The sequence below is a fragment of the Vanellus vanellus genome (assembly GCF_965231255.1).
Source record: "Vanellus vanellus genome assembly, contig: HAP1_SCAFFOLD_561, whole genome shotgun sequence".
Taxonomy (NCBI): Eukaryota; Metazoa; Chordata; class Aves; order Charadriiformes; family Charadriidae; genus Vanellus; species Vanellus vanellus.
Genome location: NW_028127495.1, coordinates 1 through 115,742, shown reverse-complemented (window position 1 = coordinate 115,742; position 115,742 = coordinate 1). Strand labels below are relative to the sequence as shown.

The window sequence follows — 115,742 nt, the reverse complement described above, 5'->3', positions numbered from 1 at the left end:
GACTGCACGAGAGAGGAGGGAGGGAGAGGACGGAGGAGAGGGAAGAGGGAGAGGAGAGGAGAGGAGGAGAGGAGAGGAGAGAGAGAGAGAGAGAGAGAGAGAGAAGAGAAGAGAAGAGAAGAGAGAGAAGAGAAGAGAAGAGAAGAGAAGAGAAGAGAAGAGAAGAGAAGAGAAGAGAAGAGAAGAGAAGAGAAGAGAAGAGAAGAGAAGAGGAGAGGTAAAGGCAGTCTGGGGTGGGAGGACAGGAGAGAGCTCACCGGGGGACAAACCTTCACAGCCGTTCACATGGTAAGTCTCTGGCTGTGGGGCAATGCAGATGAGTTCCTGGCAGTGTCTCCTAGAGCTGGCCACATGCCATGGCTGATAGGAGCTGTCAGGATGGCTGTCCTGGCTTGTCTGGTGTGGAGCAGGAGGACGTGCTTCAGAGCATGGATGTCCTGCTGCACCTTCAGAGGGACAATGACGGACAGCTGCCTTCTCCCAGGGATGGCTCCGGGGTTTGCAGATTGATGTGCAGGCAGGGGTGGGCAGGGCTGTCCTTGCCAGCAGGGTCCCTGCACCCTGGGGGCTGTGTGCTGGGGCAGGGACTCTGCCGCCTGCCAGGGTCAGCTCTCCGCCTGCCCAAGGAGCTCCCCACGGAGATTCTGTGGGGAGAAGCTGTGGGTGGAAGGAGTGACCCCAGCATGGTAGGATAGGGATGAGCAGGTCAGGGCATGGTGCTTGTGCTCTCAAGAGAGTGCAGCCCGGCTGAGCTCTGCCTCATGATACTTTTTAGAGGACCTCTCGGGCAGCACACCAACTCAGCAGCATCTTCCCCTTAGCAGCCACATCAGGTTCGCTGTGAACTGGTCTTTAGCCCCCACACACTCAGAGATGCCCCTGGGCAGCGCCCCGTCCCTGGAGGTGTTTGCTGGCAGAGGTGGGCGCACAGCAGTGCGATGGGGTTTGTGAGCACTGACGGGAGCTGAGCCGGGGACAGGGGGACGGCTGCTGGCAGCAGAGACATGGGCAGGGAGTGAGAGGGAGCTGCTGCCTGAAACACTGGCGAGGGCGATGTGGTCTCGTCTGTGCTGTCCCTGCAGCACAGACACCTTCCCCTGGGCAGCTCCTGCCTGGTCTCCGTTCCCAGCCGGGGCACAGCTCTGCCCTCCAGCCCACGGGGGTCTCGGGCACGCATTGACCCTGCAGCAGCCAGAGCCCAGCAAAGGACGAACCCCGGATTGCCATCTGCCTAGCATGTCCCTCCTCCCTTGTCAGGAGTGTTGTGGCATTTCACTGCCGTCCCCTCCTGCCTGAGCTGCCCTTGTTCTCACCGTTGGATAAACTGAGTCAGTGCGGGGGGTGGGGGTTGCGGGTGGCAGATTCAGCTCCCGTTCAGATGCCAAACCTTTGGGTCCTGCTCTGCAGTCGTGTCTGTGGGAGCAATGTGCCCAGGTCTCCTCCAGGCAACTTAAGGACATCAACTATTTCCCTGAGGAGTCTTGTGGGGCTGCAGGGTGCTCTCCAGAAGGGCACAACTCTCCCATAGTATCTCCGTGCTCCCTCGGATCCACATGGAGAAGACATCTCGGTGCTCAGGCCATGGAAATGCTGCTGGGCAGATGTACGTGGGCAGCTGCAATGATCCCTCCTGGTCCCAGTCTGGGAGGGGAGAGATGAGAAAAGGCAATGAGCCTGTATATCTGCCCTTTGAACCTGGATTCCTTTCTTCTCCGCAGTGTCCTGCTTCTTTTGATGGCAAGACCTGAGAGGGATCCTCCTCCAGCTGCAAGCTGCCAGCACAGGGCAGCGGAGAAGAGGACTGATGGGCAGAGCTGCTCTCCTCTCTCTGCACTAAGGGACTCTCCCTTTGCCTCTCAGGACCCACAAGACTTCACCTGGAGTGCATTAGAAATGTCAGGGATTTCGGCCATCCCAAACCGCTCCGAAATGCGGCAGGTACAACCAGAACAAAACAGAGAAAACAAAATCCCCTCTCCTCTGCTGTGCAGTTGGGCAAATTGCCGACAACAACGCTGAAAAGCTCTTTGATATAACACGATTACATTTAATTGGAGATAGCCCTGCTGTCCTAGTTCCCTCTTGCTGCACAGCAAGGAGGACTCCTCGGGAGCCCATTGCCCTGCTCCCAGTGGCAGCCTCAGCCGGCAAAAGCCAGAGCTCAAGTGAGGGAGCTGCAGAGAGGTGCTCCTGAAAAGAGGGTCTGAATGTGGGGCTGCGAAGACATATGCCATCCATTTTGCTGAGAGAAGTGTGCTCTGACTCAGTACTGTCTTTTCCTCCTTAACAGATAGTCACAGTTAAGAATAAGAGATACCCAGAGGCAGGAAATGTCCAACAGCAGCTCCATCACCCACTTCCTCCTCCTGGCATTCGCAGACACACGGGAGCTGCAGCTCTTGACCTTCGGGCTCTTCCTGGGCATCTACCTGGCTGCCCTCCTGGGAAACGGCCTCATCGTCACCGCCATCGCCTGCGACCACCACCTCCACATCCCCATGTACTTCTTCCTCCTCAACCTCTCTGTTCTTGACCTGGGCTGCATCTCCACCACTCTCCCCAAAGCCATGGCCAATTCCCTCTGGGACAGCAGGACCATCTCCTACCAAGGGTGTGCTGCACAGGTCTTTTTCTTTTTCTTTTTCATATCAGCAGAGTTTTCTCTTCTCACCGTCATGGCCTATGACCGCTACATTGCCATCTGCCAACCCCTGCACTACGGGACCCTCCTGGGCAGCAGAGCTTGTGTCCACATGGCAGCAGCTGTCTGGGGCAGTGGGATTCTCAACGCTGTGCTGCACACGGCCAATACATTTTCACTGCCCCTCTGCCAGGGCAATGCCCTGCACCAGTTCTTCTGTGAAGTCCCCCAGATCCTCAGGCTCTCTTGCTCAGACTCCTATATCAGGGAAGCCGGGGTCCTTGTGGTCAGTGTCTGTCTGTTCTTTGAGTGTTTTGTTTTCATTGTGGTGTCCTATGTGCAGATCTTCAGAGCTGTGCTGCGAATCCCCTCGGAGCAGGGACGGCACAAAGCCTTTTCCACGTGCCTCCCTCACCTAATGGTTGTCTCCCTCGTTATCAGCACTGGCATGTTTGCCTACATGAAGCCCCCCTCCATCTCCTCATCATCCCTGGACCTGGTGGTGGCAGTGCTGTACTCGGTGGTGCCCCCAGCAGTGAACCCCCTCATCTACAGCATGAGGAACCAGGAGCTCAAAGAAGCATTGAAGAAAGGGATTCAATGGGTTCACCTTCAGCAGCAGTAAGCTGCCCATGTCTCCTCACAGGCTGTCCCTACTGTGCTGGATAATAGTGAGGCCTTCGGTAAATGTGTCATCACAGCATCAGAACTGCCTTCCTGAGGAGCATCTCTGTAATAACAGGGCAGCTCTCTCTGTTGCAGGAAAATTGACATAAACTAAGAAAACGTAATATAAATGTCATTGTAATTGAAGCAACCAAGGACACCTGCTGCTTTTCAAGTCCCCTGTACTGCCCCAACCCTATTTAATAATTTACCTAATATGAAAATAGAAAAAGAGTAACTAGACATGATTTATCTATGACTCAGTTAAGGAACTACCACCAGACAATGTAGCATTGTTGAGAAGCAGGGGATTCCTGTCAAGAGAGTGATGAACTGTAGGGCGGGTCAGCGAACCCAGAAAACCTCTTGGAACTGCCAAGATCAAAGAAGCGGTAAAAGGTAATTCTGCCAGGGGGAGATCACGACCACTGACTCACTGACCACCTACCCAAATGATACCACCTACTCAAAAGAGAACAATGGAAGAAGAAGACAGAGTCTGTGCACTAATTTACATGGGAAGCAAAGAAATCTCAACCAATCCTTGAAGAGAATAACAATGAGTAACTGTGAATATATATATATATTGTTTGAATATGTAAACATCAATGCATAGAAGTGGAGTCTTTTGAAGCTAAGTTGTGCTCCCGTTTTGGGCTGAGCACCCCATTTCCGCGCATTAATGGAATAAACTTGGAAATACCTCTGCTCTGTGTGTTATTGGCTTGCACACCGTGTAACAAACCCAGATTTGGGATATCAGGAGGGTGTCATACTGAAGTGAAATAGATCTAGTTTTGTCTTTGAGGCAGCAGCAGAAGAATGTGCAGTTCCATGCAATGACATGGAGCTAAATAGAGGATTCAAATGAGTCTATGGGATGAGACATCTTTGGCATCTGAGGAGCATTAGGAGGGCTTTGGAAGAAGCCGCACAGGTTATGGGGAACTCACAGCCATTAGGAAAACCTCAGAAAACGACAGCCTTGTGTTTGAAGAAATAGTGAAGACAGAGTCATCAGTAGAGCTTGGGAAAGCATGGGGGCAGAGTGGGGTGGGGAAGCAGGGGTTGGCATCTGCATCTGTTCTGATGCTGGCATCATCTTCTCTGATCTTGGCATCTGCAGAGAAACAGCCACAGCCTGTGGGGCGTATGGCCCCTTTGTTGGGGCTGGGACCCCCCAACAGAACTGAAATCCTTGTCCTTTCCACTATGGCTGCGGTCTCTTCCACTGAGGCCCCTGAGAGCACTCCAGTTCCTTACATCAACGGGGCCTTGTTGCCTCCACCCCACCCTCCAGAGGGCTTGAGAGGTGTCTTGCCCTTGGCATCACACACCCCTTCATCTCACTGCTCCCAGGAAGAGCCCTGAGCTTCCCGTGTGGGAAAGGATCCCCATTCCCAGGGTGTGGGGGTCAGTGCTTGGACATCCCGCTTGATGAGACAGGTCAAGGGCTTTCACAACCACTTCCATGTTTGATTTTCAACCTGTAAGCAGTGCCTCTGACTTCCTGCTTCACCAGCCTCCAGGGACAGTCCCTTTTCTGGTCATTCCCTCCAAGGTCTTTTCAGGGGTGGCCCTCAGTGCAGCCCACTGACATGCTAAGAAACTTGAAGCTTTGTTGCTGCCTTTTACTTCTCAAGAGGCCAGTTCATTAACATGCAAAATGCCCTAACAAGCCAAGGCTCTGAGCATAATTTTCTTCACTTTACAATTCTTATTTGAGAGATTTCAGAAGTGAAATGATTTTAAAAATGAAAGAAAAGAAAAGAAAAAAGTTTCCTTTTTCTTCCACTTGTCTTTGTTTATCTGCTTACGCATTAAGTGATATCAGCAATTTCCAAATGATATTGAAACTGGACCTCTCCAAATGGAGGGTGAATGTGTAGGTATTGAGGTTTGGGCTGGACTGGCCACTCAGGCAGAACGGCAGATGCTCTCCCCTACCGAGGAGAGGCAGGAGAGAGAGAAAGGGACTTACGAGTTTAGAAGGACCTAAACTCTGTTAATGAAATATTAATAATAAAATAAAAAAAATGAAATATATACAAAACCATATCAAGCTCCCAGGATGATGATCACGTCACTGGCTGGCGCTGGGGCAGTCCCAGACTGGACTCAGTGCTGGATGGGAACTGGATTCCAGATAAGGATTCAGGATCGGGATCACAGGCAGATGAACAGACAGAGTACTCCTCAGACACCGGTCATTGAAGGAAGCGAGCTGACCCTTTGATCCCTCAGCTTTTATACTGAGCATGAGGCAGATGGGATGGAATACCCCGTTGGTCACCTGTCCTGTCCACTCCTCCCCGCAGGTGGGACCTCACTATGCTTTTCCACTTCCAACCGTCCAAGGGGGAAATCACAAAGTTGGTTGGCCGTGGGTGTTATAGCAATAAGTATAAGCAAGAGCCTCTCTGCACACCGTGCCTGGGCATCCGCTGTAAACATAGGTCTGATCACTCTGAGAGAGTGAACACTGTCTGCAAAATATACTGTTAATTTCAGTAGTTAGAAGAAGCCCGGCTAAGAAGCGAAGTTACTGAACAAAATTGGTTCTGTTTTACCTCACACCAGGACAGGTGTGTATTGTTTCTCTCAAACAGGTTTATTAGGAAAGCATTTTTCTTCAATTGCCAAAACGCTGGTCAGTACAGGTTGGGAGTCCACACTATTTACCAGCTGGGATATTTGGTTGAACACTCTATGAAACGATTATCAGGTTATCAAGTTATCAGGTGCGTTTCTCACAGCTGAGACATCAGCCTGCAGAGAAACACTCTGCATTTTCTGCAACATCTCATCAAGTTCCCACCTAGCTTTTTCAGACGATTTTTCCATGGCTGAGGGACATCATCTAACCAGTTGTCCAATACACTGCCACATGCTACAGAAGATTTATGGTTTTTCCTCAACTGAGACAGCGGCCTGGTCACGTGACCTGTCCAATGCTGACACACTGTCCTGTGGGGCAGAAAAAGATTATGTGCATAATGCTGCATGTCAGTATCCACATGACCCACCGTCAGTGCCTCACCCTCTTTCCAGCAAAATAATACCAATCCATGAGCATGTGCCGCTGGTGCTCTCCGTACCCACATGCGCCAAGTGGGTACGGTAATTTTGAGTGCATCTGGATATAATGGTGTCTGCACGTTGTCCAAATCAGTAAAAATCATCTCCCGCACAGCTATTTCCCTCCCCTCAGAAGAGATTCTGAACATCTCTCTCAATAGTTGTCCACTTGGATGGGTGGTATGGGATAGCGTCCCTATAGGGATACTTGCTCCTCACGCTTTACAGGAGTCATCTCCAGAGGCTAAGGGATTGTGGTGTTCTTCCAAAAACCCTGTCAATACCCAATTTTCTAGTCAATGGTCCCAACCGCTTGGCTTCTCTACCATCTAAGTCCAAACTATCAGCTCCAGTGTCCCAGCAATCGAGTAGCCAAGGAATCACTCGCCTTCCTGACAGCTGTAATCCTTACGTATGTCTCGCAGCTCACTTAGGGGTAATGATGGAGTGGTTTCCTCTGTTTCTTCATTGTGTGATGTCCCTGACTGACTGTTGCTATCTGGTCCTATTGCACATCTTGTCTTATGCACAGGGTTGACTGATACCGGCACTGACTGGGTCTGTAGTTCAGCTGCATCATCCATCACCAAGGTCGGAATAGGTGTAATACTCGTTGCAGCTGCGGGTCCTGTCATGGTAGCCAGCGGGGACTGGAGAGGTGCAATGTCCGTCATGGGGGCTGGCGGGTGCTGTGCAGGAGAAATACCGTGCAGTGCCTGACATAGGAGCCGGCGGAATCTAAGCCAGCGGAGTCTGGATCGGATGGATGCCTGCCATGGGGGCTGGCAGGGTCTGAGTGTCGCAGGGGACGGCAGGGTCTGTGCAGGCGCGATGTCTGTCACAGGGACAGGTGGGGGCTGTGCAGGTACGATGTCGGCTGTGGGGGCCGGGGGGTTGCCGCTGGACACGTCCCTATACTGTAGATCCACCAATGAAGAAGAAAGAGCCCGCAAAATTTAATTACCCAAGCACAATAACCAAAACATTCCAAGGGTATTCCAGACTTTCAAAAACTGTTGCTATTGATGCCACCGGCACATACAAAGACTCAAGAGACATCCCCCCTCTTGCTAAATGGCCCATAATATAACCCAAGGTGTAATTATGCACAATGTCCAACAGAGGCCTCCCGCCGTCCCAAGGTGAGTCTGACCGCGGCAATTCGCAAGGTGCCATTAGAAAAGTGACACAAAACGGAAACATTAAAAAAGACCCGATAACATAGCAAAATACTGCCACCCAAAATAAAAAGGCAATGTTTTTAAGTCCCCATCTAGAAACGATAAGCTGCCCTAAACCAGCAGAAAGGGGAAATGTGGAGAAATGCCAGGAGTGTTGCTGTGAGGAGGCAAGAGAGGGACAGAGGGTTGGGCTCTGCTGGGTGGAAAAGGAGACCAGGGCGTTCCTTCAGAGTGGGTGTCTGCACTGCAGGGGATGGCAGGGAGGGTGCCCAAGTCCCCTCTCCCAAGGTGTTTGTGGGAGCAGGTCCCTCCGACTCCCTGCCCACGTCTGGGCTGCCTGGAGCTGTCCCTGCCGGGAGCTGTTTCTCTGTCCCAACATCACCTCCCTGCCAGTGCTCACTGACCTCATCTCTCCCGCTGTGTGCTCAGCTCTGCCCTGCAGATCCCTCCTGGCAGCAGGGCACTGCCCAGGGACATCTCTGCATGCCAAGAGGATAAGAAGAGGCTCAGACAAATGCTAACAAGAACTGGGGTCTCCGTACCTGCTCCAGAGTGTAGAAAAAAAATTTCCCATCTCCCACTGTCAGGGATGTCACAGTCAGGGGTGAGAAGGTAGAGTTGAGGCTCCTGAAAGAAGGGAACAAGGCCAAGAGGGGGACTTCAGGAGAGCAGGCTTTGGCCTTCTGAGGGCCCTGATCAGAAGAATCCCATGGGATATGGCCCTGCGGAGAAGAGGGGGGCAGAGAGCTCTTTGCTAGTCAAGGATGGACTCTTGCAGCTCCAGAACAGTCCACCCCATCATATAGGAAGTCTGTCAAAGCTGGCAGGAGCCTGGCATGGGTGAGAAAGGAGGTCCTGACTAAAATGAAGCATGAAGGGGCAGCCCAGAGAAGGTGGACGCTGACTGGCTCCCGGCCTCAATGATTCTTTGACTCTGTGCTGGAGAGAGCCATTTGCGTGAGCGTGTGCTTGTCTGTGCCTGGGGGGAGCAGGGGGACGAGGGGATCCCGGGGCCAGGTTCTGGATAGATGGAAGGTGTCAGACCAGCTCTCGGAAGGATCCGTTTTTGCTGTGTGTCTATATGGGTAGATATCTTACACTAACATAATACAGCACACAAAGAGCTCACCCTTGTTTCCCTCTCTCCACTGACCGTGGTTTTGATTGCCCTAGAAACCTCTTTGTGTACCACAAGTCTTCCTTTGATGATAATGCATTTGGGGGCGGGGGGGGGGGGGGGGGGGCAGGGAGGCTGGGTGAGTGTAGAGGGACGAGGCTGGCTCTGACAGGGGCCATGAAGCAGCTGCCCGGAGGTGACAGCAAGGACATGACAAGGAAGAAACTTATCTCTGTTGACGTCACTGTTTTTAGGAAGGCAAAGCTCCCCTTGAGCCAGTGGTTGCAAGGAAGGTCAAGAGCAGAAAGAAGGCTTACGGGGACCTCCTTGCAGCCTGTCAGAACCTAGGAGGAGGTCATAAAAATACAGAGATAGGCTCACCAATTTGGTGCATATTAAGAGGATGAAAGACGAGTGTTGGGTGAAAGAGGGGATGTTCAACCTGGAGATAAGGAGAAGATTTTCCGCCAATGTCAGGGCTTGTCCTGAGCCAGGTGGCCATGAGCCCCACCTGCCCTTCTGTCTGCCATGGTTGGTCAGGTTGCTGTAACAGAGGTGTCCCCAGGATCAGAACCCAGGTGGGCCTCTTCCACCTGCCTCACCCCCTCCCCTCCCCAAGGATGGAGTTCCTTTTGGGTGGGGACTCTGATGCGCTGGATGACCTCAGAATGACTGCTGGCCAGCAAGTCCCCTGAGGGCCAACCAGGCTGCTGCTGTGGAAGTGCCCTCAGAATCATCACCATGCCAGCCATCTTCCCTTGGCCTGCCGCTCCCCTTTCCCTCTGCCCCTATCTTGGCTCTGCTGGGAAGAGCGGTTTTGTGATAAACCTCTTGTCCCCAAACTGCTGGGCCAGCTGCTGGCCAGTCATGCTCCTACAACAGTAGTGGCCTCACAATCAAGATCAGAACTTGTCTCACCTTTGTCTATCTCTCCCCATCCACTCCCTTGACGCCTCATCTCTGCTGGACCCCACCTTCAACATCCAAACCCCGTTACTGGCTTTTGCCTCTCCTCTGCCCCACGGGTTGACAGAGACAGGGCGGCACATCTTACGTTTAAGCTTTGCAGTGCTCATGGATAATTATTGTGATAAAGTGAGTGCTGAGATCAGACTCTATGGTGTGGAGCAGTTAAAAGAGCAGATTGACAGTGGTGGCCATCATGTTGGTTTTGCAAGGGGGGGCTTCTGTCTATATACTAAAAGGATCTCCTACTACCAAGATGTGTTTGGTGTTTCAAGCTGTCACTTACAGAGGTCCCACAAAATCGATCTGCAGTTGTGCCCGTGGGCTTCCAATATGTTGCTGCTGGAGTTGGGCTTTTGATCCAGGGTTGTCTGCATGGGTCATGGCACAAGAAAGGCAGTTCCTACACCAGAGATATACATCCTTCTTCAAGTTAGGCCCCCACCCGCTGCTCAGAGTCTTTGTCTGAGCTCACGCATGAACTTCGATAAACTCTCCTTGAATATTCTGAGGCAAAATACAATGCCTATTGCCTTCTGCATCTACAGCATAATAAATATTGCTTTCCCTTACTATGCAGGCTGACCTGATGGGTCTTTTCACATTAATCCTTTTCATTGCCTTGGTTGGAAGATGACAATTTCCCGCCTTCGGTCAAGATTGGTTGTGACTTCTGTTCGTGACTATATGTTACTCTGCTGGAAGCTGAGCTGCTGTTCCAGCTTTCTGTAGCTCATTTTCTAAAACCTTTAGTTCTGTTTCTAAATCTTGCGCTTGTCCAACTTCTAAGTCCAGCTGTTTGATTTGTAACCAGGGTCTATGTCTGTTTACCCTGAGATCTTCCTCTCAAATTTTGATTAAGATGATTGTTTTTATTTTGGGAAATTCGTCCTCCTTCAATTTACAGATGGGTTTTTTTTGCACATTCTTTACCTCGTCATCCATTTCTCTCAGGAGATCCTGTGAATCATACATGGCACACCACAGGGTTCCAATGGCACCGGCTTCCTTTTTCACTTTGCCATGACTAACGTAAACTTGACAGGCTGGAGAAGTAGGATCTGCTACTTTAAGACAGTGGGATCTCCTAGGGCATTGCCCTGGTTCAATCACCTGCTTCTTGAGTTTGTAACATCCTTTTCCTCCTTAACGTATATTTTAGCTCAAGCTGCATGGTCTGTTTTATGCTGTGCACTTCCCATACAGCCTCTACACAGGCAAACACTAACAGGAATTTTGCTGCTCCAAGCGACTCAGTAGAAAAGAGTTTTAAATGTGTTTTCCGTAAGCTCCAATTCCAGATTGACTTTCCTTCAGAGGTCCATTGGTTCTGAGCATCCAGAAAGCCACACCAAAGATGCATTGTGGGTCATTTCAGTCACCACCATCACCCACAAACCTTCCACTTTGACTGCAGGGCTTGCCTCTCCGTTTACAGACCACGGAATGAAGTTGGGATGAGGCTGTTCATTAGGAGAGCTTCCCAGACAAGATGCTACTTGAGCCCAGCCAAGGGTGTGTCAGGGACAATTTCTCGAGACAGCGAACCAAATATTAAATGAGCACAGAGCTATTTGTGGCTGGAATTCTGTGTGCAGGAGCAAGGACTGCCTTTAGTCCAACAGTGCAGTTCCTTCACCCTTGTCGTGGTTTGGGCCGTCCTGGCCACTGCGACAAACGACAGATGCTCCCCCTCACCTCTCTTTCCAAGGAGAGGAGGGAGAGAGAGAAAGGACTTGTCAGTTTAGATAAGTTAGTCAGTTTTGGGTCACTTCTCATCTTCGCTCCTATCCAAAGGTGTGACCCCTCTACACTTTACCGCTTCCGACCCTCCAACAGGGCATATAACAAAGTGAGCTGCCCTTGGTTGTTATAGCAAAAAGTCTAAGCAAGAGCCTCTCTGCATACCATGCCTTGGCATCAATTATAGATAATCAGGTTTTGTCACTCTGAGAGCCAACAGCTTATGGCCAATATGCATTAAATTTCAGAGAAGTCAGTTAGTTCGAGGAGGCTTGGCTGGAAAGTCAAATTACTGAAGAGAAAATGGGTTCAGTTTCTCCTGAAAGCAGCACAGGTGGGCTGTTCTTTTGGGAGGGTATTAGGAGAATAAAAGAGAAGCACTCGAGATTTCAGGGAATGGAAAGAGAAGCAAAGGATGCTGTTGGCCTTCTTTGCCCCTGGCTCCTGTTTTGCCTAATGAAACTGAAGGACCAGCAGAGCCTTTCCCGCAAAGCTGCCACCCAGCCACACCGCCCCTGCCCTCTGTCATTGCACGGGGTTAGTGCACCTCAAGGGCAGGACTTCAGAGTTCTCTTTATCGGACATCATGATATTACGTTTGGCCCATCCCTCTGGCCTGTCTATGTCCTTTGGCATGCCAGCCCTTCCCGCCAGAGTAGTGTCTGCAAATCCTATGAAAAAGAACACTTGCATCTTCTCCAGGTCCTTAAAAACATGATAAACAGGGCAGGTGGCAGGACAGACCCTTGCAGGAGCTTTCAAGCTAGATGCCTCAAGGAAGAGTACCACACATTGACCACACACCTCTGAGCCCAAACAGCCATCTGGTTAGTTACCCATCTCCTTATGCACCCATGCAAGCCATGACATCCTAATTCAGGCACAAGCATATTGTGGGGGAAGATGTTGAAAACTTTGCTGACTTCCAACTTAAAAGACGAGCGCTTCTCTCCCTGTGCTGAGCAATCCTGTTCCTCCATCACAGGAAGCAGAGAACGGTGGGACACAAGCAGCCCTGGGTAAATCCAGGGTTTCAGACACCCACAAATGGGTTCTGAGTGGACACACTCTGGGGCACAGCCTTGAGTTCCTCTGCTTATCCATTCGCCATTTTTCTAAAAGAGCATGCAATATTTGGATGCTGCCAGTCATCAGGGAGTTCCCTCCCTCAACCTCCATGGCCTTTCAATGATTACGGAGTGTCATTGGACATGCTGGGACATTGGCTTACCCTGTCATCTCCCTCAGCTGCCACCCCTCCTGTCCCATAGACTGGTAAGGATTGTCTTAGTTAAGGTGACTTGGGAACAATCCACTGCTGGTGGCGTTCCTCCAGATTCCTGCCCCGAGTCGCAGAGCCCTGGGAGACCTTGCTGGGGCAGACTGAGGCAAAGAGGATGTAGAGAATCTCCGATATAGCTCCACCCGCTCTCTGAAACTCAGCAGTGGCCACACAGTGGCTTTGTTTCTCCTTGAACTGTTCCTGAAGGAGTAAACACTCATTCTGGTGCCCTTGAATTGCCTTTGGGGGTTAGATTGAATTGCGATCTGGACTATAGCAGAGCTTGGAGGAGGCTGTCCTTGAAGACCAGCTGGACTGAGCTCTGCCACCATGTCACAGCTCTGTCTGCCACAGGAACGGTTCCAGCTCGTCCTGTCTGTGCCCCTGGCTGAGATCATTGCTGCACGTTTGGGCTGAAGCCCCCCAGCTGTGGCACCAGTCAGCTGGTGACTTGCCATAAGGAATCCTGGTACCAAGAGTCCAAGACCCCATGTGTGCTACTGATGGAACAAGAAGAGGAGGTACTCATGGCCAGCTCTTCTTCTGCTGGGAGAAATAACACTGCTGGAAGTAAGTGTCTCTGCACAGCTGAGGGAGGGAACATCAGAGATTGCATCATTTTTTTTCACAGGCGGTTCCCCTGGAGCCCCAGGGACACCTCCAGGGAGCCCAGAGGGGACAGAGAGAGTGCCACCGTGGGCTGGACCTCTGCTGCTGAGCTTGGCCGGGCTGCTGGGCCGGAGGGAGCTCCTGACAAGCAGGCAGTGCTGCAGAGAGACAGCTCTGCCCAGGAGCAGGGCTGGGGACACTGCCTGCAGGCAGAGAGGGGAGACCTGCGAGGCAGAGTGAGCTTAAAGGCAGTTGGGAGTGGGGGGTGGTGAGAGCTCACTGGGGCAGAAATCTTCACCAGCCTCTGTGTGGTAAGTCTCAGGGTGCCGGGCAATGCAGCTCCAGTTCCTGGAGGGATCTCCTCAAGCTGGTCCATCTGAGAGCTGCTGGGCTCTGTCAGGAGGACTGCACCCCGGGGCTGTGTGCCGGGGCAGGGACTTTGCCAGGGTCAGCTCTGCGCCTGCCTGGGGAGTTCCCACGGAGCTTCTGTGGGGAGAAGCAGTGGGTGGAAGGAGTGACTGCCAGCAAGGCAGATGCCTTCTGTTGCTGAGATGGACCTGTGTGGGTCAGGGCTGCTCCCGGATCCCCATCACTCCCAGGACATTTGCACAGAGTCCTTTTGAAGAAGGACATCGAGGCACCTTTCCCCTGAAAGAGAACAAGTCTGTGCTGTGGGATTTCTCCTCTCGGGTGCTGGGTGGGCAGTGGGAGGTGGGAGTGGATTTCTCCTTTGTGGAGAAGGCACAGAGACCCCCGTTCTCGATAGCACTTCCCTGAACCCCTCCTGAGCCCCCACACACCCAGAGATGCCCCCGGACAGCGCTGTGCTGCCAGGAGGGGTCTGCAGGGCAGAGCTGAACACACAGCAGGTGGGATGGGCTCTGGGGCACTGGCAGGGAGGAGAGCCGGGGGCAGAGAAGCAGCTCCAGGCAGGGGCAGCTCCTGGCAGCCCAGACACAGGCAGGGACAGAGGGAGCTGCTGCCAGACATGCCCGGGCAGGGGGGATCCCGGCACCTCCTCCCACCCCCTGAACTTCAGACAACTTCTCCGCAGCAAGCCTCTGCTCTCCTCTCCCGCCCGCCCCACAGCCACAGGGTCCAGAGCCCGAGATGCCTTCTCGGCAGCTGCACCTCCAGTCCAGGAGAAGTGTTTGTGTCCTATAAGTGATGCACAACATAAAAGCAAGTGCCCTTCAGTGTCTCTGTCTGGAGACACTGTCACTGAGGAGAAGGATTCACTGCACGCCTGTCTGACTCCCTCTCCTCGCTTCCTTTTTTCAGAGCACAGGCGCATTTCTCCTCGTTTCCCCACCCCTCTGTTGAACCCTGCATCTCAGGAGTTTGGGAGGGGTTGCGGGTCAGCTTCTCTACTGTCTCTGACTCTGGGAGTCCTGCCCCAGAGCTGTCCTCGTGGAAAGGAGGTGTTGAAGCAGTATTTTAATCGATCAGGGAGCGTGTCATTGAGTTTGTGGGGTTGAGAATGAGCTGGGTCATTCCTCATTCAGCTGTGGGAGGGGGATTTCTGTGAGGAATGGCATTGGGATTTCCTCAGAGAAGTCTCTCCCAGTTTATGACTGCCTTTTCCTCCTTGGACAGGTCCCCCTGCCCAGAGGCAGCAAATGTCCAACAGCAGCTCCATCACCCACTTCCTCCTCCTGGCATTCGCAGACACACGGGAGCTGCAGCTCTTGACCTTCGGGCTCTTCCTGGGCATCTACCTGGCTGCCCTCCTGGGAAACGGCCTCATCATCACTGCCATCGCTTGCGACCACCGCCTCCACATCCCCATGTACTTCTTCCTCCTCAACCTCTCTATTCTTGACCTGGGCTGCATCTCCACCATTGTCCCCAAAGCCATGGCCAATTCCCTCTGGAACACCCAGGATATCTCTTACTCTGGCTGTGCTGTCCAGCTCTTTTTCTTTTCCTTTTTTATGTCAACAGAGTGTTTTCTCCTCACCATCATGGCCTATGACCGCTACGTCTCCATCTGCCATCCCCTGCACTACGGGACCCTCCTGGGCAGCAGAGCTTGTGTCCGCATGGCAGCAGCTGCCTGGGGCAGTGGGTTCCTCAATTCTCTCCTGCACACGGCCAATACATTTTCACTGCCCCTCTGCCAGGGCAATGCCCTGCACCAGTTCTTCTGTGAAATCCCCCACATCCTCAAGCTCGCCTGCACACACTCCTACGACAGGGAAGTTGGACTTCTTGTGGTTAGTGCCTGTTTAGCCTTTGGGTGTTTTGTTTTCATTGTGCTGTCCTATGTGCAGATCCTGAGGGTGGTGCTGAGGATCCCCTCGGAGCAGGGACGGCACAAAGCCTTTTCCACATGCCTCCCTCACCTGGCCGTGGTCTCCCTCTTTATCAGTACTGGAGTGTTTGCCCACCTGAAGCCTCCCTCCATCTCTTCCCCATCTCTGGACCCAGTGGTGGCAGTGTTGTACTCGGTGGTTCCTCCAGCAGTGAACCCCCTCATCTACAGCATGAGGAACCAGGAGCTTAAGGATGCCCTGTGGAAACAGGCCCAATGGACACTGTTTCACCGACAATAACCTGCCACCCCTTCTCTGCACATTGCCCAGGGTTTATCTTAGGCTGTGATTATGCTTTTTTCTCTTGTGATAATCCTACTTATAGATAATTTTCTGAGTTTACGCTGCTTGTCTTGAGGCTTGATCCTACTGTGTCTGACCCTTGCACAACACTGTGTCAGGTGTGGCCTGACAGATAACAGCTCTTCAATAAAAGGGCACCTCCCAAGTGCAGTGCCTGAAAGATGGGCTGTTCCTCCAAAGTTCCTTCCAAGAACATGTTCAAGGAATCAATATTTTAAGGAGTCTCTTCTCCTTGTGTTTTCAAAGTTTCTGGAGCTAAGCTCATGGTATAATTGGTTTCCACTTCACCAAATATTCTGGATTTAAAGGCGCTCTTCTTGGTGCCCAATAGAAGGGGAGACGGTCCATGAGCTCCCATTATCTCCTCAGTCTTCTTCATGTATGACAGGACTGATGGCATATACTGGACGTTCTGGAAATGTATCTCAGGCGGGAAGAGAGGCGGGATTAGGGACTCAACACTTGCCCTTGGACTGGAACGGATGGAGACTCCGAAGGTGAAACACCCTCAAAGGTGAAGTCCACTAATATAAAGCACTGAATCAATGTGTCCACGCACAAGGACGCTGCAGTGCCGAGGGAGTCAGCAGGGACTCATCAGGCACAGGGAGGGGAGAGTGGGGAGACACAGGAGGTGCCTGAGGGAACCCCAGGGCCAGGACTGCTGTGCTGTCCTGGGGCGTGGGGCTGACTGGGGAGAGAAGGGGGCAAATTCAGTCAGGGCTGGGGATCACGCACAACATGAATTCCGGAGAGGCCGAGAGTGACCAGCCTCTTTTTCCTCATTCCCTCGGTACCAGCACGAGCCCCGGGGCTGATGGGCAGGCTGACCTCCTTGTCTGCCCCCCAGGAGCTGCTGTGCCCTTGGGAGGAGCTGGGGCTGTGCGGTGAGTGCCCAGAGCTCTGCATCAGCCTGCGGCGGGCAGTGCTGTGGGGCCAGCCCAGACTGGGCTGCTGGGCTGGGCTGTCCTGGGGAGAGGGCAGGGGAGGTGGGCAGAGCTGGGGAGGGCTGGGGAGTGCTGGGAAGTGCCTGGGAGAGGACAACGGCAGTGTTAGAGCCCTTTCCAGGGAAGATTGAGGCAAAGAAGTCGTTGAGTATCTCAGCCTTCTCCATGTCCCAGGTGACCAGGTCTCCCGGTTCCTTCCTGGGTGCGCCCACGTGTTCCCTAGTCTTCCTTTGGTAACCCACATACCTATAGAAGGCTTTCTTGTTGCCCCTCATGCTCCTGGCCAGATTCACCTCTACCTGGGCTTTAGCTTTCCTAACCTGATACTTGGCTGCTCAGAAAATACCTCCCAGTCTACCTGTCCTTGCTTCCACCTTCTGTAGGCTTCCTTTGTTTCTGAGATTGACCAGGAGCTGCTTGGTCATCCACACAGGCCTCCTGCTGTCTTTGCCTGACTTCCTCTTTGCCAGGATGTATTGCTCCTGAGCTTGGCAGAGGTAGCGCTTGAATAGTAGCCAACTTTCGTGGGCCCCTCTTCCTTCCAGGGCTTTGTCCCAATGTAATTCACCAAGCAGATCCCTGAAGAGGCCGAAGTCTGCTCTCCTGAAGTCCAGGATAGAGAGCTTACTGTGTGCTCTCCTAGCCGCTTTAAAGATCTCAGAATCTGCCATCTCAAGGTCACTGCAGCCAAGGCTGCCCTGGACCATGACATTCCCCATGGGCCCCTCTTTCTTGGTCAGGACAAAGTCCAGCATGGTACCTCTCCTCATTGGCTCTGCTATCACTTAGAGAAGGATGTAATCGTTAATGTGTTCCAGGAACCTCCTGGATTGCCTATGCGCTGCTCTGCTTTCCTTCCAACAACTATCAGGGTGGCTAAAGTTCCCTCTGAGGACCAGGGCTTGTGAATGTGAGCCTACTCCAATCTGTCTATAGAGGACCTTATCCACTCAGTCTTCTTGGTACCCCCATGTACTTCTTCCTCCTCAGCCTCTCTGTTCTTGACCTGGGCTCCATCTCCACCACTCTCCCCAAAGTCATGGCCAATTCCCTCTGGGACACCAGGGTCATCTCTTATGCAGGACTTGCTACACGGGCCTTGCTGTTTGTCTTTTTCATTTCAGCAGAGTTTTCTTTTCTCACCATCATGGCCTATGACCGCTACGTTGCCATCTGCCATCCCCTGCACTACGGGACCCTCCTGGGCAGCAGAGCTTGTGTCCGCATGGCAGCAGCTGTCTGGGGCAGTGTTTTCCCTATGCTGTGCTGCACACGGCCAATACATTTTCACTGCCCCTCTGCCAAGGCCATGCCCTGGACCAGTTCTTCTGTGAAATCCCCCACATCCTCAAGCTCTCCTGCTCACATTCAGACTACCTCAGGGAAGTTGGGCTTCTGGTGCTTAGTGTCTTACTAGCATTTGGGGCTTTTGCTTTCATTCTCTTTTCCTATGCGCAGATCTTGAGGGCTGTGCTGAGGATCCCATCGGATTAGGGACGGCACAAAGCCTTTTCCACGGGCATCCCTCACCTGGTTGTGATCTCCCTGTTTAACAGCACTGCCATGTTTGCCTACCTGAACCCCCCCTCCATTTACTCCCCATCTCTGGACCTTTGGTGTCATTTCTGTACTCAGTGGTGACTCCAGCAGTGAACCCCCTCATCTACAGCATGAGGAACCAGGAGCTCAAGGATGCCCTGTGGAAACTGATGACTGGTATCTTGTCAGAAGCAGCAATGAACTGCCCATCTTCTGCATATCACACATGATGTAACTCATTACAGGCCCAGATTGTCTTTAATACATTTTTCCTTTCATTTATGTGTTTTTTAGCTTTTCTGGGTTTTGTTAATGCTGTCAATAAAAGTGAAGAATCATCCTTTATCCTATTGCTATGTCAGGGTCTGTCTGTGTTGTGGGAGCCACAGACTTTGTGTAAATAAGAAGCTCTTCTCTCTTTGTTTTTAAAAAACTGAAGGACCCTGCACTGACTTGTTTGTCTGAGATCCTTTCCCTGAGAACTTCTCTGGAGCTGCAGGGGCCTCATCTGTGTGCTGAGGTGGAGGGGGCAGGAGCCACCCGAGCTGGGTCTGCCTCCCAGCCTGACCAGCATGGCCCTGGGCACCACAGCCCCCGGCTCTGCAGAGCTGCACCACCAGCTCGGGGGCTGTGGGACACCTGGGGAGGGGGTGCAGGAACGGCTGGCCAGGCCAGCACGGATGAGCTGTTTCGGGAAAAGGCTCTGAGGGAAGATGGGCTGTGGTGGGAGAAGAGCAGGGCACCGCGTGTGTGCAGGACAGACATGGTAAGAGGAACTCTTTGCTGCGGTGGGGCAGCTTGGGGCAGGCTGCCCTGTCCCTGGGGCCAAAGGACCTTCCTGAGGGTGCCCTGGGCCAATTCTCTCATGCCATCCTGGGAAAGACATTTGGCACGGGGGGCTCCAAGCTGCCTGGGGTGGATATCTCCTCAGCATGAAGGCTGGTTGGACCATTGCCAATGGGGCTGCTCTGCTGGTCTGTGCTGGGAGAGAGCAGGAGGTGGCCAGATTCAGGGAGGGTGTGGGCTGGCGGGGCTGGCAAGTGCCCCAGAGAGGAATACCTCAGGGAAGACCTGCAGTGTGGGAGTGTGCAGGGTGGGGACACATAGCAGTGTCCTGGCACAGCCGGGCTCCTGCGAGAGACATGAGGGACCAGACGAGCAGGGTCTGGGCTGTGCCTGTGCCCACTGGACACCCCGGCGAGGTTGCCCCAGGGCCATCATCACAGAATCACAGTATCACAGAAACTCCTAGATTGGAAAAGTCCTGTAAGATCACATAGTCCAATCATTAACCTAACACTGACAAGCTCATCACTAAACCATGTCCCTCAGCACTATATCTACACAACCCTTAAACACCTCCAGGGATGGGGACTCCACCACTGCCCTGGGTAACGCATTCCAATGCCTGATGACCCTTTCAATAAAGAAATTATTCCTAATATCCAGTTGAAACTTCCCTTGGTGCAAATTGAACCATTTCCTCTTGTTCTAACACCTGTTACCTGACAGAACAGGTGGACCCCCACCTCTCTGCCACCTCCTTTCAGATCGTTTTAGAGAGCGATAAGGTCTCCCCTCAACCTCCTTTTCTCCAGGCTAAACAACCCCAGTTCCCTCAGCTGCTCCTCATAAGACATGTGCTCCTGACCACTCACCCATTTTGTTGCCCTTCTCTGGACACGCTCCAGCGCCTCAATGTCCTTTTTGTGGTGAGGGGGCCGAAAGTGAACACAGTACTCAAGATGCGGCCTCCCCAGTGCCCAGTACAGGGGGAAAATCACCTCCCTGGTCCTACTGGCTACACTAGTCCTGATACACTCCAGGATGCCATTGGGCTTCTTGGCCACCTGGGCACACTGCTGGCTCATGTTCAGCTGCTATCAACCAACAACAGAGGTGCTTCTCTGCTGAGTAGCTTTCCAGCCACTCCTCCCCAAGCCTGTAGCATTGGCGGGGGTTGTTGTGGCCAAAGTGTGAGAGGTGGCATTTGGCCTCATTGAAACTCCTACAGTCTGCCTTAGCCCATGGTTCCATTCTGTCCGAATCCCTCTGCAGAGCCTCCCTACCCTCAGGCAGATCAACACTCCCCCCCAGCTTGGTGTCATCCGCAAACTGACTGAGGGTGCACTCCATCCCCTCATCCCGATCATTGATAAAGACGTTAAACAGGACTGGCCCCAGCACTGAGCCCTGGGGGACACCACTCCTGACCGCCCGCCAACTGCAATTAACTCCGTTCACCACCACTCTCTGGGCACGGCCTTCCAGACAGCTTTTTACCCAGTAAAGTGTGTGCCCATCCGAGCCATGAGCAGCCAGTTTCTCCAGGAGAATGCTGTGGGAAACAGTGTCAAAGGCTTTACTAAAGTCCAGATAGACAACATCCACAGTTTTTCCCTCATCCACTGAGCGCGTGACCACGTTGTAGAAGGAGATCAGGTTAGTCAAGCAGGACCTGCCTTTCATAAATGCCTTTGCTAATGTGGCCCTGAGTTCAAACTCTCTGTAATAGATTTTATCTCACAGTGAGGGACTGCAAAACTAGAAAGGGCTACTGCGAATGTGCCAAGAGAATTAGAAAAAGCCATTAATGAAGAGGCAGACAGTATGACAGCCTTAGAGGAAGAAATCAAATTTTTATCAAAAATGGTAATATAGAATGGCTTAGCTCTAGAGCACCTTTTAGAAGTACAGGACAGAGTAGGTGTGTTCTTGAATAACAGCTGCTGGGGTTTTTATGTCAGTCATATATAGCGGCCTTCCAGTATCTGAAGGGGGGCTACAGGAAAGCTGGGGAGGGACTTTTCACAAGGGTAAAGGTACACTAAAAAAATGTAGGAGTAGGACAAGGGGGAATGTTTTCAAGCTGGAAGAGGGGAGATTTATAATAGTTATTAGAAAAAAATAAAATAATCACATGAGGGTGGTGAGACACTGGCCCAGGTTGCCACGGGAAGCTGTGGCTGCCCCATCCCTGGAGGTGTTCAAGGCCAGGTTGCATGGGGCTTGGAGCAATCTGGTCTAGTGGGACATGTCCTTGCCCAGGGCAGTGGGGGTGGGACTTGGTGATCTTTAATTTCCTTTCCAATTAAACTATTCTATGAGTCTATGATTCTACCATTCTACTCACACCACTCAAGCTGCAACGTCTATTTGATGCTGTGCACTTCCCATACTGCCTCTACAGGAGCAAACACAGAAATTTTGCTGCTTCAACCAGATAAAGCATTTCCACCGTGTTGTCTGTAAGCTCCAATTCCAGTTTTACTGCCCTTCAGAGTTCCGTTGGTTTGGAGCATCCAGAGAGCCAGACCAAAAGCTGCGTGGTGGGTCATTGTGGTCACCACCATCACCTACGAACCTTCCACTTTGATTGCAGAGAGTATCTCTCAGTCTACAGACCACGGAATGAAGTTGGGATGAGGCTGTTCCTTCAGACAGCTTCCCAGACAAAATGCTGTTTGAGTTGAGCCAAGGATGTGTCAGGGACAATTCCTCGAGACAGCCAACCAAATATTAAATGAACACAAGTAATTTGTGGATGGAATTCCGTGTGCAGGAGCAAGGACTGCCATCAATCCAACAGTACAGTTCCCTTATTCTTACTGTGGTTTGGGCCACACTGGCCACTGCAGCAAACAATAGATGCTCTCCCCTATCTCTCTCTCTATGGACAGGAAGGAGAGAGAGCAACAGACTTGTGAACTTAGAAGGAAGTCAACTACTTTAATGCAATATTAATAATAAAATAAAAAAAGAAATAATGACATACATACTAAACTGGATCAAGCTCCCAAGATGATGATCACGTCACAAGCAGGCATGGGGAAAGTCCCAGGCTCAACTCTGGGACGGATGAGAACTGCATTCAGGAATGCACAGATACACATCAAAGGCAAACAAACAGCCAGAGTCCTCCTAGAACACCAGCCATTGAAGGAAAAGAGCTGACCCTTTGATCCCTCAGCTTTTATACTGAGCGTGAGGCAGATGGGATGGATTACCCTGATGGTCAGTTTGGGGTCACCTGTCCTGGCATCTCCTCCAGACAGGTGCCACCCCTCTATGCTCTTCTGCTCCTGACCCTCCAATTGGGCAAAGAACCAAGTCAGCTGGCCTTGGGGGTTATACCAATAAGTATGAGAAAGAGAATTCTGCATACCATTCCTCAGCATACATTACAACTAATAAGATTTTATCGCTCTGATCAGTGTCACCACAATATGCTGTTAATTTCAGAGAGTTCAGTTAGTTCAAAGAGGCTCAGCTGCAAAGGAAAATTGCTGCACAGAAGAGGGGTTCTGTTTCACCTCAAACCAGCACAGGTGGGCTGTTCTTTTGGGAGGGTATAAGGAGAATAAAAGAGAAGCATTTGTGATTTCAGGGAATGAAAAGAGAAGCAAAGGATGCTGTTGGCCATCTTTGCTGAGGGCTCATGTGTTGCCTTATGAAACCCAAGGACCACCAAGAGCCTTTCCTGTGGAGCTGCTACCCAGCCACACAGCCCCTGCCCTCTGCCATTGACAGCGATGGAGTCACTGCAAAGGTGCAGTAGAAGAAATGAAACAGTTTGTGGTGCTGCAATGGATGGGCACATAGTTCTCAGAACAGACAAGCTGGAAGGCTCAGGGGTGGGGTTCCCTCTTGTGGCTCCATCTCTGGAGACAGAGGAGCATTAGGAGGGCTTTGGAAGAAGCTGCACAGGTTATGGGGAACTCATTGGCAAAAGCTCAGAAAAACACGGCTTTGTGTTTGAAGAATTAGTGAAGACAGAGAGTCATGAGTAAAGCTTGGGCCAGCACGGGGTGGGAGTGAGGTGGGGAAGCAGGGGTGGTGGTTGAAATCTGCAGAGAAACGGGCACAGGCAGAGGAAAGTGTAGGACAGTCTGTGGTCAGGATGTCGTGTGTGTCCGTCCGCCCGCCCCCCAAGCACAACTGAAATCCTTGTCCTTTCCACTATGGCTGTGGACTCTTCCACTGGAGCCCCTGAGAGCACTCCAGTTCCTCACACACACACTGCTTCGCTGCCTCCTCCCCCACCCTCCAGACAGCCCGAGAGGTTTCCTACACACACCCCCTCATCGCACTGCTCCCAGAAGGAGCTCTGAGCATCCCTTGAAGGAAGAAGTCCCCATTGTCAGGGTGTGGGGGTCAGCGCTTGAATATCCTGCTTGATGAGACACGGCAAGGGCTTTCACAGACACTTTCACAATTCATTTCCAACTGGAAGCAGTGCCTCTGGCTTTCTGCTTCAGGGACAGTCAGGGATGGCCCTCAGTGGGGACCGCTGACGCCCTCAGAACCTTGGAGGCTGACTTGCACTGCTCTAGAGACCACTTCAATCCACCCTCAGTACCTGCAGTTCAGGAACTGGGCACCAGAGGGCTCATTAACATGCAAAATGCCATAACGAGCAATGGCTCTGGGCATAATTTTCTTATTATACAATTCTGCTGTGGTTAATTAGAGAGATTTCAGAAGTTAAAAGGTTTCATTAGTAAATGACGAGAAGAAAGGATTTATTTTTCTTTCTTTTTTTTTTATTTCTCTGCTTCATTTCTCTGTCTATTGATATCAGCAATTTCCAAATGACACTGAAACTGGACCTCTCCAAATGGAGTCTGACTGTGTAGGGCAGTCAAGACCCTGTATGTCAGACACTCTGTGGGCAGCCTTTGTCCCCACCTCCAACCCCGCCTTTCTCTCATCAGCCACCTGGGACTTACAGCACCTTTCCTCAAATCTGAGCTTTCTCTGCTACACTCTGGAGTTGCAGGTTTCAGCCCTTTGGAAACAGTTTCCACCTGTTTCACTTAGAGAATGAACTGCACCCACACACAGAATTTTCTTTGTAGCCAAAAAATGAGCCCAAAGGAAGGCATGGTTCAATAGAAAATAAAATACTCTGTTGTACATTAAGTCCACCTTTCCTCCTCTGAAGTCCACTCTCCACAGAGGACAGCCTTAGACCAAAGGCAAACACATTTCTGTGCCAAGCACGGATCCCGAGAACCCCCAAAGCACTCCCTGCCCCAGAGTCTCTCGGTTCATATGCGCTCACAGCGAGGCACACGCTGAAGTCACGAGCTCCCTCCATTCACAAAGGGAAGCAAAGAGACAAAGTGAACGGCATGCTCTCTTTGGAATGGCCAAAGGTGCACTGACCCCAAGGGGTCTGGGTTACATCTTCAGGCAGACTCTGAAACATCCACACCCACTCCTTGCCCATCCTCCTCCAGCGCTGGACAGCTTGGGTGCAATTGCCCAGGCTTCCTTTTCTCCCGGAGGGAGAGAAATCAGTTGTCTCCACTCAGATACTTTGCCCTACCCTGCCTGTCCACCAGCTGCAGCTCCACAACTGCTCGATCAGCCCGGGGTCACACTTCCCAGTCCCACATTGGGTCTTCAGCTATGCCTGGGAATCTGGGAGGCAGTGGGCACCTCTGTGTGGGCATCAGCCCCTGAATGACGAAGTGAGGCAGAAGTTGAAACATGCAGAAAAGACCTCGGTGTAATAAGTGTGTCAGAAGTCTTCATTTTCAGAACTTTGATACTGTTCTGTAAATTGTCATATTTTTTTTTGCATATGTCCTGGACAAAGACCAGACAGCTGAGGACACTTTGTCTCCCTCTGGCTGTTTACCTCTGGAGTCTTGCCTTGAGGCACAGTGGCTGAGAAGAACTTGTTTCTGAAACATGAGGCAAAGAGGGTGTGAAGTATACATCTGTCTCCACCTAGTCTTACTGAGATAAGCTGTGACCAGACATTATCTTTATTTCTTCTTCAACTGTTCCTGAAATAATGTTGAGTTCTTGAATTCTCTTCCATGTTTCAAGCAAATTTTGATAGACAAGCTTGCTGTGTTTGGAGGATGCTGTCCTTGAAGACCAGGTATACTTAGCTTTCCTGCCCACCAGTGCTGCTGACCATGGGATACTGGCTACCTCTCCCCAAAATAAGCCAAAATCTGCTCCACTGACGACCGGCATCTGCAGTCTTCTTTTCTCCTTTCTCCCTCTCCTCAGGAGATCGTGCCGCACTATTTCAGGGTCACAACAGACCGTCTTCACATCCCTGAGCAGCTCTTGCTTGCTTGCAAGTATCAGATACTGGATTGCATGACCCTTGTTGGCCCATCTGGCAGCTGTGCTCAGAAGCTGTCCCAAAACTGCCTGGACTGTTTGCATCCTGCGGTGTTGCCCTTCCAGAAAATGCCAGGTCATTAAAATCCCCGTGGAGGACCAGGCTTCTACACCCCGAGACTTCTTTGGGGTGCTTAGAAAAGACTATGCCAACTGCCCCACCCTGACTGTGGCTTCCTTATCTCCCACCACAAAAGCCCCGTTACTGACACTTCCTCTGACCTCCACTCACAAGGGCTCACCCAATTTGTCACTTGCCCCATGAAGGAGCTCCATACATCCAAGCAATTTGTTCCCTTTGAGGGAACCCACCCCCGATCCTTCCAGCCTGTCTGTACTGAAAACTATGAACCCATCCATTGCAGCACCCCAAACTCTGTGACTTCTTCTACCACGCCTTGGCAGTTACTCCATCGGTGTCAAAAACCAGAGGCTCCAGCTTGTCCTGGCTGAGGGCGTAAGTGCCTGTAAGGGGTGTAGCACCTCAGGTGTAGCACCAGGCCAAGCTCTGACTGAGAGAAACCTGGGACCAAGCGTTCCAGACCCCCTATTTGCAAAGGCTTTGCCTCAGAGAAGAGCCATGCCAAAGGGGATGGAAACCCAAAGTTGAAGTGATTGGATGTCAAGAGAGTGAGCAAAGCCTGCCGTCCCCAAGGACAGAGAGAAACAGGGCTGGGAAGTGCAGCCCTGGCAATATACAGGGGTTCTATCAATGCTGTCTCTGCTGCTCCAGAAGGCCTTCCGTGCACGTGAAGGCTATCTCTATGAGCAACAAGGTGCTGCTGAGCACCCCACTGTGAAAATTGTCGTTCTGTTCCTTGACTGTGTCTTCAAGGGGGTGAGTCAAGCATGGGAGAGAGAAAGCCCACAATTCTGAGAGCGTAGGCCCATGTGTGATGTGCCTCGTGTTCCTGCACTGCCCTATGTCTACTGAATGGAGAAGGGACAGACCTTGCCACGCTGTGGTGGGGGCAATCCGTGGCTGGCACAAAGGCACTGAACCTGTCTGCAGGGCCATCTGGAGTGTCTGTCCCACACTCGCTCGGAACGGGGATGGCTTTCCTGTGCGGTACCTGCCGGCCACATGTAGCAATGTGTGAGAGCCTTGGCATCTCGCAAAACTACAGGCTTCTGTTGGGACATGAAAGAGAGGAACTGCCTGGAATCTATTTAGGCAACATGGGGATGAAAACCATCATCGTAGTCAATGGAGATCTAGTCAACCCAGCTGATGGAAAAGAGACAAAGTGAGCTCTCCCTGTGGTACAGGACACCATTTGGGTAGATGTCACATAGGCTGCAAAGGAAACAGTAAATAGGGACAGATGCAGTTCTCTTCCACTGTCCTTGGACAACCTCTGTCACTCAGATGTCACCAGGTGTTTCATCTGAACAGCCAGCTCCTGCCCTACATCTTCATTCATTACCATGGCAGCTGAGACAAGGAGCTCACATGCAGGTGCCTATTTAATGCCCGCCTGAAGTGAGGCAAGAGGAGTGCCACCGCCTGTGGGCTTGTGACAGGCATGGGAGGGAGCTGAGTCCCCTTCCAGTGCTAGCAATAGAAACGCAGGATGAGATGCCTCCGTTGACTCAGCTGAGCCCTATCCCACACCAGGAGTAAAGAAGGTCCCTGCCTGCCACTGTCTGCATGTCCTGCCCAATAATAAGACAAGAAAGTAGTCTGAGTATCCTGGACAGGTCTTCCAGAGCTGGCACATGCCATGGCTGACAGGAGCTGTCACGGTGTCTGTCTTGGCCTCTCTGGGGTGGAGAAGGAGGACGTGCTGCAGAGCAGGGCTTCCCTGCTGCACCGTCAGAGGGAAAGGTCATGATGGCTGCCTTCTCCTGGGGATGGCTTCAGGGGTGGGAAGCTGTGGGTGCAGCTAGGGCTGCCCCGGGCTGTCCTTCAGAACAGGGTCCGCGCACTCCAGGGAGCCCCCTGTGTGCCAGGGCAGGGACTTTGCCCCCTGTCAGGATCCCCACTCAGCCTGCCCACAGAGCTCCCCACGCTGCTGTGGGGAGAAGATGTGAGTGGAAGGAGGGATCCCTTTAAGGGGAGAATCACAGACTCATGGAATGGTCAGAGTAGGAAGGGACTTGAAGATCAACTAGTTCCACCCGCCCTGTCTTGGGCAAGGGCACCTCCATCTAGATGAGGTTGCTCAAAGCCCTGTCCAACCTGGCCTTGAACACTTCCAGGGATGGGGCATCAACAACCTCTCCGGCCAGTCTCTTCCAGTGTCTCACCATCTCAGAGTGAAGAATTTCTTCCTAAGACCTAATCTAAATCTACGCACTTTCAGTGTAAAATGATTACTCCTTGTCCTATCACTGCACTCCCTGATAAAGAGTCCCTCTCCAGCTTTCCTCTAGGCCCCGTTTAGGTACTGACAGACTGCTATAAGGTCCCCACAGAGCCTTCCTTCTCCAGGCTGAACAACCCCAACTCCCTCAGTCTGTCTTCACAGGAGAGGTGCTCCAGCCCTTGGTCATCTTTGTGGCCCTCCTATGCACATGCTCCAACAGGTCATAGAATCACAGAACATTAGGTTTGGAAAGGACCTCTGGAGATCATCTAGTCCAACCCGCTGCCCGAGCAAGGGCACCTACAGCAGTTGCACAGGACGGCATCCAGCTGGGTTTGGAATATCTCCAAAGTGGGAGACTCCACCACCTCTCTGGGCAGCCTGTACCAGTGCTCTGACACCCTCAAAGTAAACAAGGTCCTTCTCATGTTTAGAGGGAACTCCCTAGCCTGCAAGACTGTGATCTAATCGGCATCATGGAGACATGGTGAGATGGGTCCTATGAGTGTAGTGTTCGAAAGGATGGGTACAGGCTCTTCAGGAAGGGCAGGGAGGGGAGACAAGGAGGGGGTGTCACCCTCTATGTCAAGGACCAGCTGGAGTGCATGGAGCTCTGCCTGGGGACGGATAAGGAGCTGACCGAGAGCTTATAGGTCAAGATTTAAGGGAGAGCACAGAGAGGTGATGTTACAGGGGGGTTCTGCTACAGGCCCCTGACCAGGAAGGCCGAGTGGATAAGGCCCTCTATAGACAGATTGGAGTAGGCTCATGTTCACAAGCCCTGGTCCTCAGAGGGAACTTCAACCACCCTGATATCTGTTGGAAGGAAAACACAGCAGCACATAGGCAATCCAGGAGGTTCCTGGAACGCATTGATGATTACATCCTTCTCCAAGTGACAATGGAGCCAACGAAGAGAGGTTCCATGCTGGATTTTGTTCTCACCAACAAAGAGGAGGCAGTGGGGAATGCCATGGTCAAGGGCAGCCTTGGCTGCAGTGACCTTGAGATGGCAGAGTCTGAGATATTTAAGGTGGCGAGGAGGGCACACAGTAAGCTCGCTACCCTGGACTTCAGGAGATAGACTTTGGCCTCTTCAGGGATTTGCTTGGTGGAGTACACTGGGACAAAGCCCTGGAAGGAAGAGGGGCTCAAGAAAGTTGGCTAATATTCAAGGGCTACCTCTGCAAAGGTCAGGAGCAATACATCCTGGCAAAGAGGAAGTCAGGCAAAGACACCAGGAGGCCTGCGTGGATGACCAAGGAGCTCCTGGTCAATCTCAAAGAGACAAAGAAAGCCTACAGAAGGTGGAAGCAAGGACAGGTAGCCTGGGAGGAATTGTCCGAGCAGTGAGAGATCAGGTTAGGAAAGCTAAAGCCCAGGTAGAGGTGAATCTGGCCAGGGGCATGAGGGGCAACAAGAAAGCCTTCTATAGGTATGTGGGTGACAAAAGGAAGACTAGGGAACACGTGGGCGCACCCAGGAAGGAACCAGGAGACATGGTCACCCTGGACATGGAGAAGGCTGAGGTAGTCAACGACTTCTTTGCCTCAGTCTTCCCTGGAAAGGGCTCTAACACTGCCGTTGTCCTCTCCAAGGCACTTCCCAGCACTCACCAGCCCTCCCCAGCTCTGCCCACCTCCCCTGCCCTCTCCCCAGGACAGCCAAGCCCAGCAGCCCAGTCTGGGCTGGCCCCACAGCACTGCCCACCGCAGGCTGATGCAGAGCTCTGGGCACTCACCGCACAGCCCCAGATCCTCCCAAGGGCACAGCAGCTCCTGGGGGGCAGACAAGGACGTCAGCTTCCCCATCAGCCCCGGGGCTCGTGCTGGCACTGAGGAAATGAGAAAAAAGAGGCTGGTCACTCTCTGCCTCTCCGGAATTCATATTGTGCCTCATCCCCAGCCCTGACTGAATTTGCCCCCTTCTCTCCCCAGTCAGCCCCACGCCCCAGGACAGCACAGCAGTCCTGGCCCTGGGGTTCCCTCAGGCAGCTCCTGCGTCTCCCCACTCTCCCCTCCCTGTGCCTGATGAGTCCCTGCTGACTCCCTCGGCACTGCAGCGTCCTTGTGCCTGGACACATTGATTCAGTGCTTTATATTGGTGGACTTCACCTTTGAGTGAATTCACCTTTGTGCGGTGGAACCCAGTAGTACTCAATAGAACCCGATGAGCTTAGCTCCAAAACCACTGAAAAGACAAGGAGAAGAGACTCATCAAAAGACCAGTTCCTTGAACATGTTCTTGGAAGCAACTTTGGAGGAACAGCCCATCTTTCAGGCACTGCACTTCCGAGATGCCCTTCTATTGAAGAGCTGTTATCTGTCAGGCCACACCTGTCACAGTGTTGTGCAAGACTCAGACACAGTAGGATCAAGCCTCAGAACAAGTAGTATAAACCCAGAAAAATATCAATAAGCAGGATTATGAAAAGAGAAAAAAGCAGGCTCGTGGTCTGAGATAAACTCTGGGCAATGTGCAGAGAAGGGGTGGCAGGTTATTGTCGGTGAAACAGCGTCCATTGGGCCTGTTTCCATAGGGCATCCTTGAGCTCCTGGTTCCTCATGCTGTAGATGAGGGGGTTCACTGCTGGAGGCACCACCGAGTACAGAAATGACACCACCAGGTCCAGAGATGGGGAGGAGATGGAGGGGGGCTTCAGGTGGGCAAACACTCCAGTGCTGATAAAGAGGGAGACCACAGCCAGGTGAGGGAGACACGTGGAAAAGGCTTTGTGCCGTCCCTGCTCAGAGGGGATCCTCAGCACCGCCCTCAGGATCTGCACATAGGACACCACAATTAAAACAAAACACCCAAATACTAAACAGACACTAACTACAATAAGCCCAACTTCCCTGAGGTAGTCTGAATGAGAGCAGGAGAGTTTGAGGATGTGGGGGATTTCACAGAAGAACTGGTCCACGGCATTGCCCTGGCAGAGGGGCAGTGAAAATGTATTGGCCGTGTGCAGCACAGCATAGGGAAAAACACTGCCCCAGGCAGCTGCTGCCATGCGGACACAAGCTCTGCTGCCCAGGAGGGTCCCGTAGTGCAGGGGTTGGCAGATGGCAATGTAGCGGTCATAGGCCATGATGGTGAGGAGAAAATACTCAGCTGAAATAAAAAAGAAAAAGAAAAAGAGCTGGACAGCACATCCTTCATAGGAGATGGTCCTGGTGTTCCAGAGGGAATTGGCCATGGCTTTGGGGAGAGTGGTGGAGATGCAGCCCAGGTCCAGAACAGAGAGGTTGAGGAGGAAGAAGTACATGGGGGTGTGGAGGCGATGGTCACAGGCGATGGCGGTGATGATGAGGCCGTTTCCCAGGAGGGCAGCCAGGTAGATGCCCAGGAAGAGCCCGAAGGTCAAGACCTGGAGCTCCCGTGTGTCTGCCAATGCCAGGAGGAGGAAGTGGGTGATGGAGCTGCTGTTGGACATTAGATATTTCTTTTATGGGGGCTCTGTTAAAGGAAGGAAAAGACAGGAAAAAATCAGGACAGAATTCTATGAGCCCATATACTCCATTTTTCATAGATATCACCCCCAGTTGAAATGCATTTTTTCTCTCTGGGTAGTGCTGGCTGAGTGTGGTGTGAGGAGCAGCACCTCTGCCCCTGTGCTGCTGAGGAGTCAGCCCTGCTCTGCTGCAGTGGGTACAAGGGAGCTGCTCTGTGACAGCTCCAACCGTCACAAGGGGTGTCAGATGTAATCCACCTGTAATGGAAAAGTTCAATATTTGCACTCACGGCTCTCCAGAGGGTGGGCTGCAGAGCAGAGGGTTAGCATGTCCTTATAAATTTTTGCCTGTGCTTTTTATTTTCCATGATAACATCTCATGAATGTAGAAATCCTCATTTTGATGACTAATCATGTTACGATTCTTCAGACGGGACAGATGAGTTCAGCTCTCTTTGGCTTAAAGCAGAGTCAGCAGAGCTGCACTGTCCATCGGGGTTTTGCCCATCTGCCCTCTGCTTTTGTTTCATCTGCCTTCGAGATGACTCCACACACAAACTACTTTTTAAAAAATACCAAACAGCTGAACTCATATGGGATGAGGGGAGCACTGGTTGAGAGGGCAGATCTGCAATCTCTTCCCTGTCCCAGCGCAGAGATGGAGCTGTGATGGAGAGAGCAGGACACCACCCCTCCCCGAGAGAAGCAAAGCTCTCTGAGAGGAGACTGCCCACCCCCGAGGAAAGGCTCAGCACTCCCCAGGACCCGACGGCAGCGCTGTGCCTTGCTGGGGGCAGCTCGCAAGCCCCACAGGACCGGCAGAGCAGGCAGTCGGGGTGCCGCAGAGGAGATGATGTGAAGAGAGAGTGCGCTCAGGTCCCAGCAGACAGCGCCCAGCAGACACCTCCATGGAGGAGCCCAGGAGAGCTGGCTGAAGGCAGCCTCCCCCTGGGCGTGTTGGCAGTTTCCCCCCGGCCCTTGCCCCTGTCTCTGCTGCCTGGGGCTGTCCCTGCCAGGAGCTGTTGCTCTGTGCCCAGGTCTCCCCCTGCCAGTGCCCCAGAGCCCATCCCACCCGCTGTGTGCTCAGCTCTGCCCTGCAGCCCCCTCCCAGCAGCAGGGCACTGCCCAGGGCCACCTCCCTCTGTGCGGGTCCTGAGGAGTGGAGCAGATCCAGCCTGATGCTGCAGGCAAAGGGGATGCTGGTGCTGTCTGTGGGTAGAGGAGTGAGTGCAGGCACTTGATGAGGTTTGTGGCAGATCTGCTGATCCCTCAGTGTCACAGTGACAGCTCCTTTCCCTTAGGAGAAAGCTGCGAACACAGAGCCTGGAAAGGTCTTTGTCTTTAAGGTAGCCCCTGCCTTGACTTTCCTCTTGAAATACTGCCTCTGCCAATGTTCTAGGGGTGGTCAGCAGCTGTGAGCAGCCGTGACCCATGCAGCACCCTCTCAACGATAGAAAGACCCTGCCCTGACAGGGGTCACTCCTTCCTCCCACAGCTTCTCCCCACAGCACCTCCGTGGGAGCTCCCCGGGCAGGCGCAGAGCTGACTCTGGCAGGCGGCAGAGTCCCTGCGCCGGCACACAGCCCCCGGGGTGCAGGGACCCTGCTGGCAAGGACAGCCCTGCCCACCCCTGCCTGCACATCGATCTGCAAACCCCGGAGCCATCCCTGGGAGAAGGCAGCTGTCCGTCATTGTCCCTCTGAAGGTGCAGCAGGACATCCCTGCTCTGAAGCACGTCCTCCTGCTCCACACCAGACAAGCCAGGAGAGCCGTCCTGACAGCTCCTATCAGCCATGGCATGTGCCAGCTCTAGGAGACACTGCCAGGAACTCATCTGCATTGCCCCACAGCCAGAGACTTACCATGTGAAAGGCTGCGAAGGTTTGTCCCCCGGTGAGCTCTCTCCTGTCCTCCCACCCCAGACTGCCTTTACCTCTCTCTCTCTTCTCTTCTCTGCCCTCGCTGCCTGCAGGCAGTGCCCTCAGCCCTGTTGCGCTGTGCAGAGGAGCTGCTCCTGGGCAGAGCTGTCTCTCTGCAGTGCTGCCCGCTTGCCAGGAGCTCCCTCCGGCCCAGCAGCCCAGCCCAGTTTGGCAGCAGAGGACCAGCCCACGGTGGCACTCTCTCTGTCCCCTCTGGGCTCCCTCAGAGATGTCCCTGGGGCTCCAGGGGAACCACCTGGGAAACAAGCTGAAGTCATCACTGATGTTTTCTCCCTCTGTTGGGCAGAGAAACTTCTTCCCTGCAGTGCCATTTCCCCTTTCGGAGACAGAGTTATGTCCAAGAATCCCCTCGTCTTGCCCCACTAGGAGACAGCACACCCAGGCAGTGAAAGGCAGGAGTCTCCTGTACCTCCTGTACCCATGCAAAGCACAGGTGACACATGAGGTGCCAGAGGTGGTCTAAGACACGTGCTCGTAACTGATGGAAATATTAAGAGGGACAGGGCAGTGTCTGGAGTCATCGTTTTGAGGCTGGTGGGGCATGGTGGTGACACTCTCTCTCCTCCACCAGCTGTCTTTACCCCATCTCCTTTGGCACCCATGGCCCGTTTCTCACAGACACCCCTACAGTGCCCAACCTCATTCAGGGCAGCTGCTCCATTGGAAGGTGACCTACACCCTGTGGTGCCACGGGAGGTGCCAGGGCTCTCCTGCACAGCCGCATGCAGCCAGCAGGGACAGCACAAGACCTGCAGGAACACGATCGCCATTCAGAGCAGCTGTGTAACACACCCCAAGAGAACCTCTGGGACATTCAGTGCTTTTTTTGAGGCAGCTGCAGTGAGGCAAGTCCTGTCCCATCTCCATTCAGTAGATGTCAGCACTGCTCCTCCCACAGCCTTTAGTCACCCTTTTTTGATGCAATCAAGGAATAGAGCAATGATTTTCCCAGTGTTCTTGGATCACGGGATGCCCATCGCCAAGGACATTTTCCAAAGCACCGTGTCCTTCCTGGAGATCAGCTTCCCCTTGCACCACAGGCTCTGCAGGGCTTCAGAGACGTCCCAGAGAGCAAAGCCCTCTCCTACCAGGGCTGCACAGCACAGCCCTGCTTCTCTCTGGTCCTGAGGGTTTGCTCTCCTTCGGATCACCTCATTTCCTCTTTCCATTGCCATCTGCCATCCACTCCTGCATGCTCTGAACAAAACTTTTTCCTTGCATGGGACCTTGGGCACTTGGTACTGCCTTTCTTTGTTACACATCTGAGCGTGGTTCTGGTGCTTAGCTGAGGTCCAGTGTATCTGCTCTGATTTATTAATTAGGCAGGACATGATAGGATGAGGGGGAATGGCTTCACACTGGAAGAAGGTAGATTTAGATTAGTTTTTAGGGAGAAATTTTTCACTTTGAGAGTGATAAGGCACTGGAACAGGTTGCCTAGAGAAATTGTGGGAGGTCTTGCCAGCACATCCAGCAGCTCCTTCAATACCCTGGGATGAACCCCATCAGGCCCCATGGACTTGTGAACATTCAGCTGATACAGCTGTTCTCTGACAATTTCCGTCCCACAAATGGAAAGTCTTTGTTTCCACACTCGTGGTCCTCCGATTCAGGGGACCGGGCAGCCCAAGCTCTAGATGCATGATTAACGAGTGAGGCAAAAAAAAGCATTGCACACTGCTGCTTTTTCTTCATCCCTATCAGTCAGTTGACCACCTTCAACAACTATCGGTCCAGCGTTTTCTTTAGACCTCCTCTTGCTATTAATGTACTTAAAAAAGCACTTCTTGGTTTACAGAATGCTTTAGGTTGGAAGGGGCCTTGAAGATCATGAAGTTTCAACCCCCCAGCCATAGGCAGGGACACCTCCCACTAGACCAATTTGCTCAAAGCCCCATCCAGCCTGGCCTTAAACACCTACAGGGATGGGACCTCAACAACTTCTCTGGGCAACCTCCGCCAGTGCCTTACCACCCTTAAAGTCAAAAATTTCTTCCTAATATTTAACCTAAATCCACCCACTTCCAGTTAAAAGCCATTCCCCCTCATCCTATCAGTACATGCCCTAGTATAAAGTCCTTCGTCAGTTCCCCTGTAGGCACCCTTTAGGTACTGGAAGGGGCTATAAGGTCTCCCCGGAGCCTTCTCTTCTCCAGGCTGAACAACCCCAACTCTCTTAGCCTGTCCTCATAGGAGAGCTGCTCCAGACCGTTGATCATCTTCAGGGCCTCCTCTGAACCTGCCCTAACACATCCATGTTCTTCTTATGTTGAGGGTATCAGAGCTGGATGCAATATTCCAGGCTTGGTCTCACGAAAGCAGAGTAGAGGGGCAGAATCACCTCCCTTGACCTGCTGGCCATGCTGCTTTTTATGGACACCAGGATCTGGTTGGCCTTCTGGGCTGCAGTCTCACATTGCTGGCTCATGTTGAGCTTCTCGTCAATCAGCACACCCAGGTCCTTCTCCTCAGGGCTGCTCTCCAGCCATTCCCCGCTGAGCCTGTATTTGTGCTTGGGATTGCCCCAACCCAGATATAGGACCTTGCACCGGCCTCGTGGAACTGCATGAGGTTGGCTTGGGCCCACCTCTCCAGCCTGTCCAGGTCCCTCTGGATGGCATCCCTCCCCTCCAGCGTGTCAACCTCGCCAAACAGCTTGGTTTCATCAGCAAACTTGCTGAGGGTGCACTCGATCTCCCTCTCCATGTCGCTGACAAAGATGTTGTACAGCACTTGAGGAATGCCACTCATCACTGCTCTCCATTTGGACACGGAGCAATTGACCACAACACTTTGAGTGCGACCGTCCAGCCAATTCTTTATCTACTGAGTGGTCCATCTGTCGAATCCATGTGTCTCCAATTTAGAGACCAGGATATTGTGTGGAACAGTGTCAAACACTTTGCATAAGTCCAGGTAGATGACATCAGTTGCTCTTCCCTTGTCCACTGCCGCTGCAAGGCCTTTCGTAGAAGGCCTCCAAATTTGTCAGGCATGACTTGCCCTGGCTGAAGCCATCTTAGTTGCTACCAATCACCTCCTTATTTTCCATCTGCCTCAGCAGAGTTTCCAGGAGGATCTGCTCCATGATCTTGCCAGGCACAGAGGTGAGACTGACTGGCCTGTAGTTCCCTGGGGTTTCATTTCTTTCCTCTTTGAAAACAGGGGTTATTCTTCCAATTTTTCCAGTCAGCGGGAACCTCACCAGAGTGCCATGACTTCTCAAATATGAGGGACAGTGGCTTCGCAACTTCATCTGCAAGTTCCCTCAAGACCCGTGGATGTGTCTGATCAGGTCCGATGGACTTGTGCACCTTCAGGTTCCTCAGGTGGTCTTGTACTTGATCTTCACCTACAGTGGGCAGTTCTTCATTTTCCAGCTCCTTGCCTTTGCCTTATGCATCATGGGTAGTGTGGCTGCAGTCTTTGCCAGTGAAGACTGAGGCAAGTAAGTCACTGAGGACCTCAGCTTTGTCTCTGTCCCAGGTGACCAGTTCTTGCATTTCCTTCCGGAGAGGGCCCACATCTTCCCTAGTCTTTCTTTTCTCGCTGACATACTTAAAGAAGGATTTTTTGTTTGTCTTGATGCCCCTGGCCAGATTTAGTTCAATCTGGGCATTAGCTTGCCTAACCTGATCCGGGGCTGCTTGAACAATTTCTCTGTATTCCTCCCAGGCTTCCCGCCCCTGTTTCCACCCCCTATAGGCCTCCTTTTCACTTGTGAGCATGTCCAGGAGCTCTTTGTTCATCCATGCAGGCCTCCTGGCTTTTCTGCCTGCCTTCTTCTTTGTAGGGATGCATGACTCCTGAGCTTGGAGGAGGTGAACCTTGAATATTAACTGGCTTACTTGGGCCCTTCTTCCCTCCAGTGCTTCATCCAAGCTTGGCACTATACCAAGCAGATTCTTCAAGAAGACACAGTCAGCTCTGCTAAAGCCCAGGGTGGTCAGCTTGCTGCGCACCTTCCTCGCTGCCTTGGGCATCTCAAATTCGATCATTTCATGGTTATGGCAGCCCAGGCTGCCCTTGAGCTTGAGACAATGCCTACCAACCCTTCCTTGTTGTAAGGACAAGGTCCAGCAGAGATCCTCTCCTTCTTTGCTCCTCTACCACTGGGAGAAAAAAGTTGTGGTCAATACAATCCAAGAACCTCCTGGACTGCCTATGCCCTGCTGTGTTACCCTTCCAACAGATGTCATCAAACTTGCTGAGGGTACACTCTGTGCCCTCATGCAGGACGTTGATTAACATGTTGAACAAGACGGGCCAGTACTGACCCCTGGGGAGCACTGCTACTTACAGGCCTCCAACTAGACTCTGCGCCGAACACTATGCTATCAGCCTCATTCCCCACAGTATTCTTGTGTCCAGTTAGGACATTGTGGTCTGATTGGGTAGATAAGTAGATGGGTAGTAACTGAGATGAGTACTCGGGCCTGGAAGAACATGGTGAATGCATAGTGTTCTGCCCATACGGATGTATCTAGTCGGGTTCCACCATGTTTCAAGGGCTTTTAATTACCCAAAGGAGATGAGAAAATGCTTTTTTCATAACATTAGTAGCTGACACCTCAATGAGGAGAGCAGACACTATATTAGAGGGCAGGGGTGCCATCCCAAGGGACCTAGACAGGCTTGAAGGACAGGCCAACAGTAACATCATGTTATCCAACAAGGACAGATCTAAAGTTCTTTCGCTGAGCTTGACTAAGGGCCTGAAGTGACAGAGGGCAGGGACTGCCTAGGTTGGTATCAGGACTGCAGGAAAGGCTCTGGTGGTCCTTTGGTTTCATTAGGCAAAATATGGAGCCGTCAGCAAAGGCCAAAAGCATCCTGGGTGGTAGGAACAGGAGCACAGCCAGTGGGAGTGATTACCGCCCTGGGCTCAGAACATTTGAGAACAGATCCAGAACACTCCCCCAGGTTCTGACCCGCTGCAATGCCTGAGAGACACTGGTAAACTGGAGCCCGTTCAGTGGAGGGCCACCAAGGTGGTCAGGGTTGGAGCACTTGTGCTGTGAGAAGAAGCTGAAAAAGCTGGGCTTGTCCAGCTGGAAGAAAGGAAGATCTTGGGGGAACATGCAGCAGCATGTCCCAGTGGACAACAGGATGACGATGAGCCAGCAATGTGCCTTGGTGGCCGAGAAGGCCAATGGCATCCTGGGGTGCATCAAGCAGAGTGTGGCCAGCAGGTCGAGGGAGGCCATCCTCCCCCTCTACTCTGCCCTGGTGAGACCTCATCTGGAGTACTGTGTCCAGATCTGGGCTCCCCAGTTCAAGAAGGACAGGGAACTGCTGGAGAGGGTCCAGAAAAGGGCTACGAAGATGATGAGGGGATTGGAACATCTGTCTTATGAGGAAAGGCTGAGGGACTTGGGACTTTTTAGTCTGGAGAAAAGGAGACTGAGGGGGGACCCTATCTATGCTTATATATACTTAAAGGGAGGGTGCCAGGGGGATGGGAACAGTCTTTTGTCAGTGGTGCCCAGTGACAGGACAAGAGATAACAGGTGCTAACTTGAACATAGGAAGTTCCTTCTTAACATGAGGAGGAACTTCTTTTGTTTTAGGGTGGCAGAGCACTGGCACAGGCTGCCCAGAGAGGTGGGGGAGTCTCCCACTCTGGAGACATTCCAAACCCACCTGGACATGTCCTGTGAAACTGCTGTAGGTGACCCTGCTCTGGGAGGGGGCTTAGACTAGATGATCTCCAGAAGTCCCTTCCAACCCTGACCACTCTGTGATTCTGTGAAACTGGAGAGACATGGATTTGAAGGGTGGATTGTTCGGTGGATGAGGAACTGGTTGGATGGTCCCATCCAGTAGTGGTCAACGGCCTCACGTCCAGATGGAGACTGGTGACAAGTGGTGAACCTCAGCGGTCCGTACTGGGACCAGTACTGTTCAATATCTTCATCAGTGACATAGGCAGTGGGATCGAGTGCACCCTCAGCAAGTATGCTGATGACACCATGCTGAATGGTGCGGTTGACACTCCCAAGGGACAGGATGTCATCCAGAGGGACCTGGACAGGCTCAAGAAGTGGGCCCGTATGAACAGCATGAGGTTCAACAAGGCAAAATGAAGGGTCCTGCACCTGGGTCGGGGCAATCCCTGATATCAATACAGCCTGGGGGATGAAGGGATGGAGAGCAGCCCTGCCGAGAAGGACTTGGGTATACTGGGGGATGAAAAGCTGGACATGAGCTGGCAATGTGCGCTCGCAGATCACAAAGCCAACAGTATCCTGGGCTGCATAAAAAGAAGCGTCACCAGCAGGTTGAGGGAGGGCATTCTGCCCCTCTGCTCTGCTTTGGTGAGACCCCACCTGCAGTGCTGCTCCAGCTCTGGAGCCCTCAGCACAGGACAGACATGGACCTATTGGAGTGGGTCCAGAGGAGGCCACAAAGATGCTCCGAGGGCTGGAGCACCTCTGCTGTGAGGAAAGGCTGAGAGAGTTGGGGTTGTTCAGCCTGGAGAAGAGAATGCTCTGGGGAGACTTTATTTGGGCCTTCCAGTACCTAAAGGGGGCCTACAGGAGAGCTGGGGACAGAGTTTTTAGCAGGGCCTGTTGCGATAGGACAAAGGTTGAGGGCTTTAAACCAAAAGGGGGGAAATTTACACTCGATATAAAGAAGCTTTTAACAATGAGGATGGTGAGACACTGGCCCAGGTTGCCCAGAGAGACAGGAGATGCCCCATCCCTGGAAACATTCCAGCCAGGTTGGCCGGGGCTTGGAGACAGCTCATACAGTTGAAGGTGTCCCTGCTCATGGCAGGGGGGTTGCACTAGTTGGCCTTTAATGGTCCCTTCCAACCCAAACCATTCCATGATTCTAAACAGAGCCCGTTTTTACTGGGAGGGGACCAAGTCTGTACTGGAAGGGTTTAATGAAATCCAGTTTGAAATGGCACAGTGCCCAGTCGTACTGGGAGGGGATGAGAGGATCCAGTTTATACTGGGCGTGTGCTCAGCCTGTACTTGGAGGGGTTAAAGAGGACTAGTTTGTAGTGGGAGGGGCCAAGTTTGTACTGGCAGGGGTTAAAGCAACCCAGTTTGTACTGTGACAGAGCCCAGACTGTAGTGGGAAGGGGCCAGGGGCTCCAGTGTGGACTGGGAGGGTGGCCCAGTGTACCCTGGGAGGGTCTAAAGGGATAAAGTTTGTACTGGGACAGGGCCCAGTCTGTTTGTACTGAGACGAGGCCCAGACTCTGCTGGGATTGGCTCAGAGGATCCCGTTTCTACGTGGAGAGGGCCCAGACTGTACTGGGAGGAAACTGGGGGATCCAGTCTGTACTGAGATGAAGCCCAGTCTGTACAGGGCAGTGTTAAAGCGATCCATTTTGTACTGGTACACAGAGTAGTCTGCACTGGGAGCTGGGCTGGGGTCCACTTTGGACTAGGAAGAGGCTCTTTCTCCGCTGGGAGGAATTAAAGGGATTCTCTTCATACTGGGACAAGGCCGCTTATGTACTGGGAGGGAATCAGGGGATGCAGTTTGGACTGGGACAGGGCCCAGTCTGTCCTGGCATAAGTTAGAGGATCCATATTGTATTAGAGGTGGCCAGTTGGTAGTGGGTGGGGACTGGGGAGTCCATTTTGGACTTGGCATTGGCCCAGTCTGTACTTGGAGGGGTTAAAGGGATCCAGTTTCTATTTGGACGGAGCCCAGTCTTTACTGTCAGGTGTTTAAGGGGTCCAGTTTGTAAAGGGACGGAACCCAGTCTGTACTTGGAGGGGTTAAATGGAGTAATCTCTGTTTGTTGACAGTCAGTTCTGTACTGGGAGGGGAGCACGGGATCCAGTTTGTACCAGGAGGGGACCCAGTCTGTACTGGGAGGGGGCCACAGCATCTAGTTTGTACTGCCACGGGGACCAGTCTGTAATGGGAGGGGTTAAGGGATTTGGTGTGTACTGGGAAGGGCGCAGTGTATACCGGGAGGGTTTAAAGAGGTAAAGTTTCTCATGGAATGGGGCCCAGTGGTTACAGGGAGGGGGCCGTGGGATCCAGTTTGTACTGGCACTTGACCCAGTTTCTGTGTGGAGGGGATGAGGTGGTGGAGTTTGTACTGGGACAGGAACTAGTTTTTACTAAGAGGAGATCGAGTGATCCAGTTTGTACTAGGAGAGGGCCCCATCTGTACTGGCAGAGGTTGAGGGGATCCACTTCATACTGGGTCAGGGCCCAGTCTCTGCTGGGAGGGGTTGAGGAGATCCACTTTCTAGTGGGACAGGGGCCCAGTCTGTCATGGGAGGGGTTAAAGGGATGCAGTTTATACTGGGAGAAGGCTCAGTCTGTACTGGGAGGGGATAGGGGATCCAGTTTGTACAGGGATGGGGCCCAATATTCTTGGGCTTGGTTCAAAGGGCCCCATTTTGGACTTGAAAGGGCCCAGTCTGTGCTGGGAGGTTGCCAGGAGATGCAGTTTGTACTTGGATGGTGCCCAGTCTGCATTCAGAGGGGATCAGGGGATCCCACTGCTACTGGGATTGCGCCCAGTCTATACTGGGACACGTTAAAATAACCCACTTTGCACTGGACAGGACCCAGTCTGTACTGGGAGGTGTTAAATAAAGGCCGACAAGGCAGATATCGTGGTGGGAGTCTGTTATAGACCACCCAACCAGGATGAAGAGACAGATGAAATATTCTAGAAGCAGCTAGGACAAGTGTCACGATAGTCAGCCCTTGTCCTCGTGGGGGACTTCAACTTACTGGATGTCTGCTGGAAATGCAATACAGTGGAGAGGAAGCAGCCAAGGAGGTTCCTGGAGTGTGTTGAGGATAACTTCCTGACACAGGTGGGGAGGGAGCAGAGGAGGGAAGCACCCGGCTGGACCTGTTGTTTGCCAACAGAGAAGGGCTTGTGGGGGATGTGAGGATTGGAGGCCGTCTTGGGCATAGTGATCATGAAATGACAGAATTTTCAATTCTTGGAGAAGTCAGGAGGGGGGTCAGCAGAACTGCCACCTGGGACTTCCGGAGGGCGGGCTTTGGCCTGTTTAGGGGTGTGGTTAACAGAGTCCCTTGGGAGGAAGTCCTGAAGGGCAAAGGAGTCCAGGAAGGCTGGACATTCATCAAGAAGGAACTTGTAAAGGCACGGGAGGAGGCTGTCACCATGTGCCGAAAGACGAGCCATCAGGGAAGAAGACCTGGCTGAACAGAGAGCTTTGGCTGGAACTGAGGGGAAAAAAGGGGTTTATGACAGTTGGAAGAAGTGGCAGGCAACTCAGTTGGACTGCAAGGATGTCATGAGGTTATGCAGGGAGAAAAGTAGAAGGGCTAAAACCCAACTAGAAATTAATCTGGCCATGCCATAAAAGACAATGAAAAATGTTTCTGTAAATACATCATCAAGAAAAGGAGGGTTAAGAAGAATCTCCATCCTTTATTGGATGTGGAGGGAAACATAGTGACCAGGGATGAGGAAAAGGCTGACGTACTTAATGCCTTCTTTGCCTCAGTCTTTAAGAGTAAGACCAGTTGCTCTCTGGGTACCCAGCCCCCTGAGCTGGAAGACAGGGTTGGGGAGCAGAATGAAGCCCCGCAATCCAAGGGGAAATGGTGAGGAACCTGCTACATCACTTAGAAATACACAAGTCTATGGCGCCGCTTGAGATCCACCCAAGGGTACTGAGGGAACTGGCGGGAGTGCTCACCAAGCCACTTTCCATCATCTATCAGCATTCCTGGCTAACTGGGGTGGTCCCAGTTGACTGGAAGATAACAAACGTGGCGCCCATCTACAAGAAGGACCAGAAGGAGGACCTGGGGCATTACAGGCCTATCAGTCCGACCTCGGTGCTGGGGCAGGTTATGGAGGAGATCATCCTGAGTTCCATCATGCAGCACATACAGGACAACCAGGCGATCAGACCCAGCCAGCATGGGTTTATGAAAGGCAAGTCCTGCCTGAGAAACCTGACCTCCTATGACAAGGTGACCGGCTTAGTGGATGAGGAAAAAGATGTGGGTGTTGTTTACCTGCGCTTCATTAAAGCCTTTGACACTTTTTCTCACAGCGTTCTCCTGGAGAAACTGGCTGCTCATGGCCTGGACAGGTGTACACTCTGCTGGGTAAAACACTGGCTGGACGGCCGGGACCAAAGAGTGGTGCTGAATGGAGTCCAATGCATTTGGCGGCCGGTCACAAGTGACATTCCCTGGGGCTCAGTACTGGGACCGGTTCTCTTTAATATCTTTATCAACGATCTAGACAAGGGGGTGGAGTGCCCCCTCAGTAAGTTTGCAGATGACACCAATTAAGGTGGGAGTGTTGATCTGCCTGAGTGTCGGAAGGCTCTACAGAGGGATCTGGACAAGCTGGATCCATGGGCCGAGGCAAATGGTGTGGGGTTCAACAAGGCCAAGAGCCGGGTCCTGCCCTTGGGTCACAACAACCTCACGCAGCGCTACATGCTTGGGGCAGAGTGGCTGGAAAGATGCCCAGCAGAAAAGGACCTGGGGGTGTTGGTGGCTGAATATGAGCTGGCAGTGTGCCCAGGTGGCCATGAAGGCCCACAGCATCCGGGCTTGTACCAGTAAAAGTGTGGTGAGCAGGACTAGGAAAGTGATCGTCCCCCTGTACTCGGCTCTGGTGAGGCCCCACCTCGAGTACTGTGTTCAGTTTTGGACCCCTCATGACAAGAAGGACATTGAGGTGTTTGAGCGTGTCCAGAGAAAGGCAATGAAGCTGGTGAGGGGTCTGGAGGACAAGTCTTGTGGGGAGCGGCTGAGGGAACTGGGGTTGTTTAGCCTGGAGAAGAGGAGGCTGAGGGGAGACTTTCTCGCTCTCTACGGTTCCCTGAAAGGACGTTTTAGCAAGGAGAGGGTTGGTCTCTTCTCCCAAGTAATGAGAGAGAGGACTTGAGGGAAATGGCCTCAAGTTTCTCCAGGGGAGATTTACATTGCGTATTAGGAAAAATTTCTTCAGCTAAAGGGCTTTCGAGCACTGGAACAGGCGGCCCAGGGAAGTGGTTGAGTCACCATCCCTGGAGGTATTTAATGGATGTGCAGATGTGGCACACAGGGACATGGTTTAGTGGTGGACTCGGCAGTGTCAGGTTTACAGTTGGACTCTATGATCCTAAAGGTCTTTTGCAATTCTCAATGATTCTTTGATTCTTTTGGGACTCTGGATTTTGTTTTGTCCTTGCCCCTTTTTGGGAGGGCAGGAGGTGTCACAGAATTTTCCTACACTCAGCCTCGCTCACCCTCACACCCCACGGCCACCAGGAAGAGCCCTGAGCCACCAGTGGGCAGGACTTGCCTTCCCAGGGCCTGAGGGTCAAGGTTTGGCCTTTCTGCTGCATCAACCAAACCAAGGGGTTCCTCAGCATTACAGCCACCTGCACAGTGCCTTTGCCTACCTGCAGCCACAGCCTCCAGTTATCTCCTCTAACGAGTCCCTGGGGAGGCTTTGGCAGTAACGACCCTCAGTGGGGCCAATCAAGGCTTCAAGGTACTTTGCTTCTGACTTGGACTTCTGGAGCACTTTGTTCAATCTTCTCTCAGTGCCTGAGGCTCATGGACTCAGCACCAAATACACCGTGGGGCTCATTAAAAGACAGAAAGCTCTAACAAGGTGTTCATCGTTCTTGTAATTTTCTTCAAATCTTCAAGACTTGTACAGCCAATTAGAGAGGTTTCAGAGTGTAGTTAAGGAGGAGATTTCAAAGCGCACCTAAGAAAAATGTCTTTTTTATTTTAAAGGATATAATGTATTACTCCCGATTATCACTTACGATTAGGATAGAAGCATTCTCTGATTGTTCTGGATACAGGGTGTCCCTTCAGGGGGTCTGGACAGGGAGGAGAAGCAGTCCCTGGAGGTCTGACACTGTAGGACAGCTTTGCTCCTCACCTCCCCACCCTCCCCATTTCTGACATTGGCCACCTGGGACTGACACCCCTGGTCCTTGCATCAGACTTCTCCACTGAAGTCTGCAGCTGGATGTCACAGCTCCATTGCCCCATCTCCCACCTGCGCTCCTCAGAGCCCTGGCTGCACCCAGGCGCAGGAGAACTTTTCCTGTTTGTAAGAAAAGAAAAGTAAAGCATAATCAGATTTCCTAAACAATAACACACAGTCCGCAATCACACGCTCAGGACAAGCTACCTCTAATGAGGCTGCCTTTCTACAAGCGAGTTTTTATGGGAAATAGTTTTGGAAGGTAGATAGACAAGACTGATATAAACACAATTAAGGAGTTGGCTGAGGAGACAATTAGATTGTTGAAAGACAGGCAAGCTTTGAACTCCTTGAAAGTCAAAGCAGCAGCACAGGTGAGAGGTATCTGAGCGAAGAAAGAGTAAGGGGAGGAGAAAACTGGCGAAGAATGGAAAGGGCCTTTGCCCAGAGAGTCTGCATCTGCAAAGATGACTTTAGAGATGAACATTGTCTCAGGAGAAGGGTAAGCATCTGAAAGATTAGAGAAAGTACACAAAGTGTGTACCAGGGAGAAGAGTGGTAATGAGGTTACAGGGGAAGATCAATATTTCTTTGGAATATCCCTTTTGAAAGGTCATGGGATTGGCAGAGGTCTCTGGTGAGAGAGGACAAGCAAGTGTAGCACCTGTCTTTGAAAGAGTCCAAATGTGTGACCCGAGGAGCCACTGGCTGTACAAGCTCACTTTGGTGAGGAGTGTTGTGCCATCAGTCAGAGCCCTCCTTGGTGGCATTTCTGGGCACCGATAACAGAAGAACATGTCCAAGAAACATCAGCATGGATTTCATAGAATAGAATCATAGAATCATAGAATTGTTGAGGTTGGAAGGGACCTTTAAGATCATCAAGTCCAACCATTAACCTACCCTGGCAGAACCACTTCTAAACCATGTCCCCAAGTACCACATCTACCCTTTCTTTAAACACCTCCAGGCATGTTGAATCCATCACCTCCCTGGGCAGCCTATTCCAATGCTTGATAACCCTTTCAGTGAAAAAAAAAAATTGTAATATCCAATCTAAACCTTGCCTGGCATAACTTGAACCCATTTTCTCTTGTCCTATCACTTGTCACCAGGGAGAAGAGGTCAGCCCCCACAAGCTCCTTTCAGGAAACTGTAGAGAGCAACAAGGTATCCCCTCAGCCTCCTCTTCTCCAGGCTAAACAACCCCAGTTCCCTCAGCCGCTCCTCATAAGGCTTGTCCTCCATACCCCTCACCAGCTTCGTTGCCTTTCTCTGGACACGCTCCAACACCTCAATGTCCTTCTTGTAGTGAGGGGCCCAAAACTGAACACAGTACTCGAGGTGGGTCCTCACCAGTGCTGAGTACAGAGGAATGATCACTGCCCCAGTCCTGCTCACCACACTATTTCTGATACAAATCAGGATGTCATTGGCCTTCTTGGCCACCTGGGCACACTGCTGGCTCATATTCAGGCAGCTGTCAACCAACACCCCAGGGTCCTTCTCCCCTGGGCAGCTTTCCAGCCCCTCTGCCCCAAGCTTGTAGTGTCTGTGGGGTTGTTGTGACCCAAGTGCAGGACCTGGCACTTGGCCTTATTGAACCTGAAACCTTGTTGAACCTGTTCTTACGGAAATAAGCACAAATGAAGAGATGTCCTAAACCCAGAATTCAATAGACTAATGAAAGACAAATTTTAACTGCCTGAAGCTCAAAGCAGCAGTGGGATTGTTGAGAGGTGTCTGAATGATGAAAGAGGAAGGGGAAGGGAAATGTAGAGAGCAATCACAAGTGCTTCTGTGCAGATGCACTGCTGGAAAGGTGCCTTCAGACATGGTCACTTCCTTTAGGAGAGGTGGAAATAAATGAAAGATGAGGGGGATTAAATTCAGAGCCTGAGAGAGAGAGTCCTGACAATGCAAAGAGAGGGAAAGGTCAGTAGCTCTCATCTTGCTATCAGCGGACATCCTGAAAACTCCTCATCTTCATCCCATGGGAGAACACCAAATTTTTATTAAAAGTATTCTCTTGTTTCAGCTGATGAGGTCGTGCTCATACATGTGTCAAAATGTCTCAGGCTTCCAGGCAGCGCTCCGCTGTCTGACCATCAGTACCCAGTGGTGCTTGCAGAGGGCCCTGTGTCTCTGAAGCACCTGCCTGGGCCTGGCCGCTGTCCCAGAGGAGCTGCTGGAGACCAGACTCCCTGGGAAGCTGCAGCTGGAGCCTGGGCAGAGGGTCCCAGGACCTACACTGGCACCACACGCCCGCATCCTTGCAACTGCACCCCACCCCAATTTTGTCATCATTTGCCTTTTGCAAACAGAGGCAGCACAAAAAATCCCCCAGAGATCAATATCTGAAAACAAGACAGAACCAAGCAAGGAGGATAGCAACACCAACAATGTTTGAAACTTTTGGTTCTAAGAGAAAATTTCCTTCATTTCCTAAAGAAAGTTATCAGAAGAAGTCAACATGGAATCCCCAAGGGGAAGTCAGCAGGTCGAGGGAGGTCATCCTCCCCGTCTACTCTGCCCTGGTGAGGCCGCATCTGGTGCACTGTGGCCAGTTCTGGGCTCCCCAGTTCAAGAAGGACAGGGAACTGCTGGAGAGGGTCCAGCAAAGGGCTGCAAAGATGATGAGGGGATTAGAACATCTATCTTATGAGGAAAGACTGAGGCACATGAGTCTTTTTAGTCTAGAGAAAAGAAGATTGAGGGGGGATCTTATTAATGCTTATAAATACTTAAAGGGAGAGTGCCAGGGGGATGGGAACAGTCTTTTCTCAGTGGTGCCCAGGGACAGGACAAGAGGTAATGGGCACAAACTTGAACATAGGAAGTTCCATCTTAACATGAGGAGCAACTTCTTTCCTTTGCGTGTGGCAGAGCACTGGCACAGGCTGCCCAGAGAGGTGGGGGAGTCTCCCACTCTGGAGACATTCCAAACCCACCTGGTTGCCATCCTGTGCAACCTGCTGTGGGTGATACTGCTCTGGGAGGGGGCTTGGACTAGCTGATCTCCAGAAGTCCCTTCCAACCCTGACCATTCTGTGATTCTGTGTGATTCTATGACCGACGCTGTCTTTAATTGCTCTCTCTCTTCCCAAAAGAGAAGAAAAGGAAGGAGAGATTTCTGGGTTTTAAGGGATACTAAAACTACTGTAATGAAATATTAAAATATAAATAAAAGATAATAATATCAATTAAAAAAATTAAATATAAACCATATAGAAAAAAACAGTATTGAGCTCCCAGGGTAACGATCACATCACAGGGAGACACTGGGAACGTCCCAGACTGGTTTCAGTGATGGACGGGAACTGGATTCCAGATCTAGATTCAGGAACACACAGATCGGGGTCAGAGGCAAATGAACAGATAGAGTCCTCCTTGGACACTGGCCATTGAAGAAAGAGGGCTGACCCTTTGATTCCTCAGCTTTTATACTGAGCATGAGGCAGACGGGATGGAATACCCTGTTGGTCAGTTTTGGGTCACCTGTGCTGTCCACTACTCCCTGCAGGTGCGACCCCTCTACATACACTTTTCCGCTTCCAACCCTCCAATGGGGCAAGTAACAAAGTTGGTTGGCCTTGGGTGTTATAGCAATATGTATTAGCAAGAGCCTCTCTGCACACCATTCCTGGGCATCAACTACAAACATCAGACCGTATTGGCTAGAAGCACACATTCTCTGAAGAATATGCTGCTAAATTCAGAGAGGACAATCAGGTAGAAGAGGCTTAGCTGAAAAGTAGAATCTGAAAATAATTGCTTCTGTTTTACTTCAAAGCAGGCCATCAGCCCAGCTGTCAACAAGGTGGCTATAAGGAGACTACAGGAGACCACGTCGAAGGCCTGGCTGGAGTCTGGGTACACAACATCCCCTTCCTTTCCCTTCCACATCTGTTCTGCACTCCCTTTCTATTCCTTCACATGGCTGGAGATGGCTGCAGGAGGACTTGCCATGTCCCCTGCCCTGGTGAGGCTGACCAGTCAGTCGTTCTCCCAATCCCCCTTCCTGCCTTTTTGGAAGACTGGTTCCATGTTGGCCTTTCCCAAGTCCCCAGGAGACTCCCTGATGGCTCTGGCCTTTCCAAGGTGTTTGAGAGAGGTCTCACAAGGACACTGGCCAGCCTTCTCCAACTCCTGGACACCAAAAGCCTTCTCAGTATCCCGCACTTCCAGAGAAGTCCAGACACTGTCTTTGTCTCTCTGTCCCCTGCCCCACCAGGCACTGGGACCAGGGTTCCCTCAGCTCTCTTCCTTGTGCTGCCAACACAGTTAGAGAAGTCCTTCTGGGTGCCCTCCCCATGCATGGCCAGTTCCAGCCACCGCTGAGCTTTGGCTTTGCTGGCTCCACCCCTGCACCCACAGGTCAGGTGTCTCTCTGCCTCCTGGGCAGCCTGTTCCCCCTCCAGCCTCCCTGCGCTTCCTTGGGGGCTTTGACCTCCTACGTCAGGGGAGTCATCCACCTCTTGCCAGGCTCTTCTTGACTCCCTGCGCATCAGAGTGGCTTCTTCCTGGGCTTTGAAGATGTCATCCCTGAAGATGCAGGAAGGACTCACAGCCCCTTTGGCCTCCAGGACAGTCCAGGCACATTCTCAGCTGATTGAAGTCACATCTCCTGCAGTCCTGATTGGTGATTTTGGTCTTTGTCCTCCTTGTCCACCTTCTCATGGTCATTGCAGCCATGGCTGCACTCATCCTTCCCATCCCAACACGGATCCATCTTGTCTGTCAGTAGGAGATACTGTGACATCATCAAGTGCATCACAAAACCCAACGCGACACACATGAAAGCTCAAGCAGTGGAGAGGGGTCGAGCTAGGCAAAGGCAACGTGGTTGGGCTGTTGCTTGTGAGGTCACCTCATGACAGCAGTGTGGTTGGCCAGGAGCAGGCAGGCACCATGAGGCCATCAAGACCACCAGATGGGAAGGCTCCAGAGAGATAAGCGGGCCCCTGGTGACGCCCTGCCCTGGGCTGAAGCCACCTGTTCCTGCTGTGGGAATCTATGGAACGTGGCATAAGAAACTGCGGGATGTGGAGGAGAAGAACGGGAGAAGGGACCAGCAGTAGGGGCAGCTCTGTGTGTGCTGGTTGGGTCTCACAGGTGGCTGCAGACATGAGAAGTAGCCACACAGTGGGCAGCACTGGTACCTTCTGGGCAGTCAATTCCTGCAAGGCCATCAGTGCCTGGGGAAGCCATCAGAGATGCCCTTGACATCCCAGAAGATGTAGGCACTGGTATCCAAACTCAAATTTGAGTAGAAATGGAGAAAACCTGAGACCTAATTGGTGAGGGTTATGAATCGGGGGGAGAATGGGGCAGAGAAAGGGAGGGATGAAGGGGGATTGTGGAAGAAGAAGCCTGTGGAAGAGTGGGGAGGAGGGGAGCTCAAGGGCCCAGCTGCCTGTGAGGAAGTGGCTGGTCAGTGCTGGTCTGGCCAAACCCCGTTCCAGATCACCATGGTCTCTCCTGGTGTCCTGCAGTACCGGTTTCAGTTGGGGCAGTGTTAATTATATTCCTAGTAACTTGCGTGTTGATAATCCCTCGATGTTTTTGTCATTGCTGAGCAGTGCTTGCACTGCCCCGAGGCTTTTTTTGCACCTCACCCCACCCCACCCCACCAGTGAGTAGGCTGGGGGTGCACAAGAAGCTGGGAGGAGACACAGCTGGGACAGCTGAGCCCAACTGACCAAAGGGATTTTCCGTACCACAGGGCATCGTGCTCAGCAATAAAAGCTGGGCCAAGAAGGAGGAAAGGGATAACCTTCAGAGGGATGGGATTTGTCTTGCCAAGTCACCATTACACATGATGAAGCCCCGCTTTCCTGGAGATGGCAACATATCTGCCCGCCGATGGGAAGCAGTGAATGAATTCCCTACTTTCCTGTTCCTGCGGGCACGGTGTTTGCTTTACCCGTTCAAGTGTTCTCATCTTGATGCATGTTTTTCTCACTTTACCCTTCCAGTTCTCTCCCCATCCCTCAGGAGAGGAGAGTGAGCAAGCTGCCGGGTCGGGGCTCAGCGGACGTGTTTCCCTTTCCACTCAGTGCTGTAACAGTTCCGTGCACTAAAATTTCTCTTCCATCTTGATGACGACAAATTAAATATCATTCATTTTATTCTTGTCCTTCATTCTTACTTCATAAGACCGCTGTAACTTAAGAGCATTTAGATTCAGGCACGAAGTTTTTAGAACAGCCTTTATCTCTCATTGCAAACTCGTTCTTATTATTTCATGGTAAGACCTCTGCACCGATGTTGCCCCTAATTTATTTTGGCGGTCTCTCTTTCCTCCATATTTCAAATGTGAGAGGAGTTTATTGTTTTACCAAGCAATGTCAAGGGACAGATCCCCAACTGGTGGAAAGCACAAAGCAGGCCAAATTTTTTATGTGGTGGAGCCCAGTACACCACCATTATATTCATTTTGGATCTCTGCAGACCTATCCCTTCAGCAGAGCGCCTGGAAGGGCTGAAGTCCCTCCATCTGCCCTTCATATCAGCATTGAAGGTGAAATTATTCCACTCAGAGGTGGTGTTTTGATTCTCATCACAGCCTAAAACACTACACGGAGCAGGAGATATTCCAGGACACCTCAAGGGGCATCACACTCTTCTGGACCGAAAAGTAGAATCTCTGGGGTCATGGCGTATGAACACTTGTGGTCAGGGATCTGGTCAAATGACCCAGCTCTATTTCTGTAATGGTGGTTGAGTTTGCTCAAGTAACCCCTGAGGTGATCCCCAACCACTGCTGGTTGTCCTCCTCCACGGGAGGGGATCACAGGGGGCATCCCCTCAACACAGGGGACATCCCCTGTACTCATGCTTCCTGCCAGTCTCTCCAGCAGGGCCTGTATTCCTCCCCTGCAGAGCCCCACGTGAGCAAGCTGTCCCACCACATCTCGTTGAGTCAGAACCCGTCACAGTGGTATGACAAGCCGCAGGGCTCCAGCTCCTCCTGCCTGCCATCCACCTCCTCCTGGCTGGGCACGTTTTGGCTGCAGCAGCTCAGCTGTGGCACAAGGGTGGAGCACAGACTCCTCACAGGAAAGCCTAAGCCCTCCTCCTGACCAGAAGAACCATTGTACATCGAGCAGGGTTGGTTTCTTGTAAGGCTCACACTCTCTCAGAACCTTTGGATGCAAACCCTCCGGTCCCATGGACTGGTAAGGGTGCAGTTTGCTCAAGCAACCCCTGGCCTGATCCTCATCTACCGCTGGTTGTTCTCCTCCAGAGACCTGCCTCCAAGCACAAAGGCCTGGGAGACCTTGCTGGCGGTAACTGAGGCAAAGAGGATGTCAAATATCTCGATCTACCTGCACCTACTCTTACTAAATTGAACTGTTGTCCCACAATATTTCTGATTCTTCTTTAGCTGTTCCTGAAGTAGAAACAGCTCATCTTGTTGCCTTTGAGTTGCCTTTCAGTTTCAATTGAGTTTTGGCATGAACCATTCCCGTGCTTGGAGGATACTTTCTTTGAAAACAAGATGCCTCCAGGCACACCGTGAAAATGATTTGTCTGTTCCTCGGCTCTGTCATCATTGGTGTGCGTAAAGACCCCGGTGTGATGTGCTTTGTGTCCATGCAATGCCCACAGCTGTTGGGTAGAGAAGGGACAGACCTTGCCTCACTGATGGCGTCTGACAAGGATGCCTCTGACTGAAGGTATCAGTCAATGGCACGCAGGCTCCAAATCTCATTCCTGGCAATGCCATCTGGGGTGTCTGTCGCACACCCACCCTGAATGGGAATTGCTCTCCTCTTGGTTCTGTGCTGTCCCTGCCAGAGTTGGCATCTCAAGTAGCTCTGTGGGCCTCCATTTAAAAATTAAATTGAGCATTTAGTTTTGACAGGCAATGTGGAGATGAGCATGAAGCAACTGCCAATCTAGTGAGTGGAGACCTGGTGAACACAGCTGATGGAGAGAGAGACAGAGAGCCAGAGCTCTCCCTGTGGCACGTGACTCCAGTTGTTCAAATGAATAACTCTAAAAGCTGCCCTGAAAATAATGAGTGGGGACATGTTCAGTGGCCATAATTTGGGCATCAGCTCTCCTTCCAGCTGGCCAAAGGAAATTCCCAGCAGCCTTTAAGAGAAGTTGCCCTGTCGCTATGAACTGCTCCAGTAGGGCTTGCAGTTGCCTGCCCATATCTTCGTCCACCCCCGACACCTTAAATGTCACCAGGCGTTGTGTCTGAACAGCCCAACCCTGCCCTCCACCTCCATTAACCAGCAAGGGAGCTGAGGCAAGGAGCTCACGTGTAGCTGTCGATTTTGTGCACACCTGAAGACCTGAGGCAAGAGGAATCCCACCTCCTGTGGGTTTGTGCTGTGCGTGGGAGGGAGCTGAGCCCCCTTCTGGCCCCAGGACTACAAACGGACAAATGAGATGCGCCTATTGACTCATGTGCATCCCTTCCCTCAGCAGGGGTAAAGGAGATCCCTCCCAGTAGCCGACTGGGTGTCCCGTCAGATGATGGGACCAGGAAAGGTGATTCTCAAACACAAAAATCTTTTCCTAATAGGAGAAATGACAGTGCAGGAAAGAAGTACTTCTGCCCAGCTGAGGGAGGTGACATCAGGGACTCCTTCAGGCTGTTTCCCATCAGGTTCCCCTGGAGCCCCAGGGACACCTCCAGGGAGCCCAGAGGGGACAGAGAGAGTGCCACCGTGGGCTGGTCCTCTGCTGCTGAGCTGGGCCGGGCTGCTGGGACAGAGGGAGCTCCTGGCAAGCGGGCAGCGCTGCAGAGAGACAGCTCTGCCCAGGAGCAGGGCTGGGGGCGCTGCCTGCAGGCAGTGAGAGGAGAGGAGCGAGGCAGAGGGAACTTAAAGGCAACTGGGAGCAGGAGGACGCTGAGAGCTCACTGAGGGAGAAATCTTCACAGACTTTGACACAGTACATCTCTGGCTGCAGGGCAATGCAGCTCCAGTTCCTGCAAGGATCTCCTAAAACTGGCACATCCCGCATCTTGTGGCATCAGTAAGGACAACTCTGACAGTTTCTCTGTTGTAGAGGAGGATGTGCTGCAGGTCAGGGACATTTCACTGCACCGTCAGAGGGACAAGAACACGATGACTGCCTTCTCCTAATGTCTGCAGGAGTGTAAAGGTGGATGTGCTTGTGTGGTATCCCAGGGCTGTCCTTGCCAGCAGGGTCCCTGCACCCCGGGGGCTGTGTGCTGGAGCAGGGACTCTGCCGCCTGCCAGGGTCAGCTCTCCGCCTGCCTGGGGAGCTCCCATGGCGCTGTGGGGAGCAGCTGTGGGTGGAAGGAGCATCCCCCAGCAGGGTAGGGTCCTCCTGCTTTTGAGGGTTGCTGCTCACAGGTCAGGGCTGCTCAAAGATGCAAATCACCCCCAGGATATTTCCAAGGGTTTGTCTCAAAAAGAAGATCAAAGCAGGAATCACTATGAAGATAAGGAGCTTTCCTGAGTCTGTCTTTTCAGTTTCCTATTCTGGGAAGGGGATGGGGGAAGAGAAAAGTGTACCTGGAAAAGGAGCTTTCAAGTTTTAACAAGTCACTGAGACTCCTGAAATTCAACTCTGAGAGGTCAGTAGATCTGCCACAAGCCTCCTAAGGTGCCTTCAGCCACTCCTCTGCCTAACGACAGCACCAACATCCCCTCTGCTGGACCTGTCAGGGTTGTGCTGACCTGCCCTTTTCCACCTGCAAAGAGGAACATGCAAACAGGCAGGTTTCTGTCCAGCCCAGGTGAGCGCACAGAGTTTGGGGTGGGATTTGTGAGCACTCACAGGGAAAAGGCATGGGACAGGGAAACACCTTTCAGGAGGAAAATCTCCAGGCAGCAGGGATATGATCAGGGAATGAGAGGAAACTAAAACCAGAAAGGTGGTGGGAGGGAGAATTCAGAAATCTCTATGTGATCCCCTCCAGTGCAGACCCCTTCCTCTGAGCAAGCCCCCTTGCCTCCTCTCCCACCCAGCAAAGCCTCTGCCCTCAGAGCTGTGGGGTCCAAGGCGTGAACCACCTCCTCTGCAGCCAGAGCTCCAGCAGAGCACGGTGCAGGTCTCCAGCCATGTGCCAATTGCCCTCTGCAGAGCACAGGGGCTGAGAGCGACTGCCGGGCAGTGCTGGTGTCCGGGAGGCGACGTGCCCTGCTGGGTAAGGGTAAGGCTATCCTGAGTGCCCGGCTGCCTCTCCCGTGGCTTCTATAAGCTCACTGTGATTTTCCTTCTTCCTCTACTCTTCCTTCTTCCTCTATGGGTCTGTGCTGTTGCTATTGTTATCTTGTTCTGGCTGTCAGGCTCTCTGGGGAGGTGGAGTTTCTGCTGCGGACACACACTGATCTTGTGTGTCCTTTCACTCAGCTGTGTCTATGGGAACAAGTCCCAGATTTCCTGGCACACGTGGAGATGTGGTCAACGCAGGCTGTAGGGCTGGGATATGAGCCGGGTCTTACTTAATGAAATATCATCATAAGGACAACAGGCTTCCTCCCTGAGGTGTCCTTCCAAGCTGTGACCTTCCCTCAGGATGCAAACCTGTCCTCAGAGCACTTCTGTTTTATCTGAAAGCCCCAGATAGAAGCACTGAGATGTTATGATGGAGGAAATGCTGTTGGGTTGGTGAGATGATCCATGTGTGTCCTTGTCTAGAAGTGGGGGGCTGAGACCTTGAGAAAGGGTGAGACATTTAGCAGTCTGCAGTGAATCCCTCTGCTCTCACCAGTGTCTGCTTGACTTCCAGGGTAAGGTGGGAGTGTGATCAACCTCCATGTGAGAAAGGTGGAAGCCCAAGGCTCTGGGAAGAAGATGGAGAGGCAGACACGCTCCTCTCACCCTGCACTGAGCCAGAGGCAATCCTCTTGCCTCACAGGACTCACTCTGTTCTCCCTGAGCACAGCAAAAATGCTGGGGCTTTCTGCCGTCCAATAACACTCCCCATGTGGGATGAGGGAAGCAGTAAAATACCCAAACCTTGCAACATCCATTCTACCATCCTGGTTCCTTAGCACTGGGAGTGCAGACACTGAAAAGCCCTTCTGCGTTAGAAGTAGGTTCCTCTAAGTCAAGCGCCAGGACTGCCTCCTCCCCCCACCATGCCCACACACCCACTGCTGCAGGGCAGGGCTGACTCCTCAGCAGCCAACAGGCAGAGGCCCTGCTCCTCACAGCACACTCAACCAGCACCAACCAGAGCTGCAGGACCAGTGATGAAGGAAGGTCACCTGGAAAAAGAATGGGGTTTGTGTGTAGCCGTCAAGGGTCTAAGGGGAAAGGCTTTGATTTTCATCAAAAAAATCTCCCCTAACTCTTCATTGACCCTACCTCTAAGGACAGGACCACATGCCCAGAGGCAGCAAATGTCCAACAGCAGCTCCATCACCCACTTCCTCCTCCTGGCATTCGCAGACACACGGGAGCTGCAGCTCTTGACCTTCGGGCTCTTCCTGGGCATCTACCTGGCTGCCCTCCTGGGAAACGGCCTCATCATCACCGCCATCACCTGCGACCACCGCCTCCACACCCCCATGTACTTCTTCCTCATCAACCTCTCTGTTCTTGACCTGGGCTGCATCTCCACCACTCTCCCCAAAGCCATGGCCAATTCCCTCTGGGACACCAGGGCCATCTCCTACTGGGGATGTGTTGTCCAGCTCTTTTTCTTTGTCTTCTTGATTGTAGGGGAGTATTGCCTTCTCACCGTCATGGCTTACAAACACTACATTGACATCTGCCATCCCCTGCACTACGGGACCCTCCTGGGCAGCAGAGCTTGTGTCCGCATGGCAGCAGCTGTCTGGGGCAGTGTTTTTCCCTATGCTGTGCTGCACACGGCCAATACATTTTCACTGCCCCTCTGCCAGGGCAATGCCCTGCACCAGTTCTTCTGTGAAATCCCCCACATCCTCAAGCTCTCCTGCTCACATTCAGACTACCTCAGGGAAGTTGGGCTTCTGGTGCTTAGTGTCTTACTAGCATTCAGGGTATTTGCTTTCATTCTCTTGTCCTATGTGCAGATCTTGAGGGCTGTGCTGAGGATGCCCTCGGAGCAGGGACGGCACAAAGCCTTTTCCACGGGCATCCCTCACCTGGTTGTGATCTCCCTGTTTATCAGCACTGCCATGTTTGCCTACCTGAAGCCCCCCCCAGTCTCTTCCCCATCCCTGCACCTAGTGGTGGCATTCCTCTATTCGGTGGTGCCTCCAGCAGTGAACCCCCTGATCTATGGCATGAGGAACCAGGAGCTCAATGACGCACTGAAGAAACTTCTTCAATCACTTGTCTTTCAGCAGTGATAAGCAGCCCATGTCTCTTCAAAAGTGATTTTGAATTCCTATCAGCAACCTCCTGTGCTTTGGGCATTTTACCTGTGATAGTCCTGTTTGCCCAGGAGTGTCTACATCCACTCCACCTCTCCAGAGGCATGAACCCAGCCTGACCAGTCTGACTCAAAGGCCTTATACGTGTGTCTTTCATGATGGTAGAGTTTTTCTCCCATGCCACAGCTTTCTAATAAAAGTAGATTTTCTCAGTCCCAGTGTCTGGAGTTTGAGCTCTTCTTCCAAAGCTGAGGTCAGGAATAGGCTGAAGAGATTGCCTCCATGAGACCATGCTGCTGAGCTGGGGTTCGTCATGGCCTCAGGGGTGGATGGCACGGGGCGATGTGTTGGGGAATGGGTCTGTCCTGAGCCTTTACGTGTGGGCGCCCAGTTCCAATGGTAACGATGAAAGACCAACAGGGACCTGCCTAGGACTGTCTCCTTGTGGCTTTTGGGCACCGCAGCCCACTCACCCTGCAGAAGAGCACTGCCAGCTCAGGGTCTTGTGGGGACCATGGGGATGGAGCTGGAGTGGCCAGCCAGGCCAACATGGACGCAGTCCCCCAGGAGAAGGGTCTCTAGGGACAGGGACACCCCTGGACACGAGCAAAGGAGCAACTCCATGCTTCCACAGGGGAGGTAAATGAAAAAGAGACCTGTTTCTGTACGCAGCAGCTCAGGGCAGTTTGCACTGTTGCTGGGGCCGCAGGAGAAGCCTGAGGAGCCCCTGGGTCAGGAGTGCCCAGAGCTCTGCAGCACCCTGTGGTGGGGATTTCTGTAGGGCCGGCCCAGGCTGGACTTCTCTCCTGGGCTGGTCTGGGCAGGAAAGTGTCTGGGAGAGGAAAACTCCCATGTAGAGCTCAGCTGGTTGGGTGTGCAGGGGGAGGGCACCTAATAGGGTGCCCACAGGGCAGAGCCAGGTGACACGGTGAGGCAAACAAGTCAGCAAAGGTGCAGAAGAGAGGGGCCCGGTCTACGCCATGTTCCCTGGACACCCCGGGGAAGCTGCACGAGAGGCATTCTTTCTGACCACTCCACACACCGGGCTTTCCATCTCTGGCCGTACAGCCCAGCTCTGAGGAGGGACCTTTGCTTCATGGTCATCCCCATCCTTTGCAGCTTCGTGATACCCAAATACACTGCAATTATTAATAAAAAGGAAACCAGTTTCCTACTGACACTCATCACACACCAAATCCCAGAAGCTCTTGCCACAGTCAAGTCTTGGTCCCTCAGCCAAGCCTGTTGTGAGACAGCTCTGGCTCCATCAGGTGCTCATGGCCTTGTCTCGAGAGATATTGCAAATCTACATTGTTGTAGACTCCGCCAAGTTGCCTGGGTCTGTGCTCCAGTGTATCACTCTGAGAGATTTCTGGAAAGATAAAACAACAAACAAACATTTCTTACAGCCTTTCCTCGTATATAATGTGCTCCAGGCCTCGCCCATCTTTCTGGCCTTTGCAGGACTTGCTCCCGCCTGTCAGGGTCTTTCTTGTGCTGGGGAGTCCCAGATTGGACACAGCCGTCCTGATGTGGTGGTCCTGTAATGGGTCAGCCTTGACCAGCTGCCAGACACCCACCCAGCTGCTCCTTCACACCCCAGACTCAAAAGGACAAAAGGAGAAAATAAGATGCAATAGCTCACGAGTCAAGATAAAGACAAGAAGATCACTTATGAATTACTGTCAGGGGCAAAGAAGAGTTGACTTGGGGATGATCAGTTTAATTAATTGCCAATTAAAATGGATTTTGATAGTGATAAAATATAATATAATAAAAATATTAAAGACCATTCTCCTTCCCCAGTCCTTTTTCCCAGGCTCAGATTACTCCATCATTCCCAATTCTTCTACCCACCCTGACTCTGAGACATGTGGGGGGTGGGGGTGGTGAATGGGGGGTTATGGTCAGCACAGAACCTCTGCATCTCCTTCCTCCTTACACTTTTACCCTTCCCGGCATGGGTCCTCTCCACAGGATCTCACCCTATTTCTGGTACAGGCTACGTGTTGTTAATTTCCTTCAGTCTTACTTCTCTCCTTTATACTCACAAAATCACAGAAATATGGAGTTTGGAAGAGACCTCTAGATATCACCTAGTCCAGCCTTCCAGCTGAGACAGGCTCAGCTAGATCAGCTTTTTCAGGGCTTGTCTAGGTGGGTTTGGATATTTCCACAGATGAAGACATGCAATACATGTTTCAGACAGATGGGAAATTACAAAATAAGCACAATTAAAGAGTTTGCTAATAACAGAATTAGACTACTGAAAGATAGGCCAGCTTTTAAGTGCCTGAAGCTCAAAGCCACAACTGGATTGTTGAGAGGTGTCTGAATGGTGAAAGAGGAAGGGGAAGGGAAATGTAGAGAGCAATCGCAAGTGCTTCTGTGCAGATGCACTGCTGGAAAGGTGCCTTCAGACATGGTCAGTTTAGTTGGGAAATATGTGAAAGATGAGGAAGATTAAATGCGGAGCCTGAGAGAGGGAGTCCTGACAATGCAAGTACAGGGGAAGATCAATAGCTCTCCTCTTCCTATAAAATAAACTCATTTGATCGTATGGGAAAAGACTGATAATTATTACAAGTATTCACTTGTTAAGGTGATGAGGTCATGCTCATATGCATGTTAATATTTCTCAGGCTTCCAGGCAGCGCTCTGCTGCCTGACCATCAGTACCCAGTGGTGACTCCAGAGGGCCCTGTGTCTCTGAAGCACATGCCTGGGCCTGGCCGCTGTCCCAGAGGAGCTGCTGGAGACCAGAGCCCCTGGGAAGCTGCAGCTGGAGCCTGGGCAGAGGGTCCCAGGCACCTACACTGGCACCGCGCACCCACATCCTTGAAACTGCATCCCACCCCAATTTTATGATCACTTGCCTTTGCAAACAAAGGCAGCACACAAAATCGCTGAGAAATCACTTATTAAAACAAGACAAAACCAAGCAAAGAGAATAACAACACCAAAAATGTTTGAAGTTTAGAGTTGCAAGAGGAAATCAACCAAAGCACAAATACAGGTTGGGTGCAGAATGGATAGAGAGAAGCCCTGAGGAGAAGGACTTGGAGGTGTTGGTGGATAAGCCCAACATGAGCCAGAAATGTGTGCCTGCATCCCAGAATGCCAACCACATCCTGAGCTTCATTAAAAGTAGCATGGCCAGCAGGTCGAGGGAGGTGATTCTTCCCCTCTACTCTACTCTTGTGAGACTCCACCTGGAGTACTGCATCCAGCTCTGGAGCCTCCAACAGAAAAAGGACACGGAACTGTTGGAGTGAGTCCAGAGGAGGGTCACAAAGATGATTAGAGGGCTGGAGCGCTTCTCCTCTGAAGACAGGCTGAAAGAGTTGGGGTTGTTCAGCCTGCATAAGAAAAGGCTTCAAGGAGACGTTATAGACCCTTCCAGGACCTAAAGGGGGCCTACAGGAGAGCTGGGGAGGCACTTTTTTCAGGGAGAGGAGGAGTATATAAACATTGCGAGAGTACGTAGGGATGCAACGAGGAAGGCTGAAGCCCACTTGGAATTAAACCTGGCCAGGGATGTCAAGGACAATAAGAAGGGCTTCTCCAAATACATCAGTAGTAAAAGGCAGACCAGGGAAAATGTGGGCCTGCTACTGAATGAGGTGGGTGCCCTGGTGACGGAGGACGCAGAGAAGGCGGAATTACTGATACCTTCTTTGCTTCAGTCTTTACTGGTAAGGCCGGCCCTCAGCAATCCCAGACCCAGGAGCGAAGAGAAAGAATCTGAGAAAATGAAGACTTTCCCTTGGTTGAGGAAGATCGGGTTAGAGATCATTTAGGCAAACTTGACACCCAGCGCCCTGATGGGTCACTCCCAGGAGTGTTGAGGGACCTGGCAGATGTTATTACGAAGGCGCTCTCCATCATCTTTGAAAGGTCAGGGGGACAGGAGAGGTGCCTGAGGACTGGAGGAAAGCCAAAGTCACGCGAGTCTTCAAAAAGGGCAAGAAGGAGGACCCAGGAAATGGCAGGCCGGTCAGTGAGACCTGGAAAGGCTGGAGAGTTGGGTGGAGAGGAACATAATGAAGTTCAACGAGGGCAAGTGTAGGGTCCTGCACCTGGGGAGGATAAACCCCATGCACCAGTAAAGGTTGGGGGTTCACTTGCTGCAAAGCAGTTTGCTGAGAGGGACCTGGGAGTCCTGGTAGACAATAAGTTGACCATAAGCCAGCAATGTGCCCTGTTGGCCAAGAAGGCCTATAGTCTCCTGGGGTGAATTACAAAAGAGCATGGCCAGCAGGTGGAGGGGGGTCATCCTTCCCCTCTGCTCTGCCCTGCTGAGGCCGAATCTGGAGTAGTGTGGCCAGTTCTAGGTACACCAGTGCAAGAAACACAAGGAACCGCTGGAAAGAGTCCAGTAGAGGGCTACAAAGATGTTCAGGGGTCTGGAGCACCTCTCTTATGAGAAACAGCTGAGAGAGCTGCGTCTGTTGAGCCTGGAGAAGAGAAGGCTGAGAGGGGATCTCCTCAATGCTTATCAATATCTAAAAGACGGGTGTCAAGAAGATGGGGCCAGACTCTTTTCTGTGCTGCCCAGCAACAGAACAAGGGGAAATGGGCACAAACTGGAACACAGGAAATTCCATCTGAACACAAGGAAAAATGCATTTACTTTGAAGGCACCAAAGCACTGGAACAGGCTGTTCAGAAAGGCTAAGGAGTGTCCTTCTGTGGAGATATTCAAAAGCCGCCTGGCTTCATTCCTGTCCAGCCTGCTGAAGGTGACCGTACTTTGGCAGGGGGGTTGCACTAGACTATCTCTGAGGGTTCCTTCCAACCCCTACCATTCTGTGATCCTGTGATTCTGTGGTCTTCTATGTTTTCTGTTGGCCAAAGGGATTTCCCACCAGTATCCAGGACAATGCCCCCAGATGCTGCCCTGCCTCTCACAATTGCTCCATTAGAGCTTGCAGTTCCCTGCACGTGTCCTGAACCACCTCTGGCACCTCAGATGTCACCCGGTGTTTGCATTGGAAAAGCTCCCCCCGGCCTCTGTCTCCATTACCCACAGGGCACCTCAGAGGAGGAGCTCACACCGATTTAGGGCAGCTGAGCTGAGGCAAGAGGAATCCCCCCTCTGGTGGGTCTGTGGGGTGCACTGGAGAAGCTGAATGTCCCTCCGGCCTCAAGAATACTGCTGAGGAACACTGAACATTGATGCCTCCTGTAGGTCCACACACCCTGGCAGAGCAGAGATTCCTTCCCACCACAGGGATCGATCCGTCCAGGGTTCAGAGAGGGACAGTCGGTGATGACTTCATTGTGCTTCAAACTCTGCTCCCCAGGAGAGACCCCGCTGCCTTGGAGGAGCTGTCAGCCCTGGAGGCACAGGGACGCCTCGAGGGATTGGGGCAGTGCGGGGAGGAGGCAGAGAAAGGCCCAGTGGTCCTCTGCTGCTGAGCTGGGCCGGGCTGCTGGGATGGAGGGAGGTCCTGGCAAGCGGGCAGCGCTGCAGAGAGACAGCTCTGCCCAGGAGCAGCTCCTCTGCACAGCGCAGCAGGGCTGGGGGCACTGCCTGCAGGCAGCGAGGGCAGAGCAGGGAGGCAGAGAGAGGTTGAAGGCAGTCTGGAGAGGGAGGATGCTGAGGGCGAGTGGGGGGAGAACTCTTCCCAAAGCAGAGCAGCTGCAGTAGCTGGAGAGATCTCCAACAGCTGGCACCTCCCACAGCCCGTGGGATCTTTCAGGAGGACGCTCACATCTTCTCTGCTGTGGAAGAAGAGGACATTCTCTAGATTGGGGCTTCCCTGCTTCACCATCAGAGGATCAGGGCATGACAGCTGCCTTCTCCCAGGAATGGCCAAAGGGCTGTGAAGGTGGGTGTGCAGGCAGGGGTGTGCAGGGCTCTCCTTGCCAGCAGGGTCCCTGCACCCCGGGGGCTGTGTGCCAGGGCAGGGACTCTGCCAACTGCCAGGGTCAGCTCTCCGCCTGCCAGGGCGGCTCCCCACGGCGCTGTGGGGAGAAGCTGTGGGTGGAAGGAGTGACCCCTGGCTGGGCAATGTCCTTCTGCTTTGAAGAGGGTGCTGTGTGGGTCAGGGTTCTTTACACCTCCAGATGACCTCTGGTCATTCCTGGAGGGACTTTTCAAGATGGAGTTCCTTTATTATGAAGTTAAATTTCTTTTGCTGTTTCTTCTCTTGGTTGGCTGGGTGGGCAGTGGCACATGTCCAAGAGGACTTTCAAATGAAAGATCAAAGGAGGGTTCATGTAGAGATAAGGAGCTTTCCTGAGTCTGTGTCTTTGGTTTCCAGCTCTGGGGGCTACAGACAGCACCAGCATCCCCTTTCCAGTCTCACCAGGGTCTGTGGCACCTGCCCTTTAGCCCCTGCACACACGCAGAGGCTGCAGGGCAGAGCTGGGCACACGGGGGCTGCCATGGGGTCTGCGAGCACTGGCAGGGAAGAGATGTGGGGGCAGGGAAAAGGCTGCTGGCAGGGAGAGCTCCAGGCAGTGGAGATGGGCAGGGAAGGAGGGAGCTGCTCCTGGAAGCCCTGCTGCAGGGGAGATAGGGGCACCTCCAGCCACCCCTGCAGTGCAGATGCCTTCCCTGAGCCACCCAGCACAGCCCTCAGCCCTCACGGCCATGGGTGGGAGTCGACTCTGTGCCCGGCAGAGCAGCAGGAGAGGCGAAGGGCATCCCTCCTGCCACGTGCCCCATTGCTGCTGCCCAGCGGTGGGGCTGAGGGCACCTGCCCTGCATGATCAGTGTCTGGGTGGTGGCGTACCCCAGCGGGGTGAGGGTAACGCTGTCCTGAGTGCCCGGCTGCCTCTCCCAGTCAGACCCTCATGGGATTATTCCTGGTTTCTTCATGTGTCTCCTTTAAAGTTACCTTTTTATTGCTGTCAGCATACTTGGGGATGGGAATTTCAGCTGCAGAGTCCCACACTGATCTTCTTCCACTCCTGCCGGTGTGTCCATGGGAACCAGTGTCCCCGCTTTCATCTGACCTGTGGGGCTGTGGGCAATGTAGGCCGTGGGGGTGGGGAAGGAGTCCATTTTCTCTCACTGAGATGCCAAAAACTGGGTATGTCCTTTGGGTGTCCATGGAAGCTGTGAGCTGCCCTCCAGGATGCCAACCTGTCCCATAGCACCTTTGTGTTACCGGAAAGCTCTACAGAGAATCACAGAGACTCTATGACTGAGGAAATGCTGTTGGGTGGGTGAAATGAGCTGTGGGTGTCCTTGGCTAGAACTGGGCTTCTGAGACCTTGAGAAAGGGTGAGACATTTCATGGTCTGAGATGGATCCTTCTGCTCTCAGCACTGTCTGATTGCATAATAGAAGAGGGGAATCCCCCTCCATCTCATGACGGTGGAAGATGGAGGGACAAACCATCTCCCCTGACTCTGCTCTCTGCCCCAGGAAATCCTCATGTCTCACAGCACTCACTCTGTTCTCCTGGAGTGCAGCAGAAATGCTGAGGGTTTCTGACATCCCAGAACAATGCTCAGGGGAGGTGGGGGAGCTGTAAAATACCCAAAGCCTCTCCAACTGCCTTCTGCCATCCCTGTTCCGTAGCAGTGGGTGTTCAGATGTTGAAAAGCCCATCTGCGTAAGGAGTGGATTCATCAGCCAAAGCAGAACACCAGGACTGGCTCCTGCCACCACCCTCCCTAAGAACTCCCTGCTGCAGAGCAGGGCTGACTCCTTGGCAGCCACTGGGCAGAGGCACTGCTCCTCACGGCACAGGCAGCCAATGCCAAATAGAGCTCCAGCCATGGACGTGAGGAAGGGAGTGTATGCAGCAGGGACAGAGCCCACCGAAAATGGCTTTGATTTTGCTTACAGAAGTCTGCATTGACTTACTCTGTTTCCCTCCTTGAACAGGTTGCCCTGCCCAGAGGCAGCAAATGTGCAACAGCAGTTCCATCACCTACTTCCTCCTCATGGAGTTTGCAGACACACGTGAGCTGCAGCTCTTGACCTTCTGGCTCTTTCTGGGCATCTACCTGGCTGCCCTCCTGGGAAACGGCTTCATCATCACCGCCATCACCTACAACCACCGCCTCCACACCCCCATGTACTTCTTCCTCCTCAACCTCTCCCTCCTCGACTTGGGCTCCATCTCCACCACTCTCCCCAAAGCCATGGCCAATTCCTTCTGGGACACCAGGGCCATCTCTTTCTTAGGATGTGCCGCTCAACTCTTTCTTTTTGACTTTTTCATTTCAGCAGAGTTTTATCTTCTCACCATCATGTCCTACGACCGCTACGTTGCCATCTGCCATCCCCTGCACTACGGGACCCTCCTGGGCAGCAGAGCTTGTGTCCGCATGGCAGCAGCTGCCTGGGGCAGTGGGTTTCTCAATTCTCTCCTGCACACGGCCAATACATTTTCACTTCCCCTCTGCCAGGGCAATGCCCTGCACCAGTTCTTCTGTGAAATCCCCCATATCCTCAAGCTCTCCTGCTCACACTCCTACCTCAGGGAAGTTGGGCTGATTGTGGTTAGTGTCTGTTTAGCATTGGGGTGCTTTCTTTTCATTGTGGTGTCCTATGTGCAGATCTTGACGGCTGTGCTGAGGATCCCCTCACAGCGGGGACGGCACAAAGCCTTTTCCACATGCCTCCCTCACCTTGCCGTGGTCTCCCTGTTTGTCAGCACTGCCGTGTTTGCACACCTGAAGCCCCCCTCCATCTCCTCCCCACCTCTGGACCTGGTGGTGGCAGTGTTGTACTCGGTGGTGCCTCCAGCAGTGAACCCCCTCATCTACAGCATGAGGAACCAGGAGCTCAAGGATGCCCTATGGAAATTGGCCCTATGGACACTGTTTCACCGACAATAACCTGCCACCCCTTCTCCGCACGTTGCCCAGAGTTTATTTTAGGCCACAAACCTGCTTTTTTTTCTTGTGATAATCCCGCTTATTTATATTTTTCTGGGTTTATACTACTTGTCTTGAATCTTGATCCTACTGTGTCTGACCCTTGCACAACTCCGTGCCACATGTGGCCTGACAAATAACAGCTCTTAAATAAAATGGGATGTCCCAGATAGAATAGGGAGAAAAGGAAGAAAAAGGAAAAAAAGACATGGGCTGAGATAAATATTGTTTAATAGAATAATAACAGAAAAGATGATGATGATGATGATGATGATGATGATGATGATGATGATGATGATGATAATAAAGTGATGCAACACAAATTGCTGTCACCACCCAATGATCAATTGCTCCGCCTGTCCAGAGAAGCGATGATGGATCCCTGACCCTAGGCTGACTCCCATTTATATACTGAGCATGACATCTATGGGATGGAATATACCTTTGGCCAGCTTGTCTTGTCTGTGCCCCCCCACCTTCTACAGGAAGTTGAAAAAGTCCGTGACTTAGTATAAGCATCATTCAGCAACAACTAAAACAGAGGCAGTGACTCCTTGTTAAAACAACCGGCTCGTAACACATGAATTAATAAACCCCACGGCCTCCCAGTGTGGCTACAGCGCGTGCCCAAATTGGTGCCCCAGGAAGGAGGCACAGGGCATAACAGGGTCCGGGTCTAACGCAGCAAAGATGCTTTTCCCCCAGCACTGCTTTGCTTTTTTCAGGGCTATGTTTTCTACCCGCTGGAGCAATGCTGGGAAGGTCGTCTATAAAATCCCCGGCACTTCACCTGAAATGATGCGGCTCATTACCAAGTACGCCTACACCGGCACAGTACCGGTCACGGCCAACAACGTTGAACGTTTGCTGATAGCGGCCGACCAGTTCAACATCATGGGCATCGTCAGACTGTGCTGCGAGTTCTTAAAGTCCCAGCTGTGCTTGGAGAACTGTGTCGGCATCTGGAGATTCACCAACTATTACTACTGTCCTGACCTGCGGGAAGCAGCCCACGCGTTCATCCCCCATCACTTGGAAAGGGTGACCAGGGTATCGAGAGAGTTTCTGGAGCTCTCTGTCAACGAGCTCCTGTGCGTCCTGCAGAAGGAGGATCTCAGTGGGAAAGAAGGGGCCATGTTCAAGGCCATTCTGCAATGGATGGCTCACGACCCGCAGAACAGGAGGCAGCAGGTTGCAGTCTTGCTGGGCGAGGAAGAGTGGAAGGGGGGGGACAGGGGATGTATTTTAAAAAAAAAAGTCTAGGTTATTCTTAGTTTACAAAAAAAAATAAACTCAGCATTGTTGACAGTTAAGACTTTGCTTGAAACTGTTGAAATCCTGCCTTCGCAAGGGTATGAAGGTCACAAGGTCGGGCATTGGAATAGACTGCCCAGGGAGGTGGTTGAGTCACCATCCCTGGGTGTGTTTAAGAGATGTTTAGATGTGTTGTTGGGGGATATGGTGTAGGGGAGAACTTTGTAGAGTACGGTAGATGGTTGGACTCGATGATCCCAAGGGTCTCTTCCAACCTAGACAATTCCATGATTCTATGATTCTATGAATTTGTAGTTCATATTCATTGTACAAACACATGACTCACCCAAATCCCATTGCTTGTTAGCACGTGCATGGTTTCAGAAGGCACACACACTGACACTGACTGTATGGAAATGATCAGGTATCTATTTTCTGTGAGTGCCCAGGCCACAGTTGTGTGAGGCATTGCACAAGCATCCAAAATCAATGCACTGCTGCAGCAAAGGCCAAGAGGTTCCTGGTCTGTGTTAGGAAAAGCGTTGTCTTCAGCTGGAGGGATGTGATCCTTCTCTTCTTCTCGGCACTGGTGAGGTCACATCTGCAGTGCTGTGTCCAGTGCTCTGCTCCCCAGTGCAAGGAAGCTCTTGACCTCCTAAAGGACTTCCAGCAAAGGGCCACAAAGCTGATTTAAGGGGTTGCATCATCGTTCCTAGGAAGGAAGGCTGAGAAATCAGCAGTGTTCCCAGAAGCGTCTGCAAGCTTCAGCGTATCAACCAGCAGAGCTAGACCTCGTCATTCAAGGCAGGATTCCATGCGCTAGGGCTGTGTCAGCAGCAGCTGTGGTGATTGAGAGAGCAAGAAATGGTCTCCTGGGGCACATCCTGATGCTAACGGTTCATTCCTGACTCCTTCGTCCTCCTCCGCAGAGTTCAAGCAGCAACTGTGTGTGTGCCACGGTTGGGAAGTGCATTGGTTTATGGAAATAAACAGAGGTGGTCGTTGGCCTCTTTGGTTGAACTCTCCGTCCCTGCCCCAAGGTGCTCTCAGAGTCCCTGAGATGTCCCCTGCCTTGGCTGGTCCTGCGGTGTGGGCAGTCGGGTGCCCCAGGGCAAAGCCCGCTGCATCTGCCCCGGCTGGCTGCGGAGAGGAGGGGACAGCGGGGGTGACAGCCCGGGGTGTGACAGCCCAGGGGGTGACAGGAGGGCCAGCAGGTGGTGAGAGGCATGGGGGGTGGCAGGATGGGCCCAGGGCTGTGGGGAGAGCCAGCACTGGCCCAGGGGCTGCCGGGAGGTGACGCCGGCTGGTGAAGGCCCCAGGGGGGACAGGAGGGACCGGAGACTTGGGGGGTCAGGAGACCCATCGGGGACAGGTCACAGGACAGCAGGGACAGCAGCGGCCTGGGGCGGCGATAGGCCTTTTGTCACAATGCGCGTGAGGTGTGGGGGGGCGAGGGTGGCGTGCCGTGTCCCCGTGGCCATAGTGACCGGTCAGGCCTGGCAGCGCTGCGTGCCAGAGAGGGAGCAGAGGCCGCGCTGGTCTCAGCCAGGTAAAACGATGAGGAAATGTGGGAGGATATCTTATAAGAACAAACTTTCCAGATGTCTTTGAAAGCTGGTGGAGAGCGCTGAAAGGGACAGAAACAGAACGGAAGGGCAATTTGAGGAAAAAGTGGTTTGGGCGACTTAATGTTGTCTTCAACTTGTTTTACTCCACTGCATTGGAGAACTGCTTTTGTGGCAGTTGCAGAAACTGCTCACCAGGAACATTTTGGATCAAGAGTGGGGATGGGACTTCTCAGAAACAGAAAGACCTGTAACGCGTTTTCATTCCTTAAACATTAAATTCCCCCCATCCTCGCCCCTCCTGCCAGTCGTTCTGTGACACTCTTACAACAATCTTTTCTTTAAAATGGGTACTTGTGGGTGTTTTCCTCTTCCTTTTTCATGTATTAAAAGTTAAAGAGAATAATATGTACGCTGCAGTAACTGTAACTTTGGGCTCTGCTGGGTGGAAGAGGAGACCAGGGCGTTCCTTCAGAGTGGGTGTCTGCACTGCAGGGGATGGCAGGGAGGGTGCCCAAGTCCCCTCTCCCAAGGTGTTTGTGGGAGCAGGTCCCTCCGACTCCCTGCCCACGTCTGGGCTGCCTGGAGCTGTCCCTGCCGGGAGCTGTTTCTCTGTCCCAACATCACCTCCCTGCCAGTGCTCACTGACCTCATCCCTCCCGCTGTGTGCTCAGCTCTGCCCTGCAGATCCCTCCTGGCAGCAGGGCACTGCCCAGGGACATCTCTGCGTGCCAAGGGCTAAGAAGAGGCTCAGACAAATGCTAACAAGAACTGGGGTCTCCGTACCTCCTCCAGAGTGGAGAAAAAAAATTTCCCATCTCCCACTGTCAGGGATGTCACAGTCAGAGGTGAGAAGGTAGAGTTGAGGCTCCTGAAAGAAGGGAACAAGGCCAAGAGCAGGAGTTCAGGAGAGCAGGCTTTGGCCTTCTGAGGGACCTGATCAGAAGAATCCCATGGGATATGGCCCTGCGGAGAAGAGGGGGGCAGAGAGCTCTTTGATAGTCAAGAATCAACTCTTGCAGCTCCAGAACAGTCCACCCCATCATACAGGAAGTCTGTCAAAGCTGGCCTGGCATGGGTGAGAAAGGAGGTCCTGAGTAAAATGAAGCATGAAGGGGCAGCCCAGAGAAGGTGGACGCTGGCTGGCTCCCGGCCTCAATGATTCTTTGACTCTGTGCTGGAGAGAGCCATTTGTGTGAGCATGTGTTTGTCTGTGCCTGGTGGGGAGCACGGTGACGAAGGGAATCCCGGGGCCAGGTTCTGGATAGATGGAAAGTGTCAGACCAGCTCTTGGAAGGATCCGTTTTTGCTGTGTGTCTATATGTGTAGATATCTTACACTAACATAATACAGCACACAAAGAGCCCACCCTTGTTTCCCTCTCTCCACTGACTGTGGTTTTGATTGCCCTAGAAACCTCTTCGTGCACCACAGGTCTTCCCGTGATGATAATGCATTTGGGGAGGGGCAGGGAGGCTGGGTGAGTAGAGGGACGAGGCTGGCTCTGACAGGGGCCATGAAGCAGCTGCCCGGAGGTGACAGCAAGGACGTTACAAGGAAGAAGGTTATCTCTATTGATGTCATTGTTTTTAGGAAGGCAAAGCTCGCCTTGAGCCAATGGTTGCAAGGAAGGTCAAGAGCAGAAAGAAGGCTTAGGGGGACCTCCTTGCACCCTGTCAGAACCTAGGAGGAGGTCATAAAAATACAGAGATAGGCTCTCCAATTTGTTGCATATTAAGAGGATGAAAGACAAGTGTTGGGTGGAAGAGGGGATGTTCAACCTGGAGATAAGGAGAAGATTTTCCACCAGTGTCAGGGCTCGCCCTGAGCCAGGTGGCCATGAGCCCCACCTGCCCTTCTGTCTGCCATGGTTGGTCAGGTTGCTGTAACAGAGGTACCCCCAGGATCCAGGTGGGCCTCTTCCACCTGCCTCACCCCCTCCCCTTCCCAAGGATGGAGTTCCTCTTGGGTGGGGTCTCTGATGCGCTGGATGACCTCAGCATGCCTGCTGGCCAGCATGTCTCCTGAGGGCCAACCAGGCTGCTGCTGTGGAAGTGCCCTCAGAATCATCACCATGCCAGCCATCTCCCCTTGGCCTGCCGCTCCCCTTTCCCTCTGCCCCTATCTTGGTTCTGCTGGGAAGAGCAGTTTTGTGATAAACCTCTTGTCCCCAAACTGCTGGGGCCAGCTGCTGCACAGTCATGCTCCTACAAGTGTAGTGGCCTCACAATCAAGATCAGAACTTGTCTCACCTTTGCCTATCTCTCCCCATCCACTCCCTTGACTCCTCATCTCTGCTGGACCCCACCTTCAACATCCAAACCCTGTTACTGGCTTTTGCCTCTCCTCTGCCCCACGGGTTGGCAGAGACAGGGTGGCACATCTTACGTTTAGGCTTTGCAGTGCTCATGCATAGTTATTGTGATAAAGTGAGTGCTGAGATCAGACTCTATGGTGTGGAGCAGTTAAAAGAGCAGATAGGCAGTGGTGGCCACCATGTTGGTTTTGCAAGGGGGGGCTTCTGTCTATGTACCAAAAGGATCTCCTACTACCAAGATGTGTTTGGTGTTTCAAGCTGTCACTTACAGAGGTCCCACAAAATCGATCTGCAGTTGTGCCCGTGGGCTTCCAATATGTTGGTGCTGGAGTTGGGCTTTTGATCCAGGGTTGTCTGCATGGGTCATGGCACAAGAAAGGCAGTTCCTACACCAGAGATATACATCCTTCTTCAAGTTAGGCCCCCACCCGCTGCTCAGAGTCTTTGTCTGAGCTCACGCATGAACTTCGATAAACTCTCCTTGAATATTCTGAGGCAAAATCCAATGCTTATCGCCTTCTGCATCTACAGCGTAATAAATATTGCTTTCCCTTACTATGCAGGCTGACCTGATGGGTCTTTTCACATTAATCCCTTTCACTGCCTTGGTTGGAAGATGACATTTTCCCACCTTGGGTCAAGATTGGTTGTGACTTCTGTTCGTGACTATATGTTACTCTGCTGGAAGCTGAGCTGCTGTTCCAGCTTTCTGTAGCTCATTTTCTAAAACCTTTAGTTCTGTTTCTAAATCTTGCGCTTGTCCAACTTCTAAGTCCAGCTGTTTGATTTGTAACCAGGGTCTATGTCTGTTTACCTTGAGATCTTCCTCTCAAATTTTGATTAAGATGATGATTGTCTTTATTTTGGGAAATTCCTCCTCCTTCAATTTACAGATGGTTTTTTTTTTGCACATTCTTTACCTTCTCATCCATTTCTCTCAGGAGATCCTGTGAATCATACATGGCACACCACAGGGTTCCAATGGCACCGGCTTCCTTTTTCACTTTGCAATGACTAACGTAAACTTGACAGGTTGGAGAAGTGGGATCTGCTACTTTAAGACAGTGGGATCTCCTAGGGCATTGCCCTGGTTCAATCACCTGCTTATTGAGTTTGTAACATCCTTTTCCTCCTTAACGCATATTTTAGCTCAAGCTGCATGGTCTGTTTTATGCTGTGCACTTCCCATACAGCCTTTACACAGGCAAACACTAACAGGAATTTTGCTGCTCCAACTGGCTCAGTAGAAGAGTTTTAAATGTGTTTTCCGTAAGCTCCAATTCCAGATTGACTTTCCTTCAGAGGTCCATTGGTTCTGAGCATCCAGAAAGCCACACCAAAGGTGCATTGTGGGTCATTTCAGTCACCACCATCACCCACAAACCTTCCACTTTCACTGCAGGGCTTGCCTCTCCGTTTACAGACCACGCAATGAAGTTGGGATGAGGCTGTTTGTTAGGAGAGCTTCCCAGACAAGATGCTGCTTGAGCCCAGCCAAGGGTGTGTCAGGGACAATTTCTCGAGACAGCGAACCAAATATTAAATTAACATGAAGTTATTTGTGGCTGGAATTCTGTGTGCAGGAGCAAGGACTGCCTTCAGTCCAACAGTGCAGTTCCTTCACCCTTCTTGCGGTTTGGGCCGGCCTGGCCACTGCGACAAACGACAGATGCTCTCCCTCACCTCTCTTTCCAAGGAGAGGAGGGAGAGAGAAAGGACTTGTCAGTTTAGATAAGTTAGTCAGTTTGGGGTCACTTCTCATCTCCGCTCCTATCCAAAGGTGTGACCCCTCTACACTTTACCGCTTCCGACCCTCCAACGGGGCATATAACAAAGTGAGCTGCCCTTGGTTGTTATAGCAAAAAGTCTAAGCAAGAGCCTCTCTGCATACCATGCCTTGGCATCAATTATATACAATCAGGTTTTGTCACTCTGAGAGCCAACAGCTTATGGCCAATATGCATTAAATTTCAGAGAGTTCAGTTAGTTCGAGGAGGCTTGGCTGCAAAGTCAAATTACTGAACAGAAAAAGGGTTCTGTTTCACCTCAAACCAGCACAGGTGGGCTGTTCTTTTGGGAGGGTATTAGGAGAATAAAAGAGAAGCACTCGGGATTTCAGGGAATGGAAAGAGAAGCAAAGGATGCTGTTGGCCTTCTTTGCCCCTGGCTCCTGTTTTGCCTAATGAAACTGAAGGACCACCAGAGCCTTTCCCGCAAAGCTGCCACCCAGCCACACCGCCCCTGCCCTCTGTCATTGCATGGGGTTAGTGCACCTCAAGGGCAGGACTTCAGAGTTCTCTTTATCGGACATCATGATATTACTTTTGGCCCATCCCTCTGGCCTGTCTATGTACCTCTATGTTCCCTCCCTCAACCTCCATGGCCTTTCAATGATTACGGAGTGTCATTGAACACGCTGGCACATTGGCTTACCCTGTCATCTCCCTCAGCTGCCACCCCTCCTATCCCATAGACTGGTAAGGATTGTCTTAGTTAAGGTGACTTGGGAACAATCCACTGCTGGTGGCGTTCCTCCAGATTCCTGCCCTGAGTCTCAGAGCTCTGGGAGACCTTGCTGGGGCAGACTGAGGCAAAGAGGATGTAGAGAATCTCCGATATAGCTCCACCCGCTCTATGAAACTCAGCAGTGGCCACACAGTGGCTTTGATTCTCCTCAAACTGTTCCTGAAGGAGTAAACACTCATTCTGGTGCCCTTGAATTGCCTTTCGGGGTTAGATTGAATTGTGATCTGGACTATAGCTGAGCTTGGAGGAGGCTGTCCTTGAAGACCAGCTGGACTGAGCTCTGCCACCATGTCACAGCTCTGTCTGCCACAGGAACGGCTCCAGCTCGTCCTGTCTGTGCCCCTGGCTGAGATCATTGCTGCACGTTTGGGCTGAAGCCCCCCCAGCTGTGGCACCAGGCAAGCCATGACTAGCCTTAAGGAATTCTGGTGCCAACAGTCCAATACCCCGTGTGTGCTACTGATGGGACAAGAAGAGGGGGTACTCATGGCCAGCTCTTCTTCTGCTGGGAGAAATAATACTGCTGGAAGTAAGTGTCTCTGCGCAGCTGAGGGAGGGAACATGAGAGATTGCATCAGTCTTTTTCACAGGCGGTTCCCCTGGAGCCCCAGGGACACCTCCAGGGAGCCCAGAGGGGACAGAGGCAGTGCCAGCGTGGGCTGGTCCTCTGCTGCTGAGCTGGGCCGGGCTGCTGGGCCGGAGGGAGGTCCTGGCAAGCGGGCAGCACTGCAGAGAGACAGCTCTGCCCAGGAGCAGGGCTGGGGGCACTGCCTGCAGGCAGAGAGGGGAGACCTGCGAGGCAGAGAGAGCTTAAAGGCAGTTGGGAGTGGGGGGTGCTGAGAGCTCACTGGGGCAGAAATCTTCACCAGCCTCTGCGTGGTAAGTCTCGGGGTGCCGGGCAATGCAGCTCCAGTTCCTGGAGGGATCTCCTCAAGCTGGTCCATCTGAGAGCTGCTGGGCTCTGTTAGGAGGACTCTCTCATTTTCTGTGCTGTAGAGGAGGAGGATGTGCTCCAGAGCAGGGCTTCCCTGCTGCCCGGTGAGAGGGACAGGGCCCGAGGGCTGCCTTCTGCTGGGGATGGTTGTGGAGGTGTGCGTAGGGGTGTGCAGGCAGGGTTGGCCAGGGCTGTCCTTGCCACCAGGGTCCCTGCACCCTGGGGCTCTGTGCCGGGGCAGGGAATCCGCCAGGGTCAGCTCTCCGACTGCCCAGGGAGCTCCCACGGAGCTTCTGTGGGGAGAAGCAGTGGGTGGAAGGAGTGACTGCCAGCAAGGCAGATGCCTTCTGTTGCTGAGATGGACCTGTGTGGGTCAGGGCTGCTCCAGATCCACATCACCCCCAGGACATTTGCAGAGGGCCCGTTTTGAAGAAGGACATCGAGGCACCTTTCCCCTGAAAGGGAACAAGTCTGTGCTGTGGGATTTCTCCTCTTTGCTGCTGGGTGGGCAGTGGGAGGTGGGAATGGAATTCTCCTTTGTGGAGAAGGCACAGAGACCCCCGTTCTCGATAGCACTTCCCTGAGCTGCTCCTGAGCCCCCACACACCCAGAGATGCCCCTGGGCAGCGCTGTGCTGCCAGGAGGGGTCTGCAGGGCAGATCTGAGCACACAGCGGGTGGGATGGGCTCTGGGGCACTGGCAGGGAGGAGACCCGGGGGGCAGAGAAGCAGCTCCAGGCAGGGGCAGCTCCTGGCAGCCCAGACACAGGCAGTGACAGAGAGGGAGCTGCTGCCAGAAGTGCCCGGGCAGGGGGGATCCTGGCACCTCCGGCCACCCCCTGAACTTCAGACAACTTCTCGGCAGGAAGCCTCTGCTCTCCTCTCACACCCGCCCCACAGCCAAAGGGTCCAGAGCCCGAGATGCCTTCTCGGCAGCTGCACCTGCAGTCAAGGAGACCTGTGATTGTCTTACAAGTAATGCACAACATAAAAGCAAGTGCCCTGCAGTGTCTCTGTCTGGAGACACTGTCACTAAGGAGAAGGCTTCACTGCACGCCTGTCTGACTCCCTCTCCTCGCTTCATTTTTTCAGAGCACAGACGTGTTTTTCCTTGTTTCCCCACCCCTCTGTTGAACTCTGCATCTCAGGAGTTGGGAGGGGGTGCGGGTCAGCTTCTCTTCTGCCTCTGACTCTGCCTCTGACTCCTGCCCCAGAGGTGCCCTCATGGAAAGTAGGTGTCGAAGCAGTATTTTACCCGATAAGGGACAGTGTCACTGAGTTTGTGGGGTTGGGAATGAGCTGGGTCATTCCTCATTCAGCTGTGGGAGGGGGATTACTGTGAGGAGTGGCATTGGGATTTCCTCAGAGAAGTCTCTCCCAGTTTGTCACTGCCTTTTCCTCCTTGGACAGGTCCCAATGCCCAGAGGCAGCAAATGTCCAACAGCAGCTCCATCACCCACTTCCTCCTCCTGGCATTCGCAGACACACGGGAGCTGCAGCTCTTGACCTTCGGGCTCTTCCTGGCCATCTACCTGGCTGCCCTCCTGGGAAACGGCCTCATCATCACCGCCATCGCCTGCGACCACCGCCTCCACACGCCCATGTACTTCTTCCTCCTCAACCTCTCTGTTCTGGACCTGGGCTCCATCTCTACCACTGTTCCCAAAGCCATGGCCAATTCCCTCTGGAACACCAGGGCCATCTCCTACGGAGGGTGTGCTGTCCAGCTCTTTTTCTTTCTCATTTTTATTTCAGCTGAGTATTTTCTCCTCACCATCATGGCCTATGACCGCTACGTTGCCATCTGCCATCCCCTGCACTACGGGACCCTCCTGGGCAGCAGAGCTTGTGTCCGCATGGCAGCAGCTGCCTGGGGCAGTGGGTTCCTCAATTCTCTCCTGCACACGGCCAATACATTTTCACTCCCCCTCTGCCAGGGCAATGCCATGGACCAGTTTTTCTGTGAAGTCCCCCACATCCTCAAGCTCTCCTGCTCACACTCCTACCTCAGGGAAGTTGGGGTTCTTGTGGTTGGTGTCTGTTTAGCATTTGTGTGTTTTGTTTTCATTGTGGTGTCCTATATACAGATCCTGAGGGCAGTGCTGAGGATCCCCTCACAGCAGGGACGGCACAAAGCCTTTTCCACATGCTTCCCTCACCTGGCCATGGTCTCCCTCTTTATCACCACTGCAGTGTTTGCCCATCTGAAGCCCTCCTCCATCTCCTCCCCATCTCTGGACCTGGTGGTGGCAGTGTTGTACTCGGTGGTGCCTCCAGCAGTGAACCCCTTCATCTACAGCATGAGGAACCAGGAGCTCAAGGATGCCCTGTGGAAACAGGCCCAATGGACGCTGTTTCACCGACAATAACCTACCGCCTCTTCTCCGCACATTGCCCAGAGTTTATCTTAGACCACGAGCCTGAATTTTTCTCTTGTGATAATCCTGCTTATTGATATTTTTCTGGGTTTATACTACTTTTTTTGAGGCTTGATCCTACTGTGTCTGACCCTTGCACAACACTGAGTCAGATGTAGCCAGTCAGATAACAGCTCTTAAATGAAATGGGATGTCCCAGGTAGAATAGGGAGAAAAGGGAGAAACAGAAAAAAAAAGACATGGGCTTAGATAAATATTGTTTAAAAGAACAGTAACAGAAAAGATATTATTATTAATAATAATAATAATAATAATAATAATAATAATAATAATAATAATAATAATAATAAAAATTAAGTGATGCAACACAAATTGCTGTCACTTCCCAATAATTAACTCCCCAGCCTGTCCGGAGATGTGATCACCGATCCCTGCCCCCCTGCTAACTCCCATTTATATACTGAGCATGACATCTATGGGATGGAATATTCCTTTGGCCAGCTTGTCTTGTCTGTGGCCCCCCACCCTCTACGGGAAGTTGAAAAAGTCCGTGACTTAATATAAGCATCACTCAGCAACAACTAAAACAATACGTGTTAGCAATGTTATTCTCAAAGTCAATCCAAAACACAGCAGCTACCAGGAAGGATATTAACTCTATCCCAGGCAAAACCAGGACAGCGTCCGCCCCTTATTCTATACCATCTACCTCATGCCCAGGTCTTACACTTTTCCATAAATAACCACCATTTTCCTGTCTTTCATATATGTATATATGCACACAGATATCATTCCCTTAGTCCATGGCCCATCCCACTGAAATGTCCCTTGAGTTCATTTAGTCCATGACTTTGGGCTCCATTTGTTGTAACTGTCTTTCCCAGCAGGAGACGTGGTGTGTGGTGTTGACTTGTTGCGTGCTGCATCTGGAGCTCGCAGCTGGTGTAGCCGGCAGGGCCCATGCCCATCATCTGTGGGTTGAAGATGTCGATCTCAAGACAATTCCCGGGTGCCAGTTGCTGCAGCCACTTCTGGTTCCATCACTTCTGCACTTTGCTCAGTTTCATCAAAGTTCATTCTTCATTAATTTAGGTCACTTTCACTGCAATGCCATAGATAGAGCATATAGCAACCGTATCAGTGATGACATATAGTGGTAATTTAACAATAAATATCATATCATTTGATTCATTGGACATTCTCACCAAAATCAAATCCCCTTGAGGAACAAATCGATCATCCCCATCCTCCTGCATCACCCACCAAGTGCACTCAGGGCCTTAAAATAAAGAAATCCAACAGATAGTTTTGCCTTTGCTTGTGTCAGGAATAACCCAGACTCTCTTCCCGAACATATTCAGATCCTCAAATGTTCCCTAACCAGGTGGCCTTTGCCAAATGTGTATCCCGACTTTTGAAGGTCCCACCACCCATGGCTCTCAGTGTAGTTTATAGCAGTCTGTTGTATTGTTTCATTTTCCCAGAGGCTCGTGCATGGTAGGGGATGTGATACACCCGCCCAATGCCATGCTCTTTGGCCCAGGTGTCTATGAGGCTCTTTGGAAATGAGTCCCACTGTCTGACTCAATTCTCTCTGGGGTGCCATGTCGCCATCAGACTTGCTTTTCAAGGCCCAGGATAGTTGTTCAGGGCGGTGGCATGGGGCAGAGGGTGTGTTTCCAGCCATCCGGTGTTTGCTTCCACCGTTGTGAGCACGTGGCGCTTGCCTTGGCGTGTTTGAGGGAGTGTGATAGAACCAATATGCCAGACCTCCCAGTATTGATATTTCAGCCAACGTCCTCCATATCAAAGAAGCTTTAACCGCTTGGCTTGTTTAAATGCAGCACACCTTTCACATTCGTGGATAACCTGTGCAATAGTGAACGTGGTCAAGTCCACCCCCTGGTCACAAGCCCATCTATATGTCGCATCTCTTCCTTGATGGCTTGAGGCGTCATGGGCCCACCAAGCTATGAATAGTTCACCCTTACGTTGCCAGTCCATGTCCACCTGAGCCACTTCAATCTTAGGAGCCTGATCCACCTGCTGGTTGTTTTGATGATCCTCAGTGGCCTGACCCTTGGGTACGTGGTCATCTACATGATGTACTTTCACAACCAGATTCTCTATCCGGGCAGCAATGTCTTGCCACAGTTCAGCAGCCCAGATGGGTCTACCTCTGCACTGCCAGTTGCTCTGTTCCCACTGCTGTAACCCCCCCCACAGAGCATTTGCCACCACCCATGAATCAATATGGAGGTAAAGCACCAGCTGCGCAGGGGCTCACAGCCGGTCCCAGGTCACCCCTGCGCCTGTGATTTCACTTTGGGGCACATTCCAGAGCCACCAGACAGGCAGGGGTTGGGAGACGTATGTTGGAGGGAGGGCACGGACAAAGCGCTGTAGCACCTCCAGGAGAAGCACCTTCCACTGCCACAGGCTGTGACGTGGGCGATAGCTTGGCTCCCAGCGACACTCATCCTCACCCAGGGAGAGGAAGATGAGTGCTGTGCTTTGCACCATCTTCAGTGAGCTTTGCCTGGAGGAGAGACTCTGTGATGTCTGGCACTGAGTTCAGTGCTCACAAGAACATCCTTTGTAGCTGCAGTCAATATTTCAGGTCAGTGCTTGGAACAAGAGGGGATGGGGACACAGAGCATTTCCAGGCTGTGTCACGCTGCCTTAGTGTCTCTCCAGCGCTTCCCTTGGAACTGAACCTCTTTTCCAGCACTTCCCCACAGTCCTGGTGCCTCCCTGGACACCGGAATTAATCCCCAACCCAAGATATCACAGCAGCACTGGAAGCGGTGTCTGACGAACCCCCCGATGCGGTGCAGGGCTGGAGTGTGGCCAGCCGGGCTTGTCTGCCGTGGGGCGGGAGGTGTTCCTTCCCCACACAGCGCCATTCTCTGGTGGTCTTGTTGAAGCAAGGAGGGCACTGGCCCTGTGGCTCTCTGTGCACAGCCGGAGGCGGTGACTCCTTGTTAAAACAACCGGCTCGTAACACATGAATTAATAAACCCCACGGCCTCCCAGCGTGGCTACTGCGTGTGCCCAAATTGGTGCCCCAGGAAGGAGGCACAGGGGATAATAGGGTACGGGTTTAATGCAGCAAAGATGCTTTTTCCCCCAGCACTGCTTTGCTTTTTTCAGGGCTTTGTTTTCCACCCGCTGGAGCTATGCCGGGAACGTCGTCTATAAAATCCCCGGCACGTCACCTGAAATGATGCGGCTCATTACCAAGTACGCCTACACCGGCACAGTACTGGTCAAGGCCATCAACGTTGAACGTTTGCTGATAGCGGCCGACCAGTTCAACATCATGGGCATCGTCAGACTGTGCTGCGAGTTCTTAAAGTCCCAGCTGTGCTTGGAGAACTGCGTCGGCATCTGGAGATTCACCGAGTATTACTACTGCCTTTATTATTGACTTTATTATTGACCTGCGAGAAGACGCCCATGCTTTCATCCCCCATCACTTGGAGGGGGTGACCAGGGTGTCGAGAGAGTTTCTGGAGCTCTCCATCAATGACCTCCTGTGTGTCCTGCAGAAGGAGGAGCTCAGTGGGAAAGAAGAGGCCGTGTTCAAGGCTGTTCTGCAATGGATGGCTCACGACCCGCAGAACAGGAGGCAGCAGGTTGCAGTCTTGCTGGGCAAGGAAGAGTGGAAGGGGGGACAGAGGGCATCTATTTAAAACAAAAAAAGTCTAGGTTATTCTTACCTTAGAAAAAAATAAACTCAGCATTTTTGACAGTAAGGACTTTGCTTGAAACTTTTGAAATCCTGCCTTCACAAGGGTATAAATTTGTAGTTCATATTCACTGTACATACACGCCACTCACCCAAATCCCATTGCTTGTTGGCACGTGCATGGTTTCCGAAGGCACACACACTGACACTGACACTATGGAAATGATCAGGTATGTGTTGTCTATGAGTGCCCAGGCCACAGTTGTGTGAGGCATTGCACAAGCATCTGAAATCCTTGCCCAAAAGAGTTTGCAAACCACCCGTTCCTTTCGACTGGGCTCGAAAGGGGGACCATCTTGCATAGGGGAGGATGGCACATTGCTCTCATGTTCTTGAGGCAGTCCTATTCGAGTCATGGTTTCAGTCAGAGTCCTTCCTGAACGATCATTGCCTGGGAGGACAGCACCATAAAGGCAGTCAAGTGCCTTCTGGGCCACCTATGGGGACAATTCTCGACCTTCGAGGATAACATCATGAAAACCTTCCAACTGCCCATGCTGACCCAGGAGAGAGACTGGGACACAAAGTATGGAATTACATGAGTGATTCTCTGTTCATGAGCACGAGTGGTCCCAGTCAAATTGGGACACCCCAAATGCAGTTTCACACATGGTTCTTATACCTTTAGAGCATTCAGGTACAACACAATTTGAGTGATCGCTACGTAACACGCACACACAGGCTGCTGTTTGGCAAAGCAACTCTCATGCTGTGGCATCATCATCCACCTGCTGCTCTCCTAATGGAGACGTCCCTGGAGTCGGTCTCGCTGCAGTTCCTTATCTCTGATGCCAGATCAGGGGAGGGTTTCACAGGGGTGTCAGAGGGGCTGGGAGGCTGGCGTCATCCGGGCAGTGCTGGAGTATCCTTTCTTCTTCAGGCTGGGGGCTGTCTTCTCCTCCCGACAATGAGCTGGGTCCTGTAGTCATGCTGACTGAACCATGGCTATGCAGTACGCAATAGAAACGCTGTATATCTTAAGAAAGTTCATACAATTTCGTACTCTAAAGAGTAATTGTTACAATAGTTCGGGAATGAGATTTTCCTAACAGTCCCTCCTTTTCCTTTCACCGTCAGGGTCACACTATACTCTTCATTATTTAAGTCGTAAATCAAGTTCATAAGGTAATACACACCCATCTAATTAGAAAGCAAAACAAGAGAGTGAATACAACAACCCAAATCCTTTCGGTTCACAGTCCTGTTCCTAAGTCTGGGAGCCAAGAGGTTAGCCACCCAAAGAGATTTAGGGGAGATCCCTACCCTATTTTGTGTAATATTTTTAAATGAGTCTAGAGCTAAGACTTTCTATATTACCATTTTTGATAAAAATTTGATTTCTTCCTCTAAGGCTGTCATACTGCCTGCCCTCATTAATGGCTTTTTCTAATTCTCTTGACACATTCGCAGTAGCCCTTTCTAGTTTTGCAGACCCTCACTGTGGGATAAAATCTGATACAGACAGGTGGAACTCAGTGCCACATTATCAAAGATATTTGTGAAAGGCAGGTCCTGCTTGACTAACCTGATCTCCTTCTACAACGTGGTCACCCGCTCAGTGGATGAGGGAAAAGCTGAGGATGTTGTCTATCTGGACTTTAGTAAAGCCTTTGACACTGTTTCCCACAGCATTCTCCTGGAGAAACTGGCTGCTCATGGCTCGGATGGGCACACGCTTTGCTGGGTAAAAAACTGTCTGGAAGGCCGTGCCCAGAGAGTGGTGGTGAACGGAGTTAATTGCAGTTGGCGGGCGGTCAGGAGTGGTGTCCCCCAGGGCTCAGTACTGGGGCCAGTCCTGTTTAACGTCTTTATCAATGATCGGGATGAGGGGATGGAGTGCCCCCTCAGTCAGTTTGCGGATGACACCAAGCTGGGTGGGAGTGTTGATCTGCCTGAGGGTAGGGAGGCTCTGCAGAGGGATTTGGACAGACTGGACCCATGGGCCAAGGCAGACTGTAGGAGTTTCAATGAGGCCAAACGCCACCTCTCACACTTTGGCCACAACAACCCCCGCCAACACTACAGGCTTGGGGAGGAGTGTCTGGAAAGCTGCTCACAGAGAGGGACCTCTCTTGTTGGTTGATAGCGGCTGAAAGTGAGACAGCAGTGTGCCCAGGTGGCCAAGAAGCCCACCGGCATCGTGGCCTGTATCAGGACTAGTGTAGCCAGTAGGACCAGGGAGGAGATTTTCCCCCTGTACTGGGCACTGGGGAGGCCGCATCTTGAGTACTGTGTTCACTTTCGGCCCCCTCACCACAAAAAGGACACCAGAGCGTGTCCAGAGAAGGGCAACGAAACGGGTGAGGGGTCTGGAGCACATGTCTTATGAGGAGCGGCTGAGGGAACTGCGGTTGTTTAGCCTGGAGAAAAAGAGGCTGATTGGAGACCTTATCGCTCTCTAAACATATCTGAAAGGAGGTTGCAGAGAGGTGGGTGTCGACGTGTTCTGTCAGGTAACGGGTGTTAGAACAAGAAGAAATGCTTCAAGTTGAGCCAAGGGAAGTTTTGACTGGGTATTAGGAAGAATTTCTTTACTGAAAGGGTCATCAGGCATTGGAATGCGTTACCCAGGGCAGTGGTGGAGTCCCCATCCCTGCAGGTGTTTAAGGGTCGTGTAGATATAGTGCTGAGGGATATGGTTTAGTGATGGGCTTGTCAGTGTTAGGTTAATGATTGGACTATGTCATCTTACAGGTCTTCTCCAATCTAGGAAATTCCATGATACTGTGATTCTGTGATGATGGCGCTGGGACAACTTCCCTGGGGTATCCACTGAGCACAGGCACAGCCCAGACCCTGCTTGTCTGGTCTGTCATGTCTCTCGCAGGAGCCCGGCTGTGCCAGGACATTGCTGTGTGCCCCAACCCTGCACACTCCCCCACTTCAGCTCTTCCCTGGGATTTTCCTCTCTGGGGCACTTGCCAGCCCCGCCAGCCCACACCCTCCCTGAATCTGGACACCTCCTGCTCTCTCCCAGCACAGACCAGCAGAGCAGCCCCATTGGCAATGGTCCACCCAGCCTTCATGCTGAGGAGATATCCACCCCAGGCAGCTTAGAGCCCCCCATGCCAAACGTCCTTCCCAGGACTGCATGAGAGAATTGGCCCAGGGCACCCTCAGGAAGGTCCTTTGGCCCCAGGGACAGGGCAGCCTGCCGTGAGCTGTCCCACCAGAGCAAAGGGTTCCTCTTTCCATGGCTGCCCTGCACACACACGGTGCCCTGCTCTTCTCCCACTACAGCCCATCTCCCCTCAGAGCCTTTTCCCGAGAGAGCTCATCCGTGCTGGCCTGGCCAGCTGTTCCTGCACCCCTCCCCAGGCGTCCCACAGCCCACGAGCTGGTGGTGCGGCTCTGCAGAGCTGGGGGCTGTGGTGCTCAGGGACATGCTGGTCAGGCTGGGAGGCAGACCCAGCTCGGGTGGCTCCTGCCCCCTTCACCTCAGCACACAGACGTGGCCCCTGCAGCTCCAGAGAAGTTCTCGGAGAAAGGATCTCAGACAAACAAGTCAGTGCAGGGTCCTTCAGTTTTTTAAAAACAAAGAGAGAAGAGCTTCTTATCTACGCGAAGTCTGTGGCTCCCACAACACAGACGGATCCTGACATAGCAATAGGATAAAGGATGATTCTTCACTTTTATTGACAGCATTAACAAAACCCAGAAAAGCTAAAAAACAAATAAATGAAAGGAAAAAAAGTACTAAAGACAATCTGGGCCTGTAATGAGTTACATCATGTGTGATATGTAGAAGATGGGCAGTTCATTGCTGCTTCTGCCAACATACCAGTCATCAGTTTCCACAGGGCGTCCTTGAGTTCCTGGTTCCTCATGCTGTAAATGAGAGGGTTCACTGCTGGAGTCACCACTGAGTACAGAAATGACACCAACAGGTCCAGAGATGGAGAGGAAATGGAGGGGGGCTTCAGGTAGGCCAACATGGCAGTGCTGATAAACAGGGAGATCACAACCAGGTGAGGGAGGCACGTGGAAAAGGCTTTGTGCCATTCCTGCTCCGAGGGGATCCTCAGCACAGCCCTCAAGATCTGCACATAGGAAAAGAGAATGAAAGCAAAAGCCCCGAATGTTAGTAAGACACTAAGCACCAGAAGCCCAACTTCCCTGAGGTAGTCTGAATGTGAGCAGGAGAGCTTGAGGATGTGGGGGATTTCACAGAAGAACTGGTGCAGGGCATTGCCCTGGCAGAGGGGGAGTGAAAATGTATTGGCCGTGTGCAGCACAGCATTGAGGAACCCACTGCCCCAGGCAGCTGCTGCCATGTGGACACAAGCTCTGCTGCCCAGGAGGGTCCCGTAGTGCAGGGGATGGCAGATGGCAACGTAGCGGTCATAGGCCATGACGGTGAGGAGAAAATACTCAGTTGAAATAAAAAAGAAAAAGAAAAATACCTGGACAGCACATTCTGCATAGGAGATGGCCCTGGTGTTCCAGAGGGAATTGCCCATGGTTTTGGGGAGAGTGGTGGAGATACAGCCCAGGTCCAGAACAGAGAGGTTGAGGAGGAAGAAGTACATGGGGGTGTGGAGGTGGTGGTCGCAGGCGATGGCGGTGATGATGAGGCCGTTTCCCAGGAGGGCAGCCAGGTAGATGCCCAGGAAGAGCCAGAAGGTCAAGAGCTGCAGCTCCCATGTGTCTGCAAATGCCAGGAGGAGGAACTGGGTGATGGAGCTGCCATTGGGCATTTTCTTCTTTTGGGCACAGGGACCTTTTCAAAATGTAAAGACAGTGACAAGTTAGGGTAGAATTCATAGAATCATAGAATGGTTTAGGTTGGAAGGGACCTTGAAGATCACTGAGTTGCAACCCCCTTGCCATGGGCAGGGACACCTCCAACCACACCAGGTTGCTCAAAGCTCCATCCAGCCTGGCCTTGAACACCTCCAGGGTTGGAGCTTCCGCAACTTCTTTGGGACACCTATTCCAGTGCCTTAACACCATAAAAGTGAAAAATTTCTTCCTAATATAAATCTACCTTCTTCCAGTTGAAAGCCATTCCCCCTCAGCCTATGTCTACATGCCCTTGTAAAATGTCCTTCCCCAGCTCTCCTGTAGTCCCTTTAGTTACTGGAGGGCCACAATAAGTTCTCCCTGGTGCCTTCTCTTCTCCAGGCTGAGAAACTCTAACTCTCCCAGCCGGTCCTAATAGGAAAGGGCCTCCAGCCCTCTGATCATCTTTGTGGCCATCCTCTGGACCCACTCCAACAGGTCCATGCCCTTCTTTTGTTTGGGGCTCCAGAGCTGGAATTCTCTGAGTATAATCTATTCAATTTCTCATAAAACACCCCCAAACCACTTTTACCTGTCCAGGAAGACCTTTTGTGAGCTGAGATTGGTGCTGTCTGAGGGTGCCCCAGAGAACAGGAGGTTCTGTTGTTGGCTCTGCAGGACTCAGACCTGTCCTACAGCAAAAGGAAAATAGGAACTTGGGGTGATCTCAGATTAAATCCACTTTTGATAGCAAAGAGCTGTTCAGCATTGTGGCTCCCAATGCACCCGACTGCAGAGCAGAGCTGTGGGGATGTTGTTGTGTTCGTACTGTTTTAGTTGCCCCAACACACCTTAGGAGTGTTTTTAAGACAGAAATCCTGCTGCGCCTTGTGGGTCCTGAGACACAAACGGGCTGTCATTGCAGGGGGTTGACTAGGTGACCCGTAAAGGCCCCTTCCAACCACACCATTCTAGGAGTCTACGATTCTGTGGCACTGGTGCGAGCAGAGGAATGCGCCTTCCAAGTGCATCTCTCTAAAGCCCTCAGCCCCTCTAATCGTACCTGAGGAAGACCTCAGCTCTGCCCTCCCAGCCAGGGACACAGAGGGCTCATTACAGCTGCCCACAGACAGCTGCCCAGTAGCGTTTCCATGGCTTTAGCACCACGATGTCTTCTCTGTGGGACTGCTAGATAACACAGAGATGCCGTGGGAGAACTGTGTCCTTCTGGAGGGCAGCCTGCAGCCCAGCAGGACCCCTCAAAGAAGGAATCACTTATCTTAAATTTGCTCATCCTGAAGGCACGATCAGGTCATTTCCAGCCGCATACACTGTGATTCCCAGAGCGCCAAAGGCAGACAGGATGCAAGTTGGCTGCTTTTCCTCCATGGACATACGTGCACGAAAGTACGTGCAGTGTTGGTGTCTCAGCTGCGCTTCAATCCTTAGTCCCCCCAACCAGGGAGTGTAACAGTAAGAACAAGGGCAGACGGGAGAAGAGGGGATGCCAAAGTACCTCTGCCAGGGCAGGCAGGTGAGGGAGACACAGTCGGACACTTCAGCAAATCTCCTCTGTGGTGGTCAGGTTGCTGGAAAGGCAACTCATGACCAAACCCGCATGACACGAAGGGCAGAGGCTCTGCTGTGTGAGCGAGGGGACCAGGGGTTGCTCCAGGGAAGGCATCTGCACTGTCGGGGAGGGCAGGGAGATGCCTGTATCCCCCTTCCCACAGCATTTCTGGGAGCCCGCCTCTCTTCCTCCCTGCCCATGACTCTCTTACCTGGAGCTTGTCTTGGCCAGGACCTGTTTCTCTGTCCCCATATCTCCTCCCTCTTCATGCTCACAGACCCCATTCCGCCTGCTGCGTGCACAGCTCTGCCCTGCAGACCCCTCCTGGCATCAGGGCACTGCCCAGGGACATCTTCGTGTGCAGGGGTTAACGAGAACCTCAGACAAGTCCTATCAACAAATGGGGTCTCAGAGCCTTGTGCACGGTGGAGAAATCCATTCCTATCTCTCCCTGCCCATCCAGCCAACCAAGAGGAGAAAACTCACAGCATAGACTTGTTCCCTTGCAGGTGAATAGTTCCTTGACATTGTTTTTCAAAAGAACCCTCTGAAAATGTCCTTGGGGTGATCTGGAGCTGGGACCAGTCCTCAACCCTGCAGTTCCCTTGCAAAAGCAGAAGTAATCTGCCTCACTGGCGGTCACTCCTTCCACCCACAGCTTCTCCACACAGCACCATGGGAGCTCCCCGGGCAGGCTGAGAGCATACCCTAGCAGGCGGCAGAGCCCCTGCCCCGGCACACAGCCCCCGGGGGGCAGGGACCCTGCTGGCAAGGACAGCTCTGCCCACCCCTGCCTGCACACCCAGTGTCACCTCCTGCAGACGTCCCCAGGAGCAGGCAGCCATCGTGCCCTGTGCCTCTGATGGTGGGGCAGGGAAGCCCTGCTCTGGAGCACGTCCTTCTCCTTTGCCCCAGCCATGGAAGGTGCCAGCTGTAGATGGTGCCAGGAGCTGCAGCTGCACTGCCCCGCAGCCAGAGACTTACTGTGCCGAGGGCTGTGGAGATGCCTCCCCTGGTGAACACTCTGCTCTGCCCTCGCTGCCTGCAGACAGTGCCCTCAGCCCTGCTGCGCTGTGCAGAGGAGCTGCTCCTGGGCAGAGCTGTCTCTCTGCAGCGCTGCCCGCTTGCCAGGAGCTCCCTCCGTCCCAGCAGCCCGGCCCAGCTCAGCAGCAGAGGACCAGCCCACGGTGGCACTCTCTCTGTCCCCTCTGGGCTCCCTGGAGGTGTCCCTGGGGCTCCAGGGGAACCTGCTGGAAAACAGCCTGATGCAATCTCTCATGTTCCCTCCCTCAGCTGGGCAGAGACACTTACTTCCAGCTGTGTCCTTTCTCCCAGCAGAAGAAGAGCTGGCCATGAGTACCCCCTCTTCTTGTCCCATCAATAGCACACACAGGGCTTTGCACACCAGGATTCCTTATGGCAAGTCACCGCTTGCCTGGTGCCACAGCTGGGGGGCTTCAGCACAAACGTGCAGCAATGATCTCAGCCAGGGGCACAGAAAGGACGAGCTGGAGCCGTTCCTGTGGTAGACAGAGCTGTGACATGGTGGCAGAGCTCATTCCAGCTGGTCTTCAAGGACAGCCTCCTCCAAGCTCTGCTATAGTCCAGAGCACAATTCAATCTAACCCCCAAAGGCAATTCAAGGGCACCAGAATGAGTGTTTACTCCTTCAGGAACAGTTCAAGGAGAAACAAAGCCACTGTGTGGCCACTGCTGAGTTTCATAAGAACTGGTGCTGATAGATCTGAAATACCCCATGTCCTTTTTGCCTCAGTCTGCCCCAGCAAGGTCTCCCAGGCCTCGGGCTCAAGGATGGAACCTGCAGGAGAACCACCAGCAACGGCTGGGGTCAAGTCCTCGAGCAAACACAATCCTTACCAGTCTATGGACAGGAGGGGCGGAAGCTGAGGGAGCTGAGGGGGCAGCCAGTGTCACAGTGGTCACTCTGTGATTTGGAAGATCACGGAGACTGGGGGTATTGTCTGCTCACTGGCAGCGCCCAAAAAGTGCATGCCCCAAAGGATTAGCAGGGGAGCTGAAGGCTGTGCCCCAGAGCATGTCCACTCAGGGCCTTTTTCTGTGTGTTTGAAACAGAAGGTGACGGGTTTTACCCAAAGCAGATCGCACCTGGCCATCCTCTTTGCTTTCTGTGCTGAAAGGACAGGATTGCTGGGCAGAGAGAGCGGTAACTTTTACTGGGAAGTCAGAAGGGCATTCAGCATCACCCCCACCTTGTTTCTAACTGAGGACAGTAGAATCTGCATGGGTAGATAAGCAGGTGGGTAAAAAAACAGCTGAACTGCTGGGCTTGGAGGCACGTGGTTCCTGCATGGTACTGTGCCTGGAGGTATCTCTCCAGTAGGGTTCTGCAGGGGTCGATATCGTAATATGCCCTGTTTGAAATGTTTATAATGACCTGGAGGACATAAGAGTGAAAACTGAGTAGGAGGGTGGTGCTGCACCGCAGCGGGACCCTCCCAGAGGATCTTTGATCTCCATGTTTGGAGGTTTTCAGGTTTCAGCTCCACAGTCACAGCTGACCAGAGTCTGAGGTTGGCGATTTCCCACCCTTTGGTGGGAGGCTGGACCAGAGACCCCAACAGACCCTTTCCCTACAGCCCTTCCCTGAGCCTGGATGTGAGAGTGGCTACAGCAGATGCTCATGGGACAATTCAGGGTGGAACTGTCCTGTGATCAGTGGGTCTCTACTTCGACCTTTAGTTCCAAGCAGGGCTAGCTCTGAGGTCGAGCAGGTTGCTCAAGAAACAGCAGCGTCCCTGTGCAGACTCTGCACACGAGAGCCCAACATCGAAGCCACCATTACAGACACGGGGACAAGGCATTTGACCAGCTCGTTGAACCCAGAAATCGGTATGCCATGCCTCCTGAGATTCCCACAAGCACCTAAGATTTTGTCCAGGGAAGTGGGGAAGTGTGATTCCTCTTTCAGTGTCCTGCCTGTCTCCGGCCCCATGTGGTGCTTTAGGATGTGAAGAGAATCAAACCCAACCTTTGGACTAGATTAGTTTCATTTTCCATGCTGGAATGCGGGGCAGATGAAGGCAGCTCTGAGCTCTCTGCTGCACAGCTCGGACTTCCGAGAATGGAAACGCAGGTAATCTTCTGGTGTGATCACCGATTTGCCTGCCTTTGTGCCCTTTCACTAACCTGGGATCTATCCGTTGGCCTGAGAAACTACTCCCCTATTCCACCTCCCTCTCTTCATAAAAGGAGGGAACAAAGATATGGAGCATGGATGACTTAAGGACACTATTGTAATCTTTACATTATAGGAGAGAGAAAAGATAGTACAACTAATTCCAAACTATCCTTGAGATGCATTCTGATTCTTCCTTCTTTCCAAAGCTCAGCCACCTTAGATCTTGAAAGGACTGCCTCAAATCTCTCCAACTAAAATCCCACAAGCCTTCTCTCAGAGAAGTCCTTTCAGCACAGGACACCTCTGCCCGTCACTTCTGCCCTATGCCCAAACTCTGTTTTGCAGTTGGGCGAAGTCAAGGTGTCAAGGTACTCCCTTGCAACATCTTCCCTACAAAAGTTGTCTTCTCTTCATGCTGATCCCACTTGCATGGCCTCATGTTATGTACAGCTCCATCCTCCTCTTGCAGAGCTCCACTGGGTGACCAGTTTTCCGTTTCTTTCCTGCCCATTCACCTTCACAACCTTTTTGTATTTTATGCGTACCAAATATTATCTGAAGCAACACATTTATTGCCCCCAGCTTCACCCATTTCCAACTGCAGGCTGAGCTATTTCTCCTCTTTGAGCAGACATTGTGCAAAGCTGCTCCAGGTATGGAAACTCACTTAAATGCAGCACATTAATTGGGGCTCAATCAAATATAAAAAACGTATCCTGAGCTAGTTTTTCAGAGACAGTTTCAAAGTGGCAAAGCAGATTCAAAGTGTCTGAAGGAACTGGGGGTTTTTAACCTGGAGAAAAGGATGCTGAGGGGAGACCTTATTGCTCTCTACAACTACCTGAAAGGAGGTTGTAGCCAGGTGGGGCTTGGTCTCTTCTACCAAGTAACAAACGATATGACAAGAGGAATTGGGCTCGAGTTGCACCGGGGGAGATTTAGATCAGACATTAGGAAAAAACGTCTTGACTGAGAGGGTTATCAAGCATCGGACCAGGCTACCCGGGAAGGGGTTGAGTCACCATCCCTGGAGGTATTGAAAAGACATGTAGGGGTGGTGCTGAGGGACATGGTTTAGTGGTGGACTTGGTTAACAGTTGGACTCGATGATCCTAAAGGTCCCTTCCAACCTAAACGATTCCATGATTTTATGATTCTATGATTCCATGATTCTATGATTCCATGATTCTATTCTACATAAATTCTGAGAACCAAGTTACAAGAAAGGGAAAAATAGGTGAAGCTGTATTTTCTAGACTCACTAATTCTCTGTCAGTAAAGAGAAGGTCCCACAGCCTGTGGCACGTTTTCATTAGTTGGCCCTATGGGAAGTTTTGTTTCTTGGGTCTCTTGGCTCGAGCCTGCTGCGTTCCTATTTCCAGCAAGGGCAAAAGTTCCCGTTCAGGTATCAAACTTTTGCCCATCCTGCCCGGAGAGCCAGGACAGTTGTGTCACACAACATTCAGTGTCAGAGTGAAGATGGAAAAGAAGTGTGAATTGAAATGATTTGTCCTCCAATGGAAACTCAAATCCTGAGCTGGCTGGACCACATTGGCTGCAGTTAGACATAAGTTACCTGAGACAAATGTGAGTTCAGACCTGGTTGGCAGAGTTTCTCACAGCCCTCACTGAGGAGAGCAGGGTGTTGCGAGAGGGGAGCACATATCTGTTCCTCAAATCCCAAGGTAGTGCCCAAACCATCTTTCCCTTGGCCTCTGGCATCTCATGCCTTGAGATGCAAGAAATGCTGGGCCTTCTGTCAGTAATCCTCCAACAATCCTTCAGGCGGTTGTGTGAGTTCCCTATCAGTATCTAAAAAAAGTAACACCCTCCCCCAAAACTAAACAAACAAAAGCCCCACCAATCACAAAAAAACAATCCAAAGTCACCCACAAACATTAATCTGCCTAAATCTAAATGCAGCAGTTTGCATCTTGGACAGCTGCTCTGGTCAGTGCCAGTGAAATCAGTATTTGCAGCGTGAGCCGTGATACCCCATCCTCAAGAACAAATCCAACGCAGTTCAGAGGAAGGGTGGTCTTTCAAAAGTCACTGTGTGTGTCCCCAGGTGGCATGGACACTGCTGATTCCCCACTCCAGAGCGGCAGAGGCTGGAGCCCCTTTGCAGGATGGGCTTCTTGCCAGGAAGCCACAGCTATGGGGGTGTCTCACCTGGTTCTTACTGTCCCTTAGCTCAGCATCCATTTCCGTGTATTTCACTCTTTTCTATGTCTACTCTTTCTACATGTCAGAATGACAGAAAAGCAAACATTTCCTATAAGTTTGTCATAATGTCCTTGCTATAGACAAGAAGCCCATCAACCCTGGAGGCAGCCAAGAACATTGCCATGAGCACCAAGAAGATCCAAGAAGCTCAAGGCCTCTTCTGAAGGGCAGCAAATTCTTGCAACTGTGATTTGAGCCTGGAAGTGAGAAGGAATTTTCGTCTGTGCTTGGAGGAGGAATAAGTGTGTTGTGGCAGTATGTCAGGGCCGAAGGCCCTTGTGCAAATCAGGGATGATGGAGACATTTCCATCTTGTGTGCATGCCTCAGGGCAGGAAATGGGGCATGCCCGCTGCTGGGGGTGTCTGTACTCAGTCATGCCTCAGGAGCTGACCTTGCTCTCTTGTGCAAGAAAGAAGAAAACAGGAGGACTGAGTTTGCCATACCTCAGTCAGCCAGTGGGAAACAAAAAAGTAATGACATTGGGAGAGGAGGGTTGGAGAGGGGGAGGCAGATTAGGAGAAGGAAAGAGGGGAGAAAGTGATGATTGCTGTGTTAAAACATCGGGAAGCCAAGACCCAGCTTGTTTGCCTTTCTTCTGAAGATGGATCTTGGTTTTTCTTTTCGGGGGGGAAGGGGGGGGAGGGAGGGGGGGGAGTGAGGAGGGGGAGGTGTGTGACCCTGTCAGACTAGCTTTCACAGTTGTCCTCTGCTAGGAAGCCCAGAGAACATGAGGGCTGGCATGCATCTACTGGAATTTAGACGTGTCCACTAGCGGGGCTTGATTCAGCTGCCCACTTCTCACTGCCAATAGGGAGGTGCCCTGAGGAGTCCCAGGCATGCAAGAATGGCAGCCCTCAGCTTGGCTGGGTAACGGAAGAGGAAACAGCATGTTTAGCGTAAGTTTTCTCCCACTCCTGGGCAGGTGTGGCATTTCACAGCTCCCACCTGAAGGATCACAATCGTGTTTACTTTAAAGAAGGAAGCAAGCCAGGGAAGATTTGACACTCTTCAACACCAGACCTGTATTTCTTTATGACACAAATTCCCCTCTCCCACTTCTCATTCCACAACCAGTCCACAGATTCTGCACTTCTAAAGATGGACCTGGGACACAAAATATGCACTTACGAATTGTCCATGCTTGGTCAAAGGAGACCCACAACCTGTGTCTTCCTGGTGGATCTCAACTAGTATGAGCTCTCGACGCAGGCCACAGTTTTTCTGAGTGCATTTCCTAGAGCCCCCTTGACCTCCCTGTTCCGCAGGCTGTAGAGGAGAGGATTGACCATGGGTGTGAGGATGGTGTAGAAAAAGGAGAGCACTTGATTGAGCTGCCTCAGTGAGGCTGTCCTGGGTATCATATAGACAACGACGAGGGTGCCATAGAAAACAGTGACCACCATGAGGTGAGAGGAGCAGGTGGAGAAGGCCTTCTGCCTCCCCATGGTGGTTGGGATCCTCAGGATTGCAGCTATGATGCAGATGTAGGATACCAAAGTGACTACAAACGGGACGACTACATCCAGAAAACAGATTATGAAAGTCACCAGTCTAAGCACGGTGGTGTCACTGCAGGCGAGCTCTAGCAACGGGGCAAAATCACAGAAGAAGTGATCAATTGCATTGGGACCACAGAAGTGTAACTTGGAAAATTGTCCAGTGACTATGGTAGACATCAGTAATCCTGCTAGCCAGGACCCAGCCGCCAGCTGGAGACAGAGCTTCCAGTTCATGAGGCTTGCATAGAGCAGGGGTTGACATACGGCCAAGTACCGATCATAGGACATGGTGGCCAGCAGATAGCACTCAGCACCTGCAAAACAGCCAAAGAAAAAGAACTGCGTCATGCAGCCTTGAGCAGAAATGGTTCTGTCCCTGATTAGGAAGCTGGCCAGCAGCCTGGGCAGGATAGTGGAGGTATAGCAGATTTCTACACTGGATAAATTCCCCAGGAAAAAGTACATGGGAGTGTGAAGATGCCGATGTGCCACCACCAGCACAACAACGAGGATGTTGCCAAACATGGTCACCATGTAGATCATGAGAGAGAGGATGAAGAGAGACACCTGAAGCTTGGGGACGTTACTCAGTCCCAGCAGGAGGAACACCACTGGTGAGGTCTGGTTGTCCCATTCTTCTTTCTCCATGAGGTGCTGTAGGACCTTCTTTTCCCCATGAGGCAGGAAGGGAACCTGGGGAAGGGCATGTGTTTCTGTGTTTTTTGTGAAAATGAACTGGGAAGAAGTCACTGCCAGAGACAACATGGAGGTTTTCCCCCATTTGACTGAATTCCGACTTGGTTTAGGGGCACTATTCCTGGCGAAAGGGCAAGAAAAGGTTCTTTGAGAGGGCCAAACTGCTCTTCTTTGAAGAATCTCCTTTGATTAGAGAGGTGAGTTGCCGCATCAAGGTGCCTATTTCTGTGGAATGAAAGAGAATGTTCATTTGATCACATTAGATTGTGATGCGTGAAGTTATTGCCAGGACTCCCCAGCATAGGTTTTAGCCAAATCCTGCTTTCAAGCAACAGAAAGATGGGCCAGAGAGGAAAACTCCATCATGCAAAAAAGCCTTTAGGGGAACGCATCGTGCCATAGACAGCTTCTTTCCACTGAGGAAGAATGGACACCGAAGAGGGCTAGAGGTCTCAACTCCCTGAAACATTGGCTTTCTGATGACGCAATTCTGTCCCTGGACAGTCCATCTCTTTCCACTGACCAAGAGTGGTCAGGACTTACTAGCTTGGTAGCTGAAGGCACTGCAAAGGGTCTGTTAGACAGGAGACTCACAAGCAGATATGAACTTGGGAGAGAAGGGTGGGGAAAACGGGATTCCAGAGAAGAGGTACCTGAGGTTCTAAGCCAAATGAGGAAAAGCGATGTTGCACAAGGAGGAGGCAAAAAGGACAGGGGTGACGATCATTTGCTGGACATCTCTTCCTCCTCACCTTACATTTCTGGGTGCATTTGGGCTGCCTCCCTGCAGCAGCGCAGCACCTGGACCTCAGCATTGCCACCTGAGTGCTCAGGGCTCCCTGTTCAGCACTGCAATGAAGACACAAGAGTGTCCTGGGGGTGAGTGGGGGCTGAGGCGATGCAGGATCCTCATGAAGCACACGTTTCCAGTAAATGCCTGATACACACCTGGTTGCCTGCCCAGGGAACGCCTGTGGCTGAAAGAGAAAGCCTACACCACCTCTCCGGGCTTCCATAACACTCGGGTCAGACAAAACACTGTCCCTGATGATGCTCTGCCTCAAACTTCACACATTTGACAGAGAGTTGGAGATGGCCAAGGCAGGCACCTGGAGAGCCCAGAGAGTTCCTGGGATGGAGGAGCCCTTTGACTCAGTGATTCAGTGCACCTACAGTGGGATGCATTGTTCCACAAGGTGCTTCCATGGGGAGGGTGCCCCAGAGTCAGTGCTCTCAGTAAATCACACCCCATGTGGATGGCTGAGAGACAGCTGTGAGAGAGCTGAGGCATTGAGGTGAAGCCCTAAGACACAAGCAAGATGGAGAAAGAGACAGAGAGAGAATAAGAGTTGAGACATTAAAGGACGTGTGTTGGCACGCTGGCCCCATACCCTCCTCTCCAACCTCTTCATGTCCACGGAGGTGTCCGAGTGCCCATCAGCTGATGCCCCGCAGCTCTGTCTCTGCACTGACAACCACGCTGCCTGTATCTGTTCAGTGGCGTCAAGGACTCAGGGAGGGTATCCAGAGGAAAGAGTGGGCTGGAATAAGAAAACGTGCAGGACAGGGCTGTACCAAGACACATGGTCCCACTTCCTAGTGGCCGCTGTGCAAAGAGCCACTGGCACATTAATGACACCCACCTCAGCAAACCCAGCACCTACCTGTAGTCCCCAGCAGGATGTCACAGCCCTTCCTCTGAGGGGAATGGAGCATGAAAGGCAAGGTCTGGGGGCTATCTCCTGCCTCGTCCCCATTCCACCCTCCCCTTTCCAATTCTGCCTGCAGACCCTGACCCATGACTTAGTCACTGCTCTGTCCTTGCACTCACCTGTCACCATCTCCTTCTGAGAGTCTTCAGCAGCACCTGAATATCCCCTTCTCTGCAGTGCCTCCCGGGTTTATAGAAGAGGCTCCTGAAGGTTCCTGCTGCAGCTCAACTCTCTGTGTCACAGCAAGTGAGCCCTGTGCAAGTGAAGCCCCGGGGGGATGAAAGCCCTGAGCTGCCCTCCCTTGGACCTCTGTGCTCTTCGGAGGTGGGAAACAAGCCGGGGAATGAGCCGTGATCTCTTCCAGCTCACGGAGCAGAACTATAATGAGATGCTCCTCACGGATCTCCTAGACTCCACGAATGGTCAGTGGGGAGGAAGGAGTGATTTCCTCCAAGCTGAGGAGACTGGGAATGTGGGACAGGATAAGTCCCCCACAGGGGTGCCAGGCTCTGCCCTTTAAGGAGAGAGGAAACCCAAACCTTCCCCAGAGGCCAAGGTGCTTCACTTGCTGGGGGCTAAAGTGAGCTCAGCTGCTGATCTAGAGTGACAGTTAGGACTCCACCCTCCTAGAGGAATGGTGCACAGGGTTCTGCTTGGCTCCGGCTTTAGGTTAAGGGAGCTGACTTAGGTTAAGCTCTGCTGACTTGCTCCTCATGACAGGTGGACCCCTCAGGTCCCTCCTCTGAGTGAAAATGGAGAGAAGGACCCTGAGACATCATTTAGGGTAGCAACTGCACAGAGCATTGTCTCCAGTGGAGTCGGACTTGGTGGTCAGGGCTGTGGCCCAGTAGGGTCTTGAAAACTTCAAAGAGTAGACATTCCATAGCCTGCCTGGACAACTTGTTCCAATGTCTGTCTGTCTGATGTTCTTCCTGTTCCAGGTCAGAATCTCCCGTTTCAGGTTATAGAATCATAGACTTCTAGGATGGTTAGAGTTGGAAGGGACCTTAAAAATCATCTTGTTCCAACCCCCTGCCATGGGCACCTTCCACCAGTCCAAGTTGCTCAAAGCCCCATCCAGCCTGGCCTTGAACGCTTCAAGGTATGGAACATCCACAGCTTCTCTGGGCAACCTGTGCCAGTGTCTCACCACCCTCAGAGTGAAGAATTTCTTTTCCCATATCCAATCTAAATCTCCCCTTTTCCAGTTTGAAGCCATTCCCCCTCGTCCTATCACTACATGCTCTTGTAAAAAGTCCCTCTCCAGCTTTCTTGTAGGTCCCCTTTAAGTACTGGAAAGCCACTGTAAGGTCTCCCTGGAGCCTTCTCTTCTGCAGACTGAAGAACCCCAACTCTCTCAGCCTCTCTTCATAAGAGAGGTCTCCATCCACCTGCATCATAAGAATGGAATCATGTAGTTACCAAGGCTAATGGTTTCTTCACAAGCAGAGTCCTTTTGTAACTGTAAGGTTGTAGCCGTTCCTGGTGGGGGTCTCTGCAGATCCATCTCTGATCACACATGAAGCCTTGCTCCAGATGTGCCCCAGCTGCTGGTGGCTCTCCATGTGTGTGAGGCCAGAGCGGGGGGACGAGGGGCCCATGAGCAGCCTTCCCTCAGCAGATCCCACCACCCTTCAGGCACACTAGCTGAAGGGGGGTTTAGCAGGTGGGTGGGACAAGACAATCTCCAGAGACCCCCTCCAAAACCCTACCGGTGTGATCCTGGGATTCTGTGAGTGATCTGGTTTGAGCCAGTGCACCTGAAGGAATTTTTTCCTGGATGATATTTACGTTCACTCTTGGCTCTAGTTAAGGTCTGACCCACGCTTTGACTCCAGGGGAGCTTTTCTGTCAAAAACAAGAGCATTTTTCCTTTCCCACTTGGGTTCTGATAGTGACTCCCAGACACCCTGGCCACCTTTTTCCTCTACAAGACAGCTTGCTTCCAGACACTGCTCCCCTGACTGAAGGGAGCTGAGGGTCCTCACTGGTGCCTACCTGAGGCTGGTGGCAGCTGAAGAAGCGTGTCCTGATCAACCTGTGCAGGTACAGTCTGGAGAGTCAGGCCCGGCAAGGAGTCAGAGCCCATTTTGCCAAGTTGTACCATGCTGTTCCTCCAGGAGTTCCTCAGCTCTTGCAGCGTTGAGGTCTATGGTCAGCAGGGCCCTGTGAGCCTTGTGCAGAGGGCAGGAGAGAGCCAGTCAGCCTTCTCCAGCCCATGAGTCTCTCTAGGAGAAGACCCAGGTCTGCCTTAGGCACTGGTTCTATCCAGTTCCTGGACGCTGGTCTTCATGGTCTCCTCATTGCCTGCACCCAGGCATTGGAGTCCTGCAGGCCCTGCTCCAGTTGCTGGAAGACAGACCTCGTATCCTCCTCACCGGTGATTCCAGCTTGAAGTTCACTGCCATTCACACATGCCCACTAAGAACAGAGGATGCGCCCGCACAGAAGGTAGTTGGAAATCGGCTCCAATGAGAACACAGGACACAGGCTACTGCAGGGCTCCATCAGAGAAGCCTGCTGACTAGAAACCTGTTTCCACTCACACGGTCCCTTTTTTCCCCTTTGCTCTGTTTTCCTATTTTGTTGCCAAACCACTTTCCTGCTGGTTCTGTTTTCCTTTACACTCAAAAGGAGTTTTCCAGGGCTACACACAACAGGGACTTATGCGAGAGTCCCGATTTCAGTATGTATATAGCAATACACGGATTATGGTGCTGTAGGCATCCTAGTCAAGGGAAGGCTTAAAGGGAAATTGCAAGGAGACTTTTGCAATGGCTGCGTGGGTCTGTAGAAGAGATGCTTCTGAAATGATCATAGAATAATAGAGTGATTGAGGTTGGAAAAAGCCTTTAAGTTCATCGAGTCCAACTGTTAACCTAACACTGCCAAGTCCAGCAGTTAATTTTGAAGGTGACTCATTTTGGCTCATTTTGGAGCTGGTTAATTTTGAAGGGGGTGACTCAACTCAATCCTTTGGTTCCATGTCAATCCCCTCTCTCAGACCAGTGTCTCCTCTTGCCGATGTAGATGATGAGTTGGGAGGGTCCCTGGACCACCCAGGGGATTAATGACTGAAGTGCTCTGGCTGCACACTTGCACAGGCTTGATGCCCAGCTACACCACCATGAGAAATGTAACAGAATTCATACAGCTTTTGCCAGAAATATCAGTTCCTAGCTGGCAGTCCAGAACACCCATGCAAGCCAGCAAGGCTGGAGAGGCATTTCCTGAGTCTGAAGACAAGTGGGCTGGATCAGTATTTGTTTCATGCCACTGGGTAAAAACACAGAGAAAAGCAGAATCCTTACGGAGGGCAGTTCTGGTCTCCCATTTCAAGAAGGAAGAGGAAGCCCAAGAAAAGGGAAGGAAGGGTCAAAACCACAACATGGTATTAGTTACCCTTGTCATGCGTTCAACTGACTGGATACTCAAAATGGATCCTCACAACCATACCACATCTTTCCTGAAGAGCTTTCCAGTCATTCCAGAGTGGAAAGTCCTCCTTTTCACACCGCTGCTGGTGATTTATCTGCTCACTGTCACGAGGAATGCAGTCACCATTGCCGTCATTTGACTCTGCCGCTAGTACCACACCCCCATGGATCCCTTCCTCAGCACCTTGTCCTTCTTGGCCATTTGGTTCACTTTGGTCATTCCCCTAACATGTTTGGCAGTCTCTGTGGCTGCTTACAAGTCACAGACCTTCTCCTCTGTCTTCCTGGGCCCAGCTGAGTTTAACCTATGTGCTGGGATGTGTTTCCTTTGCTGCAGTGCCATTTGCAACCCCTCATACTACTCTGTCCTTACGAACTCCTGGTTGTGCTCCATGCTCATCTTTAGCTGCTGGGGAATGACAACTCTATCCATGCTCAGCCCCACCAACTTGTATGCCATCGGACCCTCTGTGCCCAGTGTAGAGACTGCTTCTTCTGCGGCATTGTCCCTTTGCTGGGAGCAGCCCGCGTGGGCACCAGCTACTATGAAACATTAGCGTTGCTCTCTCCTCTTATTTTCAGATAATTTAGGTGTCACCCAACAGAGTAAGAACACACAACTCTTTGGGTGTTTGAACTGACCCAGAAAATGGAAACTGGGACTGTGACCTCTGTTGCACTGACTCACTATGCTCATCCTGCTGTAGGTGACTGAGCCTGAGCCGCATCCAGCCAGTGGTTTAACCTCAGAAAGTTTTGCAGGCACAGCCAGTGCAGAAATTCCCCTGTGCCAGACTAGAGGCAAAGAACAAGCCGGGCGATTGGGTTCTAAGACAAGCCTGAGCCCCAAGCTCAAATGTCCATGCAAGCATGGGGCACCGCCCTATACTGAACTTCCCATTTTACTCCTTGGGTAAGTGCTACCCATTCTGCTCTGGGACAGAGCCTGTGGGGACAACACAGGCTGTGGAGAAGCTTTGCATCCCTGCTTCAAACCCACCGTCTCCTCCCCTCCTTCTCCTCCCCTTCCATTTTGAATCATCCTAACTTTGGGGGTCATCTGCTCTGCTTCTTTCTATGTCTAAAAGCAAATGCAAAGATGAAGGGAAAAACGTCAGTCTTCATTGCATGTATTTTTTCTTGTGCTTCCTTCTGTTAGATGTGTATTTTGATGCAAAAATACCCCAGTAAGTTAATGGGTCAGAGATTTGAGACTTGAATAATGAGTTTCATGTACTTCGTTGCAGGTGCCTATGAGAACTTGTTTCCCCAAGGCTCCCTCTACAGTCAATGGAGACACGAGAAAATGGTAGAGGTTGGGTCCTCCCAACCCATAACTGGCATGCCAAAGAAAGATTACAAATCTCTTCCAGACACTCTTCTCTCGCCCTGCATTTAGGTCAGGACATTTGGTAGTAATAGCAATGAGCCGCTGTTTGGAAACCACTGCATTTCGGCCCAGACGAATGTCAGAGGAGACCGTGTGACAGAGTGTGTGGAACCATGGTAAATTTCAATCATTATTTAGAATACTGAAGAAGACAAGTTCTATGTGGTCCCTATTCCACCCCCTCCCCCTTTCCGGAAGAAAGCAAGAAGAGAGCAAGAATCTGTGGAAGAGAGCAGGGGATTACAAAAGAGGTGCTTGATATTACTTGGTTTGAAATCAACAAATCCTCAGGGATTCCTAGCCCAAAAAGGCAAGTACTGAAAAGTACAAAAAAGAGCTTTCAACATACACATTTGATTTGATTTGATTTGATGTTTAACATTTGTGCAATAGAAGAGATGAGTTTGGCACACAGGTATGACAGACGTTTGCAATAGGTCTGAGTGAATTTGGAATTTCCCAGGAATGGGCTGAAATGGCTAAAAGCCTCTTTAAAATCTTCTGTTCTGCAGAAAGAACCCTTTGTGAGTGTTTGAAAAAGGTAGAAAGAAGACGACAAATACTCTGGGGACTCTAACTGAAATGTAAAACATAAAAGCCAGGGTGTGAGAAATGCTTGGAGGACTATCTCTGTGTTCTATAGGAAGACTGCAGGAAAACAAAGACGTAGAAGAGGAAGGATAGACCTGGTCATCCAGACCATGAAATTATCACACTTGGCTTTCTGCCGTGTTCCTGTCTCGGCAGGATGAACTGAAATTCAGCATGGGACCAGAAAATGAAACTGCAGTTGCTGAGTTCATCCTCGAGGGTTTCTCGGGGCTTGATCAAAGACTACAGCTATTTCTCTCTCTGGTCCTTCTGCTCATATACCTGACAACAGTGATGGGGAACACAACCATCATTTTCCTCGTGTGTGTGGATCACCGCCTGCAAACCCCCATGTACTTTTTCATCAGCAACCTGTCCTTCCTGGAAATCTGGTTTACGTCCTCCACGAGCATCAAATTGTTTGTGATCCTGGGTTCTGGTAGGAGAACAATCTCACTAAGCAGCTGCTTTGCCCAATCCTATTTCTATTTTGCCCTGGGCTGTACAGAGTTTGTTCTACTTGTTGTCATGTCCTTTGACCGCTATGTTGCCATCTGCCAGCCTTTGCGTTACACTGCCATCGTGAAGCCTCAGCTCTGCGTCCACTTGATTCTTGCTGCTTGGGTCATGGGCATCACACTCTTGACTTACCGTCCGGTCCTCCTCTACAAGCTGACTTTCTGTGGTTCGAACAAGATCCATCATTTTTTTTGTGACAACTCCCCCTTATTCAAATTGTCCTGCTCTGACACCAGCCTGATTTGGAAAATAGACTCGGTTTTATTTTCATTTGTCATTCTCGGTTCCTTATGTTTAACTCTGACATTTTACATAGGCATCCTTTCCTGTATTCTACACCTCCCAGCAGCCTCCGGCAGGAAAAAAGCCTTTGCTACATGTTCTTCTCATCTCACCACCTTGGCCATTGTATACGGGAGCTGCATTGCTCTCTATGTGCATCCTTCAGGAGATGTTTCCTTGGAGGCAAACAGAATGGTAGCTTTGCTGAACACTGTCCTGTACCCATTCTTAAATCCATTCATCTACAGTCTTAGAAACAAGGCTGTGACACTGGCCCTGAATGAAGCCATTGCCCGTGCAACACGATAGCTTTTCCCTCAATCACGATGCCTTTCTGGACAGCAACTCCAATGATCTGCTCTCCTATGTTAAATAATACCAATGAATATGCATATAACCTCCAAACGCAGATGTCTCAGGAGATTTATGTTCTCATTGGATTGTTTTAGGTTGAGTGATAAGAAGCTCATCTGCAACTGAAGAAGGCACAAGCAATGTCAGGGGTGTAACTCACTTAATGTCCTGCTCCCCAACCCATCACAGCAGAGCCACCAGCTCATCAAGAGCCCATCTCCAGAAATCAAGAAGAGCACAGAGGCACAGTGGCAGATGGAAACCCCAATTACAGACTCCTGAGGAAGGACCATCTCAGCTCAGCTCCTTCCAGGGCTGTCCTGGAACAGCCATCAGCCCCAGGTGTGAAACCCATCAAGAAGAATCACAGAGAGCAGCTCTCTGGATCACCATTTGGACTACGGGGATTGTTGCCTAGGGCTGTAGGACACATTATGGGTACGCTCCTTTTGATGCAGCCCAGGATGTGGTTGGCTTTCTGGGCCAGTAGTTCCCTGAGCTGCACTTTTGGCCTCCTTCAAAGTTGGGTCCAACACTTGATTGTCCTCTCTCACAAGACCTCTACAAATCCAATGACCTTTCAAAAATTACATTCCACAGAATTATAGATCTTCCCCTGTGACTTCATTGCCACTATTCTGCCTGTTAATAAAGTGGTTTTAATGTCTCTCATCTTTCAGACCTGTATCACCTGTTTATATACAATGACCATTTCTAAAGTCAGCTTTTCAGATGCAGACTGTCTCGACAAAGGCCTTTTCTATTGCACTCCACTTTTCTCCTGCCCTTCCTCTTTGGTCATTCAGATTCCTGTCACCTATCCAGCTGCTGCTTTGAGCTTCAGGGAGTTACAAGTTTGCCTGTCTTTCAGTTGTCTAATTATCTCCTTTAGCCAAGTCTGTAACTACGTTTATATCTCTCTTTTTGTACCTGTCCATCTAAAGCATTTCTGATAAGATCATCCCTTGTAGCAAAGCAACCTCATTAGAGGCAGCTTGTCCTGAGCATCTGGTTGCAGAGGGTGTTTTATTGTTTATCAAACTTGATCATGCTTTACTTTTCTCTGCTTGCGAAGAGGAAAACTCCTCCTGTGCCTGGGTGCAGCCAGGTCTCTGAGGAGCGCAGGAGGGAGATGGTGCAATGGAGCTGTAACACCCTGCTGCAGACTTCAGTGGAGAAGTCTGAGGTAAGGAAAAGTGATGCAAATCCCAGTTGGCCAATGACAGGGATGGGGAGGACAGGGAGGTGAGGAGCAAAGCTGTCCATACAGTCTCAGACCTCAGAGGACTGCTTTTCCTGGCTCTCCAGACCTCCTGAGGATACTCTCTGCATCAATATCAACTGCTGACAGCTTCTATCACCTCTTCTCTAACTGAAAAGCTAATAAAAAGAACCTTTGAAATAAAAAAAAAAAATATTTTCTATTAGGTTCTCTTTAAAATCTTCCTTCTAAATTACAGTATGAAACAACTCCAATTAGCTCTATTGAAGACTTGAAGCAAATGACAGGGAAAGAAATAGCTCATTAGGACTTTCTGTACCTTAATGAGCCCTATGGTGTATTTGACCCTGAGTCCATCAACCTCAGACACTGAGAGGAGACTGAGCAACATGCTCCAGAAGTCCAAGTCAGAAGCAAAGTACCTTGAAGCCTTGATTGGCCCCACTGAGGGTCGTTACTGCCAAAGCCTCCCCATGGGCTCGTTAGAGGAGATAACTGGAGGCTGTGGCTGCAGGTAGGCAAAGGCACTGTGCAGGTGGCTGTAATGCTGAGGAACCCCTTGGTTTGGTTGATGCAGCAGAAAGGCCAACCCCTGACCCCCAGGCCCTGGGAAGGCAGGTCCTGCCCCTCACTGGTGGCTCAGGGCTCTTCCTGGGGGCAGTGGGGTGTGAGGGTGAGCAAGGCTGAGTGTAGGAAAACCGCACACCACCTCCCGGCTTCCCCAAGCACTGGGGAAGAAGAAACCAAGTCCAGAGCCTCACCATAAAGTTGTGCCTGTGTTATGGTTTGAGAAACCCCTCACAATTTATTGTCCTTTAGACAATCACTCTGTCACCCGATGACCCCTGCCCACCCAGGAAAGGGAATCAGGCAAAAAACAAGCAAACACATGGGTGGAAATGTCAACAGATTTAATAGACAAAGATTGGATAATTTACATTACTAACACCAAAGAACCAATATGGATCCAGATACCAATACAAAATATACAAAGACTACACTCAGCCAACGATATCAGTCGGAAGCTGTGCACTCCCAGCAGTGGACAGTAAATGTGGGACACTGCGAGCGCTACAGCTTCGGGAGGAGGGGGAGGGCTGGAGGATCTGGCACTGGGGAAGAAGTTCTCAGGATGGCAGCCATCAAGGGAGAGAATGAACTTTGCAGCAAACTTTCTAATCTATATTGAATGTGACGACGCTCATGGTATGAAATAATCGTGGTGGAAGCTTGGGTCGAGTGCTGAGGTCTCCCTCCTGAGGTCCCCGCTCCGGGCGAGCTCGAAAACGCTGAGACATCGAAACCCACACACCACAGCTGGCTATAAAGTAAATATAGTCACAAATTCAGACACTAGAGTCCTGTAAAAGTGCAGTCTCACTCAAATTACTGTTATATTTGTCTTCTAATGTATATATACACACACACGCAAAAATATAATTCTCTAAAGTGATGAACTATTCATTTAAGAGGTCTGTTGAATTTCTGTAGTTCAAAACGAGGAGTCCCATCTATCGTAATTGTCAGCAGAACTGCTACCCTGGACTTCCGGAGGGCAGACTTGGGGCTTTTCAGGAGCCTGGTTGACAAAGTCCCCTGGGAGGCAGTCCTCCAGGGCAAAGGAGCCCAGGAAGCCTGCATGTTTTTCAAGAAGGAAGTCTTAAAGGCGCAGGAGCAGGCTGTCCCCCTGTGCCAAAAGACAATCTGTCGGGGAAAAAGAACGGCCTGGCTGAACGGGGAGCTAGGGTTGCAACGTAGGGAGAAAAAGAGGATTTATGGCCTTTGGAAGGGCAGGCCACCCAGGAGGACTACAAAGAGGTAGTGAGGCTATGTGGGGAGAAAATTAGAAGGACCAAAGCCCAGCTAGAACTAAACCTGGCTTCTGTTGTCAAGGGCAACAAAAACAGGTTCTATAAATGCATTAGCAATAAAAAGAAAACGGAGGATAAGCTCTGTCCTCTAGTAGATGGGACCAGTAACATAGTGACCAAGGATGAGGAAAAGGCTGAGGTACTTTATGCCATCTTTGCCTCAGTCTTCAGCAGTAGAACCAGTTGTTCTCTAAGTGCCCAGACCCTTGAGATGGAAGACAGGGATGGGGAGCAGAATGAAGCCCCTGTAATCCAAGGGGAAATGGTGAGGGACCTGCTTCAGCACCTGGAGGTACACAAATCTATGGGGCTAGATGGGATCCACTCAAGGGTACTGAGGGAGCTGGCGGAAGTGCTCACCGGCCCACTGTGCATCATTTATGAGAAGTCCTGGCTAACCAGGGAGGTCCCAGCTGACTGGAGGTTGGCAAACGTGACACCCATCCACAAGAAGGGCAGGAAGGAGGATCCAGGGAACTACAGGCCGATCAGTCTGACCTCGGTGCCTGGGAAGGTCATGGAACAGATCATCCTCAGGGCCATTACATGGCACATGCAGGAGAATAGGGTGATCAGGCCCAGTCAGCATGGGTTTGTGAAAGGCAGGTCATGCCTGACAAACCTCATCTCCTTCTATGACAAGGTGACCCACTTAGTGGATGAGGGAAAAGCTGTGGATGTAATCTACCTGGATTGTAGCAAAGCTTTTGACACCGTTTCCCATAGCATTCTCCTGGAGAAGTTGGGTGCTCATGGCCTGGACCAGGTGTACTCTTCGCTGGGTAAAAAACCATCTGGATGGCCGTGCCCAGAGAGTGGTGGTGAATGGAGTTCAATGCAGTTGGTGTCTGGTCACAAGTGTTGTATCCCAGGGCTTGGTGCTGGGGCCGGTTCTCTTTAATATCTTTATCAATGATCTGGATGAGGGGATCGAATGCACCCTCAGTAAGTTCGCAGATGACATTAAACTAGGTGGGCGTGCTGATCTGCTTGAGGGTAGGTTGGCTCTGCAGAGGGATCTGGACAGGCTGGACTGATGGGCCAAGGCCAATGGTGATAGGTTCAACCAATCCAAGTGCCAGGTCCTGCACTTGCATCACAACAACCCCATGCAGCACTACAGGATTGGGGCGGAGTGGCTTGAAAGCTGCCCGGCAGAAAAGGACCTGGGGGTGTTTGTGGACAGTCAACTGAATATGAGCCACCTCTTCTCCCTGGTGACAAGGGATAGGACAAGAGGAAATGGGATCAAGTTATGCCAGGCAAGGTTTAGATTCGATATTAGGAAACACTTTTTTCACTGAAAGGGTTATCAAGCATTGGAATAGGCTGCCCAGGGAGGTGGTGGTTTCACCATCTCTGGAGATGTTTAAAAAAAGGGGAGATGCGGTACTTAGGGACATGGTTTAGAAATGGTTTTTGTCAGGGTAGGTTAATGGTTGGACTTGACAACCTTAAAGGTCCCTTCCAACCTCAGCAATTCTATGATTCTATGATTCTACAACAGGTACTGCTGAATGGTGTTACTGCTGCCTGGGCTTTTCCCCTTGTTGAACCCAGTGAAGTTCCCCTCTGCTCCTTTCTCCAGCCTGCTGAGGTCCCTCGTTACCAGGAAATAGTGGCATCCCAGGTGCCAAAGAGGAGTGAGGAAGGCCAGCAGCAGAGCACAGATGGGCAGACTCCACGGAAGATGACTTTCATGTGCGTGGGAGACTGATACAAGCGGTGCCCTGGGAAGCAGCTCTGAAGGGTGAAGGAGCTCAGGGAATCTCATAGGCCTTACAGGACAGCCTCCTCCAAGGGCAGGAAGGATCTCTCTGAATAGCCGTGAAGAGAAACATCCCTCTGAGGAGGCTGCTGGTGTAAAGTGAGTGAGCGCCAGGGCCAAAAGACAGCATGCAGGAGGTGGAAGCAGGGGCAGCTGCCAAGGAGGAACTGGGAACCCTTGGCCCAGCATGGAGGGAGGGTGTCAAAGCCAAAGCTGCCATGGGCTGGAGAGTTGCAGTGCTGGGGAGCAAAAGCCCAATGAGCTGATGCAGGCTTGGAGGGTCATGGGGAATGAGTCAGCCTCTGCCGGGAGGCCTGTGACAAGTGGGCACTGCAGAGGTTTGCATCTTGAATGCATGCCTCAGCCTAGGAGAGGGGGGTGCCTCCTGCAAGGGATGGTGCGGGGGCTGTGCCAGTCCATCCATATGGCTCTGGATGGTGCCGACTCTACTTGAAGTCATTCCTCTAAGCCAAACGCATTGGCATGAATGCCAAAGTGGCTAGTTAATATCAAACATGTTATTCCCTTTGTCTCTCTGCTTTGACATCTTTTCACTTTGACTACACTCCCAAAATCTTTTTAATGAGCCACATCAGAACTGAAGACTAAAGGAAATTTGTGCCCTGACTTGGTTCCTTCGGGTGTTTTGTGTGGGAATGAGCCCTCTGGTGCCGAGTTCCTGAACTGCAGATCCTGAAAGGCTGACCAAGCTTCTGGAGAAGCAGCAAACCTGCAGGTTTCTGAGGGTGTTGGCAGGCCCTGCTGACGTCCCTCACTGAAGAGACCATGGAGGGAATGAGCAGGCAAAGCACCTGTCTCTGGGGACTGGTAAAGCAGGAAGTCGAAGGCACTTGGTACAGGAGGAAATTTAAATGTGAAGACCCCTGTGAAAACCCTTGATGTGCTTTACCAAGCAGAATGGTCAAGCCCAGAGCCCCAGCCCCTGGGAAGGGGTATCCTTGGCCTCTTAAAATACTCTGGTCACTTTGTGGGGGCAATGCAATGTGGGAATGTGTAACACCAGGTGCAGATCAGCAGTAGCGCACGTCCCAGGCTCTGTGGAGGGCAGGTGAGGAGAAAAAATGCACTGGAGCTGTCAGAATCTGGTGTCCTCTCATGGTGCACAGTGGGAGAGACAGAAGCCATAGCTGAGCAGACAAGGCTCTCAGTTCTGTTTGGGTGTCAAAGCCCCACCAAGGCCCTTGGCCGTCCCCACCACAGCTGCACACTCCTACTCCTGTGCCTACTTCCTTCCTGTGAGCACTGGGATTTTCTGGGGCTTTGCCAATGCCTGTGACTTCCCGACAATGCATGTGGATTCTTCAGTCATGATGACCTTCCAAAATGTATCACAGCAGCCCTCTTGTGACATTGGGCTGATCTCCCAACATCTTTAGATTCATCCCATCTGGTCCAATGGACTACTAAGGGTTGACCTTAGCTAAGTATCCCCAGACTTGATCTCCATCCACAGCTGGGTTTTGCATGGGGTTTTGCCTCTTAGGCACATGGAACTGGGAGGCCTTGCTGGTGAAGAAGGAGGAGAGAAGAGAACACAGAAAAACTTGGATCTACACATGCTCTTACCGAATTCAGCAGTGGTCACACACGATGTTCAATTCTTCTTTCAAAGTTCCTGGAGTAGTAACAGCTCATCCTTATGCCCTTGAACTTCCGTGCAAGTGTCAGCTCTATAGGACCTGTGGCTTTTCTAAAACCAACCGTATTTCTGAATTCTTCCTTTGTTTTAACACATGCCTCCTCATCTTGGTCCAATTTTGTTCAATATATTCATTAATGACCTGGATGAGGGGACAGAGTGTATCCTCAGCAAGTTTGCTGATGATACCAAACTGGGTGGGGTGGCTGACACCCCAGAGGGCCGTGCTGCCATCCAGCGTGACCTGGACAGACTGGAGAGCTGGGCAGAGAAGAACCTAATGAGCTTCAACAAAACCAAGTGCAAGGTCCTGCACCTGGGGAGGAAGAATGCTAGGCACCAGTACAGGTTAGGGGCGGACCTGCTGGGAAGCAGCTCTGAGGAGAAGGATCTGCGGGTCGTGGTAGACAGTAAATTATCCATGGCCCAGCAATGTGCCCTTGTCGCCAAAAAGGCCAATGGAATCCTGGGCTGCATAGGTAAGAGTGTGGCCAGTAGGTCGAGGGAGGTCATTCTCCCCCTCTACTCTGCACTGGTGAGGCCACAACTGGAATACTGTGTCCAGTTTTGGGCTCCCCAGTTCAAGAGGGACAGGGAACTGCTGGAGCGAGTCCAGCGAAGGGCAACTAAGATGATTAAGGGCTTGGAGCATCTGCCTTATGAGGAAAGGCTGAGAGAGCTGTGACTCTTTAGCCTGGAGAAGGCTGAGGGGAGACCTTATTATGGCGTACAAGTATCTAAAGGGTGGGTTGAAGGAGGATGGAGCCAGGCTCTTTTCAATGGTTCCAAGTGACAGGACGAGGGGCAATGGGCACAAGTTAGAACACAGGAAGTTCCGTTCAAATACACGGAAAAACTTCTTTACGGTGAGGGTGACAGAGCACTGGCACAGGCTGCCCAGGGAGGTGGTGGAGTCCCCTTCCCTGGAGATTTTCAAGACCCGCCTGGATGCAGTCCTGAGTAATGTGCTCTAGGCAATCCTGCTTTAGCAGGGGAGTTGGACTAGATGATCTCTAGAGGTCCCTTCCAACTCTGATGATTCTGTGATTCTGTGATTCTGTGATCTCGCATGCTTCATTTTCTCTATGGAGCTTCCCCATGAATTTTCTGTTTCCCCAAGCTCCTCTCCTGACAGCTGGGCTTGTTTTTTTCTGACTATTGGTATGACTACACTCTCAAACTCGACACATGCTGTCCTTGCAGATGAGGTATACTGAGCTCTGCTGCCCTTCTGTGCTGCTCACATGTGCTCCCCGACTAAAAGTCACAAGACGAGGCCAAAGACTGGTCCTCTGAGGTCTAGCATCTACACTCTTCTATTCTCCTTCCCTCTGGGGGGACAGGCCCCACTATTTCATGGACATGATAGCCAAAGCTGACATTCTTTTGACGTTCATGTCCAGCTCTACCTTCTTTGAAATTAACAGATGCAGATGAGCATTACCATTGTTGGCCAATCTGGCAGCTGTGCTATGAAGACTGGGGTCCTCAGCTGTGTCTTGACCAATATTCTCGAGAAGCCTCCAGGACAGTTTGCATGCAGTTGTGATCCCCTTCCAGTGAATGCCAGGGCAATTAAAGTTGACAGGGTGATGTAAATAGGTTTGTTGTCTCCCACCACAATGTAACCCTTACCAGTCTCTTTTCTGACCCTTACTGGTTCACCCAGTTTATTTATCACCTAGAGGAGCTCCACAAATCTAAGCAGGTTCTTCACCCTGAGTGCAAGCCTCTCTCAAAATTTCTGGCCTCCTGATCATCCTGCACCCACCCATCACAGCAGCCCAGTCATGGGAGATGTCCAAACACCCCTCAGCTCTTCTTCCCTCCAAGTGGAATGAAGAGATGGCACACACAGCTCCAGCCCCTCCTCTCTGTGCCCAGGCTGAAGGCCCTGGGGCATGGCTGGGCTGCGGCACCTCAGCTGTGGCACACTTGGGCTGAGAGCAGACTCGCAAGACCTGCTTCCAAGGCCCCAAGACCTCAGTTGCGCAAAGGATTTGCTTCAGAGCAGAGACATGCTGGAGTGGATGGCAAAGGGCAGTGTGAAGAGGAACTGAGGTGCACACAAAGGGAGCAAACTCTGTGGTGGAGATGAAGCTGGTGTGAGGAAGAACAAGATGGTGTTGAAAATGTCCTTGGTGTGAACATGCTGTGATTCAGGCCCACTGTGAAAATCATTGGCCTGATCCATGATTCTATCATCAAGGGGATGGCTAAACAATTCAGGAGAGAAGAACCAGCATAGTTTGAGAGTGAAGGAACACGAGAGGAGACCATGGTGTGATGTGCTTGCTGTTCAGGTGCTGCCCAGTTTCTCTGGAGAGAGAAAGGGACAGAGCTTGTGCCAGTGCAGGGGTGGGACTCAGTCGGTGGCCCAAAGGCACCCACTCTGTCTGAGATGCTCTGGGTGATGGCTGTCACACAGCCAGGCTGGATGGGGACGGGGTGCCTGTACAGGACCTGAGCTGTCCCTGTCAGGCACATGCAGTTGTGCTGGAGAGCCCTGGCACCTCCCCTACTACTACAGCCCTGAATTTGTAAACTGAATTGAGGTTCAGCTGCCCTGAATTAGGTCAGGCAATGAAGGGATGCACGTGAGACACCTGCCATTCTACTCCAGGGACATGTGGAAAAGACAACTGATGGAGAAGAGAGAGACTTAACTCTGCCCATGCCGCACGACTCCATTTGGTCAGCTGAATCCCTCTATGGGCTGCCCTGGGCAGAAGGAAGAGTTACAGGGGCACATGTCCTCCACGTGGACACCTTCTGTCATTGAAGTTGGCCAAAGGGATTTCCCTCCAGCCTCCACCAAGATGCCCCCAGGTGCTGCCCTGTCTCTCTGAACTGCTCCAATAGAGCTTGCAGTTCCCAACATGCCTCTTGGTCACCTCTGGCACCACAGATGTCCCCAGGTGTCTGTGTCCGAACATCTTCCTCCTGCCCTCCCTCTCCACTCATTCACAAGTGAGCTGAGACCAGGAGCTCTCATGCAGGAGCTGCTCTTGTGCCCATGTGAAGTGAGGCCAGAGGAATGCCACCTGCTGGGGGTTTGTGGTGGGCATGGGATGGAGCTCTTGTAGCCCCAGGGACTACAAACCCAGGCTGAGAAGCCTCCATTGACTCAGCTGAATCCCTTCCCTCCAAAGAGTAAAAGGAGGTTGCTCCCTGGCATTATCCTGCTGTCATGTCTAATACTAAAACAAAACAGTTACTCTTAGACTTAAATTCGCAACAGCTAGAAATAAGTCTCTCTCCGCATCTGAGGGTGGGAACACGAGGGCCTCCTTCAGGCTGTTTACCAGTAGGTTCCCCTGGAGCCCCAGGGACACCTCCAGGGAGCCCAGAGGGGACAGAGGCAGTGCCAGCGTGGGCTGGTCCTCTGCTGCTGAGCTGGGCCGGGCTGCTGGGATGGAGGGAGCTCCTGGCAAGCGGGCAGCGCTGCAGAGAGACAGCTCTGCCCAGGAGCAGGGCTGGGGGCACTGCCTGCAGGCAGAGAGGGGAGACCTGCGAGGCAGAGAGAGCTTAAAGGCAGTTGGGAGTGGGGGGTGCTGAGAGTTCACTGGGGCAGAAATCTTCACCGCCCTCTGTGTGGTAAGTCTCAGGGTGCCGGGCAATGCAGCTCCAGTTCCTGGAGGGATCTCCTCAAGCTGGTCCATCTGAGAGCTGCTGGGCTCTTTCAGGAGGACTCTCTCAGTTTCTGTGCTGTAGAAGAGGAGGATGTGCTCCAGAGCAGGGCTTCCCTGCTGCCCGGTGAGAGGGAGAGGGCCCGAGGGCTGCCTTCTGCTGGGGATGGTTGTGGAGGTGTGCGTAGGGGTGTGCAGGCAGGGTTGTGCAGTGCTGTCCTTGCCATCAGGGTCCCTGCACCCCAGGGGCTGTGTGCCGGGGTAGGGACTCTGCCGCCTGCCAGGGTCAGCTCTGCGCCTGCCCGGGGAGCTCCCACGGAGCTTCTTTGGGGAGAAGCAGTGGGTGGAAGGAGCGACCTCTGGCAGGTCATGGTCCTACTGCTGTTGAGAGGGTGCTGCGTGTTTCAGGGCTGCTCACAGCTGTAGATCACTGCAGGACATTCCCAGGGAACGTTTCAAGAACCACAGCAAGGCAGGGGCGACCTGAAAGGAAAGGGTACTGTTCATCCACTCTTCTAGTCTGGGTTCTCTGTGTGGGCAATGGGACATAGAATTTCATCACTCAGTGCAGGAGGAGGCACTCAACTCCCAGTCTGTTTCCCTTAGTGGTGAATAAACCGTGTGGTGTCAGGAATCACCAATCCGTGGCTCACAGGCAGCATCAGTGTGGCTTTTGCAGCCCCGGAGGTGTCTGCGCTGTCCCTACGGGAGACTGCCCAGGCAGAGCTGGCCCTGGGCAGTGCCCTGCTGCTGGGAGGGGGCTGCAGGGCAGAGCTGAGCACACAGCGGGTGCGATGGGCTCTGGGAGCACTGGAAGGGGGAGACCTGGGCACAGAGCAACAGCTCCTGGCAGGGACAGCTCCAGGCAGCAGAGAGCTCCTCCACCCTTCTGCATCCCTCTGTGCTCAGCTGCACCAGGAGAGAAAAAACTGTGTGGAGAAATGGGCTTTGAAACTGCACTCTCAAAAAAGTCTCTTCTTATTTGTTTTCTTCAAGTACATTTTTAGGGAGACCATTCTCCCATGGAGGCAGGCGTAAGGAGGGCTACATGTGTAGAGACCAGCAGGTCACTAGTGGGCAAACCAGCGCTCCCGACTCTGCTCTAGGGCACACAAAGCCCTTTTGTCCCTCAGGGCTCAGCAGGGTTCAGGCTAAAAGGATGGGAAAGAGAAGGCTTTCTACCCCTCAAAGGAAGGGCCCTCAACAGCACAAACCTGAATGAAATTCTTACAAAGAAAGAGAAGTCATTTTGGAGGAATCTTTTAGGAAAAAGCACAGGAAAGGCTCAAAGAAGTCTTGCCTTAACTTGTCAATGTCTTCCACTCCATCAGCAGGTCCTGTGCCCAGAGTGAACAGCAAATGTCCAACAGCAGCTCCATCACCCACTTTCTCCTCCTGGCGTTTGCAGACACTCGGGAGCTGCAGCTCTTGACCTTTGGCTCTTCCTGGGCATCTACCTGGCTGCCCTCCTGGGAACGGCCTCATCATCACCGCCATCACCTATGACCACCGCCTCCACACCCCCATGTACTTCTTCCTCCTCAACCTCTCCCTCATAGACCTGGGCTCCATCTCCACCACTCTCCCAAAGCCATGGCCAATTCCCTCTGGGACACAAGGGACATCTCCTTTTTGGGGTGTGCTGCACAGGTTTTTCTGCTTTTCTTCTTGCTTGGAGCAGAGTTTTCTCTTCTCACCGTCATGGCCTATGACCGCTACGTTGCCATCTGCCAACCCCTGCACTATGGGACCCTCCTGGGCAGCAGAGCTTTTGTCCGCATGGCAGCAGCTGTCTGGGGCAGTGGGTTCCTCAAATGCTGTGCTGCACACGGCCAATACATTTTCACTGCCCCTCTGCCAGGGCAATGCCCTGCACCAGTTCTTCTGTGAAATCCCCACATCCTCAAGCTCTCCTGCTCACACTCCTACCTCAGGGAAGTTGGACTTCTTACATTAATTGTTTTTTAGCTTTTGGGTGTTTTGTTTTCATTGTAATGTCCTATGTGCAGATCTTGAGGGCGGTGCTGAGGATGCCCTCTGAGCAGGGACGGCACAAAGCCTTTCCACCTGTGTCCCTCACCTGGCTGTGGTCTCCCTGGTTTGTCAGCACTGGAGTTTTTGCCTACCTGAAGCCTCCCCCATCTCCTCCCGTTCCTGGATGTGGTGGTGTCATTTCTGTACTCGGTGGTGCCTCCAGCAGTGAACCCCCTCATCTACAGCATGAGGAACAAGGAAATCAAGGATGCATTGTGGAAACTATTTGAATATAATCTACTTCAGATTAATAAGGTTCTCCTTATCCCACAAGGACTCACACTGTATCTCAAAAAAAGCCAGCACTAGCTTTTCGGCATATGTATCTTTTACTTTTCCTTTTTTTGAGAGAGAGTTTTGATCTTTCCTTTCCTTTCCTTTC

At 51.9% G+C, this 115,742-nt stretch overlaps 7 protein-coding genes across 7 annotated transcripts; 5 read left to right on the top strand and 2 right to left on the bottom strand.

The window, feature by feature from the left end:
• Positions 1–2,330: 2,330 nt before the first annotated feature.
• On the top strand, positions 2,331–3,266 carry LOC309685225 (olfactory receptor 14A16-like; the record flags this gene model as incomplete). The annotated part of the gene is made up of 1 exon (XM_082501033.1): positions 2,331–3,266. The coding sequence occupies one exon, from the start codon at positions 2,331–2,333 to the stop codon at positions 3,264–3,266; it is 936 nt and encodes a 311-aa protein (XP_082357159.1).
• Positions 3,267–14,902: 11,636 nt separating this feature from the next.
• On the top strand, positions 14,903–15,838 carry LOC309685224 (olfactory receptor 14I1-like; the record flags this gene model as incomplete). Its single annotated transcript, XM_082501032.1, has 1 exon — positions 14,903–15,838. The coding sequence occupies one exon, from the start codon at positions 14,903–14,905 to the stop codon at positions 15,836–15,838; it is 936 nt and encodes a 311-aa protein (XP_082357158.1).
• A 14,501-nt stretch (positions 15,839–30,339) lies between these two features.
• On the bottom strand, positions 30,340–85,714 carry LOC309685223 (olfactory receptor 14I1-like; the record flags this gene model as incomplete). Its single annotated transcript, XM_082501031.1, has 2 exons — positions 30,340–31,108; positions 85,545–85,714. 2 exons carry the CDS (start codon positions 85,712–85,714, stop codon positions 30,340–30,342), a joined length of 939 nt encoding a protein of 312 aa, XP_082357157.1.
• LOC309685221 (olfactory receptor 14A16-like) lies at positions 56,490–66,254 on the top strand (the record flags this gene model as incomplete). Its single annotated transcript, XM_082501029.1, has 2 exons — positions 56,490–56,717; positions 65,487–66,254. The coding sequence occupies 2 exons, from the start codon at positions 56,490–56,492 to the stop codon at positions 66,252–66,254; spliced, it is 996 nt and encodes a 331-aa protein (XP_082357155.1).
• On the top strand, positions 76,322–77,257 carry LOC309685220 (olfactory receptor 14A16-like; the record flags this gene model as incomplete). Its single annotated transcript, XM_082501028.1, has 1 exon — positions 76,322–77,257. The coding sequence occupies one exon, from the start codon at positions 76,322–76,324 to the stop codon at positions 77,255–77,257; it is 936 nt and encodes a 311-aa protein (XP_082357154.1).
• An 8,169-nt stretch (positions 85,715–93,883) lies between the features above and the next one.
• LOC309685222 (olfactory receptor 8A1-like) lies at positions 93,884–94,843 on the bottom strand (the record flags this gene model as incomplete). The annotated part of the gene is made up of 1 exon (XM_082501030.1): positions 93,884–94,843. One exon carries the CDS (start codon positions 94,841–94,843, stop codon positions 93,884–93,886), a length of 960 nt encoding a protein of 319 aa, XP_082357156.1.
• Positions 94,844–102,195: 7,352 nt separating this feature from the next.
• LOC309685226 (olfactory receptor 6E1-like) lies at positions 102,196–103,131 on the top strand (the record flags this gene model as incomplete). Its single annotated transcript, XM_082501034.1, has 1 exon — positions 102,196–103,131. One exon carries the CDS (start codon positions 102,196–102,198, stop codon positions 103,129–103,131), a length of 936 nt encoding a protein of 311 aa, XP_082357160.1.
• Between the last annotated feature and the right edge of the window lie 12,611 nt (positions 103,132–115,742).